The sequence below is a fragment of the Arachis stenosperma genome, chromosome 8 (genome assembly GCF_014773155.1).
Source record: "Arachis stenosperma cultivar V10309 chromosome 8, arast.V10309.gnm1.PFL2, whole genome shotgun sequence".
Classification (NCBI taxonomy): domain Eukaryota; kingdom Viridiplantae; phylum Streptophyta; class Magnoliopsida; order Fabales; family Fabaceae; genus Arachis; species Arachis stenosperma.
In genome coordinates, this window is record NC_080384.1 from 37,594,740 (window position 1) to 37,738,918 (window position 144,179).

The following is a 144,179-nucleotide window of genomic DNA, read 5'->3' on the forward strand; positions in this document are numbered from 1 at the left end:
TCAACAATAAATTCAACATCCGCAACTACATTTGCTCCACTACCACCATCAAATTTTCACAATCCAAGAGCTTACTTCACTTCACCAGCTGCATCTTTTAAGAATTCATGGTTTCCAGACTCTGGAGCTTCTCACTACATTACAAATGATCATTCCAGTCTTTTAACCTCCTGTGATTTTCAGGGTACAGAACAAGTAGTTTTGGGTAATAGTAATTCAACACCTATTGGTCATTCTTACCTAATTTCTCTTGATAACAATAACAGATTTATTCTAAAACAACCTTTGCATGTCCCTGATATCTCTAACTAATTTTACCAATTTACTAAATATAATAAGTCATGCTTGTAATTTCAAATCTCCGGACACCCACCAGATCCTACTCCAAAGATATTCTAAGGAAGGAATTTACAAATTTAAAAGAATAGCAGTAGCAAAATCACCCATTATTACATCTAATTCAATTGCCTTGTCTGCTATTTATCATAATTTTGATATTTGGCACAAAAGATTAGGTCATGTGCACCTAAGATTGTCTTTTTGATTCTCAATAAATATAATCTTTCACTAATACAGATCAATAATCATGACTCTTTCTCTTTATGTAAATTTTGCTGTATGTCTAAGATGCATGCATTGCCATTTCATTCTAATTCTAATCAATTTAACCAGCCTTTAAAAATGATTTACAGTGATGTTTGGGGTCCTTTTTCAGCCCTATCACATCATGGATTCTCTTACTATATTTCATTTCTTGATGCACATACTAGATATCTATGTATTTACCTGTTCTCTATAAAATCTCAAGTTTTCTCAACCTTTCAACAGTATAAATTGAAAAATAGAAAAATATACTGGACATTCTATTAAACAATTACAAATTGATCATGATCAAGAATATATGTCCCGTACCTTTAAGTAATTTTTAGCACAAAATAGTATCACACAGAAGTATTCTTGTCCTTACACCCACTAACAAAATGGTAGGATAGAAAGAAACATAGTCACTTAGTTGAAGTTGGATTATCCATGTTAGCTACTGCTAGTTTACCATTAAAACACTGTGATGATGCTTTCTTATCTTCTGCATTTATTATCAATCGTTTACCATCTACTATTCTTGCTAACAAAACTCCTTATGAGATGTTATATCATAAAGGGCCAGATTACAAATTCTTCAAGATTTTTGGCTATAGATGCTATCCACTTTTAACACCCTACAATTCAACAAAATTCTAATATAAACCAGATTTTTGTATGTTTATAGGCTATGCATCACACCACAAAGGTTACAAGTGTATGGATTCTCAAGGTAAAATCTTCATTACTCATTATGTTTTGTTTGATGAAACTGTTTTTTCCTATAATTCCATGTTTGCAGCTCACACTCCTTTAATTACCAAGAACTCTACAACTCTCTCAACTCTGTCCAAACCAGTTATTTCTTCCATAGCAGTATAGCACTTCCATTATTTCCTTCTCTTGACAATCAAATAACACATCATTCCTCACCATCTCAGATTACATACACCCTTAACTTTAGAAACTCAAAATTCTCTGAAAATACCTCAACCCAAATTACAACCTCCACTTTAGAACTCATTTCCACTAGGAATGAACCTATTCCAATTTAAGAAATTGAGATAGTCCTTCCCCCATTATCCTCCAATCCCGCTACCAACCTTCATCCAATGGTTACAAGATCCAAATTAGGAACCTTAAAACACAAGGCATTGATTACTAGTGTCAAACCGCCTCCTAATTTGGTAAATGAGATCTCAACCAGTGTTAAATTGGCCCTTACAACATCACATTAGACCAAGGCCATGGAAGAAGAAATTCAGCCCTTCATAGAATCATACTTGGACAATTGTTGATCCCCTAGAAAACAGCACTGTTATAGGGTGTCGTTAGGTGTTTGCCATCAAGAAACATCGAAATGGCACCATTCTTAAGTATAAAGCAAGATTAGTTGCTAAAGAATTTTATCAAAGAGAAGGCATCGATTAGGATCATGTCTTCAACCCTGTGATTAAGCCAGCAACTATCCACATTATACTCACCATTGCTATCATAAATTGTGGCCAATTTGACAATATAACTTTAATAATGCATTCTTCAATGATGAGCTTCAAGAAATTATGTTTATGCAATAACTGCCTTCCTTTTCTGAAGGACAAACAACTCAGGTTTACAAGCTTTACAAATCCATTTATGGATTGAAACAAGTTCCAAGAACTTGGTTTACTAAGCTTTCTACAACTCTTTCTCATTTTGGTTTCAAAAATACAAGGTCAGACCCCTCTCTTTATTCGAATAACATCCAAAACAACAATGTACATTCTTGTATATGTGGATGATATTCTAGTAACTTGTAATGATGAAAATGAAATTGTTGTGCCCATGAATTAGTTACATTCTTTGTTTGTTTTAAAAGACTTAGGTGAATTTAACTATTTCTTAGGTATTGAAGCCTCCAAAACTAAAACTGGATCATATATTTTATATTTTTATTTCAGACAAAGTATATAAAAGACCTATTAATTAGATCACATATCCATGACTCTCAACCAATACCTGCTCCTATAATTACTACTATTAAACTCTCAGTTTATGCAGGGAAAGTCTTTGATAAACCCACTTTTTATAGATCTATCGTAGGTGCTTTACAATATACCATCTTTACTCGTCTGGATATAGCATATATAGTAAATAAAGTTTTATAATATATGCACAATCTTCTCTTGACAAAAGTGAGCAATGTTGCTATAAATAGTCACTAACTAGTATTTTTACTCGTAATACTATTACGGGAATATAAGTCTTTTAAAATTATGTAAGTCCTAGTATTATAGATTATGACACGAAAAATTTATAGCATTAAACGACTTTTATAAAATGGGTTTAAAGGACAAAAGTCCACGTCGGCTAAGAATACCAGAATCTTAAACAAAATTAAATAATAAATTTTTTAGTTATTATTTTTAAATGAAAGAGTTTAATTTTTTTAATTTACTTAATCTTAACATTCATTATCTAAAATTTAAAAGAATTTAACGTGTATATTTTTATATTTGATTAGGTATTAAGTTTGTTTCACAAATAAAAATAATTAATTTTTATACTTGCTATTTAAAAATAATATTTTTTTATATATATATAAAAATATAATTAGATATTAATATAAAAAAATTTATATTGATAGTTATAAAATTAACTCATTTTTAAAAAAATAATTGAATCTTGATTCTAACTTTTAATCACAACATTAGTATTTTTTTTAAATTATATATAACAAATATTTAAAAGAAAAGAAGTAAAAATATATATTAAAAAGATAAGCAGTAAAAATTTAAATTTAAATAAAATATATGTATATAATAATATTTTTTATTTAAATTATATTATATTATTAATTTTATTTTTGTAGAACATAAAGGTAGAGAAAAATAGAGAATGAGAGAAAAGAGAGAGAAAGATAAAGAAGAAGAATGAGAGAGGGAGTTTGTTAATTTTAAAAGTTGAGAAAATTTTTTATTTTAATTATAATGAAAATATCTAGTGACAAATTTTGATTTGTCAAATTACTAATATAAAATATGAATTATAAATTATATATAGGGCAGGAAGGATAGAGAGAAATAAAAAAAAAAGAGAAGTAGATAAAAAAAATATAAGAATGATGTTTACTAATTTTAAAGAAAAATATTTTTTCTAAATTTTAACAAGAGAGTATAATATGACACATTTTAGTTATTAAATTAGTTAGTAATATATAAATATAATATATAATATAGCTATATTTTAATTTTAGTATTTTAATTTAATTTAAATAGAATTAGAGAATGTTATATTGTATATTTTGACTGTCAAAATCGTAATTAGTCATTGATAATGATAATGATATATAAGAGAGATAGAGTGAGTAAAGGAATGAGAGATAGAGAAAGGAAGAGAGAAGTGGGGAGAGTTCTTTAATTTTAGAGGGAAAGATTTGATTTCAATTGTAATGAGGGAGTGGCATGTGACATATTTTAACCTTAAAATTAGTAATATATAATAGATAATAGATATATAAATATAATATATAATATAGCTATATTTCAATTTTAGTATTTTAATTTTATTTTTAATTTAATTTAAATATAATAAGAGAATGTTATGTTGTATATTTTGATCGTCAAATTCGTAATTAGTCATTGATAATGATATATAAGAGAAATAGAGTGAGTGAAGAAATGAGAGAGATAGAAAAAGGAAGAGAGAAGAGAAGAGAATTCTTTAATTTTGGAGGAAAAGATTTGATTTCAATTATAATAAGAAAGTGATATGTGACACATTTTGGCCTTAAAATTAAGATATATATAATAGATTATCCTATGCTAACTAATTTTTTCTCTTACACAGGCTAACGAATTCACTAATTAGTTTTGTAACTAACACTGTACACATTAGCACACTACACTAACGAACTGGTTGAAGTGTTAAGTCATGTAACAATTTCGCCTAATTTTTTGATTTTGATTTTTTATAATATTTATACACTAAGACTAAATTTAAATTCCAAACACTTATTTGAACGGACATTTTAGCTTAATATTTAACTAATCTAAATTAATTAATCAAGTACTCCTAGTTACTGTTAATATAAATGACAATTAAAATCAAAATATAAATATATGAGGCCCAAATTCAAGTTTATTAAGAGCAGAGGCATGTTGTATTAATTTCTTTTATGTTTTCAAAATATTTTGTAAAAGTGCTACCTTAGTTGATTGTTTTAGATCATGTGGGGAAGATAGAAAATAAATTATGTTATTTTATTATTTTAATTTCTTTAGAATGAAGAATAGATAATGATTTGTTCATTGAGTTATGAAAGTTATTCAAAAATAGAGCATTCATTAATTATCGACATACATATAAATAATAAAAAGAACTCCTATAATTAATCATCATGACATAACCTTTAATTAATTGAATTACAGGTGGTGGAGAGAATCAGATTTTGCATCAAAGGTTCCCTATGCAAGAGACAGGGTAGTTGAAGTATTCTTTTGGCCTTTTGCTATGAACTCTGAGCCTAAATATAGCACTGCGAGACAAATGATAATCAAATTATTGGTTTTATAAATCTTTCATGTGGATGATACTTTCGATGTTTATGGCACAGTTGAAGAACTTGAACTCTTCACCAAAGCAATCCAAAGGTTTGATTTTAGAACAAGAATTCACCTATGTTTATATTATGCTATCTCTATAAAGAATAAAAAGGAAAAAAAATTAATACCTTTATTACATAATAATATCTTAATCACTTTTCATTCCCGTCATTATTTCGCTTTTTCTTAATTTTTAGACCTTTTATATTTTTATTTTTATTTTTTCAGATGGGATATTCATTGCATTGAATACTTTTTGGAGTGCTTTAAAGTCGTTTTCAATGCGATTGTGGAAATAGAGGTTTCATGAATGATGTCGGTGGAGACTCAAACTTTATATTGCAACATGTTAACCAAGCCATAAGCTTTCATTATTTACACTTATTATTAGTTTATTAATAATCATTTTAATTAATAATCACTTTAATTAATTAAATAACTTCCTATTATATATACTTGCAGTTTTCTAATTAAATAACTTATCCTATTTCAGCTTTTGATTTTCTTTTTTCTTTAACTTTCGTGGTTGAAATTGATTGATGAATCGAGTGGTTTGAAAAAAAAGTTTAAAATTATAAATTGGGATTTATTTAATTTTTTTTTAATTTGCAAAGAGAATTTATCATAGTTTAGTGGTTTGATTTAATTAACTAATTTATAAGGTTAAAAATAGCTAACATTAATCAAGATAATACAATTGAATTCCTACAATCAAAATTGAACAACCCATCAAGGATATGCAATTCTCTAATAATTGAGGAATGGCTAGAGAATTCACTCACTTTTTAACAAGACAAAATAAAAAGAAATCTTGTTTAATACATAGCTGTCCACTTGGCCACACATTTTTCACATACATCTGAAAATGGGCATCCAGGTAGGGACATTAACTCATCTCCCTTTGCATGAGTGAACCATATTCTTTCTATATATAGTAATTGGTTCTTAACTCCTTACTATCGTTCATTACCCACTACTATACATGTCTCTTTCATCTTCGGTTCCAGTGATGCCTTCGACTCAACAGGCCTCTTCTAACTCAAAGCGACGCTCTGCAAATTTTGCTCATAGCATTTGGCATGATACTTTCTTGAAATATGCTGATTCCGAATTTTCGGTATGTTATTTAATTTTGTATATGCATATACATATATGATCAAATATGAGTATTGATATATCTATATTATCGTGGTATATCTTTTTGAAATTTTACATATATTCAAAATATGGATTAGTATCTGATCTCATACTTCTATGCAAGAGACTTAGAATAATGCTTGAATAAGTGTAGTAGTAGTAGTGGTGGAAGGGTGTAAAGCGAATGAATTATAAATAGTTTTAAGTTTAACAAGAATAATATAATAATGCCTAGTTATATCGAAGTAGTTATCTAGAATCCTTTTTTCTTTTGTTATTAAAGTTATCTATGATTCTAGATGGTATTTCTAACGGAAAAGAAAAAAGATTTACAGGCAACCATCTGTGAGATAGTCCATAGCCCAATAACAATTATAAATTGAATTTCGTTACACATTCAAGTATTTTTATTAATAAAGCCTAATTAAGTTGACTTAAACTCAATAAAAACTATTGACACCAAATACGCGTAAATCACACACTTCTTTTGATTTAAGAATTAGACCAAATCTGTAAATTCCACAATAAATTATCATATAATAATGTTGATTGGGTTGATCATATATAGAGACATCAAATAAGTGATATACTCTAATTTGTTGATTTTTCACTCTTTTTGAACTAACATATATATTAAATAAAAAATATTTACAGGGAGTCAACGATACTGTGAAACAAGAAGTTCAAATGCATAAAAAAAAGGTGAAGATGTATTTGTCTTCTAACGATAATAATATCTTACAAAAATTATGTTTAATCGACTCAATTCAACGTTTGAGTATAGCTTATCATTTTGAACGTGAAATCGACGAAATATTAGCCCAAATCCACAATGATTTTATCAACAATAATGGTTTTGCTATAGAGGAGCGTGACCTTCACTTTATTGCATTACTTTTTCGTTTATTCCGACAAAAAGGATATTACATTTCATCAGGTATGTCTAAAGCTCATTTTTCTATCTTATATATAATTACATTACCCAAAAAAAATTCATACCAATTGTTAATCATGGATTCATACAAGTTTGTACATATGTGAATTACATAGATGTTTTCAACAAATTCAAGAATAGGAGGGGAGAATTCGATGAAATAACTCTTGTTCAAGATGTTGAAGGAATGTGGAGCTTGTATGAGGCTGCACAGTTAAGAGTTCATGGAGAAGATATATTAGAGAAAGCACATGAATTCACATACAATAAACTTAAGTCCATTACCAATCAATTGAGTCCATCTCTTGCTAACCAAGTCAATCAAAGTTTACAACAACCTCTTCACAAGGCAATTCCAAGAATGAAGGCAAGGTCATATATGTCTTTTTACGAAGAAAATCCTTCGTGTGACAAGGTTGATCTTCTAAGCTTCGCAAAATTGGATTTCAACATGGTACAAAAATTATATAAAAAAGAAATTGGTAGCAACACCAAGTAAGTGCTATAATTCTACTCAAGTTCTCCTAGCTAGTTTTTTTCCCTCACATATATATATATATATATATATATATATATATATATATATATATATATATATATATATATAATTCAAACTCTTAATACATACTTTACAATAAATAAATAAGCTAATTATTCGATCAATTTAGTTAGTCAAATATTTCTAGTTACTATTAATATAAATGACAATTAAAATCAAAATACAAATTTGAGGCCCGAATTCATCAAGTTTATTTATTTTGAGCACGCATGTTATAATAATTTCTTTTTATTTTTTAAAATAAACTATAAAAGTGGAACCGTAGTTGATTGCTTTAGATTACGTAGAAAATAGAAAATGATTTGTTCATTGAGTTATGAAAGTTATTCAAAAATAGAGAATTCATTAATTATCAAAATATAAATAATAAATAGAACTCCTATAATTAACCGTCATGACATGGCCTAATTAGTTGTATTACAGGTGGTGGAGAGAATTAGATTTTGCAACAAAGGTTCCTTATGCAAGAGATAGGGCAGTTGAAGGATTCTTTTGGCCTTTTGCTACGAACTCTGAGCCTAAATATAGCACTGCAAGACAAATGATAACCAAATTGGCTATATGTATCTCTCTTGTGGATGATACTTTTGATGTTTATGGTACAGTTGAAGAACTTGAACTCTTCACCAAAGCAATCCAAAGGTCTGATTTTAGAACAAGAATTCACCAGTGTTTAGATGCTATCTCAATAAAGGGGAAAAAATATCTTTGTTGCATAATAATCTTAATCACTTTTCACTTTTCAGTCCCATGATTTTTTTCACTTTTTCTTAATTTTTAGCCCTTTTAATTTTCAGATGGGATATTCGATGCATTGAGTCTCTTCCGGATTGCTTTAAAGTTATTTTTAGTGCAATTATGGAATGCTGGATGGAAATAGAGGTTTTCATGAATGATGTGGGTGGAGACTCAAACTTAGTGTTGCAACATGTTAAACAGGCTGTAAGCTTTCATTCATTATACTTATTGGTTTATTAATAATATTAATAATCACTTTAATTAATTAAATAACATTATTATACTTGCAGTTTTCTAATATAGTACAAGCTTACATGGTTGAAGCAAAATGGTGCCATGAGGACTACATTCCAACATATGATGAGTACATGATTAACGGAATTCTCACTTCAGGAAGCCCATGGTTCACAACAGTGTTCATTGCTCTTGGAGAATTTGCATCCAAAGAAATGTTTGATTGGATTTCTAATATTCCCTTCATCTTAAAAGCCGCATCATTTGCTGGCAGACTAATAAATGATTTGTCCTCACATAAGGTAGAGATTTTTCTAATTTTTTTAATTCTATTTAATTAATTTGGTATATATATATAATTTAATTTTAATACACTGTGAACACAATAATTTTACATAATTATGTAAAATTATATCAATAAAAATAATCATTTTTAATATTGACTGTCTAAATAATTATCCACAAGAATGATATGAATGAAAAATTATATAAAATATTTTATAATATTTATACACTAAAATTGCTTTAATTTAGTTTTATAAATTTTGGAATAATGCCGCGTATAATTAACTGCTTCTTTTTAAATTTGATCAACATGTGTAGTTTGAACAACAAAGAAAACATGTTGCTTCCGCAGTAGAAAGTTGCATGAAGCAATATGACTTTTCAGAAGAGGAGGTCTATGAATTCATCAAAAAGGATATCAATGATTCTTGGAAGGATATGAACGAAGAGTATCTCAAGTTAAGTGAGGAAATCCCAAGACCCATCCTTGATTGCATTGTTAACTTGGCACGCATATGTGAGTTTATATATGCAAACTTTGAAGATAAATACACCAACTGTGAACTTCTGAACGATCACATCATGGCACTGCTTTTGGACCCCATCGTCGTGTAGCAGTTTCCTCAAGAAATAAATTGTTTAACATTTGTTCTAAATAAATAACTCTAACAAATTTTATTATAATATAATTAAGAAACTGAGACTAAAATCTTTTATGTCTCATTCTCATCGTATTGCGTCCATTGTGTACGTTGTGGCATGTATGTTGTTTAATTTCTCTTTGTTTTTTTTTTTTAAACTAATTACTATGATTAATAAAGAAGTTGGCCCAATATATTAAGATGGACCAAGTTACAAATTTTTATAGGTGTCTCTTTCAGTCACATTAAATTTGGTATGGTTAGAGCAAGTTTTGCAAGAGAATGAGTTACATTATTTTCATTTCTCTTTATGTGAGATATCTTGTAAAACCTAAAACAACACAAAAAGGCTTTACAGTTTGAGATTATAGTACCAAAAGGCCCACCAAATGGGTTATTATAATCCGAACGAGCTATTAGAATTTAAAGCATTGACTACTTCTATGTTATCTCCTTTTATTTCTATTTCTAAGAAACAAGCTTAGGTTGCAATATTCACTCCCTGATAGAAAACAAATGCTTCTGCTTCTCTAACTGAAAGTGCAGGAGCCATTTCCAACGTGGCAGCAACTACAACAACTTTATTACTGTCTCTAATAACGACACCTACTCCTCCCTTGACTCAATTATTGCTAGCTGCATCCACGTTAATTTTGTATCTGCTTGGAGGTGGCTCTTGGATCGATGGTGGTAAATTGGTTGGACACAGAGCTTCTGCAAAGGAGATGGCTGCTCTATCCAAAATCGTTTTCGGTGCTAAGTTCTCGTTTTCGAAGAGGAGTTTGTTTCTACTATGCCAGAGGCCATGCAAGCAACAAATGAACAACCCCTTTCTCTCCTTTTCAATTTGATTTAGAGTTGTCGATACCCATTCTAGCAACGGCATTCCGGCAGCAGCTTCTGTTAGGAGGTTAAAAGGTGAAATGAACCAAAAACGAGATACCCAGTCACAATCTCTGAAAAGGTGAGCTTCACTTTCTTTTCTCATTGAGCACCTAGAACAGATCAGGTCACAATTAATTTCTCTCCTCTGAATATTTGTCTTTGTTGGCAGAGAGTTGTGCATTAACCTCCACATGAAATTCAAAGATCTTGGAGGAATTTTTATCTTCCACAATTGTTTTCACTTCTCCTTTTTCTAGTTATTCGGACAGGTACTTGGTTGTTGGCTTCGGTTGTGAGCTCTAATTATGTGGTAAGCAGTCTTAACCTCATACTTTCCTTTATTGCTGAACTTCCAATAAAATCTATCATCTTGTCTCTGCATGTCAATAGGGAGTGCTAGAATTTGGTTTGCTTCAAAAGGTAGAAAAATTTGTAGCATTAGCTATTGCTTCCATGTATTCCATTCCTGGTTGATCAGGTTATCCACTGTGGCTTCCTGCTCAAAACAAGTTTTGGGGCTCCAGACCTTGAACCCGTTTTGATTAGAAAGCCATGGGTCTTCCCAAATTTTGATATTCCTGCCTGTACCAACTTTTCATAAACCACCCAAATCCAGCACCTCTTTTGCACCCCAAATGCTCTTCCAAGTGAAACTTGGATTATAACCCTTCTCAGCTTAGTGAACCTCTTCCTATTGTAGTACTTGGCCTTTAAAATTCTTGCAACTAGTGAGTCTGGCTTTGACATTAATCTCCAATCCTGTTTTGCAAGAAGCGCTTGATTAAAAGTTTCAAAACATCTGAATCCTAGGCCTCCTTCTTCCTTTGGATTACACATCTTGTTCCAAGCCACCCAATAGATTGTTCTCTCTCCCTCTTTACTTCTCCAATAGAAATTGCTAATCATTCTCTCCAGGTGATTGCATAAGCTTTTTAGAATCTGGAAACATCCCATTATATACGTAGGAATAGACAGAGCAACTGATTTGATGAGAACTTCCTTTTCCATTTTGGATAGGGATATTTCTTTCCAACCTTTTAATTTCTTCCAAGTTCTTTCTTGGACAAATTCAAATATCTGCTTCTTGAATTTTCCCACTATTGTTGGGAGTCCCAAGTAATTTGAGTGAGATTCCACTGCCTTTATGTTAATTCAGTCTTCAATAAGCATTTGTCTGGTATGAGGCACGTTTTGGCTGAAGAAAATCTTCGACCTGTCCAAATTAATTCTCTGGTCTGATGCTAATTGGTAGTCCTTTAGGATCTCTATCACTGCTTGTATACTCTGGTATGAGGATCTCAAAAAATTATGCTATCATCTACAAAAAGGAGATGTGTTAATTTCGGGGCAAGTCTTGCAACTTTGATGCCTTGGATTGTTTTCCTCTCTTGAGTTCGCTTCAAAAGGCCTGAAAATACTTCCGCACAAAGGATAAATAAGTAAGGAGACAGAGGGTCTCCTTGCCTAATTCCCCTCCCCGGCTTGAATTCTTTTATCGGGCAACCTTAATCAGCACAGAGAAGGAAACTGAACTTACACAAGTCCAAATCAGATCTATCCACTTTTTGGAAAATCCCATGGATTTTAAGACCCTATGAGAAAGGGCCACCTAATTCTATCATAGGCTTTTTCCATATCCAGCTTAATTCCCATATAACCCTTGCTTTCCTCTTTCTTTTTCTTCATAAAATGAAAGCATTCAAAAGCCGCAAGACCATTATTAGTAATAGGCCTTTCCGGCACAAAAGTGCTTTGAAACTCTCCCACAATATCTGGTAAAACCAGTTTCAGCCTATTGGCTATAGTCTTTGTAATAATTTTGAATAGAATATTGCAAAGAGAAATAGGCCTATAATTTTCGGTGTGTGTTGGATTCTTACCTTTTGGAATTAGGTAAATGAACGTTTTCTTCATGTCTGAAGGGTCTTTACCGTTGTTAAGAACATCCAAGGTCCATCTAGTAATATCCTCTCCCACCGTACTCCACATTCTTTGATAAAAAAGCGCAGGTAAGTCATCCAACCCCGGAGCTTTGGTAGGGTGCATTTGGCTTAGTGCTTTCTTCACTTCCTCTTTTGAAAATTCAGCTTGAATGATCCTCAAATTTTCTTCCGCCATCCTACCACTAACCACCTCAGTGACTTCTTCAATTCTCTCTGTGCTTTCAGCTATAAAGAGATTCTCAAAATAGTTAATCATCACTTCCTCAATCTTTTCTTCATTCTCGTGTAAAATTTCAGCATCATCTGAAATTTTTTGAATCATGTTTCTCTTCATTCTTTGTGTTGCTTTTTGGTGAAAAAAATTTGTGTTTTGGTCTCCAGCTTTTAGCCAAGAAGCTCTTGATCGTTGCGCCCACCAAATTTCCTCATGCTTTAAAAGATCATCAATCTCCCTCTGGATTCCTTTTGCTTTTGACACCATTTCTCCTAATTGCGGAAGTGATTGTATCTCTTCTAATTTTTTCTGCTTCTCCTTAATCGCTTTGGGGATTTGACCAAACTTCTTCTGTCCCCACTCCTTGAGGCTTTCGCTGCAGCTGGCCATCTTTTTATCTATTTCTCCACATCCTGAAAACCAAGTTTTTTTCACTATGTTTTCACATTCTTCACTTTCCAGCCAAGTTTCTTTCTTCTCGTATGTGGGCTGCCTAACATATCAATCAAGATAGGACAATGATCAGATTGATATCACTGTAAATGTTGAACCACCGCTCTAGGAAAAGCCTCCTTCCAATCAATATTCGCTACAGCTCTATCTAGCCTCTCTTGCACATTGTAGACCCCTCCTTGATTGTTTGACCAAGTGAACGTATGTCCTACAAAACCCAAATCAATTAGTTCATTTGTTTGAAATACCTCTTTAAAGCCTCTTGTTTGTGCATAAATAACCGGTAGCCCTCCTTGCTTCTCTTTTTGCTCAATGACTTGGTTAAAATTCCCAAAAACTATCCATGCCATATTGATAGTTTGTCCTAAGGTGTTAAGAAGTTTTCAGGATTTGTTTGTTGACAGCTTCAAGACAACCATAAAAACCAGTAGCTCTCCATCTATTATTCCCCCCTTCTTCTTTAACTACCATTTCAATATGATTTGGTGACATAGAAGTAATCTCTATATTAATATTGTTCCCCCATAGGACTGCCAAGCCTCCCGATCTACTCCGGCCTTCTCCAATACAGTCAGTAGCAACCATATTTTCGAAGCCTCCTCTCCTCCTTAACCTGTTAACTTCCTCAGCCTTCTTCTTTATTTCCATAAGAAAAACAAGATTGGGATCTTGCTGTCTCAAGAGCTTATTCAAAGTTCTAACTGCTTATAGATTTTCAAGCCCACGGCAGTTCCAGCTAATAAGTCTCATGGTTCCTGGCAGGGCTGTCCAGCAGCCATTGCCGATACATGCACTATTTGGTGCTTTTTCTTCTTTGAGACTTAGTATCTGATCTCATACTTCTATGCAAGAGACTTAGAATAATGTTTGGATAAGTGTAGTAGTAGTAGTGGTGGGAGGGTGTAAAGTGAATAAATTATAAATAGTTTTAAGTTTAACAAGAATAATAATGCCTAGTTATATCGAAGTAATTATCTAGAATCCTTTTTTCTTTTGTTATTAAAGTTATCTATAATTCTAGATGGTATTTCTAAGGGAAAAGAAAAAAGATTTACAGGCAACCACATGTGTGCGATAGCCCACAGCCCAATAAAATTATAAATTGAATTTCATTATAGATTCAAGTATTTTTATCAATAAAGTCTATTAAATTTACTCAAACCCAAAAAAAATCATTCACATAAAGTGTGCATAAATTATGTACTTTTTTTGGCATGATTCTTTTTTATTGTCGTTCTTTTATTGTTGCTGCTATTGTTGCATCTTTTTTTTTTTTCTCGTACTGTTATTACAGTATTTTTAATTTTTTCTTTATCTATTTTTTTATTCTTCTTAAAAGGTGAAAACAAGAAAAATTAGGAGAAGAAAAAAAAATAATGACGGTGATGAAGAAAAGGAAGAGATAAGTTTTGAATTGTGCAAAATTTATAAAAAAAAATAACATTAAACTTTTTAAGCATGATATGAAAATTTTTTAAATTTTGACACCAAAATTTCGTAATAGTGATACAAAATTTTTTTTAATTAATTAGAAATTATAAAAACAAAAATAGCATCGAATATTTCAACCGTAGTAATACCGAAATTTCTCTCAACATATCTTCTTATGCTTCTTCATTTTCTTTTTCTCAACATATTCTTTATTTTCTTTTTCATATTTTATTATTGATATAAATTTTTTTCTATATCTTCTTATGTTTTACTTCAAAAATAAAAAATTTTATCTAAACAAATTTGTTTTAAATTTAAATTATATACTTCTAAGTCTTAAATAACAAATTGTTTAGCAATGTATGGTAGCATGAAAATCAATTCAAATTTTGTGTTTATCATGATAAATTTATGTGTTTTATATAACAAAATTTTCAGTGCCATCTTTATTTTATTTCTATATTTTATATAAAAAATTTTAGTGTTATTTTTTTATTATCATCATCATTATTATTTTTTGTTTTTTTTTTCTTTATTCTTTTCTTTCATAACATTTTTAAAATACACAAATAAAGAAGATAAATAAAAATAAAAAAAATAAAAGTATAAAAAGAAGAAAAAAATGATGTGAATAATGACGTTGATGATGATGAAAGAGGAAAATAACAATAAAAAAAAAGAAAAAATCAAATAAAAAAAAAAGAATGAGAAGGCCGAAAGATAAAAAAAAAAAGAGAATAAAAGCAAATGAAAAAACACGTATATATTATAATTTAATTAGATTTGATTACAAAAAGAACTTTGATTATTTCAAATTACTATTTTAAATTAACTTATAATGATAGCAGTATTCAAATTCACTTTAATTCATTCCAAATAGAATGACTAATAAAAATGCAGCAATTTAAATTGAATAATCTCATTTTTATAAATCATATATAAAATGAAACAAACTTTGGATCTAATTTTTAAAATCAATTTAATCAAATTCAAATCATAAAAGATCACATAATATACTATTTTCAAGAATAATGTTTTTTCTTTTTACTTATGTATGTTCAATTCATTACAAAATTTGTGTTAAACATGTATTAACTTTTATAAATATAAAAGGAGTTAGTTTTAGCACCTATTATATTTATAAATTTAATCAGAAAATCAAATTTTTTAGTTAATATTTATCGGTAAATTATATTTTTAGACATTGGTCTTTTATGATAAATCCTAAATTTTAAAATGTTAACCTTAAATATTAAATTTTAAATTCTAAATTTTAAATTTTAAATACTAATTTTCAAAAAATAAATATTAAAAAATTAATTTTTAATAAAAATTAACTACTATTAACTATTTTTTAATTTTAGTCTTTTAATTTTTTATAACAACAATGATAATGTAAATTTGTTGATAACATTTATTAAATAATACTATTTTTTTTCTTAATTTGAAATACAATTTACTAAAATTTGGCATCCCCCTTTTTTTTCGATTGAGGATCGAGGTCCTTAGACCCAAAACTAAACAGCGGAAATAGAAATCAATCGGACAATGTTACCCTTCTGATGTCCTCATCTAAACATTGCCTAATACTTGAAGGAGGCAAATCAAAAAAATTAAGACCAAAGTCACAAAGCAAACTCTCTTTGGCCAAACGATCTGCTATTCTATTGCCTTTTCGGTAGGTGTGTTTGAGCGTAATCTTCTAATCTTGTCTTAATAGGACACCGATTATAATTCGCACTAATTTTTCTGGATGTTTGTTTCTTTTCTGCTCTTGGATGATTACTGTATAAGTGTTAGGGAGTCTAATTAGACTAGAATCTTCTTCAAGTCCAACCACCAGCCTACTTTAAGGCCATAAAAAACTGCCTAGATCTTCACTTGAAAGGCTGAGTAACACCTAAGATTGACCATATACTCTGTAATCCAACTTCCCTCTTCGCTTCTAAATAACCCTCCACAACCTGTGTGTTCTGGATTTTCCGATGAGGTTCTATCCGTGTTAAGTTTTATCCATCCACTTGGAGGGAGCTAGTGTCCAAGCTATGTGAGCTTCTACTCTCCTTCTGGTGTTCCTTGTCATCAAATTGGCTTTGTTGAAAGTTGTGGTTATCTTATGCGCATATAGAAGGATATTCAAGGAAGCATTCTCAGGCCTTTTAAATGGTGGAAAAAAAATTTCTCTATTTCACCATTTCCAAATCATCCAAATGGTTGTCATGAAGATGGTTAACCACTTGATTTGGTTATATTTGTCTATTTTCTATTACTAAATTCTAACAAAATTGGACATTTAAGGGAGCTCTAAAAAAATAACATAACTTAGAGGGATGAATGAGTTGCGTCCAAAGCTTAGACGTTGCAGGATAGTCATGGATCACATGCTCCATCGTCTCGAAAACACCCGCACATCAATGACAGTCCGAAAAAGAGCCAAAAAATTTTGCCCTCCTGGTCGAAATCATAATTCTCTTATGGGCAGCCAACCAATTAAATATTTTGATTCGTTGAGGTTTCGACCATTTCCAAATTAGGTTCCAGGTTACATCTGTAACACCAGGCTAGTTTGCTATGGCATGATATGCACTAGCCACAGTGAAGTCTCCATCTGGTGTCAAATCCAAAATAATTCAGTCTGCTTCCAGCACATTATTTGGGGCCGATATGACTCTAATCTTGTCCAAATCTTCTTGTGGTAAGAAGACCCAAAGCCTGTCCAGATCCCAATCACCATCACTTTTCACATAATTAACCACTCTACAGCTTCTTTCTTCATTGCATAAGGATGTAATTTTCCTTTCTTCCAAAAGTGGACCGTTTGTCATCCACTTATCACCCCAAAAATTTATGCTTTCTCCATTTTCTATGTTCAACGCTATATGCTGTCTAAATTGCACTCGTGACTTAGCCAGATCCTTCCAAACCAGAGAATTCATTGCTATAACAGAGAATTCATTGAGAAGATTCTTGCCCCTTCCATACTTACTATATAAAACATCAATCCAGAGCTCATATTGCTCATTAATATTCTCCAAAGAATCTTGCACATAAAGGCTTCATTCATGTGGGTGAGTTTGTGAAAGCCTAGGCCTCTTTCACATTTCGGCTTGCACAGAGTGTTCCAACTCACAGCATGAATTTTGCGGGCATTTTGATCTCCTCTCCAAATAAACTTTCGTTGAAGCTTTTCAACCTCATAGATGATTCTTTTGGGTATTCTTGAGTGCATCATGTGAAAGTTGAGTATTGAAACCAGCACCGTTTGCGCTAAAGTTAACCTGTCTGCCAAGGATAGGCAACTAGCTTTCGATCCTCCTAGCTTGTTGTTGACCCTATTTAGGACATACTTATAGTTATCTTTGGCTCTCCCCTTGTCTTGGATCAGAGCTCCTAAGTATCTTCCAATACATTTGGTTTTCTTGTAACCACTTATGTCACACAATCTGCTCCTCATGTTGTTTTCCACCTTGTTAGAAAAAAGATAGAAGTCTTGTTGCCATTGATTTTGAGCTCCGATACTTCACCAAAAAGCCTAAGAGTGTCCAAAATTATATGCATTTGAGCACTGTTCGCTTCCGCAAATAAAAGAAGATCATCCGCAAAAAGAAGATGTGAAATGTAGGGGCCATCCCTTCCCGCCTTTGTTGGACACCAATCACCATTCCTCACCCTATCCTCTATTAAATGAGACAGCTTGTCCATAGTTATAACAAAGAGATAGGGTAAAATTAGGTCCCCTTTCCTAATTCTCCGAGAAGGGTTGAACTGATCTATTTTGCACCCATTCCAAAGAAGGTTATATGATACTAACCTCACACAAGACATAATGATTCTGCAAATTTGATTTGGGATATTGAATTCTATTAAGCAAATTTCAATAAAACTCCAATTAAGCCGGTCATAAGCTTTCTCGAAGTCTATCTTAATGGCCATAAATTGCTTCCTTCCTTTCATCCGTCTCATAGAGTGCATCATCTCATTAGCTATAATTATGTTATCATGAATTATCCTTCCCGAAACAAATATGGATTGGTTCAGAGCTATTCTTCCTTAGAGATTAGGTTTGATTCTTTCCACCAAAATTTTTGTGAGACATTTATACACCACATTGCACAACGCAATTGGTCTGAATTGAGTAAGGAATTTCGATTGTTTTCTCTTTGGAATAAGAACTATTAAAGTGTTGTTGACCCCCTAAATCAAAGTGGGATCCCTCCCATAAGCTTTGAATAAACTGTACAAAGGAGTTTCCAACCATTTTCCAATGCTCCTTGAAGAAAAGAGTTGGAAATTCATCTTCCCTAGGTGCCTTTAAAGATCCAATACCAAATAAGACTCCTTTAATTTCATCGTAAGTCAAGGACTTCAACATATTTCTTCTATGCACCTCTTCCATTGGTGGATATGAAAGATTAGTAGAAAGAGAGAACCTCCAAGATTATCCTCCTTATACAATTCAATAAAATAAATTGTAAGCAGCGCCTTTTAAAACATTTTGATTATCACACGAAACACTATTTGCAATTCTTAGTTTAAGAATTTTATTTTTTCTTCTCCTCACAAGAGTTTTTGTGTGGTAAAACTTGGTGCTTTTATCTTCTTCAATCAGCCAATGTTGTCTCAACTTCCGTATCCAAAAGACTTCTTCTCTATTCAAAATCTCCTCTAGTTCTTATTCCAATCTCCGTTCCAAATTTTCTAAGAAAGGATTTGTACCATAGTTGTAAGATTTTTGAATACTTGCAATACAATTTAATAGTCTCTTTTTTTCCTTAAAATTATGACCAAATTTTTCTTTATTCCATTTCTATAGCTTAGTAGACAACATACATAAGGCTTGGGGCATTGGGAGGGCATTTTTCCACATTTTATTAATAAAATCAGCAAACTCCGGGTGTGTTTCCTACATTGCTTCAAACTCTGAAAGGTTTAACACCTTTATCAGTCTGAGAAGGCTTCAAATTAACCAACAGGGAATGATGATCGGAGTTGACTCTTGGAAGAACTGAAATGAAGGCTTTTGGGAAGAGAGTTCTCCACTGTGCATTCGCAAGTGCTTTATCGAATCTCTTGAAAATTCTGTCCATGCCTTCTCTAACTTACCCTTTCTATGTAAATTTAGAACCAACAAATCGCAAATCCAAAAGTTAAAAATCGTTAATCCATCTCCTGAAATGGCTTCAAGCATGACTGTTTACAGCGGTTCTACTTTTTTCTGTGGTCGCTGCTATTTCGTTAAAATTCTCTACCAACATCTAAGAACCAACTATATTAACAACTATTTCATAAATTTTATTTTAAAAAATTCTCCTTGTATCCTCTGAGGGCTAGCATAAACTACAGAAAGCAACCATCTGTCTTTTTAATCGTCAACAATTTTCAATTAACAAATTGGGGGTGAGAGCATACAACATTAATATCTAAACTAGCATTTTTTCAAAGGGCCCATATTCTCCCAACAAAACCCACAGCTTCTTCTCCATGAGAGAAAGAAAAACCCAGCTCATTAACAACATTTTCCGCTTTCTAACCACTACATTTAGTTTCATACAGAAGCACAATGTCCAGTTTATATTGCCTGCAAAGCTCTTTCAACATGTTTATATTGGCTTTGTTGGCCACTCCTCTAATATCTCATGATAATAAAATTATAAATAAACAAAACAAAAAGAAGGGTAGAACATCACCGCTTATAAAGGCATAGGCTCCCTAAACATATTGCGTGTCCTCCTCCATCAGATGGGTTCTATTATGGTTTTGGTCAACTCTCATTTCTTTTTTTTCTTCATATTTTTTCATCGTCTAGATTAATATTTTTGTTTCCATTGACTCAAAGTTTGGAGGTTTTGGGTCAGGTGGATCCACTCTAGTGATAGATACTTCTTGGGAGAAGTTTGGACTAACCGGGTTTTGAGAAACCCAATTTTCTTAGAATCTATTTACTTGATTCTCGATGTATGTGGTCACATTCATAAATTATTCTGGGGTGGATTATGTCTGGCTAACTTGGGATGAAGGATGCTTTGTATGGACAGGTTGGTGATACTAGTTGGACTGAATAGTTTGGACATCTTGTTGATTTTGGGTGGACATGTAGGTTTTGGTAGATGGGAGGCCTTTGGGGTCAACATTCATTGGCCTTCCATTAGCAACATGAGTTTCTAAGATTAACATACTAGATGGGCCATCTTGTTTTTTCGGGTCGCTAGCAGAAATGGGCTTGGGAGTGACTGACAGGGTCTTGTTGTTGGCTCTTCTTTTGCTGTGTGGAAAAATTATTCTTGTCTTTTTCTGTAGGTGTGGCATTGGAAATAGAAGCTTCCACAATTTCATCACCTTGCTACACATTAGATTCTCCATTCACCAACACTGTAAATTTCGAAGAAATTTTTTCCTCCACAAATATATTTTTGTTTCCTTTTTCACCTTCACCACTACTTGTACCTTCACCTCCTCCCCTTGCAAGTTTCTTGCCACGTGTTGTCCTTTGTACCAGCCACATGGACCATAATTATCCTTATTTTCTTGTAAGACCTCTTTACCCTTGTGATTTTTTTGAATCTCTTTATTGCTCCCTTCCTCTTCCTTTTCAGCTGACTGAGATTTTTGCCTCTGTTCAACCTCCTTCCTCCTCAATTTCAGGCATTCTGATTTTTCATGGCCAATTCTTTTACAGTGGAAACTAACCTAATGATTTTTTTGTATTCCACATTGTAAGTAATCCCGTTAATTTGGTATTGGGAGATCAGAAATTTCTCCATCTCCACCTCTATACATAGCTGCGCGAATCTGCCCCTTGCCACCTGAGCAGTGTTCACATCCACTTTCAGAGTTCTTCACACAACATTTTCTATCTTTTCCAGAATTCTTCTATTGTAATACTCAATAGCTAGACTAGGGAGGTGGATCTAAACCGCAATTTTTTCAATGGAAGTAAGAAAGTGATTGAATTCTGGTTGCCATAACCGGATAATTAAATAGTGGTAAAACATTTTCCATGGCCCTTCAGTAATAGCAAAATCTAGGTCCTCAGAGTTATAAAAATGTACTAGAAAAAATCATTGCCTAAATTAATCACATTCAAGCTTCTTTTTTTTTTTTCACATTGCTTCTAAAATCTGCGTTTCAAAACAGGCAAGGAGATTTCTCTTCCCAACAGTTTTACTATCAAAGAGTCCCACCAACGGCTCCTGAGTTCTCTCTGCATGTCTTCTCCTATAATCAAGCTGTAGATACCTTCCTTTGTTTTCTCAACTCGGACCTCACTCTCTTCATCCTCCGAGTCTGACTCTGTTACCTTGTTTTTAGCTTTCTTGCCCTCATCATCAATCCTCTTAGTAGCGCTACCGTTCCTCACAATGGTCGCAAAGGATGGGGCTCCTCCCGATGCACCAAGGCCATGCCGCTAGCTGTCTGTAACTGGTTGCGGGCTGCATACCACCACATCCACACCTTCTTTCGTCTTTTCTGCCTCCATCCATTCTTCCATTCTGAAAACATTGGCCATGCCCCTTAAGTATTCATCTCCTTCCCCTGACTTTCTCACCTTCTTTCCTAATCTATGGAGAATCTTGCCTTCCTTCCACATTCTCTCCCTTGGGTCATGCTGACGGGGTCCCTCCTCGGACGAAGCCACCACGCATGGCCTCCCCTTTAATTTATGCAATTCCTAGACCTGTTCCTCATCAAGTCCATTTCATTTCCTTGATAGTCATGCCAACAGAGTGGGCGGGCTGGGGTAATTCCTTAAAAAAAAAAGACGTTTATTTTTTATTTTCTAATATTAAAAACTTAAAAATTTATTTATCAACCCCGAATCGAATTATTATATACTATAATTGAAACATAAAGCATTATTTGTACTAGTTTGATTTGTATTAGATTTTATTTGAATTAAATCAAATCCACAAATTCCGCAATAAATCATCATATAATTATTTTGATTGGGTTGATCATATATAGAGACATTAGATAAGTGACCTACTCTAATTTGTTAATTTTTCACTCTTTTGAACTAACATATATATTAAACCGAAAACATTTACAGGGAATCAAGGAAACCATGAAACAAGAAGTTCAAATGCATAAAAAGAAGGTGAAGATGTATTTGTCTTCTAATGACAATAATATCTTACAAAAGTTATGTTTAATAGATTCAATTCAACATTTAAGTATATCTTATCATTTTGAACATGAAATTGATGAAATATTAGCCCAAATCCACAATGATTTTACCAACAATAATGACCTTGTTACAAAAGAATGCGATCTTCACTTTATTGCATTACTTTTCCGTTTATTTAGACAAAAAGGATATTACATTTCATCAGGTATGTTTAAAACTCATTTTTCTATCTTATTTATAATTACATTACCTTAAAAAAAATCGTACTAATTGTTAATTATGGATTCACACTAGTTAGTATATATGTGAATTACATAGATATTTTCAACAAATTCAAGAATAGAAGGGGAGAATTTGATGAAATAACTGATGTTCAAGGAATGTGGAGCTTGTATGAAGCTGCACAATTAAGAGTTCATGGAGAAGATATATTAGAGGAAGCACATGAATTCACATACAATAGACTTAAGTCTATCACCAATCAATTGAGTCCATCTCTTGGTGACCAAATCAATCAAAGTTTAGGACAACCTTTTCACAAGGCAATTCCAAGAATGAAGGCAAGGTCATATATATCTTTCTATGAAAAAGATCCTTCATGTGACAAGGTTGATCTTCTAAACTTTGCAAAATTGGATTTCAATATGGTGCAAAAATTGTATAAAAAAGAAATTGGTAGCAACACCAAGTAAGTACTATACTTCTACTCAAGTTCTCCTAGCTAAGTACTATACTTCTACTTAAGTTCTCCTAGGTAGTTTTTTTTGTAATTAGGTTATTTTCATATAAAAAACGTTAAAATTAACGAAATATTTTTTTAAAAATATGTGGTGAAAGATTTAATTAGATTTTTAATTATGAATATTTCAATTTGCAAAAAAATAAGAAGGATCTAATTACAAAATTAAAAGTAGTATACGAACTTAATTGAAAAAAAAAATATAAAAACCTAATTAAAAATTTGATAAAACTATAAGGACCAATGTAATAATTAAACCTAAAAAGAACTCCGATAATAATTAATCATCATGACATAAGCTTTCACTAGTTGTATTATAGGTGGTGGAGAGAATCAGATTTTGCAACAAAGGTTCCTTATGCAAGAGACAGGATAGTTGAAGTATTCTTTTGGCCTTTTGCTATGAACTCTGAGCCTAAATATAGCACTGCAAGACAAATAATAACCAAATTGGTTTTATGTATCTCTCTTGTGGATGATACTTATGATGTTTATGGCACGGTTGAAGAACTTGAACTCTTCACCAGAGCAATCCAAAGGTTAGATCTTAGAATAAGAATTCACCAAAGTTTATATTATGCTATCTCAATAAAGAATAAAAAGAAAAAAAATAATATCTTTATCAATCCCATCATTATATTTAGTTTTTTTTTCCTTAATTTTTAGACCTTTTATGTTTTTATTTTTATTTTTCAGATGGGATATTCGTTACATTGAATCTCTTCCAGAGTGCTTTAAAGTCGTTTTCAATGCAATTGTGGAATGTTTGATGGAAATAGACGTTTTCATGAATGATGTGAATGGAGACTCAAGCTTAGTATTGCAACATGTTAAACAAGCCGTAAGCTAATTTCATTAACACACTTATTATTTAGTTTATTAATGAGCACTTTAATTAATTAAATAACTTTATTATATATACTTGCAGTTTTCTGATTTTGTACAAGGTTACATGGTTGAAGCAAAATGGTGCCATGAAGGCTATATTCCAACATATGATGAGTACAACTGTACAAGATTAACGGAGTTCTCACTTCAGCAAGCCCATTGTTTACAACAGTGTTCACTGCCTTCGGAGAATTTGCAACCAAAGAAATATTTGGTTGGATTTCTGATATTCCACTCATCTTAAAAGCCACATCACTTGTTGGCAGACTACTAAATGATTTGGCCTCACACAAGGTAGAGATTTTTCTAATTTTTTTAATTAATTTGACATTACATAAAATTCAATTTTGATGCTATACTTCCTCACGTAGAATTCCGTTAGGGACTCAATAGAGTATTTGTACAATTGACTATTTATTTGGTCCACTATGAGTTAAAAAATAAATATCTAGGGTAAAATCCTACTAATTTCTCAAACACAATACACCCATATTATCTACCCATGGATAATAAACATCTGATATCCTACTGAATCGAACATCCCTATACCCCCATGGTACACATTGTATAGATTTTTCATTGACTTCTTATACTTCCTCATATAATAATCATGTTAAGTGTATATTAAAATCAGCTACTAATATAAAATATATGTTAAAATATAAATACACACTAAAAATAAATTAAACAATACAATATTTACACACAAATATATTATTGATTGATTTCAATATATAAATAATATTTTTATTAGTATAAAATAATTTTACGCATACATTCAATTATATAATATTATATTTATAAAAATAATTATTTTTATATTAATTTATAATTATAAAAAAATATAATTAAAAAATTATATAAAATATTTTACACTAGTGCATCATAATTAGATTCACATATATAAGTTTTTAATTGCTTTAATCTAATTTAATAAATTTTGGTAATAATGCCATGCATAATTTAACTTTCGCTTTTAAAATTTGATCAACATATGTAGTTTGAACAACAAAGGGAACATGTTGCTTCCGCAGTAGAAAGTTGCATGAAGCAATATGACTTTTCAGAAGAAGAGGCCTATAAATTTATTAAAAAGGATATCAATGATTCTTGGAAGGATATGAATGAAGAGTATCTCAAGTTAACTGAGAAAATCCCAAGACCCATCCTTGATTGCATTGTTAATTTGGCGCGCATATGTGAGTTTCTATATGCAAACTTTGAAGATAAATACACCAACTGTGAACTTCTGAACGATCACATCATGGCACTGCTTTTGGACCCCATCATCGTGTAGCAGTTTCCTCAAGAAATAAATTGTTTTAACATTTGTTCTAAATAAATAACTCTAACAAATTTTATTGTAATATAATTAAGAAACTGAGACTAAAATTTTTTTGTCTCATTCTATTGCATCCATTGTCACTACAACAATTCAAATAAATATAATATATGGTCAGTTTGAAATTATTTACTATCACAAAATCGCCTTTGCAAACGACGCATGTGCTTGTGGAATAATTAGGGATGACAATGGGTAGATAGGGTAGGATTTGGACGCTACTCTAATTCTATCGTGGGTTGAAAACTTTTTTAAAATTCTATTCTACTTTATTCGTGGGTTGAGAATCTCTCAACCCTAACCTTATCCGCACCCTAAAGTTCTAAACTCTACTCTATCCGACTCTATCCGCAGAAAAATAAAATTTTTTTAAATAAATATAAAATTCAACCATTCCAAATTTTATACATATTAATAAAATAAAAAATAAAAAATTAATTTCAAATTAAAATTAAAAATAATAAAATTTTAAAGAAATTTAATATAAAATTACAAATAATATAATCATCAATTAGTTTAATAATTATTTTAATTTTTTATAAGAGAAAAATTATGAGTTTAACACTTACTTTTTTCATTACATACATAATTTATATATATATATATATATATATATATATATATATATATATATATATATATATATATATTTATTAGGGTTGCGAGTTGAATACCGTAAATAGAGTATATATTGCCAGGAATAATTTATTAACCATCTCAAAATGGAAGTGCACCAAAATCACCATATAGTCGAATTCATTAATTGGACCCCGGCCCATATAACAAAAGTCTGGTATTTTACCTTTTCAAAAAATTTTTTTTAATATATTTAAAAAAATAAATTATGGACTTTTTCGAATCTTATTATATAAATTTAGAGGATGATGACAATCTAGTGGCAAGCTTGTCCTAGGATTCTTTTTATTTCCAAATTGCAGTATAAAACTCTATAATCGTGGCTGCTTGCAGTAATAATAATTAGGGCTACATATTTGGATTTTCTACCAAACAAATTTAAATTAAAATATAGAGTAAATCATTGAAAATGCTCGAAAAATTCAGCTGTCTAAAAAGATAATTTTAAAAGATAAATTAAAAAAAGGGTAAAAGAGCTATAAAAAATTTGAAAATTTTGACAAAAATAATGAATTAATCATCAAATAACTGTTTTCATTTATTAAAAATACTGCTAATACCTTATAACATTGACATATAAACATTCTTGTCAAATCAATACTTTTTATTCAACAATAACAGAGTTATTTATAATTAGTTTTTTTTTTAATATCTAAAATTTTCGTAAGTTCTTTTTAATTTTTATCTTTTAAAATTATTTTTGTTAGTCGTAATTTTTGGAGGAATTTTTTATAGTTTTTTTTCTAAATTATTAGAAATATAATTGTTCGTGTGTTCTATTCTATCAATTTTAAATTTTTATGAGAAATAATTTCATAATATAGTATCAAATCTTCTATGACTTAAAAATTTAGAATTTTACTTTTGTTAATCCAAAAAAAAAATCAGCATAAGATTAATAACAAAATCTCACAAATAGTTACACGATTTTAAAAAAGATATTTACTTAAAGAATAATGCCCTTTGAAGCATAAAAATTAGTTAAAATAAATTCTGGTCTATTATCGGAACGAATAGTTTTGACTTTGGAGTTGAATTGTGTTTCAATTAAAGTAATAAAATTTTTTATTTGATTTTGTACTTCTCCTTTTGATTTTAATAAAGTAACCCATGTAAAGCGGCTAAAATCATCAACAATAGTAAAAAAATATTTATGATTATGAATAGAACTTTGTCGAAACGGACCCCAAGTATCAAAATGTAATAAATCAAAACTTGCATTGGTTTTGTTAAAACTTTGAGAAAATGAAAGTTTCTTTTACTTAGAAAGATGACAAATGTCACAAGCCTCATCATGATGCATAGAGATAAAAGGAAATTGTTTATGTAAATGATTAAGTCTTTGCCCAGAAGGGTGTCCTAAACGAAAATGCCATATATTGGAAGGTGTAATGGGTGGAGATTGGATGGAATTTATGGAGTGTGTAGTGAGTGAATTTTTACTGAAATTGGGTTCAAAGACATATAATCCCTCTCTTATTCTGGCCAAATCAATCGTCCCCAAATTGTTGCTCTATAAAGTGCAAGAAGAAGATAAAAAAGTGAGTTCACATGTGAGTGCTGAAGTAATTTTTGAAATAGAGATAATATTAAAGTTGAAATGAGGTAAATAAAGAGCATCATGAAAAACCAAAGATGGTGAAAATTGAACGATGCCTTTATAAGAAACAGTAGCTTGAGAACCATTTGGTAAATGAACAATAATAAGAGAAATTTGTGTGTAAGAAATAAACCAAGACAAATTTGATGCAATGTGATCTGTGGCACCAGAATCAATGATCCAAGTATTCAAGAATGAATCTCGATTTGAAGAATTGTTAATAGTAGAAAAAGTATTGAAAGAACAAAGATAATGAGTAGTTGGACTTGGCAAAAGCTCAAGTTGGTTTGAAGGACGAGCTTTTTCATTAAAGGGAAGTGCCATCAAAGAAAAGTGTTAGGTTGACGAAAGGTCCAAAAGAGACTCCGGAAGAAGTTGCTGTTGTGCCCTTTCTCCTTGATCCATGGATGTCAGCAGAGCTCAAGAGGAGCTCTAATACCATAATAAAACGGAAAGAGTATACAAAGATAATAAAATTGTGAAAGAATAATAATGAAAGAAAAGAAAAGATGAAGAAGTTTTATTGATTGTTGATTGATTGAATTGTTCACTATGAAGGTAAAACTAAGTATATATAGAACATTAGTCTATGAAAGATAAAAGATAAGATAAAGATAAGATAGAGATAAAGATAAAGATAACTATAAGATAAGATAAAGACTAAAATTATAATTGAATTTGTGTATTCTGTTGGGCTGAATTTGTGGTCCGTGAGACGTCTTTATTGTTGTCATGGGCTGAGGTAGAAGAGTGATTTAATAGATATATTATATCAATTTTTTTTGTCAACTTAAGATTTAAAAAAAAATGGATTTATGATACAAATATATTATGTTCAGCTTCCCACTTGTAACATTTTAGTTAGTCTGCATTTCAATTGGGTATTTATAATATTTAGGGCTGTGGTATACTTGTGATATATAAATCCCGTTTACTTTATTCTGTCCTAATATCAATTGCGGAAACAAATTCTTTATCTATTAGAATACAAACAAATTCATGCAATTTCAATATATTAAAGAGGGGATAACAAAAGTTTGGTATTCTCCATCATTTCATTAATTACTAACACAAGGGTAAAGTAGTACAAAAGCAAGTACAAATAATTAAAGCTGTAATATTTTGTAAGTATATGTATATCTGAACAAAAATATAGAAACATTAAATTGAGAGAGAAATAAAATAAAAAACAATATTTCACCTTTTTTTAATTATTGAGATTTTTATTGGATAAAAAATGAATTTGTTTGGAGAACAAATTTTATTTTTAAGATATAAATATAGCATTTGTTTGGAGAACGGTATTGTGGACACTTTTGAATTTGATAATACCATTCCTTTTTTATATATATTTTAAATTATTATTTATTTTATTATTTTATTTTTTATGATAATTTAAAAATAATATAATAAAAAAAAGAATGATATTATGATAGAATCTACTCTATATTTTTTTATATATTATCTTACACCAAAATAAGATGTTATATGCATATATTAAATATATCAAAAATACTATTCGTATACTAAAATTTTAGTCAACGTTGTTTATGCAAAGATTGAAGTCGAGTTTAATTATTGATTTGACATCATTCGAACTGAAGACCCGACAATATATGATTGTACTAATAAGATGTAGTATAACAAGTGAATTCAATACCGGAATGAGGGCGGTAGATTCAGCCATATAACTACAAATATTTTTGAGTGTGTTAATTGAGTGCTCAAAAGTGTCATGAACCTTTTAAGAAAAAGTATAAGTGAACAATGAAAATATTAAACAATGTAAAAAATAAATATATCGAATGTTCATTTTACTAGTTTACGAATGGTTATTTTAATATTAAAATTTAGAGGATTAATTTAAAAGTGTAGTATATTTTTATTTGATTGGTGGTTGTTCATATTGTTCAACAAAATTATTGTCTCACTATCATTCTCCACCTTTTAATTTGTTCTTTGGTAATGTTCGCTTATAGAAAATTGGCAGAATTTTTTGTTCATAAGAGAAGAGAAGCTGACATATTGTTGGAGACATGACATATTGTTGGAGACAGGTCAGCAATTTAATTAAGTCTCTTGTGAAGATAACAAAGGCAAATTTAAAGACATCGATATTTTTCATGGTGACACTAAAAGATAGGAATAATTCAAAATTTACGTAGTCGAGACTATTCCAACAGATAATTTCTCATTCAATACTTATAGAATTTTGTTGAGATATCGGACTTGCAATTGGGAATAGTTTCCAATCCTTCACTACCCATGTTACTATACAGTTATTTGCTATGCATATTTTCACCAGAGTTAGACAACATATGTTCACGAGAATTTTTAGACCTTTTATATTTTTATTTTTATTTTTCTTTTTCAGATAGGATACTCGTTGCATTGAATAATCTCTTTCGGAATGCTTTAAAATCGTTTTCAATACGATCGTGGAATGCTCGATGGAAATAGAAGTTTTCATGAATGATGTCGGTGGAGACTCAAACTTAGTATTGCAACATGTTAAACAAGCCTAGAGCACCTACAATGGTGAGTTCCTCTTTTACTTTTTTCTGACACATAGGAACTCTAACCATTGGAGGAGAGAATGAATGAGTTCCTACACGGGTCTCAAGGTGAAGGAGTCCCTCTAAACAGGGACTCAAATTAACCAATAATAATTTGTCATTTGGCAAGTTATTTTAAAAAAAATAATATAAAATCTAAAATAATTAAATAATTATATTAAATAATAAAATAATAATTAAATTAGTAATAATTATAATAAAAATTATATTAAATAATCATATTTTTATTTAATTAATAATTTATATTAATTATTTAAATAATAATTAATTAGATTAAATAATTAAATTTTTATTTAATTAATGATTTATATTAATTGTTTATATCATAATTAATATTGAATATTATTTATATTATTATATTAAATTATAATTAATTAAATTTACTTACATTAAAAAATAAATTTATTTACACCTTACAAAATAATTCTTAGTTGAGTTAGTTATTTTTATTTTTAAAATTTAAAATGCTAACGATATTATTAAAATTAGCAGTTGTAAACACAAAATTATAAATTAGTGTAATCCCAAATTATATATTGTGTATTATTGTTATATATAAATTTATTTAATATTAATATCTTTTAATAGTGAATTATTTTTAAATTTATAAATTTAAATAATATTATTAAAAAATCAATTACATTAATTTTAAGTATTTTAATTAATTAATTAAGTGGGACCACAATAGGGACTAAAGTTAGTTCCTCCTAATGGAGAAGAGAGAGATGCTTTGAGTTCCTATTTACCGTTTATGACGCAAAAGCTGATGTGGAGTTACTTTTTATGACAAGTGGGCCATAAATAGGGACTGAGATGAGTTCCCTACTGGAGATGGTCTAAGCTTTCATTAATTACACTTATTATTAGTTTATTAATAATAATTTTAATTAATAATCACTTTTAACTAATTAAATAACTTCCTATTATATATACTTGCAGTTTTCTAATTAAATAATTGGTTCTATTTCAGCTTTTGATTTTCTTTTTTTTTTTATGGTTAAAATTGATTGATGAATCGAATGACTTGAAAAAAAAAGTTTAAAACTACAATTTGAAATTTATTTAAATATTTTTTAATTTGTAAAAAGAATTTATCATAGTTTAGTGGTTTGATTTAATTAACTAATTTATAAGATTAAAAATAATTAACATTAATTAAGATAATACAATTAAATTCCTCCATTCAAAATTCAACAACTCATAAAGGATATACAATTCTCTAATAATTGAGGAATGGCTAGAGAATTCACTCACTTTTTAACAAGACAAAATAAAAAGAAATCTTGTTTAATACATAGCTGTCCACTTGGCCACACATTTTTCACATACATCTGAAAATGGGCATCCAGGTAGGGACATTAACTCATCTCCCTTTGCATGAGTGAACCATATTCTTTCTATATATAGTAATTGGTTCTTAACTCCTTACTATCGTTCATTACCCACTACTATACATGTCTCTTTCAGCTTCGGTTCCAGTGATGCCTTCGACTCAACATGGCCCTTCTAACTCAAAGCGACGCTCTGTAAATTTTGCTCCTAGCATTTGGCATGATACTTTCCTGAAATATGCTGATTCCGAATCTTTGGTATGTTATTTAATTTTGTATATGCATATACATATAATCATATATGATCAAATATGAGTATTGATATATCTATATTATTGTTACATGACTTAACACTTCTACTAGTTAGTTAGTGTAGTGGGCTTATGTGTATAAGATTAGTTACAAAATTTATTAGTGACTTAATTACCTTGTACAAGAGAGAAAAATCAGTTAGCAGTAGAGTAATTAGTGACTATATATATCAACAATATTTTTTTGTATGGTCAGTTTTTGCATTCCCATTTTCAAGTATAATGATGATTGAGATGTGAATAAGAAACACACTCTCCTTTCTCTGAATTTTGTGAAGTTGCTCTTTCATCTTCCAGAATTCACCACTTTCACATGGTGCAGTGAGCGTGGATAGAAGGGTTGAGAAACTTCAAAAGAAACTTGAATGCAACTTTGATTTCGTCTCCCTGCTGATTCAATTAACCTGCATGCAGTTTCAATTTCTTCTTCTTGCAAATTCAATTTCATCTTCTTCTCCTTCTTTCTTTCCTCTTCGATTTCATCTTCTTCTCAGTTTCTTCTTCTTCTTTTTTGTTTCTTCTTCTTCTTCCTTCTCCCTTGAACTCACACAATAGAGACTGATGAGAGCTACTTTGTTCTGCACAAAATTAGTCCAGACAAATAGTGATCCGATCAGCGAGTTCTAGGGCGAAATTCTACAAATCCATCAGTTCTTAAAATTTTCTTTAAAATAGAATTCAGAGCAAGAAATTGAAGAAATGGTGTCAGATAACAATCCACCGTTCTCTTCTATAGACATCCAGGCTCTTGCAAGTTTGGTTAACCAGATCAATCTTATGCAATTGAATGCAACAAGAACGCAATCAAATCCTGCATTGGATCCAGTGAGTCCCAATTTTTTGCATCCCGGAAAAAATTCAGGTTCTTCTTTACTTTCGATTCCTTTAGTAGGAAACAATTACCAAATTTAGGAGAAAGCTATGTGAAGAGCACTTACATCAAAGAATAAACTCGGATTTGTAGATGGATCAATTAAAAAACCTAAAAGAGGAACTACATTGTTTATTTTAAGCATGGGAACGATCTAACACATATGTGGTTTCTTTGATTAATCAATCTTTAAGCCCTGAGATAGCTAAGAGTGTAGTGTGGATAAATTCTACTGAGGAATTGTGGAAAGAATTGAAGCATAGGTACTGTCATGGAGACATATATAGAATTGCAGAACTAGAAGAAGATCTATTTGCTACATGACAAGGAGAGTTAACAATTACTGCTTACTATACAAAATTGAAAGAGATTTGGGAAGAATTAGATAATTTGCGCCCGATCCCAATCTGTTCAAGATGTTCTGAAACTGCACCTGTGAATTGAATATATTGAAAGGTTATAAGGAAGAATCAAGTGTTGTAAGACTCTTGCGTGGATTGAATTATCAATATTCTATTGTACGATCTTAAATCATGCTGATGAAACCATTGTCCAAGGTAGACGCAGTTTTTTCTGATTTGCTTCCGCAAGAAAGGCAGTTTAACATGAATGAAATGGTTGAAGAGAAGGCATTAATAACCAATGCAAGAACTGATGGTGAAATTATTAGAGGAAGGGGTAAAGGCAAAGGAGGTAGGGGAGGCCATGGCAATTATCACAAGACTGGAAGAGGTTCAAAACAGTGCAGCTATTGTGGTAAAAATGGCCATCTAATAGACACATGCTATAAAAAGCATAGATTTTCTCCTCATTTCAAGAATGGTGGTGCCTCTATCAACAATTTGGTTGCTGAAGAAAGTGATGATAATAGCAATCAATCTCAAGAAGCATTCGGCAATTCTGAGCTTGGCTTTACTTTGGAGCAAAAGGAAGCATTATTAGCTCTCTTGAATCAACAAGATGCACAACCAAAGCATAGGATAAATCAAATTGTTGCCACCACACTTCCATCAAACCAAGGTATCTCTTACATAATGTCAATGTCCATTTTCAGTCCAAAATTCTGGATCATTGACTTAGGTGCTACAAATCATGTTGCCTATTCAAAGTCATTTTTTCAGTGTCTATATCAAATAAAACCTGTTCTTATTAATATGCATGATGGTACCAGTACAATAACCCAATATGCAGGAACCATAGTATTCTCGGACCAGTTTAAATTGTTTCATGTGTTTTTCATTCCAACATTCAAATTTAATCTAATATCTGTGTCTAAATTGACTGCTGATTCAAAATTAAAACTTACATTTGATGAATTTGGTTGTGAAATTCAGGAAAAGATTACCATAAAGACAATTGGTGTAGCTGCATAGAGGAGAGGCTTGTATGCTTTTGAAAACCTCACACCTGTTCAAGCTGCATCTTCATCTGTTCTTCCATCTACATCTGCACTGGCTATTCAGCCTGCACAATCTGCATCTTCATCCGTTTTTTCATCTGCATCTACACTGGCTGTTTAGTCTGCACAATTAGATAACTTTGAGTTCTGACACCTCAGATTAGGACACATACCTCATGATAGGATTGTTGTAATGAAAAAAGAATACAATGACTTGAATTTTTCTGCTTGTAATAATTCTTGTGACTCATGTCACTATGCAAAACAAAAAAGATTACCATATGTAACTAGAATTTCAAAAAGTGAAAATAAATTTGACATTGTCCATATGGACATTTGGGAACCTATAAATACATCTTCAATTTCTAGTTTCAAGTATTTTTTTAACTGTGGTTGACGACAAAAGTAGATTTACATTGCTATATTTTATGAAATTAAAAGGAGAAGCCGCTGATTTGGTCAAAAATTATGTTAAAATGGTTGAAACTCAGTTTGGCATGGTAATTAAAAAGGTTAGAACAGATAATAAAAATGAATTTAAGTTGCCAAATTTCTATGCATCTAAGGGTATAATACATCAAACTACCTGTGTTGAGACTCCTCAACAAATTGGCATAGTAGAGAGGAAACATCAACACATTTCAAAAATTATAAAAGCATTGATGTTTCACTCAAACATGCCTAAAAGGTTTTGGAACTTTGCAGTAGGACATTCAGTGCATCTAATAAACAGAATTTCTAGTACTCTACTGCATAACCAGTCACCCTACTACATTTTGAAACAAAAATTACTTGATATATCATACCTCAAAGTGTTTGGATGTCTCGGATATGCATTAACATTAACAGCACATAGAACAAAACTAGATCAAAGAGCTCTCAAGTGTGTATACTTACGGGTCAAAGATGCAGTTAAAGGACACATTCTTTACAATGTTCAACAGGCACGTTCTTTTCTATTGTTTTGAAGAAATTAATTTTATTTTTAAAATATATTATTCGTTCTTTAAATTTATTAGATTACTTTTTTAATTTTAATATTGACGGATCTTATTTATATCATATTTTAGGGTTGGTGTTAACATATCATTTATCCCTTAAATTTGTCAAATAAGTATTTTTTATTATTTTAAAATTAACGTAGTCTTATTTATATGATATTTTATTGAGAATAAAATTGCTATAGAAAACCTTTAAAATACTAAATTATAAAAGCACACAATAAAAGTATATGTATACATTATCATAAAAAGGTATAATTCAAGAAATAACAACAAAAAATGTTATCCTAATTTAAAAAGAGTATATCTATAAACTCAAATGCATGTTAGTGATTTACAAAAGATTAATTTTTCTTAAATATCATGGATATTCATGTTTGTCTTGTTCTTTTTCAAGTGGTAGGTCAAAATATAATTCTGAATCTGAATAGGCCTTCATTTTCCTACAAATAGTGGGAGGATAGAAGAAATGAATATGCTTATTTTTTTCGTTTTTAAATATCAAACTATAAGAGAATTAATGAAAAAATTAGGAGAATACAAAAATTGTGTACCTAAAAAAAATCTTTTGTAATTTATCATATATTTTTTTGTCAATAACTTCTTGCATCTTAAAAAATTATCAGATTTTGTTTACCATAAAATAACCATATAAAGGTTTATTCAATTAAATTGATTGCTTATTATATAAAAAAATTTAATTAAAACATGTAGAACTGTGATATCTTGTTTTGTATTGAACTTTCTTAAAGGACAAAAGAAATAACATATTAATCCTTGTTTATTATTGACAAAATATAAATTAAATGATATTACATCTTTTTTGTTAGGAAATTTTTTTAATAACAATTACCTATTATTGTTTTGTATCAAAATGAGTTAGTTGTGTTCTTCTAAATTCATTGCTGAAAAAAAAAGTTAAAGTTTTAACATAATTGGTATATAGGACGAAATAGACGGAAATATTTATTATGTAATAAAAGTTTATTGCATTACCTTTTATTCTTTTAATCCAATATTTTTCTTTTTACCATCTTTTATAATTAAATTTTGTCTGCTTTAACTGTACCTTTTCAACCAATAGAATAAATTTTGATTGGATGAACCTGAGTCAATTTCACGTTTGATCAATAACACTAAAATAAAAATATGTATCATCAATTAGTTATCATAATATTAGTTGAGGAATTGAATTAGTAGTAACAATGGTGTCTCGACGTACACCTATATTTCAAAAAATGCAAATTTTATATGTTATATACTGTTTTGAAAAAATAAAAAAAATTAGCACTTAGCAATAAAATAAAGCGTGTTAATTAAGTTGGTTAATTTTGTTAATATTCTACGTTAAGAAGATTTAATGTGCAGACAAAATAACTTATATCAATGTGTTTATATATTTAAAGCATATAAAGATATTAACTAGGAGATCTATTACTTGGACCAATTCCGTTATCATGTATTTTCGTATCTATATTTTTAAAGAGCAATATAGAAAATAAGCATAAGTTAAACTAATAAGAGAAGAATTAGTTATCATAATATTAGTTAACTTTGATGGCGTGAAACAAAATATCGTAACTTTAATTATTTTAGAATTATTAAAAAATTAGTGTTTAGCAATAAAATAAAGCGTGCTAATTAAGTTGGTTAACTTTTTTAATATTCTATGTTAAGAAGATTTAATGTGCAGACAAAATAACTTATATCGATGTGTTTACATGTTTAAAGCATATAAAGATACTAACCAGGGAATCTATTATTTGGACCAACTCTGTTACCCTATATTTCTGTATTTATATTTTTAAAGAGCAATATAAAGAATATGCATAAATTAAACTCATAAGAGAAGAATTAGTTATCATAATATTAGTTAACATTGATTGCGTGAAACAAAATATCGATAACTTTAATTATTTTAGAATTAATCTATATTTTTTTATTATAATACAAATAATTTTTTCTATATTTCTATTATATTTTTTTATAGTGTTTTTTTTCAAAGGTTTGAATCTCGTCCATTCATGTTGAGATATTTTAATTTATTTTTTTAATTTATTACCATAAATTAATGATATGATGAGTATTTCATCAATTGAGACAATTAAAAATACAAAATATGTTTAAAAAATAATTTATTTATTATATTGTAATGTATTCTTGTTTTTTGTGTGTTTACGTTGATAATAAAAGAAATTAATCTTTATAATAAAAGGAATTAATTTTTATTTATGCAGTGCTTTTTTAATCATAGGGGATAAAAAATAATATCTCTTATAATTTTTTTAACCGTTATATATAGTCTATTATATATTGGTATAGACTTGATTAATGAGTACATTTTTATATGTAATTTTTAAAAAAATAAATATTGGACATTAAAAATATATAAACCATGTGTTGTAGATTTAATTATTATTCCAATGACTTTAGTTAATGATGATTTATTTTTCTTTATAATTTAAATACTATTGTCCCATTGAAATAACTATTAATAAAATAATTATATTTTATATATTATCAATTATTGTACTATAATGATATATTGTTGATCACTTATATACTATTGTATTATAGGCTATTATGTATGAAAAATACTAATAAAAAATAATAAATAATTAATATCTTGTTGACGTAATTTTATTTATACCATTATTATGATTATGGTATAACGTTATTTATATTTTAATAATTTTTAAAAAATATCATACAAAATTAAAGATAAAAATATTATGTATTCTGTAGCGGGTAAATCCAATTTTTTAATAAAATAGAAAGAGGACAAGAGAGAAAAAAAAGAATTGGATACTAAATCTATGTATTCCCATTATATATTGATTTTTAACCATTATATATAATCCATTATATATTAGTATAAATTTGATTAATGAGTACACTTTTATATGTAATTTTTAAAAAAAAAATAAATATTGGACATAAAAATATGTAAATCATGTGTTGTAGATTTAATTATTCCAATGACTTTAGTTATCAATGATTTATTTTTTTTATAATTTAAATACTATTGTCCAATTGAAATAACTATTAATAAAATAATTATATTTTATATACTATCAGTTATTGTACTATAATAATACATTGATCACTTATATACTATTATATTATGGGCTATCATGTATAAAAAATACTAATAATAATAAAAAATAATAAATAATTAATATTTTGTTGATGTGATTAATATAAATATAGATATTATAATATTTATAATATATAAATATTATATATTACATTATATATTATATTGTAGGATGAAAATGAAATATATTAAAAAATATCATTATTATTTTAACTATTAATTTTTTTTAAAATTATTTTTATAGATGAATGATGTCTGAAAAAGTTGGATATCAAATTTTTAATATTAATTTTATAACTTCATATATGATTGATGTGTTGTTTGATTAAGAAAGACATCGCAGTATATGTATAATTTCGTGATATATATAAAATAAATCATGTATAGTAATATTAATATGATTAATTTTGTTACAGAATATCAATGATAAAATAGCAATCGATTATATTTTTTTATTTTTATTCATGCGTTTTCATTTCTGTGTTTTTGAAAAGTAAAATATAATTGTTAAGAACTAATTCAATTCATAACAAAGAAATTTAAACTTAGTTAGCGTGTTACCTGTAACAAATTGATGATAAGTGATAACTCTAACTATTTGTCTAATTGTAGTCTACCCTGTGTTTGTAGTTAATGGGTATGTCCACTTGGCATTGGAGTTGGAATTAGAGTTGTATTAGTTGATATGGCAATTTATTTTTCTTATTGAATCGTCTCTCGATAACTTGCACGTCTTCTAGTTAGGTATTGTTGTCTTTATTCTTCGGTCATGTTCTATCTTCTTCGTCTAGCATAATCTGTCTAAATGGGTCGACGTTGACGTGACTGTTGATTTCGTGAAATTTCCATTTCTATTAGTCGGAAAGATAGCAATAATATGTAGGGAAGAAAAACGTCTGCGAGACCAAGTTTAAAAGGAAAAGAGTAATTTAACTCCGAAGGACCAAGTTTAAAAGGAAAAGAGTAATTTAACTCCGAAGGTTAAGCATGACTGAAGGTGGAACAGTTTTTTTATTGAAAGTGTGTTAGTTTTAAAATTGAGTACGTAGTAGTAGTAGCAGTTTTTTATGTTTTAAAATATGTCGTGGGTTGATAGTGAATCAGTTTGATATTCTATCGTGGGGTAAATTCTTTTCTTGATAAAAAAATAAAAATAAAAAAGATAGAGAACGTAGTAACAATTTGTTATATTAAATCCAGTGTTTAACAAAAAATAAACCGGGGATAAAATAATAAGAAAAAAATTAGATACCAAATTTTTTTATTCCCATTATATATTGGTATAGTTCATTATATATTGGTATAGTCCATTACATATTATATTGGCATAGATTTAAATAATAAGTATACTTTTATATGTAAGTTTTTTAAAAAATAAATATTGGACATCAAAAATATATAAACCATGTGTTGTAGATTTAATTATTCCAATGACTTTAGTTAATAATGATTTATTTTTTTATAATTTAAATATTATTATCCCATTAAAATAAATTAATAAAATAATTATATTTTATATACTATCAGTTATTGTACTATAATAATATATTGATCACTTATATACTATTGTATTATGTGCTATTATGTATAAAAAATACTAATAAAAAATAATAAATAATTAATATTTTGTTGTCGTAATTTTATTTATATCATTATTATGATTATAGTATAACGTTATTTATATTAATTATTTATATTTTAATAATTTTTAAAAAATATTATGAAAAATTAAAGATAAAAATATAATTAATAAATCTAATTTTAAAATATCATGTATCCTGAGTATGTAGTGTTAGTTTTCTTTATTAGAAGCGGTTCAGTTTTTAAATTTTGTCGTAGATAAACCTATTTTTTAATAAAAAAGAAACAGGGCAAGAGAAGAAGAAAGAATTGGATACTAAACATGTATATCCTCGTTATGTATTGTTATAGATATACAATCATCTTTGTAAGGTTTTATAGTGGTTCAAAAGAAAAATGTCTCCAAGCCATCAATTGTTGAAGCTCCAAAATGCTATGTGCCACCGGTGTCTTGATGAAGCTTCTTAAGACTGCAGTTTATCTTCTTGTAAGTCTCATTACTTTTCACCGTCTTACCATTCAGTTAACTTGTCTAAATCCTTCTCTCTATAGGTTACTTTCAATTTGAATGCCTAAATTTTATTTAATTGTTGACATAGTGATTTTAAGAACAATTGACCTTATAATGAAGAGATGAATGCATTGGGGTTATTTTGATTGGTCATTAAAGTTAAGTGAAGTACTTTCTGAGAAAGATCATGTAGGGACATGGCTTTTTTTTTTTGTGCTCAAACTAGAATGTGGTAGTGTCATTGTGTATTAGAAGTTTTATTCAATTTATTTATGATAAATAAACTCTCAACTATAATGAAGCCTATTCTGGCATACCACCATCTTAAATCATTCCATTTGAAAAATGTTAACCTACAATAATATAGCTGTTTGTAGCTGCCAATTATTGGTTTATTAGTAATCAGTAATTTAGTAATTCTCGACATCTATAGTGAAGACTTTTGTGACATCCCACCTTCTTTAAAAGCATTCAATTAGAAAAAAAAAATGGATGCATGTGGCTGGCAATGGTTGCATTTAGTTTTGTGTTAAAATATCTCCATTAGGAGTCAGGAGATTCGAAAAACTTGCTGTGAGCTCTTAGATTTAAAGGATGCTATGGAGAACTTATGTGGCAAAATGCATTCCAAGTTCTTGGCTTTCCTAAGGTAAAGGTAAACAATATATATTCCTCATTCCCATTTAAGCGGGTAGCATTTATATGCTTTCAAATGCCAAGAAATTAACCAATCAGGATTGCCATTTTTCTATATAATATATGTGTGTGTGTGTATTGTGTGTATAGTTCTTTAATTGAGTACGAACATTATTTCAGAGGTATAAGACATTTTCCTTTGTTATTGATTTTGTAGGATATGTGAGGAGGTTGTAGAAGTGAAGCATGAATTAATTGAGCAGAAAAAGTATATCTTAGCTCAAGGTATTCTTGTACAATACTTAATGACTGGTGTCAGCGGTGAATTGGAAGAGTGGAATAAGTCGAGTCGCGATCTTGCTGAAATTCAATCATTGCCACATAAGTATATGCTGTTAGTCCATCATGTTGTGGGTTTAGGTTTATGTCTTAATTTATCAACTTTTGAGCCAGGTGTTATACTGTGTGATTAGGTGATAAATTAGCTCTTACATATATCTTGGATGAATTGAAATTATTGAAATAAAAGTTGAATTACGTTACTTGATTAATGTAAACTAGATGCTAGCTTCTAAGATATTATTTGATAGTGAATTAATATGGTTGCTGAATTTTCTATTGAGTTCTTGATATTGAGCATTGAGGCTATAATAAAATGTTTTGGAAAGATGATGGTAGTTTTAACCTAGCATAAGTATTTAAAAATAATAAATGGTTAAATTACACAGTTGGTCTCTACAGGTTTTTACATTTTTAGTGAAATTATAAATTGGTCCCTACACTTTAAAAGTTTATAATTAGGTCTCTAAAGAGAATTAAAATTCGCAATTTAGTTCCCACCGTTCAAAAAATGTTTCATTTAACAGAATATTTTCAGCATATTTTCTATTTTAAAACATGTTTGACATTAGGGACCAATTTACAATTTTAGTGAAAGTATGGAGAGCAACTGTGTAATTTAATCATTTGAAAATGACCAAAAACTCCTTAGGCTATCTGAACTCACCCCACCCTACCCCTCCCCAACTCTTTCACTCTCACTTTCTCACTTTCTAAAATGACATCCCAACTCCAGCACTCTCTGTCTCTCACTTCGGTTCACCATCTCCACGCCAGATCCACTGCATTTGTGCTCACGAGTCGGGTCTCGCCTCCTTCCTCCATCTCTCCTCTCTCATCCGGCGACTTTTTCTTCTCTTCCAATCCCAATACTGAAAACCGATAAATGGATGAGAACAATTCCAATCCCAAACATGTTCAAAGCGAACAATTCAATATCTAAAAAATTAGCAACAAATCAACATAAAAATAGCAACTCAATTTATCAGTGGATCCGGCGCAGCGAGGGAGGCGCACGAGAGGCACGGCGATGGTGAGCCGAGGTGAGAGACAGAGAGCGCTCGGGTTGGGGTGCTATTTTGAAAAGTGAGAAAGTCAAAGTGAGAGAGCTGGGGAGGGACGGGGTGGGTTCAGATAGCTTAGGAAGTTTTTGGTCATTTTCAAATAGTTAAATTATACGATTGGTCCCCATACTTTCACTAAATTACAAATTGGTCCCTAATGTCAAACATGTGCAGCTCACATACTTAAAATAGAGAATATGCTGAGAATATTATGTTAAATCAAACATGTTTTGAACGGTAGGAACTAAATTACAAATTTTAATTCTTTTTAGGAACCCAATTACAAACTTTTAAAGTGTAGGGATAAATTTGTAATTTCGCAAAAAGTATAGGGACCAACTGTGTAATTTAACCATAATAAATCTGACACTAGAGATATTGTGATGGTTTAAAATAGTCATTAAATAAAGAAAAAAGATGTTGCAGGAATTAAAAACTTAGTGATGGTTTCAAACTGCCACTAAATATATTGTGATAGTATAAAAAGTCACTAAATATAGGAAAACGTTATCGTAGGAATAAATAACTTAATGACAGTTTCATACCACCACTAAATATATTGTGATGCTTTAAAACAGTCACGAAATATAAGAAAAAACTGTCACATTATTTAAAAACTTAGTGACGATTTCATACTGTCACTTAATATAACATAAAACGCTTATACAAGTGTTACAAATTAGTGACGATTTTTTACTTCCAAAACTGTCACAAACAACTTAGTGACTCTCTTTACCAACGATGGTCCAAAACTATTGCTATGTCACCTGGCGACCTTAAAATTGGTGGCACTTTCTAACTGTCGCGAAAAAATTTAGTGATGGTTAAAACTGTCACTAAGCATTAAAAAAAGGGTCGCGAAAATGTTGTTTTGTTGTAGTGCTTGGCCTGCAAATTAAACAAACTCCTCAAGGCATCTTTGTGCACTAAGTAAAATATGCAAAGGAGCTAGTCAAGAAATTTGGATTGGAAAACTAGAAGCCTATGAACACTGCTATGCATCCAAACATCAAAAAGAAAAAGCACGAACATGGCAAGGATGTGGATAAGTCACAGTATAAAGGAATGATTAGGTCTTTGATGTACTTAGCCTTATTATGTCCTGACCTCATTCAAAGTGTGGGTTTATGTTCAAGATTTCAGTCTCAATTGAAGGAATTCCACCTTGCTACAGTACAAAGAATAATCCAATATGTTCATGGAACAACTAAATATAATTTATGGTTTCCTAAAATTGATTCTTTTAATCCTATTGCTTTTAGTGATGCTGATTTTACAAGTGATAGAGTAGATAGTGAATCACAAGTGGCATCTATTATTTTCTAGACAAATCTCTCAATGCTCGGTGTAGCAAGAAGCAAGCTACTGTTGAGGCCAAATACATAGCAACATTCCTCTACTGCTCTTAGGTTCTATGGTTGGAAACTCAACTAATTGATTATAAGATTAAGGTTGAAATATTCTCCTTATGTGCAATAACATGAGTGTCATTAACATTTTAAAAAATCTAGTTTTGCACTCTCGTACTAAAAATATTGAAGTAAAATATCACTCAATACGTGAATATATACAAAAAGAAAATATTAATGTTTAGTTCATTAAAATCAAATGATCAATTGCTAATATTTTTACAAACTCTTAACTGATGATAGGGTGTATAAATTAAGAAATGCTTTGGGTATTTTAAGTAACGCTTATTTATTTTGATTGAACTGACGATATCTTTTGAGTTTTTGTCCTGTCCTGGAGGACATGATGACATATTCTAGACAAATGATGAACAAATTCAAATTTTTAAACTGCCACCTTTATATTTTTCTTGATTAATTTTGGGATCTCAACATTTTTTTCAAAAATATTCTCTTCCTGAATGAAAATAGATTTTAATCAATTATTTTTTGTATTAATAATTCTATTTATTTTAAAAATCTTTTCTAAAATTCCTTTTCAAATTAATTTTAAGATCTTTCCTATTTGAAAGGAATTTTATTTTATTCCTACATTAAATATAAAACCTCTTGTCTTTCACAAATATTTTCATAATTGTTATTTTTTCAGCATTGATCACCACCATTCTACATTCCTCTCACACACATTTTATATAACCAGTCTAGTATAAAGTTAAAATGGCATGAAGAAAGATAATCGTTAAAAGAGGAGGATATTACTCATACCCTCAAACACACCTTTCTCAACCCTCTATCTCTACCATCTTTCCTGACACCACTTCTCTATCACCACCATACCATATCACTTAACCTCCTACCACTACTGCATTTAGGACGAGAACTAAGACCTCCACTCGTCACTTCGTTGCTGCCTCCCCAAAACCCAGTTCTTCACGCCCTAACTCTTCGTGAGGCAAGAGGCCAATCACTGAGGAAGAAAAAACCTGTGAAGCTTCTCCTCCTCCTTCTAAAATCTATGGTATGGATTCTCATTTCTCTCTTCATCTCATTGTTGAGCCATGATTGCATGTGTAAGACCCAAAATTTTTGAATAAATCTTATTATAAATTAATTTCAATTCATTTAATTCATTAGAAATTTTATTTTCAGAAATTATTTTATCAAAGTTAATTAAATCAAAAATTAAATCAGGTTTTAATAATTAATTAAAATTTTATCTAATTTTATAATTATTAAATTATTTTCTATATTTAAATTACAAAATTAGTAGTTAGGAAATGACAAAAATTTCTTATGTGATTTAATTCAAATAATGGATATTTTTATGATTTAATACTTCATGTTTTAGGAATAAAGAAAATTAATCTTATTATCTTATAAATTCAATTAAAGAATTTAATTTCAAATCAATTAGTATTTTAATACAACAAATGATATTTTAGAATAATTTTTAAGATTAAATTAGATTTTAAATTAACACTGTATATCCTAATTTGATTAAAATTAATCAAATCTAACTTAAACCCTAAATCTAAATTAAAATTAATACTGTATACTATGTTTTCTTTTATATATTTATATAAATTTTAAATACTAATTATCTCCTTTAACTTTATTATTAATTTTTCTTTTCCAGTTTTCCTTGTCTCTTTCTATTCACCGCCACCAACCTTTCTTCCTTAATCTTCCCCAAAACCTAGCTTCAGAAAAACTAAAGAGAGAGGAAAAAAAAAAGAAAGAAAGGGAAAAAGAGGGAGGCGGCGCGGCGAGTGTCATTGCCGCCGTCGCCGCCGCTGTTGACAGGAGAAGAGAGGGAGATCTGAGAGAGAGCTGCACGGGAAGAGAGGGGAAGAGACCTTGCCGTCGCGCCAGCCACCCACGCCAGAGGAGAGAGATTGGACAGAGAGAGGCGCGAAGAGGGAGGACTCACGCTGCTGCTTCTGTTCATGCCGTCGCGGAGAAAGCTAGCATCGCCGCCGTCCATGGATGAAGCAGAGGAGAGAGATCCGCGAGGAAGGGAGGACCGCGACCTGACCAGCCGCCATGCCCAGTCGCCGCTCATGTCGCCGGCGCCGTCCTTGCTTGAACCATTGCCAGATCCGCCGCTGCTGAAGCTTCTGCCTGCGCCTCTGCGTCGCCGGAGCTCCACGCCACCGCTGCCGCCGCCGAAAACCAGTCTCTGAAGCCTGTTTGCTTGGATATACGGTCATCGCGAATTCCTCTGCCACTGTCCAAGCTGCCATCAGAAGGATCCACCACAGCCTCCTCTATTCTTGTCTTCGAATCAGAACTGCCCTTTTCCAATTTCAATCTCAATTCTGTTATTTCTGAATATGTAACTCCTCTATCCTTGCTCTGCTGTCATTTAATTTTATTCCTCTGCTATGATCTTCTTTTAATTATGACCGCGCATGTCTCTATTTTAGTTTTGCTAAGGTATGTCTAAAAAATTAAAATTGGTGCTGCTGTCACCGTTTCGATCACGTTGGAATCACCGCTGCTGCCATGAAACAAAAAGGGAAGAGAGTTACTATGTTTAACCTATGTGAATTCAGCTAATTGAGGTAGGGGCATCTTTCTTAAACTTGCTTTTCTTTCCAGAGTTGTTATAAATCGATATTAATGCGTGAAATACATTTCCGTGATTTTGTAAGTCTTATAAATTGGTTTGAGTTGTTTTGGATGAACAAGATTATTAGTTTGATTGACAGATTGATCGATTGAGAAAGTTGGGTGTTTTGATTAATTGAATGATATTGTTAAAGTGGTTTTTCTTGAATTATCGGAGGAGATTTATTATTGGCATTTAGTTTAACTTTAGAAATGGTTTGGTTTGAAACTGTTTGAGAAAACTAAGGGTTCTTAATCATTGACTGGATTCTGAATTTTACAGCTTCCTTGGATTGAGTATGGTTGTTGTGAAAATGGTTATTAGAAATGATTTGAATGATTAACAGGCGCTTGGTTTGGTTTGGTTGGGACCCGAAAAGGGTGGCAGAGTCCGAGTTTTAGAGGAGATGCTGCCAAAATTTTATAAAATTGGAAGTTTTATTTGAAGTAATTATTTAAAAAGATTTTTTTTTAAACTTTATATATTTTAAGATTGATTTATAATGGAATGGAAAGAAGGATGATGAGGATTTTCTTTGAAATATGATTTTTGAATGAATTTGGAAAAGAGATTTGTATTGATGAATGATGATGTTGAAAATGATGAGAATGTTGAGATAGGACTGAGAATGTTAAATATGATCTTTGAATTATTCATTTGGCTTATGATTATCTGAGATACGAGGTTCCCTGGATAAAGTACCATGGCTTGCCACCACGTGTACCAGGTTGAAAACTCGATACTATGTTGACCCTACGACGTAAGTGTGACCGGGCACTATATAAATTCCCGGAAATATTACCCCCATTGAGCAATATTGATTATTTGAGAAAAAGCTATGCATTGACTCTTGGGATGCACGTCAAGGGACAGTCTAAGGACAATTCAGACTTGTCGGGTTGGCTGGATAACTGACAGATGAGCCTCATCAGCCATAGGACAGGCATGCATCATATGCATTTGTATGCTTTGCTTGGGTTTGAACTTGTTTTGGTTTGCCTAATTGTTAAACTGCTCTTAACTGCTACTTGAACTATTTGTTGTAACTGCTAGCTACTTGTGCTTTCCTTGTCTGTCTTGCCTGTGTTTGTCCTGACGTGCTACATTTGAGAATGAACTTTGGTGCTGAATTAATGATTATGTTGTTTGATTGCGTGGTTGGTTTCTAATTGAGATTTTCTTATAAAAAAAGAAAGTTTTTGGATTCTTGAAAGATTAAACATTATTTCTTTGAAAAGGTTTTGAACGATTACCTATTGGTTTTTTTAAAAGATTCATAAGACAATGATAATCACTGAGCTTGAATACATATTTCTGATTAGATATCTTCTTATGACAACTTTGAAACTCCATGGTGAGACCGTGTGGTTAGGTTCTCACCCCCTACAGTTTTACCTTTTCAGGAACCAGATGAAGAGGCATTAAGAAGAGTTATACTGAGTTTGGTTTATATGCTGTTGTGTTAATTAGATTATTTTTCTTCCCTCGTCTTTGTTATTACAAGTTTGTAAGAGGGATAGGAGTTGTATGATCTACATGTATATTATATTATGAGATATTATGTAAGGAGTCTTGCATATGAATCTATGCCTGCTTGCATTTTTCTTAAGATAAAGTGTTTATTTCCGATTTTCAAAGAAACCAGCAATACAGTGTCGAGTCACAGGCTCCTATTTTAATATTTAGTATGTAAAGTAGTCGTAATACTGCTTGCTATCAGAGTAGCGCAGCCGGAAATGTGACTTCTGTTAGTAAGGGTGTTACATTATGGTATCAGAGCGGTCTTTCCTGTAGAGCCTTGGAAATGGACTTATTATGCTTCAATTGCATACTCTGAGAATCTGTCATGTAGTAGGTCTTATCCGGATAACAAGAATTAGGACTTTATACACATGACTGTCTATTTATTAACGTTGTTAGCCTACCGTTACATATCTGCTGATGTTAAGTCTGGCCAACTTAATGCTGGTAGTTTATGTGTATAGGAAGTTAACGGATTATCATAGACGAAATAGAAATAATAGGTAATGCTTATAACGCGGTTTGGGAACGTTAGGAGTTATTTCTTGAGGTTACTCTGTTATATGTCTCGAAATTCTGCCGATGACATTTGACTTGTTCCTTCTTGTTGTGCCTTGAAGTCCTTGTTTGAGATTTCCTTCTTGAAAAAATAATTTGACTATTTTCCAACCCTATCCCTTCGTTTATATGCTTTCTGCCTTCTGTTGTTTAAACTTTTTCTTAACTCGTGTACTTTGAAATAACAGAGTGATCATTGAAATCTTTGCGATTTTGCTATCAATTAAGTTGTTTTTCCTTGAGAGTATTGTATTCTTTTGAAAATTAGCTGCAAATTTGTTTGAATTGTCATATTCTGTGAACTGATTTCTTTTTTTTACATATTTCAATTCTTTTGAACATCTTTATAGAGTTGTAATTTTAAGTGTCCTATTCACTCTTTAGATCTTTTTTAAGAACTTTTGGTTTATTCTTATGTAGGTTGTTATTGACTTTGCATTCTTTTACTTGAACGGTGCAATCTCTATTCCTTTTTATGAGCAAAACCCTATCTCAAGTTTCCTTTTAACTAGATTGTAGTTTCATACATACTTTTGTTTAGTCGGTATCTGAATACCTTTCAAAGTATTTGAGAAAATATAATCTTCCCCTTACCCAAATTAAATATTTTCTTTTTCAAATTTTGCATAGTTTATCTCAAATTGAACTTACATTGGAATAAAGCCACTTATAAGCTTTTGTTATTCTTTTGAAGGATGTTTATTGCTTATCTTTTCTTTTAGACCGCGAAATGAATTTTTCGTAAGTTTTCCATTCTTTTATGAATAATGCATTTGAAAGTATTTTTAATCATACTTTTCAGTTCTGTGAACCTTGTCTTGGGTTTAAGATATTCTTTTTTGTAAACCTCGTGCTTCTTTGATCCAGCTTGAATTCATTTCAAAATATTGCATTTTTTTCATTTTGTTGGTCCTATTAGATTCTTCTAATTTAAGTTTCTTATTCGAAATATGATTTGACTCTCTTTTTTTAGCGCATTTCAATGTCTTTGAACATTTTTGTGAGGTTGTAATTTCAAGAATACCCTTGGAATTTTGGTTTTAGGGCTTTTTAAAGAAATTTCAAGTCAATCTTTTCTTGCTTGATTGTATCCATAGCCCTCCTTTAAATCTGATGGAGATGTTTTGAATTTAGCATGCTTTTATCCATATGAGTTCTTGGAAGCATATATATTTTGAGACCTTACCTCAAATCCCCTTTTTAAAACAAATTTGGTTTCTTTTCAACTTTATTGCAATTTCACTACATATCTCTAATTGACTAAATATTTATAATTTTTGAAAAATTACTTTTGATCCTTAGGTTAATTAAATTCCATCTTTCGAACTTCACATATTCTATCTTTACCTTAAGAATAATTCTGATGTAAAAGAACTTGATTTTCCTTCTAATCCTATTGCAATTTTATGCATATTTTGTTTGGTTATGTTTTTAAGCATACTTTAAGATTCTTGAAGGAAGATTTTATTTCTATTTTAAATAACCTTCATTTTAGGAACCTCACGTAATATATTTCAACCCAGGTATGTTTTGAAGCAATGTAAACATCTATACTTTTGTTAATTTCTTTAAATATTTATTTCATATCTTCTCTTTTTATAAAGTAACATAACTTCCTCTTAAGTTCATCTATTCTTTGCAGACATTCCATTTAATTGTGTTCCTAAACATTCTCTTAAATTTTGTAAACAACGTCCTTGACTTTGGTCACTCTCTTCTTGTGAATTTTATACTTTAAATTCGGCTTGAATTCAATTCTAACAAATGTATCATTTTCTTCTTATCGTCTCCATTGAAGTTCTTTGAACTCTTTATACATCCACCTCTTATTTTTATAAAATACTGTTTGAATCCTCATGAGCATCTATCCTGGTCATTACACTTCCTTATATGAATCCTGTACTCTTTGACATGACATTAAAATTATTTCGTACAACACCGATCCTTGAATCTTTAAAAATGTTAAGTGTTCCTTTTAATCAAGCCATATAGGCTTATGCGTCCCAATCGTGCCGTGTAATTCGAGGTGTCGTTTGCCCTTTTTCTTTTCTTGAGATGTAATTTATATTTTTTTTTTGCTTCATAATTTGTACTTTACACACATCTTGACCTGTTTACATTTTCGAATATGGTAAAAACTCTAGTAACACAGTTGTTGACCTCATATTTCCCCACGAGCTAAGGATCCCTTATAGTAATCCAAAATTGTTCTGTTGTGATGCGTCGCTACTATCTTTAATTATTCCATTCAATATCTCATACTTCTTCGATTCAGCTTGTAATCTGATTCAAACTAACGCACTGTTTTCTTCTTATTGATCTTATCGAATTTTTTTTAATTCAAGAGTTATCCTTGTAATTGTCAATTGATTCCTTTCTGGCAATCTTCATTACTTATGTATCTTCGTTTACTTGTAATTTCATTCATTCTTTCAAATTCCTATGAGTACTATCCTTGTCACTTGTCATTCTTTTCTAAAATGTTGTGCCCTTCTCCGTGATTTAAAATTTATTTTAATGTCACGTGCAATCTTAGATATGGCAAGTAATACCTTAGTTCTTAGGACAGTTAATGAATGTAAAAGGTAAAATTGGTAAATGTGCGATGCCAACGGATGTTGTGGAGTTTTGTTTTGCGTGAAAGAGTTTTGTTGATGTTAAATTTGGGACCAGTAAGATTTGTAAAATATTTAACAAAGTTGAGAACCTTCAGATGAGTTGCTTATTAAAGTATGGTTGAAAATGGTGGAGATGAATTATGTTGAAGTTTAAATAGTTGAGTCTCTGAAGTTAGTATGAGATCAGTATGCGGACATTGAGCACATCGTTTTAACCACAACTTGTTTTATGATCTTTTGCCACCTTGCTTTACCATTACATGTATGAAACATATCGCGTTGTACACCAAGCCTACCTTGTAACTTCTTTTTCGTATAACACTTATACCTTATATACCTTTATGCCATATGAAAATTCTGGTATTTAAAACTATATGAATATATATACAGAGAACTTTTTGCCTTTTTCTTTAAATAAGTTCAAGAGTGAAGTAATATAAAATCTCTTTTATTTTGAATCAATTTTCGAGGACGTAAATTTTTACAAGGTAGGTAGGATGTAAGACCCAGAATTTTTGAATAAATCTTATTATAAATTAATTTCAATTCATTAGAAATTTTATCTTCATAAATTATTTTATCAAAGCTAATTAAATAAAAAATTAAATCAGGTTTTGATAATTAATTAGAATTTTACCTAATTTTATAATTATTAAGTTATTTTCTATATTTAAATTACAAAATTAGTAGTTACGAAATGACAAGAATTTTTATGTGATTTAATTCAAATAATTGATATTTCTATGATTTAATACTTCATGTTTTAGGAATAAAGAAAATTAATCTTATTATCTTATAAATTCAATTAAAGAATTTGATTTCAAATCAATTAGTATTTTAATACAACAAATGATATTTTAGAATAATTTTTAAGATTAAATTAGATTTTAAATTAACACTCTATATCCTAATTTGATTAAAATTAATCAAATCTAACTTAAACCCTAAATCTAAATTAAAATTAATACTGTATACTATGTTTTCTTTTATATATTTATATAAATTTTAAATACTAATTATCTCCTTTAACTTTATTATTAATTTTTCTTTTCCAGTTTTCCTTGTCTCTTTCTATACACCGCCACCAACCTTTCTTCCTTAATCTTCCCCAAAACCTAGCTTCAGAAAAACTAAAGAGAGAGGAAAAAAAAGAAAGGAAGGGAAAAAAGAGGGAGGCGGCGCGGCGAGGAAGGGAGGACCGCGACCTGACCAGCCGTCGTGCCCAGTCGCCGCTCATGTCGCCGGCGCCGTCCTTGCTTGAACCGTCGCCAGATCTGCCGCTGCTGAAGCTTTTGCCTGCCCTCTGCGTCGCCGGAGCTCCACGCCACCGCTGCCGCCGCCGAAAACCAGTCTCTGAAGCCTGTTTGCTTGGATATACGGTCATCGCGAATTTCTATGCCACTGTCCAAGCTGCCATCAGAAGGATCCACCACAGCCTCCTCTGTTCTTGTCTTCGAATCAGAACTGACCTTTTCCAATTTCAATCTCAATTCTGCTATTTCTGAATATGTAACTCCTCTATCCTTGCTCTGCTGTCATTTAATTTTATTCCTCTACTATGATCTTCTTTAATTATGACCGCGCATGTCTCTATTTTAGTTCTGCTAAGGTATGTCTAAAAAATTAAAATTGGTGCTGCTGTCACCGTTTCGGTCACGTTGGAATCACCGCTGCTGCCATGAAACAAAAAGGGCAGAGAGTTACAATGTTTAAGCTATGTGAATTCAGCTAATTGACGTAGGGGCATCTTTCTTAAACTTGCTTTTCTTTCCAGAGTTGTTATAAATCGATATTAATGCGTGAAATACATTTCCGTGATTTCGTAAGTCTTATGAATTGGATTGAGTTATTTTGGATGAACAAGATTATTAGTTTGATTGACAGATTGATCGATTGAGAAAGTGGTGCATGAAATTGTGATCATCAATGGTGCCATCAACATGGTACGCTCATTGCAATCTCAACTCTTCATCACAACTCCGCACAACTAACCAGCAAGTGCACTGGGTCGTCCAAGTAATAAACCTTACGCGAGTAAGGGTCGATCCCACGGAGATTGTTGGTATGAAGCAAGCTATGGTCACCTTGTAAATCTTAGTCAGGCAGACTCTAATGGTTATGAATGATATATGAATAAAACATAAAGATAAAGATAGAGATACTTATGTAATTCATTGGTGGGAATTTCAGATAAGCGCATGAAGATGCTGTGTCCCTTCCGTCTCTCTGCTTTCCTACTGTCTTCATCCAATCCTTCTTACTCCTTTCCATGGCAAGCTTATGCAAGGGTTTCACCGTTGTCAGTGGCTACCTCCCATCCTCTCAGTGGAAATGTTCAACGCACCCTGTCACGGCACGGCTATCCATCTGTCGGTTCTCGATCAGGCCGGAATAGAATCCAGCGATTCTTTTGCATCTGTCACTAACGCCCCGCCTTCAGGAGTTTGAAGCACGTCACAGTCATTCAATCATTGAATCCTACTCAGAATACCACAGACAAGGTTAGACCTTCCGGATTCTCTTGAATGCCGCCATCAGTTCTAGCCTATACCACGAAGACTCTGATCTCACGGAATGGCTGGCTCGGTTGTCAGGCGATCAACCATGCATCGTGTATCAGGAATCCAAGAGATATTCACCCAATCTAAGGTAGAATGGAGGTGGTTGTCAGGCACACGTTCATAGGTGAGAATGATGATGAGTGTCACGGATCATCACATTCATCAAGTTGAAGAACAAGTGATATCTTAGAACAAGAACAAGCGGAATTGAATAGAAGAACAATAGTAATTGCATTAATACTCGAGGTACAGCAGAGCTCCACACCTTAATCTATGGTGTGTAGAAACTCCACCGTTGAAAATACATAAGAACAAGGTCTAGGCATGGCCGTGAGGCCAGCCTCCCAATGATCTAAGATAGCATAAGAACAAAGATAGCTACCCAGATATCTCAATACAATAGTAAAAGGTCCTACTTATAGAGAACTAGTAGCCTAAGGTTTACAGAGATGAGTAAATGACATAAAAATCCACTTCCGGGCCCACTTGGTGTGTGTTTGGGCTGAGCAATGAAGCATTTTCGTGTAGAGACTCTTCTTGGAGTTAAACGCCAGCTTTTGTGCCAGTTTGGGCGTTTAACTCCCACTTTGGTGCCAGTTCCGGCGTTTAACGCTGGAAATTCTGAAGGTGACTTTGAACGCCGGTTTGGGCCATCAAATCTTGGGCAAAGTATGGACTATCAAATATTGCTGGAAAGCCCAGGATGTCTACTTTCCAACGCCGTTGAGAGCGCGCCAATTGGGCTTCTGTAGCTCCAGAAAATCCACTTCGAGTGCAGGGAGGTCAGAATCCAACAGCATCTGCAGTCCTTTTCAGTCTCTGAATCAGATTTTTGCTCAGGTCCCTCAATTTCAGCCAGAAAATACCTGAAATCACAGAAAAACACAAAAACTCATAGTAAAGTCCAGAAAAGTGAATTTTAACTAAAAACTAATAAAAATATACTAAAAACTAAACCAATTATACTAAAAACATACTAAAAATAATGCCAAAAAGCGTACAAATTATCCGCTCATCACAACACCAAACTTAAATTATTGCTTGTCCTCAAGCAAATGAAAATCAAATAAGATAAAAAGAAGAGAATATGCAATGAATTCCAAAAACATCTATGAAGATCAGTATTAATTAGATGAGCGGGGCTTTTAGCTTTTTGCCTCTGAATAGTTTTGGCATCTCACTCTATCCTTTGAAACTCAGAATGATTGGCTTCTTTAGGAACTCAGAATCCAGATAGTGTTATTGATTCTCCTAGCTAAGTATAATGATTCTTGAACACAGCTACTTATTGAGTCTTGGCTGTGGCCCAAAGCACTCTGTCTTCCAGTATTACCACCGGATACATACATGCCACAGACACATAATTGGGTGAACCTTTTCAGATTGTGACTCAGCTTTGCTAAAGTCCCCAATTAGAGGTGTCCAGGGTTCTTAAGCACACTCTTTTTGCCTTGGATCACAACTTTATTTCTTTCTTTTTCTTTTCTCTCTTTTTTTTTGTATTCACTGTTTTTTCTTGCTTCAAGAATCATTTTTATGATTTTTCAGATCCTCAGTGACATGTCTCCTTTTTCATCATTCTTTCAAGAGCCAACATTCATGAATCACAAATTCAAAAGACATATGCACTGTTTAAGCATGCATTCAGAAAACAAAAGTGTTGCCACCACATCAAAATAATTAAACTGTTATAAAATTCAAAATTCATGCAATTCTTTTTCTTTTTCAATTAAGAACATTGTTTATTTAAGAAAGGTGATGGATTCATAGGACATTCATAACTTTAAGGCATAGACACTAAGACACTAATGATCATAAGACACAAACATGGATAAACATAAAGCATACATTTTCGAAAAACAGGAAAATAAAGAACAAGGAGATTAAAGAACGGGTCCACCTTAGTGATGGGGGCTTGTTCTTCCTCTTGAAGGTCTTATGGAGTGCTTGAACTCCTCAATGTCTCTTCCTTGTCTTTGTTACTCCTCTCTCATGATTCTTTGATCTTCTCTAATTTCATGGAGGAGGATGGAATGTTCTTGGTGCTCCACCCTTAGTTGTCCCATGTTGGAACTCAATTCTCCTAGGGAGGTGTTCAGTTGCTCCCAATAGTCTTGTGGAGGAAAGTGCATCCCTTGAGGCATCTCAGGGATCTCATGATGAGAGGGGTCTCTTGTTTGCTCCATCCTTTTCTTAGTGATGGGCTTATCCTCATCAATGGGGGTGTCTCCTTCTATGTCAACTCCAACTGAATAACAGAAGTGACAAATGAGGTGAGGAAAGGCTAACCTTGCCAAGGTGGAGGACTTGTCCGCCACCTTATAGAGTTCTTGGGCTACAACCTCATGAACTTCCACTTCTTCTCCAATCATGATGCTATGAATCATGATGGCCCGGTCTAGAGTAACTTCAGACCGGTTGCTAGTGGGAATGATTGAGCGTTGGATAAACTCCAACCATCCTCTAGCCACGGGCTTGAGGTCATGCCTTCTTAGTTGAACCGGCTTCCCTCTTGAATCTCTCTTCCATTGGGCGCCCTCTTCACAAATGTCAGTGAGGACTTGGTCCAACCTTTGATCAAAGTTGACCCTTCTAGTGTAAGGATGTTCATCTCCTTGCATCATAGGCAAGTTGAATGCCAACCTTACATTTTCCGGACTAAAATCCAAGTATTTTCCCCGAACCATAGTAAGCCAATTCTTTGGATCCGGGTTCACACTCTGATCATGGTTCTTGGTGATCCATGCATTGGCATAGAACTCTTGAACCATTAAGATTCTGACTTGTTGAATGGGGTTGGTAAGAACTTCCCAACCTCTTCTTCGGATCTCATGTCGGATCTCCGGATATTCACTCTTTTTGAGTGAAAAAGGGACCTCGGGGATCACCTTCTTTAAGGCCACAACTTCATAGAAGTGGTCTTGATGCACCCTTGAGATGAATCTCTCCATCTTCCATGACTCGGAGGTAGAAGCTTTTGCCTTCCCTTTCCTCTTTCTAGAGGTTTTTCCGGCCTTGGATGCCATAAATGGTTATGGAAAAACAAAAAGCAATGCTTTTACCACACCAAACTTAAAAGGTTTGCTCGTCCTCGAGCAAAAGAAGAAAGAAGAGAGTAGAAGTAGAAGAAATGAGGAAGAAGGGAATGGCTTTGTGTTCGGCCAAAGAGGGGGGAGAAGTGGTGTTTAGGGTGTGTGAAAATGAAGGGGTGAGGAAGGGTTTATATAGGAGAGGGGGGTTCATGGTTCGGTCATGTATGGGTGGGTTTGGGAGGGAAAGTGGTTTGAAATTGAAGGGTGAGGTAGGTGGGGTTTTATGAAGGATGGATGTGAGTGGTGAAGAGAAAGATGGGATTTGATAGGTGAAGGGTTTTTGGGGAAGAGGTGTTGAGGTGATTGGTGAATGGGTGAAGAAGAGAGAGAGTGGTGGGGTTGGTGGGGATCCTGTGGGGTCCACAGATCCTGAGGTGTCAAGGAAAAGTCATCCCTGCACCAAATGGCATGCAAAAATGCGTTTTGAGCCAATTCTGGCATTAAACGCCGGGCTGGTGCCCATTTCTGGCGTTTAACGTCAGGTTCTTGCCCTTTCCTGGCGTTTAACGCCAGTCTGGTGCCCCTTTCTGGCGTTAAACGCCCAGAATGGTGCCAGACTGGGCGTTAAACGCCCAACAGCTAGCCTTACTGGCGTTTAAACGCCAGTAGGTTCTTCCTCCAGGGTGTGCTGTTTTTCTTCCTTTTTTCATTCTGTTTTTGCTTTTTCAATTGATTTTGTGACTTCTCATGATCATCAACCTACAAAATAAAATAAAATAACAAAGGAAAATATATAAAATATAACATTGGGTTGCCTCCCAACAAGCGCTTCTTTAATGTCAGTAGCTTGACAGAGGGCTCTCATGGAGCCTCACAAATGCTCAGAGCAATGTTGGAACCTCCCAACACCAAACTTAGAGTTTGAGTGTGGGGGTTCAACACCAAACTTAGAAGTTGGTTGTGGCCTCCCAACACCAAACTTAGAGTTTGACTGTGGGGGCTCTGTTTGACTCTGATTTGAGAGAAGCTCTTCATGCTTCCTCTCCATGGTGACAGAGGGATATCCTTGAGCCTTAAATACAAAGGATTCTTCATTCACTTGAATGATCAGTTCACCTCCATCAACATCAATCACAGCCTTTACTGTGGCTAGGAAGGGTCTGCCAAGGATGATAGATTCATCCATGCACTTCCCAGTCTCTAGGACTATGAAATCAGCAGGGATGTAATGGTCTTCAATCTTTACCAGAACATCCTCTACAAGTCCATAAGCTTGTTTTCTTGAATTGTCTGCCATCTCTAGTGAGATTCTTGCAGCTTGTACCTCAAAGATCCCTAGCTTCTCCATTACAGAGAGAGGCATGAGGTTTACACTTGACCCTAAGTCACACAGAGCCTTCTTGAAGGTCATTGTGCCTATGGTACAAGGTATGGAGAACTTCCCAGGGTCCTGTCTCTTTTGAGGTAATTTCTGCCTAGACAAGTCATCCAATTCTTTGGTGAGCAAAGGAGGTTCATTCTCCCAAGTCTCATTTCCAAATAACTTGTCATTTAGCTTCATGATTGCTCCAAGGTATTTAGCAACTTGCTCTTCAGTGACATACTCATCCTCTTCAGAGGAGGAATACTCATCAGAGCTCATGAAAGGCAGAAGTAAGTCCAATGGAATCTCTATGGTCTCATTTTGAGCCTCAGATTCCCATGGTTCCTCATTAGGGAACTCATTGGAGGCTAGTGCACGCCCATTGAGGTCTTCCTCAGTGGCGTTCACTTCCTCTCCTTCCTCTCCAAATTCGGCCATGTTGATGGCCTTGCATTCTCCTTTTGGATTTTCTTCTGTATTGCTTGGAAGAGTACTAGGAGGGAGTTCAGTAATTTTCTTGCTCAGCTGTCCCACTTGTGCCTCCAAATTCCTAATGGAGGACCTTGTTTCAATCATGAAACTTTGAGTGGTTTTGATTAGATCAGAGACCATGGTTGCTAAGTCAGAGTGGTTCTGCTTAGAATTCTCTGTCTGTTGCTGAGAAGATGATGGAAAAGGCTTGCCATTGCTAAACCTGTTTCTTCCACCATTATTGTTGTTGAAACCTTGTTGAGGTCTCTGTTGATCCTTCCATGAGAGATTTGGGTGATTTCTCCATGAAGAATTATAGGTGTTTCCATAGGGTTCTCCCATGTAATTCACCTCTTCCATTGAAGGGTTCTCAGGATCATAAGCTTCTTCTTCAGATGAAGCATCCTTAGTACTGCTTGGTGCATTTTGCATTCCAGACAGACTTTGAGAAATCAAATTGACTTGTTGAGTCAATATCTTGTTCTGAGCCAGAATGGCATTCAGAGTATCAATCTCAAGAACTCCTTTCTTCTGATTAGTCCCATTGTTCACAGGATTTCTTTGAGAAGTGTACATGAATTGGTTATTTGCAACCGTTTCAATTAGTTCTTGAGCTTCTGTAGGCGTCTTCTTCAGATGAAGAGATCCTCCAGCAGAGCTATCCAAAGACATCTTGGATAGTTCAGAGAGACCATCATAGAAAATACCTATGATGCTCCATTCAGAAAGCATGTCAAAGGGACATTTTCTGATCAATTGTTTGTATCTTTCCCAAGCTTCATAGAGGGATTCTCCATCCTTCTGTCTGAAGGTTTGGACTTCCACTCTAAGCTTACTCAATTTTTGAGGTGGAAAGAACTTTGCCAAGAAGGCATTGACTAGCTTTTCCCATGAGTCCAGGCTTTCTTTAGGTTGAGAGTCCAACCATGTCCTAGCTCTGTCTCTTACAGCAAAAGGGAATAGCATAAGTCTGTAGACCTCAGGGTCAACCCCATTAGTCTTGACAGTGTCACAGATTTGCAAGAATTCAGCTAAGAACTGATGAGGATCTTCCAATGGACGTCCATGGAACTTGCAATTCTGTTGCATTAGAGAAACTAATTGAGGCTTAAGCTCAAAGTTGTTTGCTCCAATGGCAGGGATAGAGATGCTTCTCCCATAGAAGTCGGGAGTAGGTGCAGTAAAGTCACCAAGCACCTTCCTTGCATTGTTGGCATTGTTGTTGTTTTCGGCCGCCATGTGTTCTTCTTCTTTGAAGATTTCTGTTAGGTCCTCTGCAGAGAGTTGTGCCTTAGCTTCTCTTAGCTTTCGCTTCAAGGTCCTTTCAGGTTCAGGATCAGCTTCAACAAGAATGCCTTTGTCTTTGTTCCTGCTCATATGAAAGAGAAGAGAACAAGAAAATATGAAATCCTCTATGTCACAGTATAGAGATTCCTTGAGGTGTCAGAGGAAAAGAAAAATAGAATAAAGAGGTGGAAGAATTCGAACTTAGTGAGATAGAGTTCGAATTGTGCATTGAGGAGGAGTGATACTCCATAAATAGAAGGATGTGAGAAGAGGGGAAGAGGTTTTTTCGAAAATTAATTAAAAGGGTTTTAAAAACATTTTGAAAAACTTTAATTGATTTTCGAAAACCAAGAGTGGGAAAGAAATCAAGTAATTTTTGAAAAAGATTTTGAAATTAGAAATCAAAAAGATATGATTGAAGATTATTTTGAAAAAGATGTGATTAAAAAGATGTGATTGAAAAGTTATGGTTTAAAAAGATATGATTGAAATGATATGATTTGAAAACAATTTTTAAAAAGATTTGATTTTAAAAAAAATTAATGACTTGGCTAACAAGAAAAGATATGATTCAAACATTAAACCTTTCTCAACAGAAAAGGCAACATACTTGAAATGTTGAATCAAATTATTAATTGATAGCAAGTATCTTTGAAAAAGGAAAGAAATTGATTTTGAAAACATTTGATTGAAAAGACATGATTTGAAAAAGGATTTGATTTTGAAAAACTTTGAAAACTTGAAAAAAATTGATTTGAAAACAAAATCCTCCCCCTTGTGCCATCCTGGCGTTAAACGCCTAGAATGGTGCACATTCTGGCGTTTAACGCCCAATGCACTACCTTTTTGGGCGTTAAACGCCCAACCAGGCACCCTGGCTGGCGTTTAAACGCCAGTCTGTCCTTCTTCACTGGGTGTTTTGAATGCCCAGCTTTTTCTGTGTAATTCCTCTGCTGCATGTTCTGAATCTTCAGTTCCCTGTACTATTGACTTGAAAATAGAACCAAGATCAAATAAACAATGCATGCAAAACACCAAACTTAAAATTAGACACTAGACTCAAACAAGAAACAAAATATTTTTTGTTTTTATGATTTTGAGATTTTTTTGGATTTTTCGAAAATTATATGGAAATAGAAAATAAAGGTTTCAGAGTTCTTAATTTGGATTCCAGGAATCATTGCAATGCTAGTCTAAGACTCCGGTCCAGGAATTAGACATGGCTTCACAGCCAGCCAAGCTTTCAAAGAAAGCTTCGGTCCAAAACACTAGACATGGCCAATGGCCAGCCAAGCCTTAGCAGATCATTGCTCCAAAAGCAAGATTGATAGAGATCAATAAGCTCTTGTGATGATCAGTTGAAACCTCGGTCCAATAAGATTAGACATGGCTTCTCAGCCAGCCAGATTTCAACAGGTCATCATGAAACTCTAGAACTCATTCTTAAGAATTCTGAAAAATACCTAATCTAAGCAACAAGATGAACCGTCAGTTGTCCATACACGAAACAATCCCCGGCAACGGCGCCAAAAACTTGGTGCTGTTGCCGGATCAAAACTTGGCACTGTTATTGCAGGGAACAAATGCGAAACTGTAGTTAGGACATTTAATTCCCCGGCAACGGCGCCAAAAACTTGGTGCACGAAATTGTGATCATCAATGGCGCCATCAACATGGTACGCTCATTGCAATCTCAACTCTTCATCACAACTCCGCACAACTAACCAGCAAGTGCACTGGGTCGTCCAAGTAATAAACCTTACGCGAGTAAGGGTCGATCCCACGGAGATTGTTGGTATGAAGCAAGCTATGGTCACCTTGTAAATCTTAGTCAGGCAGACTCTAATGGTTATGAATGATATATGAATAAAACATAAAGATAAAGATAGAGATACTTATGTAATTCATTGGTGGGAATTTCAGATAAGCGCATGAAGATGCTGTGTCCCTTCCGTCTCTCTGCTTTCCTACTGTCTTCATCCAATCCTTCTTACTCCTTTCCATGGCAAGCTTATGCAAGGGTTTCACCGTTGTCAGTGGCTACCTCCCATCCTCTCAGTGGAAATGTTCAACGCACCCTGTCACGGCACGGCTATCCATCTGTCGGTTCTCGATCAGGCCGGAATAGAATCCAGTGATTCTTTTGCGTCTGTCACTAACACCCCGCCTTCAGGAGTTTGAAGCACGTCACAGTCATTCAATCATTGAATCCTACTCAGAATACCACAGACAAGGTTAGACCTTCCGGATTCTCTTGAATGCCGCCATCAGTTCTAGCATATACCACGAAGACTCTGATCTCACGGAATGGCTGGCTCGGTTGTCAGGCGAGCGCTCGGTTGTCAGGCGATCAACCATGCATCGTGTATCAGGAATCCAAGAGATATTCACCCAATCTAAGGTAGAACGGAGGTGGTTGTCAGGCACACGTTCATAGGTGAGAATGATGATGAGTGTCACGGATCATCACATTCATCAAGTTGAAGAACAAGTGATATCTTAGAACAAGAACAAGCGGAATTGAATAGAAGAACAATAGTAATTGCATTAATACTCGAGGTACAGCAGAGCTCCACACCTTAATCTATGGTGTGTTGAAACTCCACCGTTGAAAATACATAAGAACAAGGTCTAGGCATGGCCGTGAGGCCAGCCTCCCAATGATCTAAGATAGCATAAGAACAAAGATAGCTACCCAGATATCTCAATACAATAGTAAAAGGTCCTACTTATAGAAAACTAGTAGCCTAAGGTTTACAGAGATGAGTAAATGACATAAAAATCCACTTCCGGGCCCACTTGGTGTGTGTTTGGGCTGAGCAATGAAGCATTTTCGTGTAGAGACTCTTCTTGGAGTTAAACGCCAGCTTTTGTGCCAGTTTGGGCGTTTAACTCCCACTTTGGTGCCAGTTCCGGCGTTTAACGCTGGAAATTCTGAAGGTGACTTTGAACGCCGGTTTGGGCCATCAAATCTTGGGCAAAGTATGGACTATCATATATTGCTGGAAAGCTCAGGATGTCTACTTTTCAACTCCGTTGAGAGAGCGCCAATTGGGCTTCTGTAGCTCCAGAAAATCCACTTCGAGTGCAGGGAGGTCAGAATCCAACAGCATCTGCAGTCCTTTTCAGTCTCTGAATCAGATTTTTGCTCAGGTCCCTCAATTTCAGCCAGAAAATACCTGAAATCACAGAAAAACACACAAACTCATAGTAAAGTCCAGAAAAGTGAATTTTAACTAAAAACTAATAAAAATATACTAAAAACTAAACCAATTATACTAAAAATATACTAAAAATAATGCCAAAAAGCGTACAAATTATCCGCTCATCAGAAAGTTGGGTGTTTTGATTAATTGAATGATATTGTTAAAGTGGTTTTCCTTGAATTATCGGAGGAGATTTATTATTGGCATTTAGTTTAACTTTAGAAATGGTTTAGTTTGAAACTGTTTGAGAAAACTAAGGGTTCTTAATCATTGACTGGATTCTGAATTTTATAGCTTCCTTGGATTGAGTATGGTTGTTGTGAAAATGGTTATTAGAAATGATTTGAATGATTAACAGGCGCTTGGTTTGGTTTGGTTGGGACCCGGAAAGGGTGGCAGAGTCCGAGTTTTAGAGGAGATGCTGCCAAAATTTTATAAAATTGGAAGTTTTATTTGAAGTAATTATTTAAAAAGATTTGTTTATTTTAAACTTTATATATTTTAAGATTGATTTATAATGAATGGAATGGAAAGAAGGATGATGAGGATTTTCTTTGAAATATGGTTTTTTGAATGAATTTGGAAAAGAGATTTGTATTGATGAATGATGATGATGTTGAAAATGATGAGAATGTTGAGATATGGACTGATAATGTTAAAATATGATCTTTGAATTATTCATTTGGCTTATGATTATCTGAGATACGAGGTTCCCTGGATAAAGTACCGTGGCTTGCCACCACGTGTACCAGGTTGAAAACTCGATACTCTGTTGACCCTACGACGTAAGTGTGACCGGGCACTATATAAATTCCCAGGAATATTACCCCCATTGAGCAATATTGATTATTTGAGAAAAAGCTATGCATAGACTCTTGGGGATGCACGTCGGGGGACAGTCTAAGGACAATTCAGACTTGTCGGGTTGGCTGGATAACCGACAGATGAGCCTCATCAGCCATAGGACAGGCATGCATCATATGCATTTGTATGCTTTGCTTGGGTTTGAACTTGTTTTGGTTTGCCTAATTGTTAAACTGCTCTTAACTGCTACTTGAACTATTTGCTGTAACTGCTAGCTACTTGTGCTTTCCTTGTCTGTCTTGCCTGTGTTTGTCCTGGCGTGCTACATTTGAGAATGAACTTTGGTGCTGAATTAATGATTATGTTGTTTGATTGCGTGGTTGGTTTCTGATTGAGATTTTCTTATAAAAAAAAGAAAGCTTTTGGATTCTTGAAAGATTAAACATGGTTTCTTCGAAAAGGTTTTGAATGATTACCTATTGGTTTTTTTAAAAGATTCATAAGACAATGATAATCACTGAGCTTGAATACATATTTCTTATTAGATATCTTCTTATGACAACTTTGAAACTCCATGGTGAGACCGTGTGGTTAGGTTCTCACCCCCTACAGTTTTACCTTTTCAGGAACCAGATGAAGAGGCATTAAGAAGAGTTATACTGAGTTTGGTTTATATGCTGTTGTGTTAATTAGATTATTTTTCTTCCCTCGTCTTTGTTATTACAAGTTTGTAAGAGGGATAGGAGTTGTATGTTCTACATGTATATTGTATTATGAGATATTATGTAAGGAGTCTTGCATATGAATCTATGTCTGCTTGCATTTTTCTTAAGATAAAGTGTTTATTTTCGATTTTCAAAGAAACCAGCAATACAGTGTCGAGTCACAGGCTCCTATTTTAATATTTAGTATGTAAAGTAGTCGTAATACTGCTTGCTATCAGAGTAGCACAGCCGGAAACGTGACTTCTGATAGTGAGGGTGTTACAGCATGACGATATAGCCTCCAAATCTGAATATGCCAAGATTTTAAAAGAGAATTTTGATTCCAATAAGTTTTTGAACTTAACAAATTGGCATTTCTTTCAAAATGGCATTATTGATAGTCCATAGTTACTCCAAAATTGGCTTCACTCGAAACCTTAGCTGAGAAAGGTTTGGATTTTACTCAAACCGTTAGTCAATAATGGCTGCCTTTGTTCGCTATTTGCGATAAAGTGTATCCTAATTTGGTGAGGCAATTTTATTCAAATATGAAACATGAAGATGCCAAGGTGGTTTTGTATGGAAAAAGCAAAATCATTGTTCTTAATAAGGAACGCATTTGAGAAATATTAGGATATTAAGGTATTGGAATCGATGTTTTTGCTTTTGGAAAGTGGGATCCTGACCTCCATGTTAGCATAAACACTACCTTTATGATCATCTGTGAACAAGTAACTCTTTGCTTCGGCCTAACATCCACTCGTAAAATCCTTGGCCTAGTTAACGCCCAACCCCATTGCATCATCACACTTTATCCTACCTCAAAGTGGCTCCTTCTAATGTGTGACTTTTTGCGATACTCTGGTGTTGTATGCTCTCATTTAAGGAATTCACATCTCTTTTGTATACTTGATGATGAGGCATATGTATGAATGGATGAAAAGTGAGAAAAAAATCTACTTTGCTTTATGTCCTTTTTCTTACAAAATTTTTTACATACTTTAATGTTGATTTATTTGCTGAAATTGCCGAGGAGCATAACTCATTCTTAAAAGGAGGTGGTGCAATGAGAAGAACTAGTATACAATACACCACCATTGTGTTGGAAAATAAAAGAACAAGGCACACACACTCACGAAGAATATAAAATGAAGAGGAATGTATTGAATGTATTTGTGTGTTGTTATTTATGAAATGATTACATATGTATTTATACTTTTCTTTGACATCTAAACTTAATACATCCTAATAAATAAATGGTTTAAATTAAAATTAAATATAGACAACTTATTCAAACTGTGGTTTCTATTCATTCTTAAATTCTAACCATCAAGTTTATTTTTAACATTCTCCCTTAAACTTGATAATTTTTCGACTCCAATCATAATCCTTAACTTTTGAAAAGCATCATATTTAAGAAGTTTTGTGAAAATGTCAGCAACTTGATCAAGTGATTTCACATACTCAACCTCCACATACATGTTCTCAATACATTGTCGAATAAAATGATACTTTATTTCTATGTGCTTGCTTCTGTCATAAAACACTAGATTCTTTGCTAGGGCAATCGCTGACTTATTGTCCATCATGATCTTGATGGATTCAGCTTGCTCAAAATAAAGTTCCTTCAGTAGTATCTTCAGCCAAATTGCATGACATGTACAGGCAGTGGCAGCAACATATTTAGCTTCACAAGTTGAAAGAGTGACTATAGGTTGTTTCTTTGAACACCAAGAAATTACATTATTTCCTAAAAAGAAAACAAAGCCAGTAGTACTCTTCCTGTCGTCAATATCCCCAGCATAATCACTATCACAATAGCCCATTAATTTGAATTCATCTGAAGCTGAATAAAACATGCCTACTCAAGAGTGTCTCTAAGATAGCGAAGAATTCTCTTGGCTGCCTTCATATGGGTTTCTGTTGGATTCTCCATGTAACGACTAATTAACCCAACTGAAAATAAAATGTCAGGTCTAGTACATGTCAAATACCTTAAACTCCCCATGAGACTTTTGAATAATGTTTGATCAACTTTTCTTACACCTTCTTCCTCTTTGGAAAGTTTGACTCCACACTCCATAGGTGTATTGGTAGGATTGCAGTCTAACATGTTGAGTTTCTTCAATAGCTCTCTTACATAAGCCTGTTGTGAGATGAAAATTCCATCCTCCATTTGTTTCACTTCAATTCCCAAATAATAAGACATTAGTCCCATATCACTCATCTCAAATTCTTGAGCCATTACCTTCCTAAATTCTTCAAACATTATTTGATTGTTTCCTGTGAATATAAGGTCATCCACATAGACACAAACAAATAACAAATTTCCTCTTTCTTCTTTCACATAGAGTGCATATTCATGAATGCACCTAGTGAAACCATTATCTTGAAAATACGTATCAAGATGATCATTCCAAGCTCTTGGAGCTTGCTTCAGTCCATATAAGGCCTTTTTAAGTCTTAAAACTTTATCTTCACAACCCTCAACAACAAAACCCAAAGGTTGTTCAATATAAACTTCTTCCAGAAGATTACCTTTCATAAAAGCAAACTTCACATCCATTTGGTGGATTTTCCAGTTGTTCTGTACTGCAAGTGACAGCAATAGCCTTATCGTCTCCAAGCGAGCAACTGGAGCAAACACCTCATCATAATCTATTCCTTGCTTCTGCTTATACCCTTTTGCAATGAGTCTTGCCTTATACCTTTCTACATCACCTTTAGAGTTCTTTATAACTCTGTAAACCTATTTGACTCCAATAGCCTGATGACCACTTGGAAGTGATGCAAGTTTCCAAGTGTTGTTCTTCTCAGTTGCTTGAATTTCTTCCTCCATAGCTTGTATCCATTTCTCATCTTTGACAGCTTCTTTAAAACTTAAAGGCTCATCATTGGAGAGTAAACATAATAAATTTTCATCCTTTAGCTTTTCTGTTTACTTATAGAGATCAGAGAGACTTTGATATCTATGAGGGCCTTCGCTTGAACTAGAGGATGGAGAAGATGATGATGATGCTAGTGGGATTAATGCTGGTGTTGAAGCATCGATTTTGCCTTGCACTTCTTACATCAGGGCTTCTTTTTCCTCAAAGTAAGGCAGAAAATCATAAGTGACTTCATTTTGTGTACTCCTGTCCCACTTTGCATTTTCTTCAAATTCAACATCTCTGCTTATTATTACTTTATTATTGATGGGATTGAAGAATTTGTAGCCTTTCCTCATAACCAATAAATACAAGATTTTGACTCCTATCATCAAGCTTCGATCTTTCTTGCTCAAGAATTTGGACATATGTAATAGATCTAAATACTCTTAAATGTGATACATTAGGCTTCAAACCACTCCATACTTCTTGAGGTGTTATATCTCTCAAACTCTTGGTAGGTGAGCGGTTTGAAAGATAAACTGCACATGCAACTGTTTCTTCCCATAACTCTGTTGGTAATGACTTACTTTTTAACATCTTTCTTGCCATAGTTAGAATTGTCCTATTCTTTCTTTCAGCAACCCCATTTTGTTGAGGCAATCTAGAAATAGTTAGGGGATGTCGAATACCATGATTTTCATAAAACATCTTGAATTCATTTGAAGTGAATTCTCCACCTCTGTCAGTTCTGAGAGCTTTTATCTCATAGCCACCTTCTTTTTCAACGAGGGCTTTAAACTTCTTGAAAGTTTCAAATGCTTCGCTCTTTTATTTCAAGAAATAAACCCATGTTTTTCTTGAATAATCATCAATAAAAATAAAAAATAGGTGCTTTTACCAAGTGACAAAGGCTTGATGGTATAGGTCCACAAACATTCGTGTGGATAAGCTAAGGTGGTTTGGTAGCTATTGATTTGGACTGCTTTGGAAAACTCTTTCTTGAATGTTTTTCAAGTAAGCAAGCTTCACATAACTGATGAGGATGATCAATTATTGGAATTCCTTTTACCATCTTCTTTATTCCCAATTCTTTGAGCCTACCAAAATTTAAATGTCCATATCTCATATGCCAAATCCATGGTGGATCTTCAATACATGACTTTAAATATATAGCTCCATCGCTTCTCATGTTTAACAAGAATATACGATTTCTTGTCATAAAAACCTTAGCAATAAGATTTCCATTTTTATCTCTAAGCCAAAGATAGCGACCTTTCATGACTATCTTGCAACCATTCTCCATAAGTTGCCCAATACTCAAGATATTATTCTTCATCTTTGGGATGTAATAAACATTGGTAAGAATCTTATGACTTTTATTCTTCAGCTCGAATAGAATCATCCATTTGCCATTGATCTCTACTTTTGATTCATCACCAAAATGCACGTGTCCTTTTACGTTGGTGTCGAGTGCTACAAATTTACCCCTATCACTTGTCATATGGTTGCTAGTTCCATTGTCAAGATACTACGTACTATCTTCAGAATTTTGATCTTCCTTGAGCGTAAGGAATAATGTTGGTTCTTCAACATCTTCACTGTGCACAACAAGTTTATTTTCTTCTTCTTTGGATGTCTGACACTCCCAAGAATAATGTCCATTCTTTCCACATGAATAGCATCCAATGTGTCTTTTGTCAACTATTCTTCCTCTTCCACGACTTCGAGAAAAATTTTGATTTCTTTTCTATTGAGAGTAATTTTTCTCATCTCTTCCTCTTCCGTAACCACGTCCTCGTCCTCGTCCACGGTCTCGACCTCGTTCTTATCTTCCACTTCTGTTGGTTTCTCCTCTAGCATTCCATGAAAGTTTTGCCTACAAGACATGCTCCACATGTTCTTGCTTGCCTTTATCCATTCTTTCTTCATGGGCTCGGAAGGAACCATTCAAATGATCAATAGACATCGTATCCAAATCTTTGGACTCCTCAATGGCTACCACCACATGGTAAAATTTTGAGTTGAGAGAACAAAAGATTTTCTCAACAACACGAACATCTTCTAATTTTTTTCCAAGCCTTTTCATTTGGTGCACTACCGTCAAAACTTTGGTGAAATAATATGAAATGGATTCAGTCTCCTTCATTATTAGAGACTCAAACTCAGCCCTTAGAGTTTGAAGACGAACCTTCTTCACCTTTTCAACTCCTATGACGGAATTTTGAAGAGTATCCCAAACTTTTTTTGCATTGGTTATATTAGCAATCTTCTCAAACATATCATCATCCAAGTCTTGATGAATGATAGTAAGTGCACATTGATCTTTCTTTCTTTTATTTTCTAATTCTTCCTTCTGAGCTTCTGTTAGCTTGTCCACATTCTCTGGTTCTACATAGCCTTTCTCAACCATCTCCCATACTCCTTGAGCACCGAGAATTACTTTCATTTGAGCTGCCCAATTGTCATAGTTGAGCTTAGATAATTGTGGACATTGAAAAGATAAAGTAGTTTCTTTTGACGAAGACATTTTATAAGTAGCTCTGATTCCACTTTGTTGAAAAATAAAAGAACAAGGCACACACACTCACGAAGATTATAAAATGAAGAGGAATGTATTGAATGTATTTGTGTGTTGTTATTTATGAAATAATTACATATGTATTTATACTTTTCTTTAACGTTTAAACTTAATACATCCTAATAAACAAATAGTTTAAATTAAAACTAAATATAAACAACTTATTCAAACTGTGGTTTCTATTCATTTTTAAATTCTAATCATCAAGTTTATTTTTAATACATTGAACCTTCTAAGGACTTTTGGATGCTGGAATCTCCCACCGATCCGAAAAAAGAAAAACAAGGGTTCCAAAATCAAGGTTCTTTTGTCAAAGATGTGATCCATGAGATATCTAACCTTGCTGATTTGATGATAATGCACAAAATGCAAAGGAGAGACGAAACTGACCTTGAATTGAAGATTAGAAAATCTCAGCAAAGGATCGGTATTGTTGAGCAATACGTTAAGGAGCTTGATGACTTTTCTATTTCTCTAAGGAAGAAGAAGAAGCAAAAGGATCAACTGGTGGATCTGATTTTGATGCCTAAATGATATTTTTGCTGCTATTATTCTCATGAAACATTTTGAAGTTTTATCTCCTAACTGTTTATTTTGCTGCACTATTATGCATAATTGTAATCGCTATTAACCACCTTTATTATGAACTGCTAGAACTTTTGTTTGGATGCATGTACTTTTTTTTATTTCCCTCCTTGATGGCAAAAGGGAAAAAATTAAAGAGAATTAACTTTTATTATTTATGTCTTAAGGACTATATTATGCATAGACTTGTTTTCGATGTTTTTGGTATCCCTTCCTTTGATATTAGTTTTAATTGCTCTGATATTTGCTCTGGTATGTATTTTTCTTGTGCTCTGGTACCTTATATTATAAGCATCATATTTCGTCTAGTATATCTTTGCTATGTGTATGTTGTTTTAGTATATGATTAGGAACCAAAGCTTTGTGCTCTTATTCTTAATTGATGGATGCTCATAACTAGGGGGAGCTTGCAGAAAATTTAGGAAAGTCATTTCTATATTCTCTCCTTAATCTAATTTTAGTCATGTTTGCAATTAAAGGATAGATTGTTGAGTTAATAATTGATTAACTACTTTGTGATGACAAACATAATTAATAATATCCTATTATACTTATTTTCTTTATAACATTGTAAGTATTAATGTATTTGCATCAAAGATCACAATCAAACAATCTATGATTCAAGCAAAAAGCAGCACATGATTGATTTAATTATAAGCAAGAATCAAATTATATATGAAAAAGAAGCTGCTGCACGTTGGGAAGAAAGCAAAAAAGAAAAGATTTCCCCTATAATGCCAACGGCTACTACCACTCAAGGTGCAAACGGTTAACTTGATCAAAAGAGAAATTATTTCATATTGAAGAAGAGATTTCAAGCTCTATATATAAAGTTTTCATTAAGGAAGAAGGCAACCAATTTGTGTATATTTCAAATCATATAAATAATCTTTTATCTCTTTGTTATTTGAGTGTGTTTTTATTATTTTTTTTTTGTCTATATTCTACCTTACTTTAAAAGATATAAAAGATAAAGAGAGTAGTATACACAAAAGTTATTTTAATCTTTGAGTGTTTTATTTCGAAAATGTATTGGGTTAGAGTGTATTTGGTTCTCTTTAACTAGGTTAGGTTAGCACATAAATGAATTACTAAGCTTGAGATAGCTTAAGTGGTTTATAAGAGTGAGTCTCTTGGAATTAATGTTTATAATCCTTATTAATTATAATGAAAATTTTACTATTATTGTGGTGATAACTAGATGTAGGTTACATTATACTTTGTGGCCGAATTAAGATATATCATGGTGTTACTTTTTTTAAACTCAGCAACTTCTTATTTCGCTATGTTCTGCAACAGTAAAATGAGACAAAAACAAAAATAATTTTCTGTGTATTGCACAATCTATTTTATTAGGCATTAAAAGTGGTTTTTGGATTCAATTCTCTTCTCAAACTAGTTTTTTAAATTTTAAAATCAGAATTTTTTGAAAAATTATTATGCATGTAATAATGTTGATAGAAATTGGATTTACATCTTCTTTTTTAGTAATTCAAAAATAGATTTTATTATGATTTTGTTGTTTTTAATTTTAATATGAATTTAATTTTGTAGATTCTATTTTATTAATATATTTATGAACTATAAAATAATTAAATATTATTTTTGAATTAAAAAGTTAATTTGCCATGGTCGGATTGAATGGAACTAATTATAGAAGCTTAAAGTGCGAGTAGATTTAAGGTTGAGAAATTCTTAATTAAAGGTTTTTTTTTTTTACCTAAATGCACATGTAAAATACTTTAATTCCCAAAATGAGCATGGTTTGAAATTTTTCTAAAAATGCGCACTTCCATTTCTTGCACGACGTTCGCGAAATGGATTTCAACATTATTTCACCCAAGGTGCCAACGAAATGGGCAAACCATATCAAGTTCAACTAGCACGAAATGGCTAGCCCATTTTTTTTTGTGGCAGCAGCGAAATGGAAGGAACAACTCAAGGACGCTAGGCACGAAATGGGGGCACTGCAGAGGTGAGTTCGGCACTCTATGTCTCTTGTACCGCATACGAAATGTGACAAATCTGTGTGTACCGCACACGAATTGGAACAACGGCTAGGTTATAAAAATCCTTCTCCTGCAGAACTAAAGCCACATTTTCAATTCTCACTTCTTTTACCCTTCCTTCCTCTCTAAAAATTCCATTTTCATAGAAGTTGCTTTCACCAATTTTTTGGTGTGATAATGACATCTGAACACATTTATGTGGTCATATATCCTAACGGAGAAATTTTGTATACAGCCGAATGAGTGACCTTTATGTGTGATGACCCACTTTGGATAACCATTCCTCCACAATCATGTCTGCAACAACTAAAAAATATGATTCTGATGAACACTGGGTTGATTGGGAAAAAGGAGATCAGTACGCTGATTTACAGGATGCCAGTTGCGGTAGCAAATTTGTTTGCATATTAGAAAATGCATATTAAATCTGACCAATACATGTCGATGATGTTTTCGTATCATCGTAGCTGGTGCACGAAATTGTGATCATCAATGGCGCCATCAACATGGTACGCACAATTGCAATCTCAACTCTTTATCACAACTTCGCACTACTAACCTGCAAGTGTACTGGGTCGTCCAAGTAATAAACCTTACGCTAGTAAGGGTCGATCCCACAGAGATTGTTGGTATGAAGCAAGCTATGGTCACCTTGTAAATCTTAGTCAGGCAGACTCAAATGGTTATAGATGATGAATAAAACATAAAGATAAAGATAGAGATACTTATGCAATTCATTGGTGAGAACTTCAGATAAGCGTATGAAGATGCTTTGTCCCTTCCGTCTCTCTGCTTTCCTACTGTCTTCATCCAATCTTTCTTACTCCTTTCCATGGCAAGCTGTATGTTGGGCATCACCGTTGTCAGTGGCTACAGTCCCGTCCTCTCAGTGGAAATGTTCAACGCACCCTGTCACGACACGGCTATCCAGCTGTCGGTTCTCGATCATGTCGGAATAGAATCCAGTGATTCTTTTGCGTCTGTCACTAACGCCCCACAATCGCGAGTTTGAAGCTCGTCACAGTCATTCAATCATTAAATCCTACTCAGAATACCACAGACAAGGTTTAGACCTTCCGGATTCTCTTGAATGCCGCCATCAGTTCTAGCTTATACCACGAAGATTCCGGTTAAAGAACCCAAGAGATAAACATTAGAGCCTTGTTCGCTTCTAGAACAGAAGTGGTTGTCAGTCACTTGTTCATGAGTGAGAATGATGATGAGCGTCACATAATCATCACATTCATCAAGTTCTTGAGTGCGAATGAATATCTTGGAATAAGAACAAGCTGAATTGAATAGAAGAACAATAGTAATTGCATTAATACTCGAGGTACAGCAGAGCTCCACACCTTAATCTATGGTGTGTAGAAACTCCACCGTTGAAAATACATAAGAACAAGGTCTAGGCATGGCCGTGAGGCCAGCCTCCCAATGATCTAAGAACTGGATGTCCGAAGATGAAAATACAATAGTAAAAGATCCTATTTATAGGGAACTAGTAGCTTAAGAATTACAAAGATGAGTAAATGACATAAAAATCCACTTCCGGGCCCACTTGGTGTGTGCTTGGGCTGAGCATTGAAGCATTTTCGTGTAGAGACTTCTCTTGGAGTTAAACGCCAGCTTTTGTGCCAGTTTGGGTGTTTAACTCCCACTTTGGTGCCAGTTCCGGCGTTTAACGCTGGAAATTCTGATGGTGACTTTGAACGCCGGTTTGGGCCATCAAATCTTGGGCAAAGTATGGACTATCATATATTGCTGGAAAGTCCAGAATGTCTACTTTCCAACGCCGTTGAGAGCGCGCCAATTGGGCTTCTGTAACTCCAGAAAATCCACTTCGAGTGCAGGGAGGTCAGAATCCAACAGCATCTGCAGTCCTTTTCAGTCTCTGAATCAGTTTTTGCTCAGGTCCCGCAATTTCAGCCAGAAAATACCTGAAATCACAGAAAAACACACAAACTCATAGTAAAGTCCAGAAATGTAAATTTTAACTAAAAACTAATAAAAATATACTAAAAACTAACTAAATCCTACTAGAAACATACTAAAAACAATGCCAAAAAGCGTACAAATTATCCGCTCATCACAACACCAAACTTAAATTGTTGCTTGTCCCCAAGCAACTGAAAATCAAATAAGATAAAAAGAAGAGAACATACTATAGACTCCAAATTATCAATGAAACTTAGCTCCAATTAGATGAGCGGGACTAGTAGCTTTTTGCCTCTGAACAGTTTTGGCATCTCACTTTATCCTTTGAAATTCAGAATGATTGGCTTCTTTAGGAACTCAGAATCCAGATAGTGTTATTGATTCTCCTAGTTAAGTATGATGATTCTTGAACACAGCTACTTTATGAGTCTTGGCCGTGGCCCAAAGCACTCTGTCTTCCAGTATTACCACCGGATACATACATGCCACATACACATAACTGGGTGAACCTTTTCAGATTGTGACTCAGCTTTGCTAGAGTCCCCAATTAGAGGTGTCCAGGGTTCTTAAGCACACTCTTTTTGCCTTGGATCACAACTTTATTTTTTTCTTTCTCTCTCTTTTTTGTTTCTTTTCTTTCTTTCTCTTTCTCTTTTTTTTCGATTTTTTTTTGTATTCACTGCTTTTTCTTGCTTCAAGAATCATTTTTATGATTTTTCAGATCCTCAGTAACATGTCTCCTTTTTCATCATTCTTTCAAGAGCCAACAATTTTAACATTCATGAACAACAAATTCAAAAGACATATGCACTGTTCAAGCATACATTCAGAAAATAAAAAGTATTGTCACCACATCAAAATAATTAAGCTAGTTTTAAAGATGAATTCGAAATCCTGTACTTCTTGTTCTTTTGTAATAAAAACATTTTTCATTTAAGAGAGATGGTGGATTCATAGGACATTCATAACTTTAAGGCATAGACACTAAGACACTAATGATCATAAGACACAAACATGGACAAACATAAGCATAAATTTTCGAAAAACAGAAAAATAAAGAACAAGGAGATTAAAGAACGGGTCCACCTTAGTGATGGCGGCTTGTTCTTCCTCTTGAAGATCTTATGGAGTGCTTGAGCTCCTCAATGTCTCTTCCTTGCCTTTGTTGTTCCTCTCTCATGATTCTTTGATCTTCTCTAATCTCATGGAGGAGGATGGAATGTTCTTGGTGCTCCACCCTTAGTTGTCCCATGTTGGAACTCAATTCTCCTAGGGAGGTGTTGATTTGCTCCCAATAGTTTTGTGGAGGAAAGTGCATCCCTTGAGGCATCTCAGGGATTTCATGATGAGAGGGGTCTCTTGTTTGCTCCATCCTTTTCTTAGTGATGGGCTTGTCCTCATCAATGGGGATGTCTCCCTCTATGTCCACTCCAACTGAATAACAGAGGTGACAAATGAGATGAGGAAAGGCTAACCTTGCCAAGGTAGAGGACTTGTCCGCCACCTTATAGAGTTCTTGGGCTATAACCTCATGAACTTCTACTTCTTCTCCAATCATGATGCTATGAATCATGATGGCCCGGTCTAGAGTAACTTCAGACCGGTTGCTAGTGGGAATGATTGAGCGTTGGATAAACTCCAACCATCCTCTAGCCACGGGCTTGAGGTCATGCCTTCTTAATTGAACCGGCTTCCCTCTTGAATCTCTCTTCCATTAGGCGCCCTCTTCACAAATGACTGTGAGGACTTGGTCCAACCTTTGATCAAAGTTGACCCTTCTAGTGTAAGGGTGTTCATCTCCTTGCATCATGGGCAAGTTGAATGCCAACCTTACATTTTCCGGACTAAAATCCAAGTATTTCCCCCGAACCATTGTAAGCCAATTCTTTGGGTCCGGGTTCATACTTTGATCATGGTTTTTGGTGATCCATGCATTGGCATAGAACTTTTGAACCATCAAGATTCCGACTTGTTGAATGGGGTTGGTAAGAACTTCCCAACCTCTTCTTCGGATCTCATGTTGGATCTCCGGATATTCACTCTTTTTGAGTTTGAAAGGGGCCTCGGGGATCACTTTCTTCAAGGCCACAACTTCATAGAAGTGGTCTTGATGCACCCTTGAGATGAATCTCTCCATCTCCCATAACTCGGAGGTGGAAGCTTTTGCCTTCCCTTTCCTCTTTCTAGAGGTTTCTCCGGCCTTGGATGCCATAAATGGTTATGGAAAAACAAAAAGCAATGCTTTTACCACACCAAACTGAAAAGGTTTGCTCGTCCTCGAGCAAAAGAAGAAAGAAGAGAGTAGAAGAAGAAGAAAATGGAGGAGATGAAGGAGGCTTATGTTTCGGCCAAAGGGGGAGAAGTAGTGTTTAGGTTGTGTGAAAATGAAGGAGTGAAGATGGGTTTATATAGGGGGAGGAGAAGGATGGGGTTCGGCTATGGGAGGGTGGGTTTGGGAGGGAAAGTGGTTTGAATTTGAATGGTGAGGTAGGTGGGGTTTTATGAAGGATGGATGTGAGTGGTGAAGAGAAAGATGGGATTTGATAGGTGAAGGGTTTTTGGGGAAGAGGTATTGAGGTGATTGGTGAATGGGTGAAGAAGAAAGAGGGTGGTGGGGTTGGTGGGGATCCTGTGGGGTCCACAGATCCTGAGGTGTCAAGAAAAATTCAACCCTGCACCAAGTGGCGTGCAAAAATGCACCCTTTGCCAATTCTGGCGTTAAACGCCGGGCTGGTGCCTATTTCTGGCGTTTAACACCAAGTGCTTGCCCTTTTCTGGCGTTTAACGCCAGTCTGGTGCCCCTTTCTGGTGTTAAACGCCCAGAATGGTGCCAGACTGGGCGTTAAACGCCCATCTGCTAGCCTTACTGGCGTTTAAATGCCAGTAAGTTCTCCTCCAGGGTGTGCTGTTTTTCTTTCTATTTTTCATTCTGTTTTTGCTTTTTCAATTGATTTTGTGACTTCTCATGATCATCAACCTACAAAAAACATAAAATAACAAAGGAAAATAGCTAAAATATAACATTGGGTTGCCTCCCAACAAGCGCTTCTTTAATGTCAGTAGCTTGACAGAGGGCTCTCATGGAGCCTCACAGATACTCAGAGCAATGTTGGAACCTCCCAACACCAAACTTAGAGTTTGAATGTGGGAGTTCAACACCAAACTTAGAATTTGGTTGTGGCCTCCCAACACCAAACTTAGAGTTTGACTGTGGGGGCTCTGTTTGGCTCTGTTTTGAGAGAAGCTCTTCGTGCTTCCTCTCCATGGTGACAGAGGGATATCCTTGAGCCTTAAACACAAAGGATTCTTGGTGCACGAAATTGCAATCACACTTTGCAATCCCGCACAACTAACCAGCAAGTGCACTGGGTCGTCCAAGTAATACCTTACGTGAGTAAGGGTCGATCCCACGGAGATTGTCGGCTTGAAGCAAGCTATGGTTATCTTGTAACTCTTAGTCAGGATATCAAAAATTATCAGGATTGATTGTAAAAAGCAAAAGAACATGAAACAGGTACTTGAATTGCAGTGATGGAGAATAGGTTGAGGTTTTGGAGATGCTCTGTCTTCTGAACCTCTGCTTTTCTACTGTCTTCTTCTTCAAACACGCAAGGCTCCTTCCATGGCAAGCTGTATGTAGGGTTTCACCGTTGTCAATGGCTACCTCTCATCCTCTCAGTGAAAATGTTCAACGCACCCTGTCACGGCACGGCTATTCAGCTGTCGGTTCTCGATCATGTCGGAATAGAATCCAGTGATTCTTTTGCGTCTGTCACTAACGCCCCACAATCGCGAGTTTGAAGCTCGTCACAGTCATTCAATCATTGAATCCTACTCAGAATACCACAGACAAGGTTTAGACCTTCCGGATTCTCTTGAATGCCGCCATTAATTCTAGCTTATACCACGAAAATTCTGATTAAGGAATCCAAGAGATATCTACTCAATCTAAGATAGAACGGAGGTGGTTGTCAGGCACGCGTTCATAGTTGAGAATGACGATGAGTGTCACGGATCATCACCTTCATCCGGGTTAAGAACAAGTGATATCTTAGAACGGAAGCAAGCATGATTGAATGAGAAACAGTAGTAATTGCATTAATCCATCAAGACACAGCAGAGCTCCTCACCCCCAACCATGGGGTTTAGAGACTCATGCTGTAGAAGATACAATGAGAAACGTGTAAAGTGTCATGAGGTCCAGATACAATGTCAAAAGATCCTATTAATAGTGAACTAGTAACCTAGGGTTTACAGAAATGAGTAGATGACAGAAAAATCCACTTCCGGGCCCACTTGGTGTGTGCTTGGACTGAGCATTGAAGCATTTTCGTGTAGAGACTCTTCCTGGAGTTAAACGCCAGCTTTTATGCCAGTTTGGGCGTTTAACTCCAATTTTTATGCCAGTTCCAGCGTTAAACGCTGGGAATTTTGAAGCTGATTTGCAATGCCGGTTTGGGCCATCAAATCTCAGGCAAAGTATAGACTATTATACATTGCTGGAAAGCCCAGGATGTCTACTTTCCAACGCCATTGAGAGCGCGCCAATTGGGCTTCTGTAGCTCCAGAAAATCCACTTCGAGTGCAGGGAGGTCAGAATCCAATAGCATCTGCAGTCCTTTTCAGTCTCTGAATCAGATTTTTGCTTAGGTCCCTCAATTTCAGCCAGAAAATACCTGAAATCACAGAAAAACACACAAACTCATAGTAAAGTCCAGAAAAGTGAAATTTAACTAAAAACTAATAAAAATGTAACAAAAACCAACTAAATCATACTAAAAACATACTAAAAATAATGCCAAAAAGTGTACAAATTATCCGCTCATCACAACACCAAACTTAAATTGTTGCTTGTCCCCAAGCAACTGAAAATCAAATAAGATAAAGAGAAGAGAATATGCAATGAATCCCAAAAACATCTATGAAGATCAGTATTAATTAGATGAGCGGGGCTTTTAGCTTTTTGCCTCTGAATAGTTTTGGCATCTCACTCTATCCTTTGAAATTCAGAATGATTGGCTTCTATAGGAACTCAGAATCCAGATAGTGTTATTGATTCTCTTAGTTAAGTATGATGATTCTTGAACACAGCTACTTTATGAGTCTTGGCCGTGGCCCAAAGCACTCTGTCTTCCAGTATTACCACCGGATACATACATGCCACAGACACATAATTGGGTGAACCTTTTCAGATTGTGACTCAGCTTTGCTAGAGTCCCCAATTAGAGGTGTCCAGGGTTCTTAAGCACACTCTTTTTGCCTTGGATCACAACTTTATTTCTTTCTTTTTCTTTCTTTTTCTCTTTCTACCCCTTTCTTTTTTTCGTTTTTTTTCGCTTCTTCTCTTTTTTCCTTTTTTTTGTATTCACTGCTTTTTCTTGCTTCAAGAATCATTTTTATGATTTTTCAGATCCTCAGTAACATGTCTCCTTTTTCATCATTCTTTCAAGAGCCAACATTCATGAACCACAAATTCAAAAGACATATGCACTGTTTAAGCATACATTCAGAAAACAAAAGTATTGCCACCACATCAAAATAATTATTCTGTTATAAAATTCAAAATTCATGCAATTCTTCTCTTTTTCAATTAAGAACATTTTTCTTAAGAAAGGTGATGGATTCATAGGACATTCATAACTTTAAGGCATAGACACTAAGACACTAATGATCATAAGACACAAACATGGATAAACATAAGCATGATTTTTCGAAAAATAGGAAAATAAAGAACAAGGAGATTAAAGAACGGGTCCACCTTAGCGATGGCGGCTTGTTCTTCCTCTTGAAGGTCTTATGGAGTGCTTGAGCTCCTCAATGTCTCTTCCTTGCCTTTGTTGCTCCTCTCTCATGATTCTTTGATCTTCTCTAATTTCATGGAGGAGGATGGAATGTTCTTGGTGTTCCACCCTTAGTTGTCCCATGTTGGAACTCAATTCTCCTAGGAAGGTGTTGATTTGCTCCCAATAGTTTTGTGGAGAAAAGTGCATCCCTTGAGATGAATCTCTCCATCTCCCATGGCTCGGAGGTGGAAGCTTTTGACTTCCCTTTCCTCTTTCTAGAGGTTTCTCCGGCCTTAGATGCCATAAATGGTTATGGAGAAACAAAAAGCAACGCTTTTACCACACCAAACTTAGAAGGTTTGCTCGTCCTCGAGCAAAAGAAGAAAGAAGAGAAAGAGTGGTGGGGTAGGTGGGGATCCTGTGGGGTCCACAGATCCTGAGGTGTCAAGGATAATTCATCCCTGCACCAAGTGGCGAGCAAAAATGCTCCTACTACCAATCCTGGCGTTAAACGTCGGGCTGGTGCCCATTTTTGGCGTTTAACGCCAGCTTGATGCCCATTCCTGGTGTTTAACGCCAGTCTGGTGCCCCTTTCTGGCGTTAAACGCCCAGAATGGTGCCAGACTGGGCGTTAAACGCCCATTTGATGCCCTTACTGGCGTTTAAACGCCAGCAAGGTTTTCCTCCAGGGTGTGCTGTTTTTCTTTCTGTTTTTCATTCTGTTTCTGCTTTTTCAATTGAATTTGTGACTTTCCATGATCATCAACCTATAGAAAACATAAAATAACAAAGGAAAATAATAAATATAACATTGGGTTGCCTCCCAACAAGCGCTTCTTTAATGTCAGTAGCTTGACAGTGGGCTCTCATGGAGTCTCACAGATGTTCAGAGCAATGTTGGAACCTCCCAACACCAAACTTAGAGTTTGAATGTGGGGGTTCAACACCAAACTTAGAAGTTGGTGGTGGCCTCCCAACACCAAACTTAGAGTTTGACTGTGGGGGCTCTGTTTGACTCTGTTTTGAGAGAAGCTCTTCATGCTTCCTCTCTATGGTTACAGTAGGAGAACCTTGAGTCTTATAGTTTGCACTGTCTGCAAGCCACGGAGCTTCCTGAATAGCAAACAATTGCTCATCCGGAAAGGTTTCAGAGATCTCAGTAGGAGGGAGGGATGCTCCTGCTACTGGTTCTATCCGGGACAGGTGATCAGCCACGTGATTCTCTGTCCCTTTTCTGTCTCTTATTTCTATATCAAACTCTTGCAGAAGCAACACCCATCTTATGAGCCTGGGTTTTGAATCCTGCTTTGTGAGTAGATATTTAAGAGCAACATGGTCAGTGTACACAATCACTTTTGATCCTACTAAATAAGATCTGAACTTGTCAATGGCATAAACCACTGCAAGTAACTCCTTTTCTGTGGTTGTGTAGTTCTTCTGTGCATCATTTAGAATACGGCTGCCATAATAAATGACGTGCAGAAGCTTACCATGCCTTTGTCCCAGTACTGCACCAATGGCATGGTCACTGGCATCACACATTAGTTCAAATGGTAATGTCCAGTCTGGTGCAGAGATGACTGGTGCTGTGACCAGCTTAGCTTTCAGAGTTTCAAACGCCTGCAGACACTCATTATCAAAAATAAATGGAGTGTCAGCAGCTAGCAGATTACTCAGAGGTTTGGCAATTTTTGAAAAATCCTTTATAAACCTTCTGTAGAATCTTGCATGCCCCAGAAAGCTTCTGATTGCCTTAACATTGGTAGGTGGTGGTAATTTTTCAATTACTTCAACTTTAGCTTGATCCACCTCTATTCCTTTGTTTGAAATTTTATGCCCAAGGACAATTCCTTCAGTCACCATAAAGTGACATTTTTCCCAGTTTAAAACTAGGTTGGTCTCTTGGCATCTTTTCAGAACAAGTGCTAGATGGTTAAGGCAGGAGCTGAATGAGTCTCCAAATACTGAAAAGTCATCCATGAAGACTTCCAGAAATTTCTCTACCATATCTGAGAAGATAGAAAGCATGCACCTCTGAAAGGTTGCAGGTGCATTGCACAGACCAAAAGGCATCCTTCTGTAGGCAAATACTCCAGAAGGACATGTAAATGCTGTTTTCTCTTGGTCTTGAGGATCTACTGCAATTTGGTTGTAACCTGAGTAGCCGTCCAAAAAGCAGTAGTATTCATGACCTGCTAGTCTCTCTAGCATCTGGTCTATGAATGGTAAAGGAAAATGATCCTTTCTGGTGACTGTATTGAGTCTTCTGTAGTCAATACACATGCGCCACCCTGTAACTGTTCTTGTAGGAACTAGTTCATTCTTTTCATTATGAACCACTGTCATGCCTCCCTTCTTAGGGACAACGTGGACAGGGCTCACCCAGGGGCTATCAGAAATAGGATAAATAATCCCAGCCTCTAGTAACTTAGTGACCTCTTTCTGCACCACCTCCTTCATGGCTGGATTTAGCCGCCTTTGTAGTTGAACCACTGGCTTAGCATCATCCTCCAATAGGATCTTGTGCATGCATCTTGCTGGGCTAATGCCCTTAAGATCACTTATGGACCACCCAAGAGCTGTCTTGTGTGTCCTTAGCACTTGAATTAGTGCTTCCTCTTCCTGTGGATTTAGAGCAGAGCTTATGATCACTGGAAAAGTGTCACCTTCTCCCAGAAATGCATATTTCAGGGATGGTGGTAGTGGCTTGAGCTCTGGTTTAGGAGGCTTATCTTCTTCCTGAGGAATTTTCAGAATTTCTTTTATTTCCTTTAGTTCCTCCAGATCAGGCTGAACATCTTTAAAGATGTCATCTAGCTCTGATTCAAGACTTTCAGTCATATTGACCTCCTCCACCAAAGAGTCAATAATATCAGTGCTCATGCAGTCATTTGATGTGTCTGGATGCTGCATAGCTTGGACAACATTCAACTTGAACTCATCCTCATTGACTCTCAGGGTTATTTCTCCTTTTTGTACATCAATGAGAGTTCGTCCAGTTGCTAGGAAAGGTCTTCCTAGAATGAGAGTTGCACTCTTGTGCTCCTCCATTTCCAGCACTACAAAGTCAGTTGGAAAGGCAAATGGCCCAACCTTGACAATCATGTCCTCAATTATGCCTGATGGATATTTAATGGAGCCATCAGCAAGTTGGAGGCATATCCGGGTTGGTTTGACTTCTTCAGTCAACCTAAGCTTTCTGATAGTGGATGCAGGTATTAGATTGATGCTTGCTCCAAGGTCACACAGGGCTGTCTTGGTGCAAGCACCTTCTAATGTGCATGGTATCATAAAGCTTCCTGGATCTTGAAGCTTCTCTGGTAAGCTCTTTAATATGACTGCACTGCATTCTTCAGTGAGAAAAACTTTTTCAGTTTCTCTCCAATCCTTCTTATGACTTAAGATCTCTTTCATGAACTTAGCATAAGAGGGTATTTGCTCAAGTGCCTCTGCAAACGGAATCTTTATTTCAAGAGTCCTTAGATAGTCTGCAAAGCGGGCAAATTGCTTATCCTGCTCCGCTTGGCAGAGTTTCTGAGGATAAGGCATCTTGGCTTTATATTCTTCAACCTTAGTTGCTGCAGGTTTATTTCTTACAGAAGTGGTTGGAGAAGCCTTTTTAGAGGGGTTACTATCAGCACTCTCAGGTGTCTGATTCCCCATTGGCGTTTGAACGCCAGGATTGGGTGGAAAATGGGCGTTTAACGCCAACTTTTCCCCCTTTTCTGGCGTTTGAACGCCAGAACTGGGCAGGGAATGGGCGTTTAACGCCAGCTTTCCCCCCTTTTCTGGCGTTTGAACGCCAATAGTATTCCTCTCTGGGCTCTTACTGTCCTCAGAGGGATTTTGGATAGTGGTTTGGCTATCCTCTGTCAATTGTTCCTTTATTGACTTTTTGCTACTTTGAGCAGTGTTATTCAATGTCTTCCCACTCCTCAGTTGAACTGCTTGGCATTCTTCTGTTATCTGTTTAGATAGCTGCTGTTTTACCTGATTCAACTGTGATTCTATGTTCTTGTTAGCAATTTTAGTCTCTTGGAGCATCTCTTTAAATTCTGCTAGCTGTTTTGTCATCAGGTGTAATTGTTGAGTAAGCTCAACCATCTGTTCTTGAGGATTAGGATCAGTGGCTAATGCCATAACTTCTTCTTTTGTAGAGGGCTCATTGCTAGAGTACAAATGTTGATTTCTAGCAACCGTATCTATAAGCTCTTGAGCCTCCTCAATCGTCTTCCTCATATGTATAGATCCACCAGCTGAGTAGTCTAGAGACATCTGAGCTTTTTCTGTAAGCCCATAGTAGAAGATGTCTAACTGTACCCACTCTGAAAATATTTCAGAGGGGCATTTTCTTAGCATACCTCTATACCTCTCCCAGGCATTATAAAGGGATTCATTATCCTCTTGTTTAAAGCCTTGGATGTCCAGCCTTAGCTGTGTCATCCTTTTTGGAGGGTAAAATTGATTCAGGAATTTGTCTTATAACTGTTTCCATGTCTTTATGCTTGCTGTAGGTTGGTTATTCAACCACCTCTTAGCTTGATCTTTTACAGCAAATGGAAACAGTAATAGTCTGTAGACATCCTGATCCACCTCTTTATCACGTATTGTGTCAGCAAGTTGTAAGAATTGTGCCAGAAACTCAATAGGTTCTTCCTGTGGAAGACCGGAATACTGGCAATTTTGCTGCACCATGATAATGAGTTGAGGATTTAGCTCAAAGCTGCTTGCTTTAATGGGAGGTATACAGATGCTACTCCCATATGCAGTTGTAATGGGGTTAGCATATGACCCCAGAGTCCTTCTGGACTGCTCAATTCCACTTAGGTCCATGATGGAGAAAGGGAGATGATGCAGATATTATTTTATTTTTCTTTTTTTTTATTTTAATTAAAAGTGACCGAAAATAATAAAATAAAATAAATGGAAAATAAAATAAAATTTTGAAAAATAAAATCAAAGCAAATTGAAAACTAAATTAATTAATTAATTAAAAAGATTTTGGAATTAGCAATTAAAAAGATATGATTGAGAATTATTTTGAAAAAGATATGATTGAGAAGATATGATTGCAAATAAAAATGATTGAAAAGATATGATTTTGAAAATCTTTGACTAATTTAATGCAAAATTTCGAAAATTATGAGTAAAACAAGGAAAGGATATTTTTTATTTTTAAATTTTAATGAGGAAAGAGAAAAACAACAGAACGACACTAAACTTAGAAATTTTAGATCAAAACAAAGAGAACAAACAAGAAAACTTTGAATGTCAAGATGAACACCAAGAACACTTTGAAAAAATTTTAAGTGAATAAAAGCACAAAAGACACCAAACTTAAAATTTTTAGAAAATCAAACAAAAATTTTCGAAAACTTAAAGGAAAACACAAAGAACACACCAAACTTAAAATATAAAACTAAACTCAAATAAAAGACTCTAAACCAACAAAAATAAAACAGTCCTAATCTAAGCAACAAGATAAACCGTCAGTTGTCCAAACTCGAAACAATCCCCGGCAACGGCGCCAAAAACTTGGTGCACGAAATTGCAATCACACTTTGCAATCCCGCACAACTAACCAGCAAGTGCACTGGGTCGTCCAAGTAATACCTTACGTGAGTAAGGGTCGATCCCACGGAGATTGTCGGCTTGAAGCAAGCTATGGTTATCTTGTAACTCTTAGTCAGGATATCAAAAATTATCAGGATTGATTGTAAAAAGCAAAAGAACATGAAACAGGTACTTGAATTGCAGTGATGGAGAATAGGTTGAGGTTTTGGAGATGCTCTGTCTTCTGAACCTCTGCTTTCCTACTGTCTTCTTCTTCAAACACGCAAGGCTCCTTCCATGGCAAGCTGTATGTAGGGTTTCACCGTTGTCAATGGCTACCTCCCATCCTCTCAGTGAAAATGTTCAATGCACCCTGTCACGGCACGGCTATTCAGCTGTCGGTTCTCGATCATGTCGGAATAGAATCCAGTGATTCTTTTGCGTCTGTCACTAACGCCCCACAATCGCGAGTTTGAAGCTCATCACAGTCATTCAATCATTGAATCCTACTCAGAATACCACAGACAAGGTTTAGACCTTCCGGATTCTCTTGAATGCCGCCATCAATTCTAGCTTATACCACGAAGATTCTGATTAAGGAATCCAATAGATATCTACTCAATCTAAGATAGAACGGAGGTGGTTGTCAGGCACGCGTTCATAGTTGAGAATGATGATGAGTGTCACGGATCATCACCTTCATCCGGGTTAAGAACAAGTGATATCTTAGAACGGAAGCAAGCATGATTGAATGAGAAACAGTAGTAATTGCATTAATCCATCAAGACACAGCAGAGCTCCTCACCCCCAACCATGGGGTTTAGAGACTCATGCTGTAGAAGATACAATGAGAAACATGTAAAGTGTCATGAGGTCCAGATACAGTGTCAAAAGATCCTATTAATAGTGAACTAGTAACCTAGGGTTTACAGAAATGAGTAAATGACAGAAAAATCCACTTCCGGGCCCACTTTATGTGTGCTTGGGCTGAGCATTGAAGCATTTTCGTGTAGAGACTCTTCCTGGAGTTAAACGCCAGCTTTTATGCCAGTTTGAGCGTTTAACTCCAATTTTTATGCCAGTTCCAGCGTTAAACGCTGGGAATTCTGAAGCTGATTTGCAACGCCGGTTTGGGCCATCAAATCTCGGGCAAAGTATGAACTATTATACATTGCTGGAAAGCCGAGGATGTCTACTTTCCAACGCCATTGAGAGCGCGCCAATTTGGTTTCTGTAGCTCCAGAAAATCCACTTCGAGTGCAGGGAGGTCAGAATCCAACAGCATCTGCAGTCCTTTTCAGTCTCTGAATCAGATTTTTGCTCAGGTCCCTCAATTTCAGCCAGAAAATACCTGAAATCACAGAAAAATACACAAACTCATAGTAAAGTCCAGAAAAGTGAAATTTAACTAAAAACTAATAAAAATGTAACAAAAACCAACTAAATCATACTAAAAACATACTAAAAATAATGTCAAAAAGTGTACAAATTATCTGCTCATCAATTCTTCATTCACTTGAATGATCAATTCTCCTCTGTCAACATCAATCACAGCCTTTGCTGTGGCTAGGAAGGGTCTGCCAAGGATGATGGATTCATCCATGCACTTCCCAATCTCTAGGACTATGAAATCAGTAGGGATGTAATGGTCTTCAACTTTTACCAGAACATTCTCTACAAGTCCATAGGCTTGTTTTCTTGAGTTGTCTGCCATCTCTAGTGAGATTCTTGTAGCTTGCACCTCAAGGATCCCTAGCTTCTCCATTACAGAGAGAGGCATGAGGTTTATGCTTGACCCTAGGTCACACAGAGCCTTCTTAAAGGTCATGGTGCCTACTGTACAAGGTATTGAGAACTTCCCAGGGTCCTGTCTCTTTTGAGGTAATTTCTGCCTAGACAAGTTATCCAATTCTTTGGTGAGCAAAGGGGGTTCATCCTCCCAAGTCTCATTACCAAATAACTTGTCATTTAGCTTCATGATTGCTCCAAGGTATTTAGCAACTTGCTCTTCAGTGACATACTCATCCTCTTCAGAGGAAGAATACTCATCAGAGCTCATGAACAGCAGAAGTAAGTCCAATGGAATCTCTATGGTCTCATTTTGAGCCTCAGATTCCCATGGTTCCTCATTAGGGAACTCATTGGAGGCCAGTGGACGTCCATTGAGGTCTTCCTCAGTGGCGTTCACTACCTCTTCCTCCTCTCCAAATTTGGCCATGTTGATGGCCTTGCACTCTCCTTTTGGATTTTCTTCTGTATTGCTTGGAAGAGTACTAGGAGGGAGTTCAGTAATTTTCTTGCTCAGCTGTCCCACTTGTGCCTCCAAGTTTCTAATGGAGGACCTTGTTTCATTCATGAAACTTTGAGTGGTTTTGATTAGATCAAAGACCATGGTTGCTAAGTCAGAGTGGTTCTGCTTAGAATTCTCTGTCTGTTGCTGAGAAGATGATGGAAAAGGCTTGCCATTGCTAAACCTGTTTCTTCCACCATTATTGTTGTTGAAACCTTGTTGATGTCTCTGTTGATCCTTCCATGAGAGATTTGGATGATTTCTCCATGAAGAATTATAGGTGTTCCCATAGGGTTCTCCCATGTAATTTACCTCTTCCATTGAAGGGTTCTCAGGATCATAAGCTTCTTCTTCAGATGAAGCATCCTTAGCACTGCTTGGTGCATTTTTGTATTCCAGACAGACTTTGAGAAATCAAATTGACTTGCTGAGTCAATGTTTTGTTCTGAGCCAATATGACCTTCAGAGTATCAATCTCAAGAACTCCTTTCTTCTGATTTGTCCCATTGTTCACAGGATTCCTTTCAGAAGTGTACATGAATTGGTTATTTGCAACCATTTCAATTAGTTCTTGGGCTTCTGCAGGCGTCTTCTTCAAATGAAGAGATCCTCCAGCAGAGCTATCCAATGACATCTTGGACAGTTCAGACAGACCATCATAAAAAATACCTATGATGCTCCATTCAGAAAGCATGTCAGAAGGACACTTTCTGATCAATTGTTTGTATCTTTCCCAAGCTTCATAGAGGGATTCACCTTCCTTCTGTCTGAAGGTTTGGACTTCCACTCTAAGCTTACTCAATTTTTGAGGTGGAAAGAACTTTGCCAAGAAGGCATTGACTAGCTTTTCCCAAGAGTTCAGGCTTTCTTTAGGTTGTGAGTCCAACCATATCCTAGCTCTGTCTCTTACAGCAAAAGGGAATAGCATAAGTCTGTAGACCTCAGGGTCAACCCCATTGGTCTTGACAGTGTCACAGATTTGCAAGAATTCAGCTAAAAACTGATGAGGATCTTCCAGTGGAAGTCCATGGAACTTGCAATTCTGTTGCATTAGAGAAACTAATTGAGGCTTAAGCTCAAAGTTGTTTGCTCCAATGGCAGGGATAGAGATGCTTCTCCCATAGAAGTCGGGAGTAGGTGCAGTAAAGTCACCCAGCACCTTCCTTGCATTGTTGGCATTGTTGTTGTTTTCGGCTGCCATAGGTTCTTCTTCTTTGAAGATTTCTGTTAGGTCCTCTACAGAGAGTTGTGCCTTAGCTTCTCTTAGCTTTCGCTTCAAGGTCCTTTCAGGTTCAGGATCAGCCTCAACAAGAATGCCTTTGTCTTTGCTCCTGCTCATATGAAAGAAAAGAGAACAAGAAAATATGGAATCCTCTATGTCACAGTATAGAGATTCCTTGAGGTGTCAGAGGAACAGAAAAAATAGAAGGAAGAGGGAGAAGAATTCGAACTTAGTCAGATAGCGTTCGAATTGTGCATTGAGGAGGAGTGGTACTCCATAAATAGAAGGATGTGAAAAGAGGGGAAGAGATTTTTGAAAATAATTTAAAAAGATTTTAAAAAAACATTTTGAAAAACATTAATTGATTTTCGAAAACCAAAAGTGGAAAAGAAATCAAGTGATTTTTGAAAAAGATTTTGAAATAAGAAATTAAAAAGATATGATTGAAAAGTTATGGTTTTAAAAAGATATGATTGAAAAGATATGATTTGAAAAACAATTTAAAAAAAAGATTTGATTTTAAAAAATAATGACTTGGCTAACAAGAAAAGATATAAGATATGATTCAAACATTAAACCTTTCTCAACAGAAAAGGCAACATACTTGAATTGTTGAATCAAATCATTAATTGTTAGCAAGTATCTTTGAAAAAGGAAAGAAATTGATTTTGAAAAAGATATGATTGAAAATATATGATTTGAAAAAGATTTGATTTTGAAAAATTTTGAAAACCTGAAAAAATTTGGTTTGAAAACAGAATCTTCCCTCTTGTGCCATCCTGGCGTTAAACGCCCAGAATGGTATCCATTCTGGCGTTTAACGCCCAAAATGCTACCCTTTTGGGCGTTAAACGCCCAACCAGGTATCCTGGCTAGTGTTTAAACGCCAGTTTTCCTTCTTCACTGGGCGTTTCGAACGCCCAGCTTTTTCTGTATAATTCCTCTGCTGCATGTACTGAATCTTCAGTTCTCTGTATTATTGACTTGAAAATAGAACCAAGATCAAATAAACAATGCATGCAAGACACCAAACTTAAAATGAGACACTAGACTCAACAAGAAACATAAAAATATTTTTTTGGTTTTTATGATTTTGTAAATTTTTTTTGGATTTTTCGAAAATTAAGTGGAAAAGAAAATAAAGATATCAAAATTCTTAATGAGAATTCCAGGAATCATGCAATGTTAGTCTAAAGCTTTTAGTCTAAAGGAATTAGACATGGATAGCCAAGCTTCAGCAGGACATTGCATTCAAGAGCTAAATTGATGAGAATCAATCAGCTTTGGTGATGATAAGAACATCACCTTGAAACACTAGAATTCATTCTTAAGAACTCTGAAAAATACCTAATCTAAGCAACAAGATGAACCGTCAGTTGTCCAAACTCAACAATCCCCGGCAACGGTGCCAAAAACTTGGTGCACGAAATTGTGATCATCAATGGCGCCATCAACATGGTACGCACAATTGCAATCTCAACTCTTTATCACAACTTCGCACTACTAACCAGCAAGTGTACTGGGTCGTCCAAGTAATAAACCTTACGCGAGTAAGGGTCGATCCCACAGAGATTGTTGGTATGAAGCAAGCTATGGTCACCTTGTAAATCTTAGTCAGGCAGACTCAAATGGTTATAGATGATGAATAAAACATAAAGATAAAGATAGAGATACTTATGCAATTCATTGGTGAGAACTTCAGATAAGCGTATGAAGATGCTTTGTCCCTTCCATCTCTCTGCTTTCCTACTGTCTTCATCCAATCCTTCTTACTCCTTTCCATGGCAAGCTGTATGTTGGGTATCACCGTTGTCAGTGGCTACAGTCCCGTCCTCTCAGTGGAAATGTTCAACGCACCCTGTCACGGCACGGCTATCCAGCTGTCGGTTCTCGATCATGTCGGAATAGAATCCAGTGATTCTTTTGCGTCTGTCACTAACGCCCCACAATCGCGAGTTTGAAGCTCGTCACAGTCATTCAATCATTGAATCCTACTCAGAATACCACAGACAAGGTTTAGACCTTCCGGATTCTCTTGAATGCCGCCATCAGTTCTAGCTTATACCACGAAGATTCCGGTTAAAGAACCCAAGAGATAAGCATTAGAGCCTTGTTCGCTTCTAGAACAGAAGTGGTTGTCAGTCACTTGTTCATGAGTGAGAATGATGATGAGCGTCACATAATCATCACATTCATCAAGTTCTTGAGTGCGAATGAATATCTTGGAATAAGAACAAGCTGAATTGAATAGAAGAACAATAGTAATTGCATTAATACTCGAGGTACAGCAGAGCTCCACACCTTAATCTATGGTGTGTAGAAACTCCACTGTTGAAAATACATAAGAACAAGGTCTAGGCATGGCCGTGAGGCCAGCCTCCCAATGATCTAAGAACTGGATGTCCGAAGATGAAAATACAATAGTAAAAGGTCCTATTTATAGGGAACTAGTAGCTTAAGAATTACAAAGATGAGTAAATGACATAAAAATCCACTTACGGGCCCACTTGGTGTGTGCTTGGGCTGAGCATTGAAGCATTTTCGTGTAGAGACTTCTCTTGGAGTTAAACGCCAGCTTTTGTGCCAGTTTGGGCGTTTAACTCCCACTTTGGTGCCAGTTCCGGCGTTTAACGCTGGGAATTCTGATGGTGACTTTGAACGCCGGTTTGGGCCATCAAATCTTGGGCAAAGTATGGACTATCATATATTGCTGGAAAGCCCAGGATGTCTACTTTCCAACGCCGTTGAGAGCGCACCAATCGGGCTTTTGTAACTCCAGAAAATCCACTTCGAGTGCAGGGAGGTCAGAATCCAACAGCATCTGCAGTCCTTTTCAGTCTCTGAATCAGATTTTTGCTCAGGTCCCTCAATTTCAGCCAGAAAATACCTGAAATCACAAAAAAACACACAAACTCATAGTAAAGTCCAGAAAAGTGAATTTTAACTAAAAACTAATAAAAATATACTAAAAACTAACTAAATTCTACTAGAAATATACTAAAAATAATGCCAAAAAGCGTACAAATTATCCGCTCATCAGTAGCATTGGAAGCATCTATTCGATGAAACTTTGTGTGAAGCTCCAAAATGTGGGGGCAGTTCATCTAGTTCGAATAACATGGAGGAAATGCAAAATTCCAGTGCTGATGAAGGCATTCTATTTTCGAAAATTGGTAGGGCTCGCAGTCCGTCCTTTAACGCCTTCGTGGCCCTTGTCCAGAATGCAGAAATTTCTGACCGATGTCCCTCCCCCACTGTCCATGTTGCATACCCAGAAGGAATGGCCGACGGGTTGGCTGACTCCTCTGAGGAAGACGAGATTGAGGATGATAGCGGAGAGGAAGCAGAAGTTGTTCCGAAAATTCAATCGCTTAAGGGCAAAAGGGTCATCCCAACTCGTGTCGAACCGATAAATGTGGCAAGGGTTGGAGGTTTTTCCAGCAGCACCCCTGACCACTATCTCTACCTGAGCAAAAATGTGAAATTCATCCAACCTATTAAGGTTTTCTTCCACATTAATTTCACTTCCACTCATTTTTATAAATTAAAAAAATATTCCTCCAGCATAAAAACTTTTTTTACCCCACCAACAAACACAACTATCTCCTAAACCTCACTACTTCTCTCCTGTTTTCTACCCTTCGAATTGGTCCCTCCCTTCATCCCCCTTTTATATTGCTTCACCCACAAGAGTACAATAAATTGCCTCCCAATCCACCCACTGCATACTCATACAGGAACTGTAATACTGGGAGTTGTTGCCTTCACTGTCCGCCTAGTCATTGTGTCTGCCACACGTGAGGAGTGCTATTTCGTGTGTGCCTCTCATGACTTGGCCATTTCGTGCTCGTCATACAATAAATGGGCCATTTCGTGTATGCCATAGGTGAGATGATCAATTTCGTGTGTGCCATAGCTGAGGTGATCCATTTCGTAGCTGAAGCAATTGAAATGGTTTGTGTCAGTCGCCAGAAACTATTTCGCGAACACCCCATGATATACCTCCTATTCCATTTCGTGTGTGTTCCTCACGAGTTGGCACCTTATGAGTTAGCAGTGCATATTTGAGGATAAATTTTAAACTGTACGTATTTTGGGAATTAAAGTATTTTACATGCATATTTAAATAAAAAAGTCCTTAATCTATGAATAAAGGTAAGATTGAATTTTAGAGAAAATTTAAACATAAGTAAAATTAAAATAAAATCTAAATCTTCTCATATGCTATCCATTGTCGGTCCTAATTATTTCATGTACTTTTTCTATTCCGATATTATTAATTAAATTAAAGAATTGCAGCTTGCACTCCATGAATTACACCATGTGTGTAAGCGGAAAAATTGTTATTTGTCCGTCTCTTTCCTCACCCCAACCAACAAATAAACAATTTAGTTGTTCCTTTTAAGCCACTCTTTTAAAAAAATGATCATGGATGTACATTAAAATTAATTAAAAAATTAATTATTAGTATAAAATATACTTTAAAATATAAATATATATTAAAAATAAATTAAATTATACATAATATATAATAACTAATTTTAATAATTAATTTTAATATACATATAATATTTTTATTTTTTTATCTTAGTACTTTTATAAAGGTTTAGTTAATATATCATTAATAATAGTGATTTTAATATATATTTTTATGATACATGTTAGTTAAACTAAAAAATAAATACTTAGTAATGATGATGCGTGAAATAAGTTGATTTTAATTAACTAAAGAAAAGGAAAAAAATAGATTGAATAACTTACAGTTATGAAAAAAATTTGTAGCACGTGCCTTAATGTAGCCGGCGGCTGGACCACTCTTATTCACCTTTGGAATGGACAGTAGAATTAACTCACATTTTTATTTTTAATATTAAATTAATAATGATATTTTTTTTAATTAAAAATTGCTGCAGGGGAAGATTTAATTTAAGAAGTAAAAATCAGATCATTTGATTTTTAAGAGGTATATAAATCTAACCAATTTTAAATACAAAAATCAGACCGTCCAATTTTTATATTCGGAACTCCGATTTGTGTTTAAAAAAATTGAAAAAATTTTTAGAATGCACAAATTGAACCGTCCGATTTGTTTATCTCAAATTTTTTAAATTTTTTAAATACAAATTGAAGGGTCCAATTTATGTACCTTCTATAATTTTAAAAAATACAAAAAATTATAATATTAAAATATATTACTCATTCTACTTCCATATATAAAATTTTTAGCCTAGAATAACTCTAATAAAATATTTTTAGATATTATTTTTTATATTTACAATAATAAAATTAATTTAAAATTAAAATTTATATTAGACATAATATTTGAAGTGAGATTAATATTAATTAAAAAAAGATCTATCATTTTAAATAAAGATCAAATTAAACATTGTTAATTGTATAATTTATTAAATAAAATAATTAAAAATATAATATAAAATTTAAATTGGATTAACGTTAAACATTAAAATAATAAATTTTGTATCAAATTTTTAATCAATTTTTAAAATATATAATTTTAATATTTCACAAATATTTATATAATATTTTATAGAATCTAAAATAAAATTAAACTAAACTTAAACTCAACTCCGATCCTTTGCATGCATAAATCATATTCTATATAGGGACCATACCTTAGCTTTCATTAATTAGAGGTTTAATATCATTTTATAATTGACAACAAAGTATTGGTTTAGATGTCAAATTTTATTCGTCATCACATTAAATCCAGTACTAAACTTCCGTTTGTCATTTTTAATACCTCGCCCTTAAAAGTTAAAATCGTGATTAGATTATTGGCAGTTGAAGGTTATGCATACCTACGCCTTATTCTTTATGAAATCACAAACATACGAATGGATTATTAAGGCATGACTCGAATTAGATTAGACGGATGGTTAGCTCATTCATTTGTTTAAATACGTGTTGAAATTTTAAATTTAGTTTTGTATATATAATAATTTATTGACCTATAACATATTTTTAATAGAACTTCTTCAACCTATTATGAATTAGTCTTTGACGAAAAATACTGCAAATATTATATATATATATATATATATATATATATATATATATATATATATATTGAAAAAGACATGAATGGTAGCCTAGCTACTACAGTACCTATATGATTAAAGTATTATATACTCTATTTCATGATAATAATGAAGCTAGGTTCATAAATGATAATTCTATATATTTATTTAAACATAAATTATAATTAAATTTATTGAAATTAAAATATTTTTGAAGTTTTAAATTGACAAATATTTTTAGACTGATGAGCAATAAACTAATAATTAAACTATTTTAATTTGTATCTTCGTCTATTTTCTTATAATCTCGATTAGCTATAACTTGGAATTTTATTTCTATTATTGTATAAGAACTTTGTCGACTGTTTAATTTAAATAGTAAATTTTATAGATTAAAGTAACTAATGGTAGATGAAAGTTGGGAATGGAAAAGGAATATCGGGTTCATTTAGTAAGATTGAGAGAAGTACCTTTTCTAAAAAAATGTACAAGTAGAAAAAAAATTTATTTTACATTTACGCATATTTATTGAAGTATATTTTATTAGAATCAGAAAAAGTAAATTATTTGTATATAAAAAGTATCTAACTAATAATTTTAATAAAGTTATAATTATGGTCATATATATGGAATGAAAAAATTATTTTACACATTCTATGAAATCTTTTATATTATTTATATATTTATTTTAATAAAATAAAATAGTTGCATAGGTTATTAGCAAGGAATAAATATATTATATTTTTAAAAATTTAATTAAAATTATTTTGTTTTCATAATAATATTAAATATATACAATACACATTTTTATACACGCATACTTGTTTATACACAAACTAACACAATTTTTCTTGAAAAAGTGGAATTAATTCATTTTTGCTTCTATTTTTTTAAGAAGAAAAAAAAAACAAACAACTCAAACAATAAAATAAGTATTTTTTTAAAAAGTAATTTTGTTATAAAAGTACAAATAAATGAGCTCATTAACTAGCTTAGTTTTAATTTGTTGTAAAATCAAATATAGATAATATTGATCAATTCTAATAAAATGTCAAACTATGAAGAATAAGAAACAAAGTTCTTAGTCTAGTTATTTATTTTTAATTAGAAAATTAAAAGTTGATAATAGTATTTAGTAAATTTTCAATCTAATTAATATTAAAATAACTTTAAAATAATTATTCAGACTTTATTTATTTATCTACTTGTTTTTCTTAAAAAAAAAAAAGTGATGGACCATGGGAGTAGCAAACTATATGCAGGCTGCAGCTCATCCCCTCACCAATTTTGGGGGTTGCATTACTTGCATGGTAAATTGTGGCCGATGTTAGCATTTTAACCAATGCTTTGTTGCCAACTATGGAGGGTATTAAACCTTCTAATTAGTGAAATTACATCTATATATAGTGATTGGTTCTTAACTCCTTAGCATACATCGTCCATTGCCCAGTACCATACAATATCAAAAACACCACAATGTCTCTTTCAGCTTCAGTTCCAGTGATGACTTCGAGTCAACCTGCCCCTTCTAACTCAACACGACGCTCTGCAAATTTTGCTCCTTGCATTTGGCACGATACTTTCCGGAAATATGCTGATTCTGAATCTTTGGTATCTTATTTAATTTTGTATGATGAAATATCAGTATATTATTAAACTTATACATATATTATCGTGGTAATTTTTGAATTATTACGTATATATATATTCAAAATACGGATAGTATATATCTGATCACTTCTACGCCAGAGACTCAAAATAATGCTCGAGTAAGTGTTGTAGTGTGTAAATTGGATAAATTATAAGTAGTTTTAAGTAAAGTTGCTTTAACAAGAATGATAGTTGTATATATGGGTGGGATCCCAAAGTTGTATAAAAGAAATTATCTATATTATTGTATTTCTAATATGCAAATGCAACCCCAGAATTTTCCATAACTTTTTGTATATATTTGACATATGTTTTTGATGAGTTTAATTTTGATATATTTAAAATATTTTGTATAGTCATGTGATTATATTTATTTTTTTAATAACTATTTACGCAGTTAATAAAAATAGTAGTTATTTTTTATGATATTGTGTTATGTAATTATATGCACATATAAAGTTGTTTTATATTTACAATGCATTAAAATTAAATTCATATTTTGTTATAAAATATATATATAATTAGTTTATGAATTTAATTTTGATACACTGTTAATATAAAATAACTTTTCACGTGCATCTAATTACGCGATCATAAATCAGTAAAAATATTTATATTATTTATATTGAAGTGACAACTCAGATAAAGACGTTTATTTTATCTTTTGCTAAAGATGTCTTTATATTGTGTTTTAATTAGTCTCTATATAATTTATTCGGTGTTCCTTATCACATATTATTAAATTCTTTAAAAGATTTTCTTTCTAAAAACAATAAAAAATATTTAATTTGGACTAAAACTAAATAAGTAATAGATTAACTATTAAACTTTTTTTAAAATTATTTATATAAAAAAATATATCACATTATATATATATATATATATATATATATATATATATATATATAAACCTCTTAAAATTGTTATGAATAAAAAAATAATTAATTTATATTCGTACAATATATAAAACAATTACTATATTATTATTATATTATAGATTAAAATTCATTAATTTAAATTTTTTTTCGTTTTTAATATAAGCAATAGAAATAAATAAAGTTTTTCTAACTAAATAGAGTGTAATAAAATATATATAATATAAATTAGTTCTTAAAAAATTTTAAAAAATAGTTTCTTTTATTTTAGTAAAATAACTATTTATTAAAGTAGACAAATTAATTATTTTCTTCTCATATATAATTTTTTTAAGATATAAAAGTAATTAATTAGAACATTGGTTAAGATAATTAAAGTCACTATTTCATTAAATTTTTAATTTAAAGAGAAATCCTAGTTAATTTTGGTATAGAAATTTTGAATTTGAAAACATTGATAAAAATTATGTTGAATTTTGATTTATTTTATTCTCATTTAAATTAATCACTACATAAGTTAAAGTTCTGTTTTGAAGTTATATTCGAGCTTTAATCTGATTTTTAAAGTTTTAATTTACTTAGTTTGATTTTTAACTTAGGTATCCGTGACTCATATTAAGGTTTTAAGTGTTTAGTTGAAAAAAAAAATTAAGGTAAAAAAAATCAATTGTCACATCAAATAATCGCTAGAACGTATAATGTAGCAGTTGTTAGTCTATCTCAGCATGTCGTTAACGATTTTGTGAGACTGTGACAAAAATAATATTAGAAACCAACGTGAGTCATAACTATTAAGTTGCGAGACTAAATTGAGTAAATCGAAATTTTTGAAATTAGATTGAAATACGAACATAATTTCAGAGACCAATAAGTATTATCTCTTTGTTGACAATTAAGTTGTTTTAATGGTAATTAAGATCTAATAATGGTTTATAATAAAAAAAAAGTCTTTTGCAACAATGAACCTATAGTAGTAGTTAGGGATGTTCATATATTAAATCATATTCATAAATCTACAGTATTTATCCGTATCAGATCTGTAATTGTGAATATGATCTGATCTGTAAGATGATCGGATTGGATCGAATCGGATCTACACTCTAATCAGATAGAAGTAAATATGTTTAAAAAATCGGATCCACACTCTTTTATTATTATTATTATTATTATTATTATTATTATTATTATTATTATTATTATTATTATTATTATTATTATTATTATATTAAAAAATAACAGGCCAAATTATTATCATAACATAATAAAAGTATGGAAGTTTATCATTCTTCTCTAATGGAAGAAACAAAATTCTTTTCAATAGTTTATTTAACGTTTAGTAGAATAAAAATAAATTTTAGTACGAGTTTAATATTTTTATTCATCATAAAATATTTATAGAATTATTTGTAGATAAATTTTAGAAAAAAGAAAAAAAAAGCATGATTTTTAATTTTATTTTTGAATAATATTAATTTTTTACCGTATATAATTATTCGATTATTTTTTAATCATATATAAATAAATTACTCTTAATAAGACTTTTTTGTGTTATTGAATTATTTTTTTAAAAAATAATTAATTATTAAAATAATTAAACGTTTCACAACAAAAATAATAAAAAAAATATGAATGAAAAAAATTAACCATCTGTTATAATTTTTTGTATTTTTATTCATATTTTAATTATAAACATAAATATAATTTGATTATATTATTTATGAAATATGACTATAGATGTAGATAAAATTTGGTTATATTACTTATATATAATTTTATTGTATTATATTGCTTATAAAGTTAGATTATAATTATGACAATAGAATTGTTCTGGTATTTTTATATGTGTGACTAATTAGTGGTGTTAAAACATTATTCTTAATTATAAATAAGGTTTATAATTAAAAAAAATCAAAGACTCAATTAAAAAGATAGAAAAAGATTATGTTAAAATATTCTAACTTTTAAAATAAAAATATTCGAAATTCAATTAAAAATTATTTAAAATTTAAACTCAATAAAAATTTATATTCAATGTGTTTTGTATTAAATATATTTAATAACCTATTATATTATATTTGTTGAAATTACCTTTTATAATGTTAATTTTCTAATAACACTTTATCATAAAAAATTATTTTTTTAGAATTTTTTAAAAATTAATTAATATTATATATATTTTATTACACTACATCTTCTTATAAAAAATTTATTTATTTTTAATGCTTATATTAAAAATGAAAACAAAATTTAAATTAGTGAATTTTAATCTATCATATAATAATAATATAATAATTATTTTATATATTGTACGAATATAAATTAATTATTTTTTTATTTATAAAAATTTTAAAAACTTGTTTTATATATATATATATATATATATATATATATATATATATATATTGATAAATGTGATATAGTTTTTTATATAAATAATTTTTAAAAAAATTTAATAGTTAATCTGTTACTTTTTTTGTTTTAATCCAAATTAAATATTTTTTATTGTTTTTGGAAAGAAGATTTTTGAAGAATTTAATAATATGTGATGAGGAATACCGAATAAATTATACAGAAACTAATTAAAACATAACATAAAAATATCTTTAAAAAAAGATTAAATAAGCGTCTTTATCTGAGTGATTACCTTATATTGATCGCATGAATAATTATTCAAAAAAACAGATGTTATTAAACAATAGTACAAAACGCTTTGTTACCTAAACAGTACATCTAAATTAAAATCTTAGCTTATACACATTTTTAAAAGAAGAGTTTTAGAATAATAATTTAATTATTTCCATGTGATTTCAAGATCACAGATTCAAACTATGAAAATAACCATTGAAATAATTATTAGATTAGGTTGTATACAATACACTCTTTAGATGGAGTCTTTTTTCAAATTTTGCATTAACATGTTTATGCATCGGATTGTCCTTTTTATAAAATATTTTTTTATTTGTTTTTATTTTTTTATTAATGAAGATAACCTAAATAAGTTGAAAAGAGAAAAAAATATATAATCTTGTTAATTTTCTTTTGTTTTTTAGTTTTTAAAGAGTCATAGTATTAAAATAGCCTAGTCTCATTTTATAAACATTTCTATAATTATATAGTTAATTAATAAATCATATTCATTTTAATATTGACTTTTATATTTTTTAACTTACGTTTTGGTTTTCTTATCAAACAAATAAAAACTCTTCTTTACTTAATTATTAAAATGGCACAACTTTCAATAATCTTTTACGTTATATTTTTTCATAACTACAAAGATATATAATATAACTTTGTTGAAGTTAACTCATACTGAAAACTGAAAAGCAACTTTAGTAAATATTCGCTTTCACAAAAATTTTCTATTTTTAATACTGAAAAATTAAAAAATTATTTAACAACCAAATTAAATTGAGAAATGATATGATATGCATAATAACTGAAACATAAAACATTACTAGTATCAGTTTGATTTGTATCTGATTATATTTAAGTGTTACATCGAACCTATAACTTTCTCAACAAATCATCATATAATAATTTTGTTAGAAATATAATTATTTATATAACTTTTTTTATCTGGTTAAGCTTTTGAATAAGTATCATAATATATCATATTATATCAGAATATCTATGATCGAATGATTTAGTTTCGATTTTTATTATCTCTAAAAGAAAAAAGAAATGTCATAATAAATTTAGATCAAATTGAATAGTTGATCATATGTAAAGAGATATGACGTACTCTCATTATTGTTAATTTTCCATTCATTTGAACTAAAATTAAATTGAAACTTTGCAGGAAGTGAACGAAATCAGAAACAAGAAGTTCAATGCATAAAGAAAAAGTGAAGATGAATTTGTCTTCTAATGACAATAATATCTTACAAAAACTAGCTTAATTGATTCAATTCAACGATTGAGTATATTTATCATTTGAAATGAGATTGACAGAATATTAGTACATTCCACAATGATTTTACTAACAAAGATCTTGCTATAGAAGAATGTGACCTTCATTTTACTGCATTATTTTTCGTTTGCTCCGACAAAAGGAACATTTCATCAGCTACGTATAGAACTAATTTTTTTTATCTTTTATATATAATTACAATATAAAAGATACCAATTTATTAATTAGATTCACACTATTTAGTATAAATGAATTATACAGATTTTCAACAATTCAAGAATAAAAAGGAGAATTCGATGAAATAATTGTTGCTCAAGATGTGAAGGAATGTGGAGCTTGTATGAGGCTGCACAGTTAAATTCATGGAGAAGATATATTAGAGGAAGCACATAAATTCACATACAATAAACTTAAGTCCATCACCAATCAATTGAGTCCATCTCTTTCTGATCAAGTCAATCAAAGCTTAGTACAACCTTTTCACAAGGCAATTCCAAGAATAATGGCACGGTCATATATGTCTTTTTACGAAAAAGGTTCTACGCATGATGAAGTTCTTCTAAAGTTTGCAAAACTAGATTTCAATATGCTCCAGAAATGGTATCAGAAAGAAGTTGGTAGTGCCATCAAGTAAGTATTTTAAATCTAGCTAAGCACTTATTAGAATTCTTTTTTAAAGAGAAGTTCCTATAATCAACAAGATATAACCTTTTGTACGATTACAGGTGGTGGGAAAAGTTAGAATTTTCGAAAAAGGTCCCTTATGCAAGAGAAAGGGCAGCTGAGTTATACTTCTGGGCATTTGCTATGAACTCTGAGCCTAAATATACTACTTTTAGAGCTGTGATGGCCAAAGTGTTACTATGGATAACTCTATTAGATGATACTTATGATGTCTATGGAAGAATAGAAGAACTTGAGCTCCTCACACAGGCAATCCAAAGGTTTTTTTTTTTTATTTTACTGAAACAAGAATTGACCAATTTCACATTAGGCTACATATCTCAATGAAGAAGGATCTATACATATTGATCAATGAGTTTATATTTATTTTGGTTATTATCTTAATAATTCAATTCCATGATCATGTTTCTTTCTTAATTAGTTTTTAACCCTTTTGTGTTTCAGATGGGATATTAGTTACATTGCATCTCTTCCAGAGTGCTTTAAGGCAATTTTTAATACAACTGTAGAACTTGTTGATGAAATAATAGAGTTAAGTGCTAGGAGTGGAGAATCAGACTTGGTGTTGCAATGTCTCAAACAGGCCGTAGGCTTTATTCTTGACTTTTTTTTATTTTTAATTAATTATTATATTCATTCATCATCATTTTAATGAAGTTATATTAATTAATCTGCAGCTGTGTCATTATGTACAAGGTTACATGGATGAAGCAAGATGGTGCCATGAGGGATATATTCCAACATATGATGAGCGTAAGGTTAATGGTGCTGCTACTACACCATATCAAGCGTTTACAATAATGTTTATTGCTTTGGGAGAATTTGCAACTAAAGAAACTCTTCATTGGATTTCTAATAATATTCCACTTATCGTACAAGCTTCATCATTTATTTCCAGACTGACAAATGATTTGGCTTCACACAAGGTATATGATAAAGATATAATTATTTATATATTTTTTTTATTAGTTTAAATTTTTAAGAGGAGTGATTTGTTATTAATACGGTGTTAAAATTTTTATATAAAAAAGATAGATCTAGAATTTGATCTGATTGTCTTTAAAAAATAATATAAGATAAATGAAAAAAATTATAAAATTTTTTTAATAAAATCCAAAAAACAAAAAAACTTTTATTTAAGAAGACAAGTTAAAAAAGTTGTTTCATGACATATATTGATGTAATATATAATTTTAACATACATATATATAAGAGGAGAGAGCTTCTCATAAAATTATTTATTTTGGTAAAATAATATGAATTATTATTATATATTTAAAATATTTTTTTAACGCAAGAGCTTTTTTATCATATTATGAAATAACTATTTTAAATGGTTATATTACTAACAATAAAGTTTAATTTTAATCAGTTATAAATAATTACTAATTTAATTGAAGTATTGATGATTTTATAAGGGTGTAAAGAAGCAACTAATAGTTGTGATAAAAAAAAACTTAATAATTAAGTTTGACTTTTTTATTTATTAACTTTCACATAATAGTATCATAATATAATAAAGTTGATAGATATAAATTAAGTCCATTTACTAAGATATTTTTTTAAGTGTTAATTAATGTGAATTATTTTTAAATCATGGGCCTATACTATCTTATTATTTCCCTAAATAATTGAATCAATAATAATTTAACAAAGTCATGATTAATTTTATACTCACTGAAACACACATATATAGTTGGTTTATTTTAATACTTTTTGACAATAATATGTATAATTCAACTTTTAATTTGGATTTGATCGATTATTTGTAGTTTGAGCAGCAAAGAGAACACGGTGCTTCGGCCGTAGAATGTTGCATGAAGCAATATGGCTTTTCACAAGAGGAGGCCTATGAATTCATAAAAAAGGATATCAATAATTGTTGGAAGGATATGAATGAAGAGTACCTCAAATTAATTGAGTATATTCCAAGGCCAGTCCTTGATTGCATTGTTAACAAGGCACGCGTATGTGAGTTTCTATATGCGAACTTTGAGGATAAAGTTACAAATTGTGCAATCATGAAAGACCACATTGTGGCACTATTTTTGGATCCCGTGGTCGTGTAGCACTTTATGGTCCAAATAAGCTTTTGAGTTTTGGCCTTAATTATATACTCCCCGGTGCACTTGAAATGTTTCCAATTATATATATATATGTTGTTCTCGTCCTGTTGTTATTGTTTATTTGTATTATCTTGTAATTAAGGATACCAAGTTCTTTGTTACCGGTTAGTTTTTTATCGAGTTAAATTTAAAAGTGATTTACACACTTAATAACTTTCGAAATCCTAATTACATCAGTAATAATTTGTTTGAGATCATTAAAAATGTGTATTACTTTAGTTTCAGATTCTTTATTTGTAAATAGCTTTCTAATGTGATGTGATTATGACATAAATTTTTAGTAACACATGCTACACTATAGTTTAGTCATATATAATAATGTAATAATAAATTTATGAATAACACATGATATGCTGATGTGATAAATTGATAATATCATATTTTTCAATTTTATTTGTCTGAATGTTAGTTTGGTGTTATGTGTGATAATATAAATTAGATGATTGCTATAGTATCTGAAAGTATTTGCTAATTTATAAAAAATATTAAAAATTAAATATTTAATTTTAAGAATATAAAAATAAATAATTATTAAATATTTAAAATTTATTTAGTTAAACAAAAATTAGACTCCAAATAACGGACATTATAAAATTCACCAATAATTTATCCACAAGTCACCTATAATTAGTGTTGCATGCAGATGCACTAAATTAATCATCGACTTTATACTAAGTAATCATTTTAGTCACTGAATTAAATGTAGTAAGCTTAATCAATTCCTAAATTTAACAAGACAAAATAAAAAGGAATCTTGTTTGGTACATAGCTGTCACTATGCCACGCATAATTCGACTTTCGCTTTTTAAATTTCATCAAATGTGTAGTTTGAACAAGAAAGGGAACATGTTGCTTCCACAGTAAAAAATTGCATGAAGCAATATGACTTTTCAGAAGAGGAGGTCTATGAATTCATTGAAAAGGATATCAGTGACTCTTGGAATCGGAAGGATATATCTCAAGTTAACTGAGGAAATCCCAAGACCCATCCTTGATTGCACTGTTAATTTGGCACGCATATGTGAGTTTCTATATGCAAACTTTGAAGATATAAATACACCAACTGTGAACTTCTGAACGATCACATCATGGCACTGCTTTTGGACCCCATCATCGTGTAGCAGTTTCCTCAAGACATAATGGTGAGTTCCTCTTTCACTTTTTTTTGACACATAGGAACTCTAACCATTGAAGAAGAGAAAGAATGAGTTCCTGCACGAGTCTCAAGATGAGGGAGTCCCTTTAAATAGGAACTCAAATTAATCAATAATAATTTGCTATTTGGTAAATTATTTTAAAAAAAATAATAATATAAAATCTGAAATAATTAAATAATTATATTAAATAATAAAATAATAATTAAATTAGTAATAATTATAATAAAAATTATATTAATAATTATTTTTATTTAATTAATAATTTAATTAATTATTTAAATAATAATTATATTAATAATTAAATTTTTATTTAATTAATAATTTATATTAATTATTTATATCATAATTAATATTGAATATTATTATATTATATATTAAATTTAATTAATTAAATTTACTTACATTAAAAATAATTTAATTTTACACCTTACAAAATAATTCTTAGTTGAGTTAGTTATTTTATTTTTAAAATTTAAAATGTTAACGATATTATTAAAATTAGCAGTTGTAAACACAAAAACTAAATTAGTGTAATCCACAATTATATATTGTGTATTATTGTTATATATGAATTTATTTAATATTAATATTTTTTAATAGTTAATTATTTTTAAATTTATAAATTTAAATAATATTATTAAAAAAATCAATTACATTAATTTTAAGTATTTTAATTAATTAATTAAGTGGGACCACAATAGGGACTAAAGTTAGTTCCTCCTAATAGAGAAGAGAGATACTTTGAGTTCCTATTTACCGTTTATAACGCAAAAGCTGATGTGGAGTTACTTTTTATGACAGGTGGGCCATAAATAGGGACTGAGATGAGTTCCCTACTGGAGATGGTCTAAGAGCAACTCCAATGGGCAAAATTTGGAGGCCCTCTTACCGACAAAAACAGAAAAAGAGTGTTGGAGAGAAAAAGGGATGAGTTCCCGCACAAATTTTAAGGTGGAGAGTCCTCTGAACAGGGACTCTAACTGACCAATAATAACTTGCCACTTGACAAGTTATTATAAAAATATATAATTATATAAAATTTAAAATAATTAAATAATTATATTAAATAATTAAATAATAATTAAGTTAATAATAATTATAATAAATAATTATATTTTTATTTAATTAATAATTAATATTAATTATTTAAATAATAATTAATTTATTAATAATTTTAATAATTAATTAGATTAAATAATAAATTTTATTTAATTAGTAATTAATTATTATTTAAATAATAATTAATTTATAAATTTAAATGATATTATTAAAAAAATTAATTATATTAATTTTAAGTATTTTAATTAATTAATTAAGTGGGATCACAATAGAGATTAAAATTAGTTCCTTCTAATGGAGAAGAGAGAGATGTTTTGAGTTCCTATTTACTGTTTATAACGCAAAAGCTGATGTGGGGTTACTTTCTATGACAGGTGGGCCATAAATAAGAACTGTGATGAGTTCCCTACTGGAGATGACCTAAAAGCTTGCTTTTTTTGAGTTCCTATTACTGTGCACATCAGTAAATATAGGAACTAACCATTGGAGTGAGTTGAGAAAAAATGCTTTCTCTTGGATCAAGAATAGGGAGCCCCTCTGAACGGACTCCCATTGTCTAATAATTATATAAAATAATTATTAATATAAAATTTTAATTAATTAAATAATTATATTAAATAATTAAATAATAATTATAATAATTAATTATATTAAATAATAATTAATTTATTAATAATTATAATAATTAATTAGATTAAATAATTAAATTTTTATTTAATTAATAATTTATATTAATTATTTATATCATAATTAATATTAAATATTATTTATATTATTATATTAAATTATAATTAATTAAATTTACTTACATTAAAAAATATATTTAATTTTTACACCTTACAAAATAATTTTTGGTTGAATTGGTTATTTTTATTTTTAAAATTTAAAATGCTAACTATATTATTAAAATTAGCAGTTGTAAAAACTAGTCGTTACAAAATTAGCCGTTGAAAACTTTAATTAGTGTAATCTTGAATTATATATTGTGTATTATTGTTATATATAAATTTATTTAATATTAATATCTTTTAATAGTAAATTATTTTTAAATTTATAAATTTAAATAATATTATTGAAAAAAATTAATTACATTAATTTTAAGTATTTTAATTAATTAATTAAGTGGGACCACAATAGAGACTAAAGTTAGTTCCTCCTAATGGAGAAGAGAGAGATGTTTTGAGTTCCTATTTACTGTTTATGACGCAAAAGCTGATATGGAGTTACTTTTTATGACATGTGGGCCATAAATAGGAACTGGGATGAGTTTCCTACTGGAGATGGTCTAAATCGTTTAACATTTGTTCTAAATAAATAACTCTAAAAAGGCTTTGTCTATTTTCAGCTTTTGCTTTTTTTTTGTCTAAAAAAAATTATAAAATAAAATAATAAATTACATAAATATCTCTATTTTCTTCTTTTTTTTTATATCTTCTTTCTCTTTTCATATTTTTTCTAACAGAAGCTGGTAGACTCCATGAGCGGTGACTCTGACCACTGCCACTCAACAGTGGCGGCAGCGACTATTGCGACGACTCCTACTTCCTTTTCTTGTCGCAGTTCTTCCCCCATCCCTCCCACTAAACAGCATCGACAGCGACGGATCTCTCTCCCTCATGCTCGTTTTTGACTTGGAGGCGACACTGAAAGTGGCGAACGGCGACAGCCTGACGACTTCACAAACGGTGACGGCAAGATGTGTATGAACGATGGCGAAAACAGTGCATGCAGAGGCATCCTGCGAAGATGACGACGACGGCGGCGGCTCATCGTGGCGGTCGTGCTCCTCAGACGGCAACGGCAAGATGTGGATGAATGACGGCGAGGACAGTGCATGCAGAGGCAGCCCGTGAAGATGACGACGATGGCGGCTCGGTAAAGACGACGCACGTAGAGGCAGTCTGAGAAGATGATGACGATGGCGGCTCAGTGACGGCAAGACGCAGATGAACAATGGCGAGGACAACGCACACAGAGGCAGCCCGAGAAGATGACGACGACGGCGGCTCCTCGTGGCGGTCGTGCTCCTCCTTTCAACGATGTCAGCGGCAAGTAAGGGTGATGGAGAAAAGATGAAAAGAATGGACAAAGGACAAAAATGTAATTTTGAAATAGAAGTATTTATAAAAATATTTAAACATATATATAATTATTATATTATTAATAAAAGTTTTAAATTTGAGCCATTGATTCAAAAATTCAAAAGCCATAATTTATAGAGAATCTTGGACCATAAAGGTCTTAAAAATATTTTTTTCATTGAAGAAAGTTCCCTCTAACAAATTTGAGAGTTAAGTTTTGAAGTGGTTCTTGAAATTGCATTCGAGTGTTAAAGTAATCCTAAAATTAATAATTACTCAAATTTGTTCTCAAAATTATCTTTTGGGACTTATAGTAGTCCCTAAAATAATTTTCGTCCATCTTAATTTTCATCATAGTACTTTCCCTTTTTCTTCCCCTTCCCCTCCCCCTTTCCCTTCCAAATTGTATTCAATTTACAAATTTTCTCTACTACTGTTTAATTGTAACACACTAACATTGAAGATTCAAGTACAATAATTGAATTAAATTGGCTAAAACTTGTGATAATCACGAAAAAAATAGCACATACAAGATTCACATGAACAAAATAAAATTCACCTTATCAGAAAATAGAGCTTGAGAACCAGAAACATTGCAAAAGACTGAAAATGCATGATTTTGTTCCTTGTTTAATGGAAGAGAAGGTATAAGACTCCAAATTTTTTTAAATTAGATTATTATATAATTATGAATTATTATGTTTATTGAGATTTTATTTTTAAAAAAATTATTTTTAACAAAAATAATTGAATAAAATTTTATGATTATTGAAGTTTAATTTAATCATAATTTATTTTATTAGTTTGAATTATTTATTATAAATTATTTTAATAGACAAAATTTAAATTAATTATTATTATTATTATTATTATTATTATTATTATTATTATTATTATTATTATTATTATTAAAGTTAAAAAAGAAGAAGAAAAAAGGCTGAAGCTATCAAGGAAACAAAAAGAAGAATGAAACGTGGGTGATATGCATGTAAATATATATATCTTTGTGATTAAGTGATTAAAAGTAAAATATTTCTGTTTTTTCAATTAAACTTTCGATTCGTATTCGCGAAAACTTAAATATTAAATAAACATAGTATATAATTAAAGAAATAGAGGTAAGTAGCGCTCAGACTTTTAGGTGCAATCATGAGGTGATAAAAGTTAGGGTGTTACATTATGGTATTAGAGCAGTTCGCTCCTATTAGAGCCTTGAAAATGGACTAACTATGCTTCACTACATACTCTGAGTGTTTGTCATGCTTTAAGACTTGTCCTAATGACAAGAGATTGAGTTTCACATGCATGATTATCTATTAATTAATGTTGTTAGTCGGCCGTTGCATTTCTCATGGCATTAGATCTGACTAACTTAATATTGATGATTTATGTATACGGAAACGCTAATGGATTATCATAGACGAGATAGAATTAATAGGTGATGCGAATAACGGCACTACAAGAAAATACGCTTTTTGCCACGCTTTAAAGGCGTGCCGAAAAGTACAAAAAAGCGTGCCGATAGCTTTTCGCCACGCTTTTTGAGCTATCGGCACGCTTTTAAAAGGGTCACATCTGCCAGCGTGCCGATTGCTCTATCGCCACGCTTTTGTGGATCTATCGGCAAGCTTTTTTTGTTGGCACGCTTTCTTTTCTTGCCACGCTTAAAAGCGTGGCCATAGGCCTTAACCTTTCGGTACACTTTATAAGTGTACCGAAAAATGCACATATCGCCACGCTTTTAAAACGTCCCAGAATGTATGCTTTGGGTACTCTTTAAAAGCGTACCAATAGGGGAAAATATGACTACACTTTTTAAACGTGCCAATAGGGTAAACGTATGAGGATATGGGTACGCTTATAAAACGTGCCAATAGATGAGGACATGGGTACGCTTTTAAAGCGTACCGGTTGCCAAGTTATGACCACGCTTATTAAGTGTACTTGTTGAACCCAAAATTAAGGTATAGCCACCCTTTTTAAGCGTGCCCATAAGTTTGGTCAGAATTTTTTTTTATTTTCCTAATATTTCGTGCAAAATTCATATAAAAATTTAAAATTATAGACCAAAATAAAATTATATATATTGAACTAATCCAACAAATATAAACTTTCCTATAAAAAAAAGACATACATATAAAATTGTCACCATAAAAGTAGGTTTTGATGACAAAGTACCAAAAAGTAAAGTCATAACGAGTAAATAAGAATTGTCATTCCAACAAGTGTCACATATCTACTTCTATATACTTAGTTACAAAATATCAAATTTTATGAGTAGTGTGATCATCCATTATGAGCTCCATTATTTTTATCACTGCCCTGCAGAATTTTAAATAATCTTGTGTTAGTACATGTTATAAAATCGACTTCAATTAAGTCCAACAAATCCAATTCCAAATCCAAATTGATTAAACATGAAAATGGCAAAGCAACTTTAATTAGATCCCACAACATTGCATATTCAGCCATTAGAACAAAAAACACATATCAAACACAAAAGAAATAGTCTCCTATACATGGTCACAAAAGGAGCTGTTCACACACAAATTTCAAATTATTGGAGCAGAGGAACAAACATTTACATGAGTAAAAAATTTTCAGAATTCTGGTTACATTTTGTTTTTTATTATTATCCATTAGCAGATTTGGTGTGTGGAGTCAAAATTGACTAAGCTAGAAATGGAAGAGGCAAGGAATAACAAGCAAGTCGGAAGAGAAGAGATGGTGTAAAGTGGACTCGCAGGTAACAAGTAATTAAAAGCTAAAAAGAATGCTACAATTCACAAGTGCATCATCATCATGCAATTGGTTTGGCTGAATGGTAAGCAACCCATCTGTAACTAAAATCCATATTCCTTTTCCCTAATTAATGCTACACTACCTCAGGATAGTAGTAATTAAATTCAGCCAGCAACATAATTCTCAATCAACAGTAATTCAATTCAGCCAGCAACATAAATTCTCAATCAACAATAATCAACAGTTCTCAATTCTCAATTCAGCCAGCATAAATTCTCAATCAACAATAATCAACAATTCTCAATTCTCAATTCAGCCAGCAACATAAATTCTCAATTAACAATAATCAACAATCCTTAATTCTCAATTCAGCCAACATAAATTCTCAATCAACAATAATCAACAATTCTCGATTCTCAATTCTCAATTCAGCCAACATAAATTCTCAATCAACAATAATCAACAATTCTCAATTCTCAATTCAGCCAGCAACATAAATTCAACATGAAAAATGAAATTCTATAATCTAAATCAAGGGAATGACAATAATACAATGCTTCAAATCCCAAGTCCCAAATCTGCTACAATTTCTTCCATGTAAGGCATTAGCCATTATTTGTTAGGCTGAACTCTCAAGCAGAAAAAGAAGCAAACTTTTTCAATAATGAGCAAACCAAAACCTTTTAAACCAACAGTAACTAAGCATGTAAACCACCACCACCAGAAGCCTCAGAAAAAATTAAAATAAAAAAATATACTACAAAAGGGGTCTGAAATAGTAGAAGGTTATGAAACAGAAACTCTCATTGTAAAATTATGAAAGAAAACCAAAAAAATATTAAAATATTAAAGTTGAAGAGGGCAATAATCATACCTGTTCACTAGTAGGTACTTTCCTCTTCAAGCAGTTTTCATGCAGTAGCTACATAACCAAAAAGTAAAACAAATTAAAATGAGAATGTAATAAACCATGTTCAACTTTTTGGCTTTTTACAATTAGTAAGAAATAATGGCAAACCTGGTAAGCAACTTCAGATTGGTTATATTCACTTCTTCTTCCCCAATCACCAACCACCAAAAAATCAAGAGAACCGTCACTTTTACATGGTTGTGTAAATCTCTGAAGCTCTGCAGATGCATAAAGAACCCACAAACCAAAGCTAATAACAACAATAATCGTGAAGAGAAGAAAAGATTTAGACATGGTTATTGTGAGTCTTGAAACAAATGCAAAACCAAAGAGGAAAGATCACTCTGTTTTTGAAAAACAGTTGCTGTTTTCCTATATTTATATATATATAACCAATCCTCAACGTAACCTTAGAAGAATATTAATAATCAAGGTACTAAGTAACACAAATTAATGTTAGATCTTGTGAAACTGTGAAAGCGACAGCAATTGTAAGCCACTGGAATTTTTCTATTAACAGTTAATTCCAACTCAATTTTCCAAGGAGCATATCTTAGTAATATTTTAATTTTACTATATTTGGCAATTGACATTAGAATCAACTTGAGAGAAACTTGTAATATTTTAATTTCACTTTTAATGGCAACTGCAAAAACCAAACAAGTGGTGCGGTTGATCAGGAAAATAACATGGGTTTGCGAATTGGGAGGCATTAGTTGGTTATATCTGAGGGAATATGCCCAGCATAACTCTTTGCAAATGGATATTTTAATTTTACTTTGAAGGAACATAATGACCTCAATTTGACTCTGAAGGAATCTGATATACCCAATAGCTTTTAACAACACTGAGGCTGTGTCAGTCTGTAAAAAAAGTAAAATATAAATACCTCACACCATAAATTTAAATCCTCCATAGTCATATAATAAAGCATCATTTGAGTTTTCATAACCTGTATTCATAGTTTTCATAACCTGTATTCAGTCAGTTTAAATCCTCTAATTAAATGTTAAGATGTTTCAGAGCTCATCTTAACACAACATTTAATTTGCTTTGCAAAAGATCTCTTCATAACCCCAATTTTCAATCTCAGATCAGATCAGCCCAGATACATTTTCAATCCATTGAACATTCAGGAAACAGCAACATTGATAATTCACATACATGTAAATGCAAGAGAAAAGGTTTACTAGAACTTTCAAAGAATTACCTCTTCTACAAGATCCCCAGCAATTCCTCTAACAAGTTCACACAGATTATTTTTAGTAAATGATTCATTGATCCAAAAACCGATGTCCTTGTAACAAGGAGGATACTATAGAAGAAAAAGAGATAGAAAAGAATTAGAATTCACAGTTAAAATTTAGTAAGCACATGACATGATATGTGTATTTGTTAACAAAAATAAAAAAGATCAATAGATCCATAGTGCATACTTAGGAGCATCAATTTATCTCCGAATTGTAATGTATCTTCCTTGTTCTATATAACAATACAAGCAAAAAATACCCTTCAAACACCCCAATAAAAATGTGCAATTTTGCCTTAAAATTTATTACAAGATCAAATTAAAGTCTGGCATGAAGAACAGAAAACCACCATGCTCATAATTGCTCCTATGAAAAAAGCTATACTCATCATGAACAGGTTAAATGCAAAATGCTTTCCAGAGATGTTTAAGTTTGAAAATCAAAATTACTATCTCAGGTAGATGTAAGAGCAGTTTTCTTTTCCATACAATTCTAAACTCCTAAAGTAAAAGCAATAATGCAGCACCAATGACCAATCACCATCTAAAAAGTAATAGAAAATGATCCGCAATGGAATAATAAGCAGAGAATTAACATTGAAAGAACGCACCAAGCATAATCCCAAGCAAACAAAATCGATAAAGCTAGAAAAAACAAACCTTGATGCCAGATGCGGGATGAGAGGCGAGCAGAACCGCGACACAGAGAGAGGCGAGCAGCACCACGACCAGGGCTGGGTTGGAGAAGATGAGGCTGAGCAGAACCGCGACACAGAGAGAGGCGAGCAGCACCACGACCAGGGCTGGGTTGGAGAAGATGAGGCTCAGCAGAACCGCGACAGAGAGAGGCGAGCAGGACCACGACCAGGGTTGGGTTCGAGAAGATGAGGCGAGCAGCACTGCGACAGAGACAGGCGAGGAGCACCACGACCAGGGCTGGGTTCGAGAAGATGAGGCGAGCAGCACCGCCACAGAGACAGGCGAGCAGCACCGCCACAGAGACAGGCGACCAGGGCTGGGTTCGATCGCGACGATGAAGCTGACGGCGCCTTAGCTTTTAGGGTTCGAGCCAGAAGATGAATTTTTTAGGGTTTCTTTGTTTTACTGTGTAAGTTATTAGTGTGTGTTGTTGGGTAGTAAAAATTGATAACTTAGAAAAAAAAAGGTTAAGTGTGGGAAAAATAGGTGGGAAACTAAATTTTCGAGGAGGGAACTCTATCGTCACGTTTTTGTACGGTGCCAAAAAACACAAGGTATGGCCACGCTTATTAAGCGTACCGGTTTCTTTGTATGGCCACGCTTTCTAAGCGTGGCAAAAAAAAGCGTGGCGAAATATCAAATCAGTGGCCACTCTCATAAAAGCATGCCGATTTCTCTCTATGGGTACGCTTTTCAAGCGTGGCAGTAAGAAAGCGTGGCCAAATTTCAAATAAGTGGCCACCCTTAGAAAAGCGTGCCGATTGCCTTCTATGGCCACGCTTTTCAAGCGTGACAAAAAAAGCGTGGCCAAATCACAAATCAATGGCCACCCTCGCAAAAGCGTGTCCATAGACCACTTTTGGGCACGCTTTTAAAGCGTGGCAAGAAAAAAGGGTGCCGATAGGCCTTTTTTCTTGTAGTGCGGGTTCAAGGAACGTTTGAGGATATTTTCACAATTAACTCGATCTTGAATCGCAATTCCTATTTGAATCTTATGACTTGGTACACCGTCCATTCTTTTTTAATTGCATTGAAGTCCTTTGTTCGGATTTTTTTCATAGAAAGAGATTTACTTAATCTTTCCAATCATATTCCTTTGTTCGAATGAATCTTGCTCGATCCTGTTTTTAAATGTCTGGTTGACTCTTTTTGACTATCTCTTTTTGTTTTTATAGTTCTTTTCATGAATCTTGTAATCTTTGATATGATCTTGGATTTATTCTAAGCACAACAAAACGGTCCTCAAATCAGTTTGTAGTTTCTGCTTCACATTACACTTTTCTCTTATATTCGAATCATACGAGTTGCTGGTATTTGAAAAGTATATATATAAAATTTTTTTGCTTTTTTCTTCCTAAATATGTTCAAAGAAAACGTCAGTTTAAGTTTCTTTCATCTTATATCAATTTTTTAGGACAAAAATTTTATAAGTTGGGGTAAAATGTAAGACTCTAAAGTTTTGAAAATTAAATAATTAGTATTTATAAATTATTATGTTTATTGAAATTTTATTTTTAAAAAATTATTTTTAACAAAAATAATTAAATAAAATTTTATAATTATTAAAATTTAATTTAATCATGATTTATTTTATTAGTTTGAATTATTTATTAAAACTTATTTTAATAGACAAAATTTAAATTAATTTTTATAAATATTATTATTATTATTATTATTATTATTATTATTATTAAAAAAGTTAAAAAGAAGAAGAAGAAGAAAGGCTAAAGCCATCAAGGAAACAAAAGGAAGAATGAAACGTGGGTGATATATATATATATATATATATATATATGATTAAGTGATTAAAAATAAAATTTTTTGTTTTTTTAATTAAACTTTCGGTTCATACTCGCGAAAGCTTAATATTAAATAAATCTAGTATATAATTAAGAGAATAGAGGTAAGTAACGCTTGGATTTTTAGTGCAATTATGAGGTACTAAAAGTTAGCGTGTTACAGAAGACAATCGGACTTCACAAAAAAAAACCATAACTTACAACTGAAAGAAAGATAAGCTATAGCTGTAATTTTTCTCTCTTCCGTTACCTTCTCTCAGAAGAGGGTGACAATTCTTTCCATCTTCTATTATCTCTCTGTGAATTAATAAATTATTGTTTTGTTTCTTCTGAGTTGTTTAAACGGTTAGAAAATATTGTTTTTTATTAGCAGTAATTATGGAAAGAGAAAGGAATAGGAAAATTAGAGATGGGTTGGAGAAGAAAAAAGGGAGCGTGGAAGGAAAAAGGAGAGAAAAATTAGGGAAAGGTTGGAAAAGAAGAAATGGACCGTGGAAGAAAAAGGAAAAGAAAAACTGGGAATGGAGAAAGGAAAGGGGAGCATGAAAGGAAAAGGGAAAGAAAAACTGAAAAAGGGTTAGAGAAGAAGAAAATGAGGATGAAAGGGAAAGGGAAAGGAAAAAAGAGAGCGGAGAAGGAGAGTGTTTTTCTTTTTTTTTTTTTTAAATAAATATAAAATGGCGTCGTTTTAATGTTTCCATGAATGAAAAATGTCTTGGGAATTAGTATGGTTCTTGGAGTATAAATTCAGGGATAAAATTGAATAACTATTAACTTCAAAGACCACTTTAAAATTTGAGTGCAACTTCAAAAATCACTTTGAGACTTAACTCTAAATTTTATTATAATATAATGAAGAAACTGAGACTATGTAGGATTATCATATATTCATAATACGCAGCGGAAGAAAAGAAAGTAATTCTTAAATATCTATTTTGTTTTTAAACTTTATTCCAATAATATATAATATATAGATCAGATCTAAATACTTGTGTACGCTAGTAAAGATCACTTTCTCCTTCGATGGTACGAAGGCGCTATGCGTATCCACACCGAGACCAACATTTGCTGTCAACTCCTTTACCAATGGACATCTAATCTAAATTGAGAAACCTTTTGCAACTCTTTGGATGCCATAAAATTCTTCTCCAAAAATTAGGCACACATACATTTATGTGCGTAGAGATAAAGGAATAAAACTCTTGTATTTTATTCTCGTCACTTTCCTTTACTCTTGACGTACATATATATAGTATGAGATTTGTTATTGATTTTAAATTTGAATCTCAATTCAAATTTAAATCATATATTGAAATTCTAAATTTTAATCCTTCAAATTTATGAATCATATCGTAACTCAATTTGAAAAAAGAATCCGTTAAGATCTCATCCAAATTTAAAAATAGAATAACTAATTATTCTCAAATCTCATTTAATATTCCCAATTATCATACTATTATTATATTCTTGGTGCTAGCAAAGAATATAATAATATTCTATTTTAAATTAATATAATTATTTATTTGATCAAATCAAAATAATAATTAAATAATTCTATAGCAAAGATTAGAACACTCGTTAGTGTGTGAACCTATAGGTTCATTACTAAGCGGATAGTAAATTAGTCATACTAAATTTACTAATCAAGGTTGGCGTCTAGCAACACTCCTCAACGACCCGATAATATGAAGTAATATATTTTTACTAAGAACTTTAGAAGAACAAAGTATAATTCCTTCTATCTTTCCTGCTCTTGGTTAACCTTTAGAGTATGGTTTAATTGTCAAACTCTAACTTTTTACCATTATTATAATGAACTGTGAATGACTTAAGAAACTCATTTCTTCATTCATTCAATTTTCTTGGTCAAGGTTTTATTCATCTCAGTCATTATAATCATAGAGCTCAAACTTTTTACCAAGAGTTGACGGATTTTTTATTGACTAATCATTAATTCTACAAGTATTTAAATCATACCTAATATCCATTCAACTAGCACCTTAGGGTATTAGGTGTTTGGAATCAAAGTATAATAAATACATCGTTAATTACCATGATAGTCACAGGTCAAAAGAAATTCTATTACTATATTCATCTTGAGAATATCTTTATTAACAAATATGCGGTAATTATAACCATTAGAAATTCTCAGAGTGAATCAGTTCAATGGTCATATCTCTACATGCACCATCTATATATATAATTTAATAAATGAGATCTATTAATCTTCATCCAATGAAGACCAATATATATATATATATATATATATAATGGTCTTTTCAGATTATTAATGTCCTTTTTAATAATCCTATGACCAAGAATAATTTAGATTAAATTATAAAAGATTTATCTCTTAATATTATGATCACTATTACAATAATAAATCTCTAAATTTAATCAAAAATATTATTATATTAATATTTTAATATAATAATAATAACAAATTATTTAACACATAATTAATTAGATTATGGTCATACTATTTATTTTCAACAGACTAAAATCTTTTGTCTCATCTCATCGTATTGCGTCCATTGTGTACGTTGTGACATGTATGTTGTTTAATTTCTCTTTGTTGATCGTTTGTGTTATACTATGTTGTTTGCTATTTGCAATAGGCCAATGCTACGGTGATGAAGAAGTTATTCTTCTTCAGCTGCTGAAGCGATGTGGAGGAGTCATCTGGCTGACGCGTGTGGTATTGTTTCTCATATAAAGACATTGGCTGTTCGAAGGCAGATGATGCACAATTAATATGGCAGAAAGAGATTAATTAAGTGAGAGATTTTTCATACCTAATAATGATGATTATGATATTAGACTTTTTTGTGCATAACTAGTATACAATTTTTGGTATATTGTGTAGTGGGCTTTTTGTTCGTTTATTTCAGTGAGTGTCCGAGAGTTAAAAATTTTGTTAGTTGGAGAAATCTTGTTAGTTGGAGAAAATAAAAAGGTTTTAGGTATATATATATATATATATATATATATATATATAATGGTAGTAATTGTTAATTTAGTAAAAAAACTTATAAATAAAATTTAAAAGGTTGTTTCACTTTCAATAACTACAATTTGGATAAGTTAAAAGGTTTAATAGAAGTAATTTTATATGTATCTTTAGTTTTTTATTTAAAACATAATATATTTTCTTATTATTTTGGTGTAGAGAATGATATTAATTAAGAATTTTTATTTAGGATTAATTTATATAGTTTAGACTTTGTAGCTTAGGATTTTAAGTTTAGGATTAGAATTATTGTATATGATTTAGGATTTGAAAATTAGAATTTAGGATTTAGAATTTATAAATTACGGTATTTATGGAGTTTAGAGTTTATTAGATTATGATTTAATATTTATGGTGTTAGGGTTTAGGTTTTTATTTAAGAAGTTGAGGATTTTAGATTTAAAGTTAAGAGTTTAATGAATGTGATTAAATGTTTAGGATTTAAGATTTAAGATTCAAAGAAATTAGTGTTGAGAGAATTTAGAATTTATACTTTAGGATTGAAGTTTGAAGATAAAAAAGTGAGTTTATTGATTAAGGTCGAAATTTAAAAATTGACAATATTTCAAATTTTAAATAATTAAAAATGTATGACCTTAACTTAAAAAAGAATTGTTTCAATTAAAATGTAAGTAAGTGTTCATTAATCCAACTAAGAATAATTATAAAGTATCTAACAAAAAAATAAAAATATATTTAATTTATTACGTTAATTGGTTTCATTAATATATAATTGGATAAAGTTTGCATTAATTAAATTAAACGAATTTATAGTCAGTATTGTGCAGTGATATTGTTAAAAATGGTGGGGTGAAATATTTTTAATTGTAAGTATAATCTCCGTTTGGTATAAATTATTTTTATAATTAAGTTTAATTATTATTTTTTTATGTCTCCCATAAGTTATTTTTGATAATATTAATGTACAGTTTGTAAATACCAGAAATCGATTAATGATTTTATTAAATATGAAGATTACAAAAATAATAAAAAATAATAGAAATAAAATACAATAAAAAAAAACATAAAATAAAATTAAACCTTGAAATTCTACGAATTTCGATAATCATCGTGTTTGTTGTGCGGAGGCGGACTAGGAAGAATTTGATTATGAAGATGTTATTAAAGAATAGGTGTAAATGGTTGCAAGACTTTTCCATTTCGAGATGATTGTCAGGGCCGGGTTGGGTGTTTTTTTTTCTTGGGGGTCTCGTTGTCCTTTCGAGATGATTGTCAGGGCCGGGTGGGGTATTCACTCAAAATTTTACTAACTTGTGCCCTATTAAGCATACTATAAAAGCAAATATTTTATAAAAGTTATTATAAAAATTAATTTTTTTATGTTTTCAATGCAATAAATACATCAAAAGTATTAAAAAAAATTATTATATTTTTAAAATGTGTCTTTAAGGCACAAGTTAGTTAAATCTTTTTTTAAAAGATTTTATTAAAAAATAAGGCAATTTTATATTTAGTTATCTCATGTAAAATTATTTTTTTATTTATCAATTATGTTTAAGTACAACAATATAAAATTATTTATTATGTTAAAAATATTTTTGTTTAAGTAAAAAAATAAAAAAATATATAAATTGTAATTTCTAAATTTCTTTTTAATATTTTTATTTTTATTATTAAAATTTTTCGTGATAGTGAAGAAGAGAGGGAGACACATGACCTGATCCAACACTAAGGCCCAAATCTAAATAAAAGACCCAATCCAAATATTAGGCCTTCACTCGACACCGACCTCCTCACAAGAAGTCGGACCCAACACAGACTTGTCCTAAGGAAGTCGGGATCGAAGATTAGCTGGCAGATAACCCTTATTCAAATAAGTAACTGCCCCTAAAATCTCTCAACTCACTTCTAGGGGCCATATCTCAACTTTCCTAAGATAAAGGGACGGTTATCCATATAAAAATGTGGAACTACTCCAACGGTGGTTATTGGTTCACCACTATAAATACACTGACACCTCTCAAGTATCTCTAAGTTCTAATATTCTCTAAACCTGCCAAAACTCTTTGCTAACATAGGCATCGGAGTGTCCTTGCAGGTACCACTCCCCATTCGTTCACACACACAAGTCGGACGATAGCTCCCAGACGCGAACCTAGTCGGAGATCCTCTCTTCCAGACGTTTTGGGCCAACCTTATCAGTTCAGCCCATTAATCTCCGGTTATCCATTATAACAATGACCAAGAGACAAAAAGTGAAAAACGAACGAGAAATTTGAATTAAAAAAGAATTTATGATATTATCACAATTTAAGATTTAGGATTTAAAATTTATCATTACAGATTAGAATTTATTGTTTAATATTGAGGGTTTATGTTAAGGTTTAAGGTATAATTATATAAATAAAATAAAATATAAATTTTTAATTTAAAATTTAAAATTAAATTTACTTAGTTTGTGAAAATATTTAACTCACACGGAGGAATAAGTTTAAAAATATGGTATTTAAGAAAAAATTCTTCCACCAATATTTTTAAGGGTTCAATGATTTTGAATATAATTTTATAAAAAATAAAAAATTCAAAAAATTTTGAAAAATACGGTGAATACACTTTTTTTTTGTGTGGACTTCCTTAAAATATAATTGTTTTTTGAAGTAATCTTAAATCAATGAAATTATTGTAAATTTTAAATTTTTTATTTAATCAATTGCTTGCTTTATATATAATCAATTGTTTGCTTTAAAGAATAAGTGACTAGTGTTATTTTTAAATTAATAATTTCAAATTAAAAAATTACACAAACATAATGGTATTAATCTTAAAATTAAAAATTTTAAATAAAAAAAAATTTACGTAGTAGCAATTTATTTTTTCCTGTCATGATCATCATCATTATTATTACTATTTCGGTAAGATAAAGGGGCAGAACCCGAAGCCCTTTTTATTGTTGTTATTATTTTGAAATGGAGCAGCAAAAATTTTAGCCCATAACCACAACCCAGCTCATTCCAACCATGGTATACTAAAGCTTCACTTCAGAACAATAAAGCCCAACTAACTGATTAGAAGATTATGTGCTAATCTGCCTCTAATTAGTCTCGACAATTTCTGTCCCTTCTGCAATTGTCACACAACTTGCCGGGGTCAATGGGAACCAAAACTACACGCGTATCCTCTTGGAGCATCCACGACATTTCTTCAGGTGAGGAAAAAGTTTTACTTCCTCACAATAGCATGACCCTTTGCAATAAGCTCATTAAGGTTATACTTTGTTCTTTAATTTGTTGTTTAATTATTTTTTTTATTTTTGTTAGTGTTTTGAAGCTTCTAATATACTCCAAGATTAGCGTTAAGAGGAACTCCAATGGGCAAAATTTGGAGGCCCTCTTACTGACAAAAACAGAGAAAGAGCGTTGGAGAGAAAAAGGGATGAGTTTCCGCAGAAATTTTAAGGTGGAGAGTCCTCTGGACTCTAACTGACCAATAATAACTTGTCACTTGGCAAGTTATTATAAAAATATATAATTATATAAATTTAAAATAATTAAATAATTATATTAAATAATTAAATAATAATTAAGTTAATAATTATTATAATAAATAATTATATTTTTATTTAATTAATAATTAATATTAATTATTTAAATAATAATTAATTTATTAATAATTTTAATAATTAATTAGATTAAATAATAAATTTTTATTTAATTAGTAATTAATATTAATTATTTAAATAATAATTAATTTATAAATTTAAATAATATTATTAAAAAAATTAATTATATTAATTTTAAGTATTTTAATTAATTAATTAAGTGGGATCACAATAGAAATTAAAGTTAGTTCCTTCTAATGGAGAAGAGAGAGATGCTTTGAGTTCCTATTTACTGTTTATGACACAAAAGCTGATGTGGGGTTATTTTCTATAACAGGTGGGCCATAAATAGGAACTGTGATGAGTTTCCTATTGGAGATGGCCTAATGAGATCATTTTTCTTGTTCTAGAAAAAGATCACACCTTTTCAGAGCCATTCAAATAAATATAATATAAAATACAGGTGAGTTTGAAATTATTTTTGATAGCGAATAAGGACATCAATTCTATGCCCAAAGCACCCTCTTATATTACTATTTATTATCACAATGAATTTAATGTATAATGTGTACAATAGAGATAAAATTGAAATTAGCATCAAATGATAAATAAATAAGAATTTACAATAGTTACGCAAACTTTAAAAACGGTTTTTTTCTCTCTCATTTGATGTGACTGCCTTCTCGTCCAATCTCTTCTCTCTCACTAGTTCCGTGCCGCCACCGACACCAGCTGTCGTTGCCTATAGCCCCCGCTGACTCCGACGTGCGCACCGCGAACGCTTAGCAGTACCATCACGCAGTTTGCGTCGTTCTCACAGTCTCACATTGCGCCAGTCGTTTAGCCCTTCTCCTGCACCGGCAGTTTCTCCCTCTCAACGTCTCTCTCACACTCCTCGTCTTGCAACCCGTGCCGTCGCATTCTCCACCTCCTATGACGAGATGACCTGCCTCCACTCCCGATCCGGCTTCCACATGTACCGCACTCTCCGCTAGTACGACCTCGTCGCCTTCGGCGTCGGCGTCTTCCTCACCATCGAATGCGCCGCTCACTTTTATGCTGGTTCCGTCGTTGTCCTCTCTTACACACGTCTCTGCGCTCTTCTCTCCTCCATCCTGCACTTGATAACGGGAATCAAGTACAAAAGTGAAAGCCTTTTTTTAATGCAGATGTTCATTACACTAGGTCGGCGGATGGTTATTTTTATGTCTAATGCGGATGGTTATTTACGTACGTATAATTAAAATAATCTAAATGTTCAACGCAGTAGATAATATGTAGATGGTTGTTTTAATGAGCATTTGAAAGATTAGTTTATTGGATTTGGTTGAAGCATACAGACTTAATATTTTCAGGGATGATCAGTTTTATATGTAACTGGATGGTTATTTTAATTGGGGGAGTCACGGCGCTGTTGGGGCTACTGGAGGTGGGTGACAGCGCTGCTAGGGTTGCTAGAGAAGTTCATTTATTAACCATCTCAAAATGGAGGGTTAACAACTAAAAATGTCCTCAAATAATTTAAACGTTGACAAAAATACATTCGAATTTTATTATCGATAAAAATACTTTTAAATAATTTAAAAATACAACAAAAAAATCTAACAGTAAATATATATTTTCAAAATATATATATATAATCACCAAATTTTAAGAATAATAATATCTTATTTTTTTAACTATACTTGCAAAAAATCATATCAAAATTTAATATCTAAAGTATTTTTTAAAAATATATATTTACTGTTAGATATTTTTGTCCCATTTTTAAATTATTTAAAAATATTTTTATCAATAATAAAATTTAAATATATTTTTATGAGTGTTTAAATAATTAAAAAATGTTTTTGTTGGTTAACTCGAAAATGAAAGTGCACCAAAACAATTATATAGTCGAATTCATTAATTAGATCCCGGCCCATATAACAAAAGTCTTGTATTTGACCTTTTTAACAAGGAAAAGTATAGGTAATTAATAATATTTTTAAATAATGTTTGAATAATGTGAATTAATAAAGTTAAAAGAGTAAATTGATCTTAAATTTAATGAGTAACATTAAATTAGAGTATAGTGTGATTGGTAGTTATTTATATTGTTTAATAAAATTATTGTCCTCTAACATTCTTCTTTTAAAAAAAATTCCAATATATTTAAAAAGATAAGCTGTGGACTTTTCGAATCTTATTATAAAAATTCAGAGGATGATGATAATTTAGTGCCAAGCTTGTCCTAGCTTAGGATTCTTTTCATTTCCAAGTTGCAGTATAAAACTATAATCGTGGCTGCTCGGCAGCAATAATAATTAGGGCTACATGTTTGGATTTTCTACCAAACAAATTTAAATTAAAATATTGAGTAAATCATTAAAAATGTACTAAAAAAATTCAGGTGCCTAAGAAGGTAAAAAAAAAAAGAGTAAAAGAGCTATAAAAAATTTGAAAATTTTGACAAAAATAAGGATCTTTTACTTAAATAAAATAAACCAATACTAAAATTATTGAATTCCTCTAAATCAAATTTTGAAATATAAATATCTTCTTTCTAATATTATATAAATCGTTCCAGGGACATGAGGATTATATAATATGTTAACCATGCTATCCAGGAACGATTTATGCATGAATGGCCTAGGGGAATAGGGAAATGGATCCTCTCCAATTTTTTCAACACTTGAGACAATGTAGTGTGATCTCTCACACTTAACTTTATACCTGGGGCCAAAATTAAATATGAGAGAGAAAGCAATGAAAGGTAAAAAATCACAATGGATACCATCCAATTTTTTCTTCACTAGAGAAGATCCACTCCCGGAAAATAGGGAGTAAATCGTTGCAGGGCACACAAGGTTATAGGTAACGCATAAATCGTCCCATTCTATAAGGATTCACGTGATTTTGAGCTAAAACACAAAGACTTGGCACAATTTATGTATAATAGAATACTTTTATTTATAATATTTTAATTTAAATTATATCTATTTAAATTTTAACTTAAAAAATAAAAATATATTTTTTATAATTTTAATTATTAATTTTATTAATAATATTAAATTAAATTTAAAAAAAAGAATACTAACAAATTATAATAAAAAAAGTACTAAATTTTAATACATAAATTTAAGTTTTTTCTTTGAAAAAATATCAAAAAGTGTTTAAAAAAATAATTTTAAATAATATAAATTCATGTTATTTTGAAGAACATAAATTTAAGTTTTTATAAAATTTTTAGTATTCGTTGTTCATATGATTTTTTTAATCATTTTTATAGATGCATATTTTTTATTAAAAATTTTTTGTCATTTTTTATTTGACTTTGTATAAATTTTAATTATTTTTTTATAATTTTAATTATTAATTCCATTAAAAAAACAAATAAAAAAGGTGTTAAAAATATACTTTACATAATATAAATTTATGTGATTTTAAGTAACATAAATTTATTTTTTTTATAAAATTTTTAGTATTTCTTGCTCATGTAATATTTTTTAATAATTTCTATCGATCCATATTTTTTATAATTTATATATTAAAAAATGGCAAAGAAAAATTCTATAAAAAATATGCATGGATACAAATTATTAAAAAAATTACATGAATAACGAATACTAAAAATTTTATAAAAACTTAAATTCATGCTACTCAAAACCACATAATTTATATTATGCAAAATTATATCTTTTAACATCTTTTGACATTTTAAAAAAAAAAACAAACTTAAATTTATGTATTAAAATTTAGTACTCTTTTTATTATAATTTGTTAGTATTTTTTATTTAATTTGGATTTTTTAATAAAAGTAATAATTAAAATTATAAATAAATAATTAAAATTTATACAAAGCCAAATAGAAAAAAAGAAAAAAAAATTCTATAAAAAATATGCATCGATCAAAATGATTAAAAAAATATATGAACAACGAATACTAAAAATTTTACTTAAAACAACATGAATTTATATTATGCAAAATTAATATTTTTTAACACTTTTTGACATTTTTTAAAAAAACTTAAATTTATGTATTAAAATTTAGTACTCTTTTTATTATAATTTGTTAGTATTTCTTTTTTTAATTTAATTTAATCTTATTAATAAAATTAATTAATAATTGAAATTATAAAAAATATATTTTTATTTTTTAAGTTAAATTTTAAATAGATATAATTTAAATTAAAATATTATAAATAAAAATATCCTATTATACATAAATTGTGCGAGACTTGAGAGGGTTTGCTTTAACACGTTAATGTGTCAAGTCTTTGTGTTTTAGCTCAAAATCACGTGAATCCTTATAAGGTAAGACGATTTATGCGTTACCTATAATCTTATATGTCCTGTAAAGATTTACTTCCTATTTTTCTAGGTCATCCATGTATAAATCGTTTCTGGATAGCATAATTAACATATTATATAATTCTCATATCCCTGGAACAATTTATATAATAGTAGAAAAATGATATTCACGTTTTAAAATTTGATTTAAGGGAATCCAGTAATTTTGATATTGGTTTATTTTATTTAAGTAAAAAAACTCCAAAAATAATGAATTAATCATCAATTAATTGTTTTCATTGATTAAAATACTGCGTAATACCTTATAAAATTAACATATAAACATTGTACTGGTTATGTTAATACTTTTTATTCAACAATGACAGAATTATTTATAATTAGTTTTGTTTTTTCAATATCTAAAATTTCTGTAAGTTATTTTTAATTTTTATCTTTTAAAATTATTTTTGTTAATCGTAAATTTTTGGAGGAATTTCTCATAGTTTCTTCCTAAATTATTAAAAATATAATTAATTGTGTTCTATTCTATCAATTTTAAGTTTTTATGAGAAATAATTTTATAATATAGTATAAAATCTTTTATAACTTAAAAGTTTAGAATTCCACCTTTGTTAATTTCAAAAGAAAAAACTATAATACAAGACTAATAAAAAAATTTTAAAAATATTTACACAATTTCAAAAGAAATACATACTTACTTAAAAAACATACTAACTAGAGATATAATTTTTTTATATAATTTTTTTTTATCAATTTAAAATTTTAAAAAAGTGGATTCATGATACAAATATATTACGTTCAGCTTCCCACTTGTAACATTTTAGTTAGTCTGCATTTCAATTGGGTACTTATAATATTTAAGGCTGTGGTATACTTGTGATATTTAAATCCCGTTTACTTCATCTTTAGTTTAATAATTGTATGTGTTCTGTCCAAATATTAATTGCGGAAACAAATTCTTTATCTATCAGAAACAAACAAATTCATGCAATTTCAATATATTAAAGAGGGGATAACAAAAAGTTTGGTATTCTCCATTATTTCATTAATTACTAACACATGGGTAGAGTAGTACAAAAGCAAGTACAAATAATTAACCCAAATTAAAGCTGTAGTATTTTGTAAGTATATCTGAACAAAAATATAAAAACATTAAATTGAGAGAGAAATAAAATAAAAAACAATACTTCACCTTTTTTTAATTATTGAAATTTTTATTGGATAAAAAATGAACAAATTTTATTTTTAAGATATAGATATAACATTTGTTTGGAGAACAATATTGTCGACACTTTTGAATTTGATAATACCATTTTTATATATATATATATATATATATATATATATATATATATATATATATTTTTAATTATTATTTATTTTATTATTTTATTTTTTATGATAATTTAAAAATAATATATAATAAAAAAAATAATGATACTATGACAGAATCTACTCTACATTTGTTTATATATTATTTTGCGCCAGCAGTAGTAGCGGCTATGTGCATATATTAAATATATTAAAAATATTATTGATATACTAAAATTAATTATTAAAATTATTTATTAATATATTTGTAATTTAATTTATTTTTAAAATATATTTATATTTAAATATATATATTTTGTATTAATTAATAGCTAATTTTAATATATATATATATAGTATAATCCTAACTATATAAATCTCTCGTTACATCAATCATAATAAATTGATTCATGCCCTTAACATCGTCCATTGTCGGAAATTAATTAAAAAGAAATTTTTCATTTCCATATCCATCTCAAAATCATTAATAAAAAAATGGGATAAAACTATTAATAAAAAAATTTGAAAGATATTTTGAGTTTAAGAGTCTAATTATATGTAAAAAATAGTAAAAATTTAATTTAACTGCATCTTTAATAGATAACATCTATTTGAAAACAGTTCTCTTTAAGTATATTATGTAAATTATTATAATTTAAATAATATTTATATTTTTTATAATAAGTTAGATTTAAAATGGTATGACTTACAAAGACGATAAATAAAGATATTTTTTTTAAAAAATTAGTTCTTTTATGTTTAACATGCATGCCGATATGTCTTTAAATAAATAAAAAAATTCAAAACTGAATACAGTTGTTTTAAAAATAAAAAATAAATAAATAAAATTGTGTTGCTTAATCATAAACTGAATTTTTTACCTATTTCTTTTATTTTTTTTATCTTAGCATAAGAAAAAAAAAGAATTGTAATCAAAGGAACATATTGTGCGCTAACCGTGGGAAACTCTCGACAACTTTTTTGATGTGTGACTAACTTTAACACTTCTCACACTTGCAACACTAACAATCTCTCTCTCAAGTGTGAGCCTCCACATTAAGCATCAACTCCTCTTTAGCTCCTCTACCACCACAAGTATTCGTTCATCACACCGCCGTAAAACACCGCGGGACACGTCGCCCGGACCACCTTTGTCGGGAAGATTTCTTTAACACTCCTCACACTTGTAACACGTCCATCACACCCCCTTAAAATTACCAGACCGATTAACCATCGGCTCTGATACCACTTTGTTGGGCTAACTGTGGAGAACTCTCGACAACTGGAAAGATTTCGGGGAGGAATCAAGTGTGAGCACATAAAATGAGAAGACACCACATCCAACTCAAAACTTTAAGGTGTCAAGTAAATAGGTCTCTCATCTTATAAACTCCTCACTCTTCCAACACTTCTCACACTTGATGTAGGACTAACTTCAACATTCTTCACACTTGCAACACTAATACATATATATCACGTTAAGGAAGCCAAACATATAATACAGACCAAACTTAGAAGTTTTTTTTTGTTCTGTAATGGAAGATATCGAACTGATATGTAATAATAATAATAATAATAATATGCACTTTACACAAGATATGGTAATTTATTATAAACTTTTCACTCTTTTTTATTTTTTTTGATATGAATAATTTCGACACTCCTCACACTTACAACACTAACGCTCCCATACTCTTTATACACAGTTACACACTTTCTCAACTTTTTATATTTTATATTTTTTTTAATAGTCAATGAATAAAACAAATTAACAAATTCCAATACCAATTCACTGAGCAATAAACTATGAAAGGAATGGGCATTGATTCGATGCACCGAGCCAAAAAAATAATAAAAAAAGAAAATTTTGAAACAACGAGTTAAATTGCAATGAGAACACGTCATTTTTTTACCCCAGTGTCATGTTTGCTTCTTGTTAGAAAAAAACCTCCGATTATCAGATAGCAATATAGCATAGCAGCAACAAAACGAAGAGGAAGAAAGGATATATAGCAACGAGTGTTTTATTAATAATTTAATATAAACAAAGTTGGAAAAATTTAAAACTATATCTTTGTAGTTTATAAACTTATTTTAGATAAATTTCTTTCTTTTATTTTTTTAGTTTATTTTTTTATCAACAAAAAAATAAATTATTTTCATACAAACTACTGCTTATGAAATGATATCTATATATAAATAAAATTTAAATTTTTTTATTTAAAATACATAAATGTTACGTGGAGATTGGTTAGGAGGATTGAGAGTGAAATTGAAAAATTGAGATTTAGTATTGTATTTGGTGGTTAGAGATATAATTTAGTTCAATATATTTTAAATTTTTTTTTGAACTTCAAATTTTTTGGACATAAAACTCTGATACATATCATGAAACCACTTATTATGAATGACTATATATCTATATCTCTAATATAAATTTAAATCATCTAAATTTTAAATTTTATTTTAGAAAATAAAATATAATCTCTTATCATTTATTTTTTTATAGGTAAAATAAAAAAATATAAAAAAATATTCAAAAATAAAAGATCATATTTTATCTTTTAAAATAATAAAAATCTAAATTTAAAAGATTCAACTTTCTCTAATATACTTAATATATCTCTTAGACTACCTCTTCTTCTTCAAATTGTCTTCTTAATATATCTCTTAGACTACCTCTTCTTCCTCAAATTGTCTTCCGCCTTTATTTTGTTGCAATATTTTTTCTTAATAAAAATTTCTTCCCTTACTTTATGTATTCTTCTGATTTTTTTTGTTCACCTTTGTTTGTGATGTTTCTCCAGAATTTATAGGGCACGAAAGGCGTTTGACATTTCATACCTTTCAGTTTATTTTTTCATTTATTTGAATTTTTTTGACAGATTACGAAGTGGGCATTGATACTTTGTGACTTTATTTAAGACATATTTTATTAATTGACGCTTTTCTTCACTTGCCATTATATTTTATTATTTTTTTTCTTGTGTTATTTTGATTAATATTTATCATGATAGATATTGTCGGTAGGTTTAATTTGCACGTTTGTTGAAGTACAATGAAAAATTTTGAACCTTCGTTCTTGGTCTCGAGAAATATTGTATTATATTAGCCAAACTTGCTTCTGCTTCTTTTTTTAAATCATAGTGTATAATAAATACAAACTAAATTATCAACTAATCTTTTTTTTTTATAAAATAGTATAGTTTAGGTGGAGTGTTGTCTTCGTCACTCTTGCTATTTGTTTTAATTTCAAATGTTTTTTTTATTTTCATAATTTTAAAATGTTTTTCAGAATTGATAATAAAAATAATCAACTAAACCAGTTTACAACACTATTATTTTATTTTATTCTTTGTGATAATAACAACAGAAAATAATAAATTAAACCAAATTTTTGTTCGGTTAAACAAATCAATCCAACCCAAATTCTTCTGCTCGAAGTAAATACGTTTAGTTAAACGGATTTTCATGATTATTTAAAAAATCTACAAAAATCCATAATTTTTTTAAAAAAAAATCTGTAACTAGCCATTTTTAGTTACAATGTTAGTATCTTGTTGGGAAAGAATGTCTGACGAAATTTTTTTTATACGTTGAATCGATTTTTTAATTAATATTGATTTATTGCCAAAATCATTTAAAAGAACGAAAGAGAGAAGTAACATAATAAAAAATATATATATTGAAATATTAGTAGAATTATTAGTAGTTAAGAGTTAAATTAGTAATGATTAATAGTTAATAAATAAATATTTATAAAATTAGTTGATAATATTCATATTAATAAAGTAACTCTTGTATTATATAATAACAATTTTAATACAACAACTTTACATATAATATTAGGAGAATGCTATGATGAAAAAAAAATTTTTTTTTTTTTTTTTACACACGAGGAACGCACTTAGTTGGCATTTTTAATCAAGTGCAACATGAAGGAGCAGATTTTACTATTTTAGACTTTTTAAAGACCACAATACAAAATTTACAATGCATTTATGTAGTGTCAGTAAATTGCAGTAGTTAATTAAAACATTTAATTAAGCTTTTTTTAACTCTCTAATACTTTGAATTATTATTTAAGTTGTGGGTCTCATTTTTTAACTGGTTTTTATTTAGATTTTGTAAGAATAATTAATTGCACTCACTTTTTTTTATGATACATGATCGATATTTGGCATAAAGTCTTATTTTTAATACATCCATTTAAGATAATATTTGATAATTTATCTTTTTTACATATACTCACCTTTTTTTTTGTTTCTTCATCTAAATTATTTACAATTTTTACTTAATTTTTATTTGAATATTAAAGTAAGTAATTTTATATTGGCCTATTAACTTGATAAGTATTTATATTGAATGTGATTATATTTAATGTAAAATAATTTAAGGTCTAAATTTTTTTTTTCAAGAGTTAAGATTTGATCTGATACCAAAAATAAGTTTGGTATAAAAAATGTTAAAATATTTTATTGTTTGTAACATTTAGTGTGCTCAGCATAATAAATACAGTTGATGAAAGACAATTTTTTTTAAAAGAAAACAAGCTCAACACACTAAGTAGAGCATACAAGAGACATACATGAATTTTAGTAACATTTATGTCATTTTCGGCATAGTCATTAATAACATGGGTTAGTTTAACACCATTTTTTAGAGCAACAAATTGACCTAGCAACACAGTCCACTACACCTGTTGACTTATTCTGAAAAATAAACTCATTCCTACACAGCTAGATATTCCATATAACAGAGAAGAACCTCACTAACCATGTTTTCTGCGCGTCTTTCCTCAAGGGCATCGATTTCCAACTCTCAAAGTGCTCCTTTATGGATCTTGGGATGCTCTATGCACGACCCACATAACTAATCCATACGCACCACACCTGTCAAGTGTACTCACACGTAACAAACAAATGTTGTACAGTTTCAATTTCCTTGTTACACATAACACAGCATCATTACTTCGTTCAATGATGCCCAAACTACTGAGTCGATCCTTTGTATTAACTCGGCCTACAAGCACAAACCAAGTAAATAACTCTACTCGATGTGGCTCTAGTCCTTTCCAAATTCTATTTATGAACTTATAGTTGAGGATATCTTCCATTACCGTGTGTACCTGCAGAACCTGCACAAATGAGTTAGTAGTATAAATGTCTTCCTTATCAAATTTTCACACCACTCTATCTTGTGCGCTTTCTATCAATCTCACAGCTTGCAAGATATCTAAAAGATGGTTTAAGCTGTCAGTTTTCCATTGGCGGAGTTTCCTCCTTCACTGAAAGTTTCATACCCACTTTATTCCATCCCAAAATTCATAGTCCCCAATCATAGATCCTTTGTTATTTGAAATCAAGTAGAGCCTCGGAAAGGAGTCTTTCAACTTTCCCGACTGTAACCATGTATCTTCCGAAAATCTGGTTGATTTGCCATCACCTACTTCCATAGCCAGTCCGTCAATCATCTTTTGTCTGACACATTGCTCCTTTATTTGCAAGTGGCAAATATCTTTCTACGGGACTCCTTTTGTCGGTATAGCTTGAGTAGACAATAACTGTCTAGGATTCAGATGATTACAGAAGCACACAACCTTCTTCCATAACGGACAATCCTCCTTAGCAAATCTTCACCACCACTTAAACAATAAAGCTGTATTACGGATCATCGCATCTCCCACACCTAGCCCTCCCAGTTTCTTTGGTGCTTGTATCAACTTCCACTTTACAAGAGCTAGCCCAAAGCGTTCATCATCCTTCCCCCAAAAGAATCTCCTTTGCAATGAAATTAGTTTTTTTGTCACTGTAGCTGGCATTTTATACAAACTCAAATTGTATGTAGGCAGACTAACTTGATGATGACCAACTTCTCTGCTTTACTAAGCACCTTTGCCTTCGACAAACTAAGTTTCTCCTCTACCTTATCTATTACTGGCTTCCATATTTTAACTAGCCTCGGATTCGCTCCTAGCTCAATGCCCAGGTACTTTACTGGTAGTCTTGCCGCCTGGCACCCGAATAATTGGCACATTCGATCAACTTACTCCTGGCTACAATTCACCGGTATCAAGCTGGACATGTCGAAGTTAGTACTCAATCCGGACATCACTTCAAAGCACCTCAAAAGTCTCTTGTAATTTCTAACCGTCTCCTCCTTCGGCAAACAGAACAATATAGTGTCATCAACAAACTAGAGATGTGATAACTCTATATTATCCTTACCGACTAATAGAGGGGCAATTCTCCTATTCCTTATACAGCCTCCACGATCATCCTGTTCAATACATCTACAACCAGCACGAATAGAAAAGGTAATAACGGGTCCTTGCCGAAGTTCCCTTTCCATCTTAAATGGTTTGGATGGTGCCCCGTTAACCATTATGGAAACAGATGCTAATCTTACGCACTATGTGATCCAGGCCCTCCATCTTCTACCGAATCCTATATTTTCTAGCACAATATCAACAAAATTTCATTTGACTTTGTCATAGGCTTTTTGGAATACCAATTTAATGATTGTTGATGCCTTCTTCTTCAGTTTTATCCATTGTACAGTCTCACCTGCTATTAGCGCTCCATCATGTATCTGTCATCCTTTGACAAATGCACTTTGTGATTCCCCAACTAACCCTGACATTACACTCTTCATCCTTCTTGTCAACACTTTTGATATGACCTTGTAAACACACCCAACCATACTAATCGGTCTAAGATCCTTTATCTCCTTCGCACCCAGAAACTTCGAGGCCAGCACTGCCCAAGTAACGTTGGACTCTGCTGGTAACCTCGCCATCTCAAAGAAACTCAACATAGCTTTAGTGAATTCCACTCCAATCTCCTCCCAGCACCTCTTTATAAAGTTCATGTTATATCCATCACTACCCGAAGCCTTAGATGATTCACATTCCCAGACCGCATCCTTTACCTCCTCCGCCGATGGTAACACCTCTAGTGCTTGAGTTTCCTCCAACTCCAACCAATTTACTAGGCCATCCCGAAAGTTAACAGAAGACCTCTTGAGACACCAACAAAATTAACACACTCCCACTAGCACTATTATTTTCCCAAATTTCAGCTACATCATATTTATTCACCATCTCTTTTTTTATTTGTTTCTATCAGACCTATCATCTCTATCTTAAACTTATTTTTGAAGTTTTTTTTATCATATTCAGTTTCACAGTCCCTCCCAATCCCCTAACATTCCAAGAGTTTAAAATCATTTATAAATTTTATTACACACATGCTTACGTATTTTTCGCCGACTTCTTCTGATTTTCTCCTTTTGTTTCAACTGTCTTCATTTCAAAGCTATTGCTTCATTCTATACCTAAAGTATGGCCATGATGTCCTTCTCATCACTGCATGGTACTGCTCCTGACTCTATCGCCAATTTCCAAGCCTCTTTGTTCTCTGTCATTTCCTCTTTCCAATACCGGCTTTAATTGTCTCTGTATATCGTTGAACCTTCATGCATAACCACCTCGGTGCAAGTCTCTTCTACCACAGAGTCTTTATTTTCATTTTCTTTCTTTTCTCCAGCACCTTTTCCCAACTTCACTACCAATGTCTCTCCTGCTTTTGACTTCCTGCTTTTTGGATCGCTAGATACTTGTCCCTCCTCTTAAACGTCAGTGTTTTCTATTTCAGTTATACCTTCATGTTGTCTCTGTACCCCTATAATCGGTCCTCTCCCACCCAAATCATTCTGCTTTATAGTCATCCTCTTTTGAGTAGTTAATTGATTATCAGAGATGGCGTTTTTCTCCACAAATCTCAATATATTTATTGTTATCTATTGTATTCCAAAAAAAAGATAAACTTTATATGTTAAAAATGACATATAATAAAAATAATAGTGAGTGTTAATGATGTAAACAAAAACAAATAATCAATATAAAATTAATTAAATTATCAAATATTTAGATTTTTTTATTAAAGATTATAAATTTAAGTTAAAAAGATTTTAAAAATATATATTTAATGAGAAGAAATTAATCTTCTATAAAATTTGTAAATTATATATAAATATGCTTGTTATATATAAATTCAATTTTGTTGTTATTGTCAAATGATTAACTGGACTAAATATCTTTTAAAAAATAAACTAAGACAAGTAAGACACAAAATATAATCTAATCCAAAACTAGACTCGCGTCTAATGTCCAAAAATAAACCCACAGTTTTTATATAATAACTCAAGCATTAGACTTTAATTATATACTTTAATAAATTGTCAAATTACTGACATTGAGAGTCTCGTAATTTCTGCAGTAAGGCTGCAAGAGCTATCTCTTCCGTTGAACACGCAGTTTAACAATGAAGCCAACAAAATTCCTCATGTGTAGAAAAAAATGATGTTCTTCACCGTAGTATTTTTCATAATATTATCTTCTTATTCCTCTTTTTTCAGAAATTTAACATATTCTCAAAGTCATGATATCTCCTTTAAAAAGGATAAGTCATTAATTTTTTAGTAAAAAATTAATATGCTTTTTTTACCTAAATATTTTTCATCTATAATTTTCTTTGTTCTTGTTACTGATGTAATACTTTCTCATCTCACAAAATAATTCATCCTTTTTGTCTTATTCTTCCGAGTGAGAGCTGAAACGTGCCTTCGCGTGTCTCTCAAAGTTTGTTGTCACTGTCACTTCTTCTTTTTCTCTTCTTTTATTTTTCTTCTTCTTCTTCGTCCTTTTTCTCCTTCTTTTGTCAAAAATCACCCCTTGTCCGCATATTTTTTTCCTCATTTTATCTATCTGTTCACCCATCTGCCGACCACCTTGTGTCATCGCGGCATCCTCGACGTCCGCTTTCTTCTTCTTTTCTTTTTCTTCCTACTCCTCCCTGGTTATCTCACTCCTATTTCACTCTCAAATACAAAACCAGAGCAGCAGTCTTATTCTTCCTTACCGTCATGACCAGAATTGCCGGCCTGCAACACACGCGTCTTCTTTCTTCTTCTGCATCACCGTGCCGCACGCATCGTCTCTTCTGTGTTACCGCACGCCGCTCACATCTTCCCCTAACCAGTGCAGAACCCTGTTCCTCCTTCTCGTCATGACTAGAATCGCGGCCCACACTGCACTTATCTCTTCATTTGTTTTCCTCTGTATCTCACGCTATAGGCTTACACCTCTGATATTCCTCAACCATCTCATCGAAACTTATCCAAATTGGTGATTATTAACGTCTTCTATTCACCAGTTTGCGGCATATTAAAATATTATTAGAAATATTAGTAGTTTGGAGTTAAGTTAATAATCATTAGTAATTAGTAGATAAATATTTATGAGGTTAGTTGGTAATATCCCTATAAATAGAATGACTCTTATATCATGTAACAACAACTTCAAATATAATATTATCTTCTTATTCTACTCTTCTCTCAGAAATGTAACAATATATAAAAGTAATTGAGTTGGTAATAAAATAATTTAAAAATATGAATAATATATATTAGATAATTAACTTTTTTCGGTTAATTAATATTAGTCAAATTTTTTAAAATTATTTTTTTTATATCAAATTTATATTCTAAATCATAAAAATGTTAACATTCAATTCTAAATTATAAACTTAAATATTAAAATTATCTAATATTGAGTAAATAAAATTTAGTTCTCCATATTTTTTCGTCTCATATAATACATCTTATAATTTTTGTTTTAAATATATAGATTTCTACCCTGCTAAGTCAACTAGGGGCTAGCCAACTCCCATTCAATGAATGATACTTGTATATCTATATATGTATGACACAAACGATGTCTCTTGTACCATTGATCATTAAGACCTTATACTAGTTTCCTTTACCGTATCTAAGTCAAAGCCAACAACAATGTCTCTTGCACCATCTTCTGAGTTGAAGCGACCTTGTGCAAATTTTGCTCCTAACATTTGGCAGGATATTTTCATTCAATATGCTGATTCACAATCATTGGTACGTTATTTATCACTTCGTCGTCTATATTTGAGAGAGAAGAACAAGAAATTCTTTTCTTAAAAAAAAATTAAATGCTACATAAAAATTGCATAATATTAACACCCAAACATAAGGCACAATTAAGGTTATATAGTATAGAGACAATTTTTTTTGCTCTTTTAATTTTAAGTTTTTATATTAAGATAACTTTTGATTATTTTTTGTTACATTTTTTTATTAAATATTTTCGTTAACCTAATTACAAAAGTTTAATGTTCCACAAAAACTTTATTCCTCGAATTATTTGCAGGAAGTCAATGAAACTACGAAACAAGAAGTCCAAATACACAAAGAAAAAGTAAAGCTGTATTTGTCTTCGAATGACAATAACATTTTACAGAAATTAAGTTTAATTGACTCAATTCAACGTTTGGGTATATCTTATCATTTTGAACCTGAAGTTGATAAAGCATTGGAGGAAATCTACAACAATTTTACCAACAATAGTCTTTCTATAGAAGATTGTGACCTTCACTTTATTGCCTTACTCTTTCGTTTGTTCAGACAAAATGGATATTATATTTCATCAGGTATGTAAAATTTATTCTGTTATAAATATAATTACATTACCAAGAAATTAAAATTCATGCCAATTGGTTACATATGCATTCATATTAGTTAGTATATATGTGAATTATACAGATGTTTTCATCAAATTCAAGAATATCAAGGGAGACTTCGATGAAATAAATGTTGAAGAAATATGGAGCTTGTATGAAGCTGCAGAATTAAGGATTCATGGAGAAGATATATTAGAGGAAGCACATAAATTCACATGCAATAAACTTAAGTCCTTCATCAATCAACTGAGTCCAGGTCTTGCAGACCAAATCAATCGAAGCTTAAGGCTGCCTCTTCACAAGACAGTTTCAAGGATACGAGCAAGATCATATATGTCATTTTACGAAGAAAATCCTTCCCATAACAAAGTTCTTCTATCTCTTGCAAAATTAGATTTCAATATACTACAAAGCCTACATAAAAAAGAAATTGGTAATATCACTAGGTGAGTCGTATTATCACTCGCAAAATACTACCTACCTATCTATATTCTGTTATAGTTGTTATATATAAATTACCCAAGTCAAAGTGAATAAGTACTTTTAATACTCGATATATTTGGATAGAACTTCATTAAAACCTCTCAATAGGAAATTGAAAGAAAAAAAAAAAAATCAAAACAACTACACTAGACAACCAATAGAAAATTAGTTAACATCAGCCAATAATCCAAAAAAAAAATAATACCCATTTATAATTTTTTTTAAGTGACTGTTTTATCATTTTTTTTCTTCTTCCTCCCAACATTTCAAATTTCACATACGACTACAGGCCATCTACCACCACCACCGGCCATCGCCACTGTCGGCCACCTTTGACAACCTAGCTATGATCAGTTTTTTTAAATTGTAAAATCTTAAATTTTAAATCCTAAACCGTAAATCTTAAACCTTAAATTCTAATCCCTCAACCTTAAGTTCTAAATCCTAGATATTAGATGTTAAATTTTAATTATTAAAACTAAATCTTAAATTTTAAACCTTAAATTCTAAATTCTAAATACTAAATTCTAAATTTTTTATTTAAATTTTAAATATTTTTATTATTTCTAATTTTAGATTTTTTTTAATGGTGAGTTGTTGATTATTTTGTTGGCTAAAAATTATATCGGTTACCAATATTTCTCCTTATTTGTATATTGACTTGTATTGGTATTATTATATCATTCAGGTGGTGCAAAAAATTAGGGTTTGCGACAAAGGTTAGTTATGCTAGAGATAGGGTGGTTGAGACATTCTTTTGGCCACTAACCATGTCTTTTGAGCCAAAATATAGTACTTGGAGATTGGTATTAGGCAAAGTGCTTGCATGTGTATGTCTTCTTGATGATACTTATGATGCCTTCGGTACATTTGAAGAGCTTCAGCTCTTGACAGAGGCAATCAAAAGGTTGATTTGATCTCTAATCTTTAACCACCAATTTTATATTATTTATCTCAATTTGAAAATGAAAATATTGTTCATGTATATATGGATCATAATTCTCTACAATAAGAAGATTTGTAAACTGAAAAAAATAAGTATTTAATCATTATTGAACTAAGACAGTGAAGTTCATATATGATAAAAATTATTAATTCAATAGTAATTAATCTTTTCTTTAATTTGTTATTTTACTAATTTTGTCATTTTAGAGATCTAAGTTTTATATATAAATATATATGTTGAGTTTAAGTTTAGCCAATCTCATTATTAATTATTTCACACATACATAAAGTTTATTTATTTATTTCCTTTTTCATCAGATGGGATATTAATTGCATTGCTCCTCTACCAGAGTGCTTCATAGTGGTTTTTAATGCATTTGTAGAAGAATTATTTGTTGATATAGTGTCGCTGACCGCAGAGAATGGAAGATCAAGCTTGGTGTTGGAACATGTTAAACAAGCTGTAGGCTCTAGTTAATTAATTCATTAATTTAAATAATTACATTTTAATTTGCAACTTCCACTTATTATTATTATTATTCATGATGCAGATATTAAAATTGGCACAAGCCTACTTAATTGAAGCAAAATGGTGCCACGGCCCACGAGGAGCATATTCCAACATATGAAGAGTACAAGGTTATCGGAGTTCAAACGAGTGTATACCCTCTTATGATAATAAGACTTTGCTACTAAAGAGATGCTTGATTGGAATTTCATCGGTTTTCCATTTCCCAAAATCATAAATGCTGTTTCACTAATGGTCAGACTCGCAAATGACTTGGCCTCACATAAGGTGGAGATCATTTTTAACAAATTTGTTTTATTCAATTTCAAATAATTAATAGAATTAATTAGTTTATTTATTAATAAATGTAGAGGACTAATAATATAAGGAGATTTTATATATTTTTTTTAAATTATCATTATTGAGAGATAATTTTTTACCATCAAATTATTTTTTCAATTTTTTCAAATACTTAAATTAATAAAAAAATTCACATGAATTATTATATATTTAACATATCTCTTCACGGAATAATTTCTTTTGAGTTTGTGTATATTTTTTATATAATTTTTTTTATCTTTTATTTATCTTATGATATATTTTTTTTAAAAAAAATAACAATAATCAAACTTTAGACCTTTTGATCATAAAATCTTTTATCTTATGCAAATAATTTATATAAAAATTCAAAAAAAAATTATGTGAGAAATGTGTTAGAGATATTATCATTTATGTATTTTCTCTTATCAATTTAAATTTTTAGAATAATAGTATGATGACATTCTTGTTAATAAAATATATAATTTTAGAAAAAAAATTTCAATGTCTTGCACCATTTGATAAAATTAGGATGTCGAACTATATATTTGAAACATGATAAGTGAGTTATTCAACTTTTGGATGTGACATGCACTCTTCAATTTGTAGGTCGAGCAGGAAAGAAAGCATGCTGCATCTGCAGTTGAATGTTGCATGAAACAATATGGCATTTCAGAAGAAGAGGCCTATAATCGCATTTCCAAGGAAATAAGTGATTGTTGGAAGGATATAAATGAAGAGTGCCTGAACTCACATCATATTATTCCAAAGCCCGTGATTAATTGCATTCTTAACTTGGCACGTTCAACTGAGGTTATTTATGAAAACTTCGAGGATAAATACACAAACAATGAACTTCTAAAAGATCACATCGCGGCTCTGCTTCTGGATCCCATCATCATCTAGCATGCATAAATGTTCTGTTATATATATATATGTGTGTGTGGGACAAAATTAAAGTTGGCTTTCTCTATTGGTGTGTTATATGATCCTTAATATGGACGAGGAGAACTGCCGAAAGCTTAGATAAATAATGTTACGTTTCAAGTGTTATCCGGTCTTAATTAATTAGTCTTCTAATATATTATATGTATGTTGTTTAATTTCCCTCTGTTAGTTGTTTGCATTGTGCTTATGTCTTCTTTTGTCTATTTTAATCTGTTTATAATAATTAAGGACTGAACTTGGTGTTTAGATACCGGTTAGAGATCATTTATTTAACGAAAAAAAAAAAGTAATTTGATTTAGACTAATACTTAATTTCATCTCCAATATTTAATAAAAACAATTTATTTTTATCTTAAATATCTTATTTTATCGTATTTTAATTCTTTAGAAAAAATTAATTTTTTTCTGGAAATACTATTTTTTTCTATTATGATTTTCTTTTAATTAGCAGTAAAAATTATATTTCTAGTGATTATAGCAGTGATTCTAGTAATTTGAAAATGAAAGTAACAAAAAAATGTGAAAAAATAAGAAGATAATAATTAAAAAAATAATATTTTTAAAATAAAAAATATTAATTTTTATTAAAAAATAAAAATAAAATAAAATATTTAAAATAAACATAAAATATTTAAATATTAAAAATAAAATTAGACTTTAACCGAAATATTAGTGACTATAAAATATGCACATCAGTGTCAAACTCATATTTTTTGTGAATATAAAGTCTTGTCTGTACTTTAATACAATTTTAGCAGATTTTTCTAGGCTTATAAATATACTTAGAGCATATTCAATAAAACACTCTTAATCCAAAATTTTCATCTGCCCACTCGCTTGCTTCCAAAATATATTAGATCTGTTAGAATTTTTATTTTAGTTGTAATTCAATTTGTTAATATAAAAATTAGTTTAGATGGTATTGTAATTATTAAGAAATTTTATTAATTAATTGTGTTAGGTGTTGATTTGTTTTATTATGAAAAGAATACGATTGTTCATAAAACTTATAAAATTTTGGTCTTCAATTCTAATCATCACAACAAATATTTTGGATTCATTCTGTTCTTGTGTGGATAATCTGGACGTGACCTCGGTTAAGGGAGTCGACGCCGAGTTTTTGCCTTCGACGCCGAGCTTTTGCCTTCAACGCTGAGCTATAAGCTGGGATGATTTGAGCTCTTCGTCCAAAGAGATATCACGTCACCGAGAGTATGAACAAAGGGGGAGTGTACCTGCAAAAGGCACTCCGATGCTTAAGTTAGTACTGAGAATTCAGTGTGTCTGTTGAGGATAAAACACCATACCTTTATAGGTGAAGTAAGATAAGTCCGTTACGTTTTTGTTAATTATCTGAATTGATGAGCAGTTATTAGGTTTAATAAGTAATAAATACTTGGTCAGACAGTTTTATTCTAGAATGTAGTCCGTTGAGTCTGATTGTAACGTATAACGCCGAGTTATAACGTAACTGCCGAGTTATGGTGTGTAATGCCGAGTTATGACATAGTATTTGTAACGACCGTATCATAGCCTCCAAACTTAGCCTGAAAATGCATTTTAATGAAGCAGGTTGAGCTTTTAATGTATTATAAGTCGGCTACTTGAGTGAGTTCATAACTCGGCCACTAGCTTACCCTTG

The 144,179-nt window shown here is 31.7% G+C and overlaps 3 protein-coding genes, 2 non-coding genes and 2 pseudogenes across 5 annotated transcripts; 6 read left to right on the top strand and 1 right to left on the bottom strand.

Annotated features, from left to right (window-relative positions):
• Positions 1 to 6,138: 6,138 nt before the first annotated feature.
• Positions 6,139 to 9,801, top strand: LOC130946673 (probable terpene synthase 2). The gene is made up of 7 exons (XM_057875504.1): positions 6,139 to 6,279; positions 6,954 to 7,236; positions 7,350 to 7,728; positions 8,216 to 8,434; positions 8,590 to 8,734; positions 8,821 to 9,066; positions 9,368 to 9,801. Exons 1-7 carry the CDS (start codon positions 6,145 to 6,147, stop codon positions 9,662 to 9,664), a joined length of 1,704 nt encoding a protein of 567 aa, XP_057731487.1. The 5' UTR covers positions 6,139 to 6,144; the 3' UTR covers positions 9,665 to 9,801.
• Positions 9,802 to 22,678: 12,877 nt separating this feature from the next.
• Positions 22,679 to 25,665, top strand: LOC130945934 (probable sesquiterpene synthase; annotated as a pseudogene).
• A 33,868-nt stretch (positions 25,666 to 59,533) lies between these two features.
• On the top strand, positions 59,534 to 59,641 carry LOC130947012 (small nucleolar RNA R71). The gene has a single exon (XR_009072426.1). It is a non-coding gene; the product is annotated as a small nucleolar RNA R71 (small nucleolar RNA).
• A 9,913-nt stretch (positions 59,642 to 69,554) lies between these two features.
• On the bottom strand, positions 69,555 to 70,205 carry LOC130945935 (uncharacterized). The gene has a single exon (XM_057874623.1). It carries the CDS (start codon positions 70,203 to 70,205, stop codon positions 69,555 to 69,557), a length of 651 nt encoding a protein of 216 aa, XP_057730606.1.
• An 18,894-nt stretch (positions 70,206 to 89,099) lies between these two features.
• Positions 89,100 to 89,207, top strand: LOC130947048 (small nucleolar RNA R71). Its single transcript, XR_009072461.1, has one exon. It is a non-coding gene; the product is annotated as a small nucleolar RNA R71 (small nucleolar RNA).
• Positions 89,208 to 92,751: 3,544 nt separating this feature from the next.
• Positions 92,752 to 104,859, top strand: LOC130945936 (sesquiterpene synthase 16-like). Its single transcript, XM_057874625.1, has 6 exons — positions 92,752 to 93,064; positions 102,643 to 102,736; positions 102,832 to 103,050; positions 103,235 to 103,376; positions 103,468 to 103,716; positions 104,563 to 104,859. Exons 1-6 carry the CDS (start codon positions 92,752 to 92,754, stop codon positions 104,857 to 104,859), a joined length of 1,314 nt encoding a protein of 437 aa, XP_057730608.1.
• Positions 104,860 to 138,631: 33,772 nt separating this feature from the next.
• On the top strand, positions 138,632 to 142,751 carry LOC130945937 (probable sesquiterpene synthase; annotated as a pseudogene).
• Positions 142,752 to 144,179: the final 1,428 nt, after the last annotated feature.

What these genes read in the sequence shown, in the direction of transcription:
- LOC130945935 (XM_057874623.1), bottom strand. Translation starts at nt 70,205, where the DNA reads ATGTCTTCGTCAAAAGAAACTACTTTATCTTTTCAATGTCCACAATTA.
- LOC130945936 (XM_057874625.1), top strand. Translation starts at nt 92,752, where the DNA reads ATGGAGGAAATGCAAAATTCCAGTGCTGATGAAGGCATTCTATTTTCG. An exon ending in AAATGTGGCAAGGGTTGGAG is followed by an intron (nt 93,065 to 102,642) that starts GTTTTTCCAGCA and finishes TTTACGAAAAAG; the next exon opens with GTTCTACGCATGATGAAGTT. An exon ending in GAAGTTGGTAGTGCCATCAA is followed by an intron (nt 102,737 to 102,831) that starts GTAAGTATTTTA and finishes GTACGATTACAG; the next exon opens with GTGGTGGGAAAAGTTAGAAT.
- LOC130946673 (XM_057875504.1), top strand. Translation starts at nt 6,145, where the DNA reads ATGTCTCTTTCATCTTCGGTTCCAGTGATGCCTTCGACTCAACAGGCC. An exon ending in AGGATATTACATTTCATCAG is followed by an intron (nt 7,237 to 7,349) that starts GTATGTCTAAAG and finishes TGAATTACATAG; the next exon opens with ATGTTTTCAACAAATTCAAG. An exon ending in TGCAACATGTTAAACAGGCT is followed by an intron (nt 8,735 to 8,820) that starts GTAAGCTTTCAT and finishes TTATACTTGCAG; the next exon opens with TTTTCTAATATAGTACAAGC.